The sequence below is a fragment of the Balaenoptera musculus genome, chromosome 19 (genome assembly GCF_009873245.2).
Source record: "Balaenoptera musculus isolate JJ_BM4_2016_0621 chromosome 19, mBalMus1.pri.v3, whole genome shotgun sequence".
Classification (NCBI taxonomy): domain Eukaryota; kingdom Metazoa; phylum Chordata; class Mammalia; order Artiodactyla; family Balaenopteridae; genus Balaenoptera; species Balaenoptera musculus.
The window spans coordinates 13,521,222-13,664,750 of NC_045803.1; the positions used below are offsets into that span (position 1 = coordinate 13,521,222).

At 46.9% G+C, this 143,529-nt stretch overlaps 3 protein-coding genes across 8 annotated transcripts; all 3 read left to right on the forward strand.

The window, feature by feature from the left end:
• Positions 1-10,464: 10,464 nt before the first annotated feature.
• Positions 10,465-49,414, forward strand: LOC118885712 (Fc fragment of IgG binding protein). Its single transcript, XM_036834637.1, is given in 22 exon segments — positions 10,465-10,499; positions 10,819-10,875; positions 12,140-13,387; positions 15,309-15,658; positions 19,652-20,222; positions 22,223-22,827; positions 25,002-25,569; positions 28,677-29,269; positions 30,208-30,793; positions 30,901-31,100; positions 32,328-32,469; positions 34,731-35,068; positions 36,222-36,792; positions 37,118-37,734; positions 38,147-38,690; positions 39,789-40,360; positions 40,676-40,967; positions 40,970-41,248; positions 42,306-42,505; positions 45,166-45,549; positions 48,849-49,120; positions 49,242-49,414. Coding segments are annotated over 21 exon segments (8,991 nt in total). The 5' UTR covers positions 10,465-10,499; positions 10,819-10,820; the 3' UTR covers positions 49,246-49,414.
• Positions 49,415-55,011: 5,597 nt separating this feature from the next.
• On the forward strand, positions 55,012-64,925 carry FBL (fibrillarin). Of its 3 annotated transcripts, none has more exons than XM_036834984.1 (9): positions 55,012-55,136; positions 59,730-59,915; positions 60,001-60,102; positions 60,192-60,286; positions 61,309-61,479; positions 62,429-62,561; positions 63,655-63,767; positions 64,586-64,731; positions 64,818-64,925. In XM_036834984.1, exons 1-9 carry the CDS (start codon positions 55,127-55,129, stop codon positions 64,840-64,842), a joined length of 981 nt encoding a protein of 326 aa, XP_036690879.1. In that variant the 5' UTR covers positions 55,012-55,126; the 3' UTR covers positions 64,843-64,925. The 3 variants fall into 3 exon arrangements, with proteins under 3 accessions (XP_036690879.1, XP_036690880.1, XP_036690881.1); XM_036834985.1 differs by having other exon boundaries at positions 61,309-61,416; XM_036834986.1 differs by lacking the exon at positions 61,309-61,479.
• A 287-nt stretch (positions 64,926-65,212) lies between these two features.
• On the forward strand, positions 65,213-73,797 carry DYRK1B (dual specificity tyrosine phosphorylation regulated kinase 1B). Of its 4 annotated transcripts, XM_036834037.1 has the most exons (12): positions 65,234-65,366; positions 67,402-67,566; positions 68,617-68,736; positions 68,826-69,014; positions 69,396-69,543; positions 70,410-70,696; positions 71,458-71,604; positions 71,686-71,826; positions 72,138-72,173; positions 72,258-72,453; positions 72,847-72,953; positions 73,049-73,797. In XM_036834037.1, exons 2-12 carry the CDS (start codon positions 67,504-67,506, stop codon positions 73,418-73,420), a joined length of 1,806 nt encoding a protein of 601 aa, XP_036689932.1. In that variant the 5' UTR covers positions 65,234-65,366; positions 67,402-67,503; the 3' UTR covers positions 73,421-73,797. The 4 variants fall into 4 exon arrangements, with proteins under 4 accessions (XP_036689933.1, XP_036689932.1, XP_036689930.1 ...); XM_036834038.1 differs by lacking the exon at positions 72,138-72,173 and having other exon boundaries at positions 65,213-65,366; XM_036834035.1 differs by having other exon boundaries at positions 65,235-65,366; positions 72,138-72,453.
• The last annotated feature ends 69,732 nt before the right edge of the window (positions 73,798-143,529 follow it).

Sequence of the window (143,529 nt, forward strand, 5' to 3'; positions counted from 1 at the left end):
TTCTCGCCGGCAGGCGGCGCTGCCCTCGTTGCTCTTTGACCTGAGGAGTTTCCCAGAGATCTGTCAGAATCTGACGGCAAAGTGCTGTTTATTCTTTAGTGGCGGGGCTGGAGCTGCCTTTGGCCGGGTTTCGCAGAGGGGCTCTTTTAGGGGTTTTCCAAGTAGGCTGCAGCCGAGGATTGCCCCCCGCGCGGGGGCGGGAAGACGGGGGCTGCCCCTGAGAATGACACTTCTTACCGGGCTGCATCCCGGGGCTGAGGAGCCCCAAGCCCGCCATTACCAGTTACTTCATTACCGTGAATCAAGTAGAACCCACGCATTAGGGCTGCAGCGGTGCCAGGAGTTGGGTCACGCAGGAGAACTGCAGGCCTATATAGACCAGGCCCTGTGCTTGAGTCTTACGTGCTCACCTCATCGAATCTTGACAGACATTATGTTCCCTCTTTTACAAGGAAAGAAACCAGAGCGCGGGGCCCCAGAGCTCTCTGTCCTCAAAGCCTGTTCTTCTGGCCGCTGTTCATCACACCAGCTACAGTTTTGTCAAGTAAACTTTTTATTCAAGTACAGAGAAGTATACATATCATTAGTGTACAGTTCAACGAATTTACACAAAGTGAACACACCCATATAACCAATACTCAGATCAAGAAACCAAACAGAGAAGCCCCCAGAAGCTCCGCACATGCTCTTTCTGCCACCCTCATCCCCTCTGAAAGTTATCATTTACCTGATTTCTAACAGCATGGATTACTGTGTCTGTTTCAAACTCTCTAGGGACCCATACAGTGTGTACTGTGTTTTTACCTTCTTTTACTTAACATTATGTTTGTGAGATTCATATTGTGTGTAGGGATAGTTCTTTCATTTTCATTTCTGTATGGTTTCCATTGTGTGAATATGCCTAAAACTGGATATTTTCCTGTTTGGGGCTATATTGATGCTATGAATATTCTAATACATTTCTTTGGTAAACATGGGAATATACTCCAGGGCAGGTATGTGTTTAGCTTTAGCAGACACTGTCAAACTATAGTACTAACTTACACTCCCACCAGTGGAGCATACATTTGATATAGTCTGTCATAAAAAATTTTTTTTGTGCAATGTCACTAATTATTGGAGAAATGCAAATCAAAACTACAATGAGGTACCACCTCACACCGGTCAGAATGGCCATCATTAAAAAGTCTACAAATAATAAATGCTGGAGAGGGTGTGAAGAAAAGGGAACCCTCCTACACTGTTGGTGGGAATGTAAGATGGTGCAGCCACTATGGAAAACAGTATGGAGGTTCCTCAGAAAACTAAAAATAGAATTACCATATGATCCAGTGATCCCACTCCTGGGCATATAACCAGACAAAACTATAATTCTAAAAGATACATGCACCCCTATGTCCATAGCAGCACTATTCACCATAGCCTAAAGAAAGAAATATCCAGGTCCAGATGGTTCCACTAGAGAATTCTATCAAACATTTGAAGAAGAATTAGCATCACTTTTATGCAATCTCTTCCAGAAAATAGAAGAGGGAACACTCTCCAACTCATTCGATGAGGCCAGAATTACCTTGACACCAAAATCAGGCAAAGACATTACAAAAAGAAGAAAAAGGAGGAGAAAGAGAGAGAAAGAAAATTAGTATCTCTTGTGAACTTAGATTTAAAACTCCTTAAAAATATTAGCATATCAAAGCCTGCAAAGTGTAAAAAGAATTCTATACCATAACCAAGTGGGATTTATTCCAGGTATGCAAGGCTGCTTCAATATTAAAAAATAAATCAATGTAATCCACCATGTCAACAAGGTAAAGAAGAAAAATTATATGATCATATCAATTGACATGGGAAAATAATTTGGCAATAACCAACACCATTTATGATAAAAACCCAACAAACTAGGAATAAAGGGGAACTGCTTCAACCTGATAAAACACCATTTACCAATAAACTACAACTAACAGGGACTTCCCTGGTGGTCCAGTGATTAAGACTCTGTGCTTCCACTGCAGGGGGAGTGGGTTTGATCCCTGGTTGGGGAGCTAAGATCTGCGTGGCACGGCCAAAAAAAAAAGAAAAAAGAAAAAAAAAAAACACCTACAGCTAACATATTTAATGCTGAAAGACTGAACGTTTTTCCCCTTATTAGGAACAAAGTAAGGATGATCACCTCTTATTTGACATAGTACTAGAAGTTCTAGCCAGCTAAACAAGGCAAAACAAAGATTAAAAAAATACTGATTGGAAAGGAATAAAATTGTCCTTATTTTCAGATGACATGATTGCATAGAAAATCCCAAGGATTCTAAAAAAAAAAAAACAACTAATAAACACACAAAAATCAGATGCATTTCTATACACTAACAATGAAAATGTAGAATCCAAATTTTAAAACACAATGCTATTTACAATAGATCCAAAGAAAAATAAAGTATTTAAGCATAAATCTAACAAAACATGTTCAGGATCTGTGTGTTGAGAAAACACACTTTTTGGACTTAGAATAGAAATGCATTGTCTCACAGTTCTAGAGGCCAGAAAGTCAAGACCAAGATGTCAGAAGGGTTTGGAGAAAGGTTAGTTCCTTTGTGAGGAAGAATATGTTCCATGCCTTTCTACCAGCTTCTTATGGTTTTACTGGTAATTTTTAGCATTTCTTGGCTTGTAGATGATGCATCACCTCAATCTCTCCCTTCATCTTCACGTGGTGTTTTCCCTGTGTGCATGTTTAACTCTGTGTCCAAATTGCCCCTTTTTATCAGGACACCAGTCATATCGGATTAGGGGCCCACCCTACTCCAGTATGAGCTCATCTTAACTAATTATATCTGCAGCAAGCTTATTTCCAAATAAGCTCACATTCTATGGTATTGGGGATTAGGGGTTCAACATATGAATTTTGCAGGGACACAGTTGAAGCTATAACTGATCTCATTTTTCCTTATTAGAAGAGCTATATATGTGTACATATGCATATGTGTATATAAGTATATATGACTATATAAAGGACTGAATGGTACACATCAAACTGCTAACTGGAGTTATCCTCTGGGAAATGATGGGGAATGAGGAGGGTAGGTGGGCAATACTTATACTTTTTATCTCCACACTTTGAATTGGTTGAAAAATGTTCAACAAGTATGTATAACTATTGCAAATTTAAGCAAACAACTTAAGAGCCTTTAAGGCACCTTATAGATGTCCTTCAAGGTAGATACTGGGCTTCCATGGAGAGAAGTGGGAACTACAACAATTAAGTGATCCAAAATTGTTCGACTACTTTTCCATGTGCAAAACAGTAATATTTTATATGTCCCCACCAAAAGGACTTGTGAGTCAATGGCAGAGTGGAAATAGCACTACACCTGGAGCCCAGAGAGCCAGATGGAATTCCATTTCTGGCACTAGCTGGCCAAGTGACCTTAGGTTCTTAACCACCAGGGCATTTGCATTTTTCTCTTTAAATATTTCTGTAAATTTCAGATATGTAGTCCCATGGTCTATATTTATTCAGATCTGGCTAATACATGTATGTTGTGTGTCACAGCAATATTTGACTAAGCCTAAAAATAGCCAGCATCACTTTTCCTAGAAAAAGATCTGAACACAGAGACCACTGATCTGAGCTGTGTACTTCAAGTACAGCGTATCCATGTTATATGACCAGGCAGCCTGATTCTCCCACTCTGCCTCTGCAAAGTGTCTATACCACCCTCCATTATCGCTATGGGAAGGACAACTTCCACCGAAGGGCCATACAACAGACAGAGCTGAACCCCACAAACCTGTATCACCCCTCCAGAGCTTCTCTTCATTTCTCCATTCAATCAGGAAATAATTATTAACTACCCACTATGAGCCAGGACTATACCAGGCCCTGGGGATCCACTGATCAGCGAAATAAACACATCCTTATTCAGATTAAGGAAGTCAAGAAAACAATTACAAAACAATGTGAAATGTGTTTTGGTAAAGGAATTACAGGGTTCTGGGGGTGGAGAACCCAGCTCTCTGAGTTAGGGTCCCCTAACTCAGTCTTAAGGGTTTTCCAAAAACTTCTCTTCATAGAATTGCATCAACTCAGCTCTGAAATCTTGAGTTAGATAATTTTGCCCACTACCTGCTGCTTTTCCTTTTTCCTTTCAGTTCCATCTGTGGTTGCTGGAGAAAGGCATGGCTCGGGCAGGAAGTTGTCAAACCCCTGTAGTTCACCTATTCAAAGAAGAGAAAAATGGCATCTCTGACTGGGAGGCATTCTTTCAACTTCCTGGATGGTGTCATGTTTTCACTCTAGGTAGGAGGATCCACTCTGCAGAGTCCAGGTGTAAAAGGGTTTGATCACAAGTCCTGAGAATGATGAGAAATACCTATTCATTCCTCATCAGAGTCAATATCTACCAGAGCGCACTCACTCTCACTAACCATTACATCAAGCACGAAGTGTCCCTTTGAAAGTCTTCAGAGTGCATGTTTATTAGTTTCTTCAGACACAGCACATGCCAAGGTGACAGGGCTCACATCACTTTTCTATTTTCTCTAAGTCCCCTCAGAATTCTTACTTCCTGTCCCCATAATATTTCTGAAAAAAATTTAAATACTGGTGAAATAAATCCAAGAAAATCTACATAAATGGGAAAAAATAGAATGTTTCTGGATTAGAAGAATTCAACACAGAAAAAAAAAGGCAAGCCATGAAATGTTACAGGTTGATTAAATGAACTACATTAAAATTAAGAATGTTTTCATCATTAAAAAAGTGAAAAGGGGGACTTCCCTCATGGTCCAGCAGTTAAGACTCTGCACTCCCAATGCAGGGGGCTGGGGTTCAATCCCTGGTCAGGGAACTAAGAGCCCGCATGCTGCAACTAAAGATCCCCCACACAGCAACAAAGATCCCACATGCTGCAACTAATACCTGGTGCAGCCAAATCAATCAATCAATCAATCAATATATTTTTAAGTGAAAAAAGGGAATTTCCTGATGGTCCAGTGGTTAGGACTTGGTGCACTTTCATTGCTGTGGGCCCAGGTTCGATCCCTAGTTAGGGAACTAAAATCCCACAAGCTACACAATGTGGGCCAAAAAAAAAGTGAAAAGATAAGTCACAGAGTGGGAGAAAAAAAATTGCAAAACATTTAACAAAAAAATGACTTGTATCCAGAATATATAAAGAATTTGTACAGATCAATAAGAAAAAAAACAGACAACCCAATTTAAAAAATGGGCAGGAGACTTGAACAAATAGATTACTAAAATGAACAGGTACATTCTTGATTTTTTCACTAAAAAATCAAGGAAATGCACATGAAAACCACAACCCAATACCACTACCCCTCTAGAATGGCTAAAATTACGAAGTCTAACAAGGCCAAATATTGGTGAGGCTGTGGAGCAACCAGATTAGTCATATGCTGATCGTGGGAGTTGACATTGAAACATGTTTGGTAGCATCTACTAAAACTGAGCCAAATGACCCAGCAATGACCATTTGGAACTCCACAGCACATCCCAACAGAAACTGTGCACGTGTGCATCAGAAGATAGTATTCATTAGCCCAAAGTGGAAACAGTAGAATGGGTAAATATGTAGTGATTTTTTTTTTTTTTTTTTGGCCACGGCATGAGGGATCTTAGTTCCCTGACCAGGGATCAAACCTGGGACCCCTGCAGTGGAAGTACGGCGTCTTAACCACTGGACCACCAGGGAAGTCCCTGTAGTGAGTTTTAAACAAGCAAGTACCATATGGCAATGAAAATGAACTATAGTTATGTACACAGGATAACACTGAGTGAAAGAAGCCAGTCACAAAACAACATAAACATATGATTCCATTTGTGTCAAGTTCAAAAACAAGCTAAATAATCTGTGGTGTAAGAAGCCAAAATAGTGGCTCCTTATGGGAGGTAGGGAGTGGAGAGTGATTAAGAAGGAGAATGAAGAGGGCCTCTGGAATGCTGGAAACATTCTCTTTCTTAACCTGGGTGTAGGTTATAAGGATGTATTCATTTTGAGATCATTCAATGAGCTACATACATTTATGATTTGTACACTTACTAATATGTGTATTTTATTTCAAGAAGACATTAAAAATATTCTCATGAATCACATTAGAATGGTTGCCTACAAGGGGGCCAGGAATGTAAAAATGGGTATAAAAGAGAATAGATAGGTTGGTAGGTGGGTGACAGACATATAAGCAGCTGACTAGGTAGATGAAATGGAGCCTGGGCTAGCAACAGTTCTAGAGTTTTGTCTTGTCTAATATGGACACAAGTTACAGCTGGTTACTTTAATTTTTTTTTTTTTTTTTTTTTTTTTTTTTGACTGTGTTGGGTCTTCGGTTCGTGCGAGGGCTTTCTCTAGTTGCGGCAAGTGGGGGCCACTCTTCATCGCGGTGCGGGGGCCACTCTTCATCGCGGTGCATGGGCCTCTCACTATCGCGGCCCCTCCCGTTGCGGGGCACAGGCTCCAGACGCGCAGGCTCAGTAGTTGTGGCTCACGGGCCCAGCTGCTCCGCGGCATGTGGGATCCTCCCAGACCAGGGCTCGAACCCGTGTCCCCTGCATTAGCAGGCAGATTCTCAACCACTGCGCCACCAGGGAAGCCCTGGTTACTTTAATTTTAAATGGGTTAATGAAATTAAATTAAAAATTCAGTTCCTCCATTACATTAGTCACATTTCAAGAGCTCAGTAGACACATGGAGCCATTGCCTTTCACACTGCACAGCGCAAAACACGGAAAATTTTCATCATCACAGAAAGTTCTGTTAGACAGCATAAGTGGACATGGATAAGATCTCCTGGAGAAAAGAGGTAGTTAGAGAAAGAAGCAGAGAAAGAGAATCTGAGGACCACCAGTTTTTTTAAATTGAAGTATAGTTGATTTACAATGTTAGGCCAATTTCTGCTGTACAGCAAAGTGACTCAGTTATGCATATATATATACATTCTTTTTTTATATTCTTTTCCATTATGGTTTATCACAGGATATTGAGTATAGCTCCCTGTGTTATACAGTAGGACCTTGTTGTTTATCCATTCTAAATGTAATAGTTTGCATCTACCAACCCCAAACTCCCAGTGCATCCCTCTCCCTCCCCCACTCCCTCCCCCACTCCCTCCTGGCAACCACAAGTCTGTCCTCTATGTCTATGAGTGTTCTGTTTTGTAAATAGGTTCCTCTGTGCCATATTTTAGATTCCACATATAAGTGATATCGTATGAGATTTGTCTTTCTCTTTCTGACTTACTTCACTTAGTATGATAATCTCTAGTTGTATCCATGTTGCTGCAAATGGCATTGTTTCTGAGGACCACCAATGTTAAAGAGGTTATTGTAGGAAACAGACCAAAGTAACACAAGATCCAGAAGAAAGTGATATCGTGGAAACCAAGACATTAGAAATGTTTGAGGAGGAAGCATTCATGTCAAATGTTAAAGAGGAGCTAGAATCAAGTGGCGAGTAAGAGGTGACTGGAGGATTTAGCAGGACAGTTTCAATGCACATGGAAGTCAGATTGCGGTGGGTCAAAGAGAGATGGGTAGGGGGGGGCGCTTCCCTGGTGGCACAGTGGTTGAGAATCTGCCTGCCAATGCAGGGGACACGGGTTCGAGCCCTGGTCTGGGAAGATCCCACATGCCGCGGAGCAACTAGGCCCGTAAGCCACAACTACTGAGCCTGCGCGTCTGGAGCCTGTGCTCCGCAACAAGAGAGGCCACGATAGTGAGAGGCCCGTGCACCGCGATGAAGAGTGGCCCCCGCTTGCCGCAATTAGAGAAAGCCCTCGCACAGAAACGAAGACCCAGCACAGCCAAAAATAAATAAATAAATAAATAAATAAATAAATAAATAAAAGAGAGATGGGTGGGGAGGTGAAGAACAGGAACATAGCTGTAGCAGGTCTGAAGTTTCAAGAAGGTAAAACAAATAAAGGGAATTTCCATAAAGCAAGGGAGCAGATGGCCAGTGCCGTATAGGAGGAATAAAAGAGATTAGCCTCAGCTTGGGTTCTCAGGAGATCACACATGCAGAAAATGATGTCTGGATTCCAGGCATGGAGTTAGCAGGTAGAATATGAAGAAGAGTGTTCCAAGTGGAAGGAACTGCGCAGGCAATGGCAAGGTGGAAGGGGCAGGAAATGGAGCATTAGGGCTTGAGAGAGTCCTGCCAAGAGTGTGGACTTACATTCACAGGGACAGGGAAGCATGGAATTTCCTTGAGCAGGGGAGGAACAAGATCAAGTCTGAACCTCAGGGAGGTTAGTGGCAACTTGTGCAAGATGAAGGAGTTCCCCAAGGGGGTACAGAGACCCCCTGTGGGATCCAGAGCATGAAAGAATGAAGTTCAAAATTGCCAGAAAATCTGAATTGAGCTGCAGAGTAAATTGTCTCCACCTGTACCCTGGATCTCTAAAACCCAGACAAGCCAGAGGGTCCCAGGGGTCTCAAGTCATATGACAAGTACAGATCTGTCCCCTACAGATCTTGTCAGCAGGGAGAGGATAGAGGGCTTGGACACACAAACACCCCTTGTTTTGGCTCAGAGCAGGGCTGCCAGTGGCAGGATGGATGTGATTTCGCTGACCACAAGGAAGTGTCCCCACAGGTTATCTCAGGGGTTCCCCGTGGGGTTTCTGAGAATCGATATGATATGGAGTACAGTACAGGGTGCGTCATACCATACCCACCCACCTACACACACCCACCACACTCACACCCCTTAGGCTCTGAAAGGAGGGAGAAGGTCCCAGGGGTGTCAAATGTTAAATTGTGAGGTTTCCCACCACCACCGCCCCACTTCTGGGAACTCTGGCCGCAGAATGCAACAATGGGTTTTGAGGAGGGGGAAAGCATCTCTCTGGGGTCAACCAGGGTAGACCTCAAGGCTTAGAGATTGGGGGGCAGAATCACCTCTGAGTCTTACTCTAATTTTCTGCTCCCTCATCCCTTATTTCTCTGAGTGTCTCAGGCTAAACAAGGTGTATTCGACAGAAGATTTTGACATCTTGGTTTGCAATAGCTGTTTCCTCCTTAGGAGTCCCAGCAGCCCCTCCTCCCGGTCCTTTTCCTCAGGGACCCAGGCACCACTCCCCACAGAGCTCTCACTCTCCGTTGGTCCCCCCTCACCCCTGCCTGTTTCTTGATATGTCTGGCTCTTATCCAGTCTCTTGTTTACTCACCTCATTTTCCTGGTTGACCTTGGGCCCCAGTCAGCTCTGAGCCTTTCTCTCTCCCTCTGGGAACCTGCCCTGGGTGGGGCTCTAACAGCCCCCATCCACCCCGACCACCAAGAGGCCCAAGCCTTGTGATAAGAGAGGAGAAGTCCTGGGGGCAGCAGCTGCTGGGGTGTTGTCCAAGAGGGCACCCAGGCTTTGCAGCTGCTGTTTCCAGGGGAGACTCCCCAGGCAATGAGTCCTGGGGCTGGGCGGAGGAGAGCAGGGCATGGGTCAGGCCAGCCCCTCGGGAGGAAGGGACTCCGCCTCAGAACGCCCACACCACCTCTCAGCTGTCTCTGCTACTGCTCCCTGTGTGCGACCTACACCCCCAACTCCCATCCCAGGCAGATTTTGGGGTGATGGGGGCACAGAATCACCCAAAACTTGTTCAGCGAGTCCCTTCTCAGGAAGAAAAAAACCACCTCCCAGAAAACAAATTCTCCAGAAAGTAGAGCCCAGTGTCTGCATGGAACCAGGAAACAGGGGCCTGCATCGTTCTTTACACACAGCTCCAGCCCCCAGGTGCCACCTGCTCCCCACCTGGGACCACACCAGAAGAGCCTGCCTCCCACCTATACTCCTTGAGAGTTTACAGAGTGCCCTCTGGGAGACAAGTAAGCCCAGTGAAGCTAGTTTTGATGTTCCTATTTTGCAGATTAGGTACCCAGGAGGCCCTGTTGGTCTAGGGGTGGAGGTATTGTGTCCCACAACAAAGTCCTGAGTCAGGTGCTCAGGTTCCTGCCCACCTCAGACACCTGCCCCCCACCGTGAGCGGTTGGAAAGAGGATATGTGTGGCTGGGGACCAGGGAACAGCTTGTGGCGGGTGGGGACCCGGATGTGGGTCCTTCACTGTTGTTCCTGGCAGGAGCCAAAGGAAAAAAATTTAGCCATTGAACCAGCAAACAAGACCAAATGCCACCTTCGACTCCTGCTCCCCACCCACTGGGGACCCAGGTCCAGGCCCTCAGCACCCTGCTTCCCAGCTGTTTCCCTCAGGGACACCACCCTTCCAGGACTGAAGTTTCCAGCAGGCTCCCCAGGCAGAGCCACCAGCTGTTCTCACACCCCTCTCAGGACTCAGGCATTCAGGCTTGCCCTCCACCCTTCTCAGGCCTTCGGGGGCCCCATTCCAGCTGGCCCTGGGATCAGCAGCCTCCTCTAAGAAGTTGGCACCATCTGCCTGGCAGGTGGCCCAGGGCGTGGCCTGAGTCAAGAAACTCCACTATATAGCCCAGCCCAGGGAACCTGGAGCTAGCCCTGCAGCTCCGGGAACCTGCAGGTGAGAGAGGCTGCATCCCCTTTGGAAGTGGGACATCAGGTCCCCTACCCTTGCCCCTGGCTCTAGGCCTCCCCATCCCACTCCCCCCAGACCCACTGGACATCCAACTCCCTATCCTACCTCTGTCCTGCCCTCCCTGCCCAACCCCCAGACCCACCAGATGTCCGATTCCCCTTACACACACACACTGGCCCTTGGATTCAGCCCACCTCAGCCTTCCTGGTGCCCAGGAAGCCCTTGTCCTGAGACTGGGCCCTTTTGTCCTCTGGCAGGAGGGGCAGACCAGCCTCCTATGACCCCCTCTCTTTCTCCACTGCAGACATGGGTTCTCTGCGGAGCTGGTGGATGCTCTGGGCCGGGGCAACCCTCCTGTGGGGTAAGTCAGACCAAAATCCCATCTATGTCCTGGTTCCAGTCTGAAGAACTCTACCTGCCTGGGTCAGCACCCTCCATTTGAGCCCCCTCCACAAATACATCTCCCAGTGTCACCCCAGGCTAGCTGAGATGAGAGAGAGGCCCTTTAAGTACTGCAGAGAAATGTGGTGGAATTCACCCATTCTCTCTCTGTTCCAGAGGGAAACAGGTAAAAACTTTAGTCCCCAAATTCAAGTAGGTAAGAACTACTACTTTCTTGATTTTCTGCAACTCAACTAAAGTTTTGACTTAGAGCCTCATTCTGCTGAGGTGATGGAAAATTTCACTAAAGTCTTTCTTGGCAGGGGGTGGGGGGGACTTGGTGGCCAATTATCTAGGGTTATGTCCAGAACTGTAGTTTTAGGTAAAGCCAAAGTTTGGGGGGAGGGATGGGACATCCCGGCCCTCTTTACCAGTCAACATCTATTTAGGTTACTTTAGAAACATTCATTGACCCTGATGCCCTGGCCCCATGGGACACTGGGATGTCCTTCAAGGCTCCCCTTATTCGGCAGACAGTCCTTCTATAACCACCACAACTCTCTCCAAGATCCTGTAGAGTGATCTCTCTCCCTCCCCCTCTCTCTTCTCAGCCCTGGAGAATCTTTTCCTAGATTGAGGTGTTGAAAAGTCCCCACTCCTCTCTATTTCTAGGAGACATTTTGTCCATACTCCCATAATCCCCTTTTCCCCTTCACATACACCCCTAATCCTATGAAGACAGAAGTCACAAACTGGCACCTGAATCCAGCCAGTTTAGGCCCCATAGTTCTTACTTAAAACAGTTTTGGGTTGGAGATTTCACATGGAAATTCAGATATCCAATTTCCCTTGAAAAAATGGTAAGATCTGACATTTTTAAGAAAGAGCCCATAAGCCATCATCATAACAACTGATTAAAGCTAATAGCAACACCCCACTTTCCATGGCATGTGAATGCTCTAGCTGCACAGTCTGCCCATTCTGTTTCACACATACGTCACTTGCCTGGCCCCGTCAGTGTTTGAGTTTGAGATCCCTGTCTGAAGTGTTCAGGCTTTTGGAAGGCAAAAGCCAGAAAGGCTGGTAGGTGAACACTGTATGAATAAGGGGAAAGGAGAGAGAAGAGAGAAAATAGAAACCCACGTTAGTATTTCAACGTGCGACCCAGGCACAAGGTATGAGGTTACTTCTCTGATGGGGAGGATTGGATAAAGCAGACCCACAGCTGCATTTTCTCACCCCAGGGTTGACCCAGGAGGCCTCAGTGGACCCCAAGAACAGCGAGGGGGAGGAATTCCTCACGGCCTTCCTGCAGAACTATAATCTCGGGTACAGCAAAGCCTACCTCTACCTCCTCCTCTCCAGTCTGTCGGACAGCCTCACCTCAGTCTCCATCCTCAGCCGGGTAGACGGCACCTCACAGAAGGTCACTGTGGGGCCCGGGCAGTCAGTCATGGTCAACATCACTGCCAAGGCTGAGATGGTCGGCAGCAATACCTTCAAGCGTGCGGTGGTGGTCCACTCTGACCGCACCATCTCTGTGCAGGCAATAAACGCTAAGCCCAGCACAGCAGATGTGACACAGCTGTGGCCTGTCCGCGCCCTAGGCACTGAGTACTTTGTGCTCACACCCGCCAGCGCTTCGTCCCAGAATCTCAAGGAGTTTGCTGTGGTGGCGGGTGCAGCCGGTGCCTCTGTCAGTATACAGCTGAAGGGGTCAGTGACATTCCAGGGCAAGTCCTACTCAGCGGGCAATGTCCTGAGTGTGACTCTGGACCCCTACCAGGTGGCCCAGGTGCAGAGCACAGCTAACCTCTCAGGGTCAAAGGTCACAGCCAGCAGCCCCGTGGCTGTCCTCTCCGGCCACAGCTGTGCCCAGAAAAACACAAACTGCAACCATGTGGTGGAGCAGCTGCTACCCACGTCTGCCTGGGGCACCCGCTATGTGGTGCCCCCTCTGTCCCTCCAGACCCGCCAGGACCTGGTCTATGTCGTGGCCAGCCAGGCCACGAAGCTGACCTACAACCTCGGGGGCACCGCTGGCTCCCGTGGGCTCCAGGCAGGTGACGTGACAGAGCTTGAGATCCAGCAGTCCTGGCCACTCTACCTGTCTGCAGATGTGGGCATCCAAGTCCTGCTGTTTGGCACGGGTACCACCAAAGATGGAGAGACCTATGACCCCCACCTGGTCCTGATCCCAGACGTGGCAGCCTACTGCCCTGCCTATGTAGTGAAGAGCGTGCCAAACTGTAAGTGCACGGCCCTGGTAGTGGCACCAACAAAGGCTGCTGGTGAGCTGACCATAGACGGGCAGAGGCTGGGGGCCAAGCTCACCTGGGCCGCTGTGCCAGGCAGTGAGTTCTCATATGCTGAAGTGGACCTCGGCACTACGGACAGTATCCATGTGGCTGAGGCTGCTACCAACTTTGGGCTGCTCACCTTTGGGCTGAACCAGGACGTGAGCTTTGGGACAGCAGCTGCCTGCGGCCGGAGTAAGTGATCAGAAATGACCTCTGGCCCTGTCCACCTGGGGACCCCTTTGCCAGCTCGCTTGCCTTTTCCCCTTTCCCACCCTCTCTGTGCTCATCTGTGGCTTCCTGGCTCAGCTGGGCTGTCCCCCACTCACCTGCATCCTCCCCGCCATCCTTCTTTTCCTTAAGGCTTCCCAAGCCCTCCCTGTCCCCCCACCCCCTGCAGGAACAATACTCTAAGTGTTTAGCAACTGATATGATCCAGGGTCCCAACCAGTCTGAAGAGATGCCAGTCAGAGCACTGCAGCAGGGTCCTAGAAGCCCCCAGGGTGTCTGGCATCAGCCCTTTGTCTGTTGCTTTTGTGGGGGGTGGCATTGGGGAAAGGTTCCTGGGGAGAGCCAAGGTGCCAAGAGGGAGGGATCTTTGTGGGGGGTCGGGTCAGGTCAGCAGCTTCTCACCAACCAGCTTGGGAATATTTTGTTATTTTAGCTACTGACACACAACCATACCAGTTGCTAACTGCCACTCCCCCAACACCTCATATAGGAATGCCAAACTCAGGAGGTCTAAAAGTATAATAATGATGGCTACCATGTGGGGGGAGTATTTCTCAACATACCAGGGTCCACTCTAGGTGCCTTGTATGTGTTAACATAGTTAATTTCTAGGACCTGGCCCTGTGTGTACTTTTGGGCCCAGCCTGTCGAGGAGCTGCCTCCAAGCAGTGCAGCGTTTGAGGGCACAGATGCTAAAGCCCGGCTTCCCAGGTTCAAATCCCACCTCTGCTTGTGTGACCTGTTTCCACATCTGTAAACTGGGGATCATAACTGCACCCCTCACAGGGCTGTTAGGTGACAGTGCAATGAGTTAACATTTGTAGCTCATTTAGACGGTATCGGGCAAGTGAGTAGGGCTACATAAGGGTGAGCTATCATTATGAGCAGACAGAAGGCAAGAGCTTCTGAAGACTAGGAGGCAGGGGAGGCACAGCTGTTTCTTCCTATGTGGATCCCCTTCCCGAAGCAAGGATCCTAGACAGTAGGGTTCCCAGCACTGGCAAGAGTGCCCCTCCCATCCATCCTCCAGGGCATGGAAGCCACCCAACTTCAAAGGGCCACTTCAGGCTTGAATAGTAATGTGGAAGAGGTGGGTGATTGATTATAACAGGTAATAATTAACCTAATTAACACCTGGGATCAGTTCCAAACCCTGCTTATATTTTAGCTTATTTAAAGCAGGCCACTCCCCCCTCCCCAACTATCCCTGTGAAGAAGGTATTATTATCACCCCCATGTCACAAGTGAGGAAGCTGAGACACACAGAATTATAAATTACTTTCCAGTGTCACACAGCTAATTGACTGTGCCAGGATTCTAACCTAGGCAGCCTGACGCCACCGTTTCCATTCTATTGAACAGTCTCTGTCTTCCATTTTCTATCTTTAAAAAAGATCCCTTAGGGAATTCCCTGGCGGTCCAGTGGTTAGGACTCCGCGCTTCCACTGCAGGGGGCACGGGTTCCATCCCTGGTCAGGGAACTAAGATCCTGCATGCTGTGTGGTGCAGCCAAAAATTAAAAAGAAATAAAAAATAAAAACGGTCCCTTAGCCTTTTAGCCTGATTGGGAAGGTAGGGGCAAGGGGGAAACAGGGAGAGAAAAGCCACGCATTAACCTTTCCATGACTGTTCCTGCCTGGTGGTTCTTCACCACCTTCCAGCTCTTCTGGGCTGAGCTGTGTTTTCTGGGGAACCAGAAAACCTAAGAGAAGTCAGGCCTGAGCAGCTCTCTCCCTCTGAGATTCCAGACCTCAGTCCCCCCACTTCTAGAATGGGTAGCTGTGAGCCAACTGCCCAAACTCCCCAGGGTGGGAGAGCTCCAGGATTCCTGGTGGGGTGGACACTCCTGACTCTTTCTTTGTGGCCACCCCGCTTCCCTCCCCAGCCGTGCAGACCCAGGAGGAGGCCTCCTGCAAAGGCAAGCAGTGCGGTCCCAAGCAGCTCTGCAAGGTGCTGGATGGGCAGGCCAGGTGCGTGGCGGCCTCCGTGGCCACCTGCCGCGCCCAGGGTGACCCCCATTACACCACCTTCGATGGCCGCCGCTATGACATGATGGGCACGTGCTTGTACTCGATGGCGGAGCTGTGCAGCGACGACCAGACCCTGCCTGCCTTCAGCGTCGAGACCAAGAACGAGCACCGGGGCAGCCGCAGAGTCTCTTACGTGGGCTTGGTTACCGTGCGCGCCTACAGCCACGCGGTGTCGCTGGCCCGCGGGGAAGTTGGCTTCGCTCGGGTAAGGACCCAGAGGACGCTTCCGGATTAAAAAGAAACCCATGAGTCACCCAACAAGCAGAAGGAGGAGGCAGTGCCTGAGTGTCAGGCCCCAAACCCGAGCCCTTTGCCAAGGGGTGGAGGGTGCAGAGAAGTGGGCCGAGGGCGTGGGGGCTCGGGAGGGGGGATTTGAAAATCAGTGGCAGAACCTTAAACCCCTTTTGTCCAGCAGTTCGATTTCTAAAAATTTTTAGAATGCTCAGAGATACGGTTAGGGGGAAAAAAGTTTAAGCCGATGGGTTTATAATAGCAAGAAGAGGGGGCGGGCGGAGAGAGAAAGAAAGAAGACAAAATGTCCAACAGTGGGTAATTTTTTAAGTCACTAAACACTAAAAATGTAGTGAGCGCCTCCTATGTGCTGGGTTTGTCACTTAGCACTTTCCATGTGTTAACGCATTTAATGCTCACAGCAATCTATGGGGGTAGGCGTTATTATTATTAACACTTTTTTTAAAAAAATTATTTATTTATGGCTGTGTTGGGTCTTCTGTGCGAGGGCTTTCTCCAGTTGCGGCAAGAGGGGGCCACTCTTCATCGCGGTGCGCGGGCCTCTCACTATCGCGGCCTCTCTTGCTGCAGAGCACAGACTCCAGACGCGCAGGCTCAGTAGTTGTGGCTCACGGGCCCAGTCGCTCCGCGGCATGTGGGATCTTCCCAGACCAGGGCTCGAACCTGTGTCCCCTGCATTGGCAGGCAGACTCTCAACCACTGCGCCACCAGGGAAGCCCCATTAACATTTTTTGATGAGGAAACTGAGGTCCAGAGAGATGAATGACTTCCCAAGGGCTTAGGGCTAGTAAGAGATGGAGCTGGGAACGCCCCCAGGCTGGCTCCTGAGTCTCTATCTTAACCTCTAGGCTATTCTGCCTCTGGTAAATGGATTACTACTCAGCCAATATAAATTACAGAAATATAATAACAGCAAAATAAATAGAAACAATAATTTCCCTTTTTCCTACCGTATTATTATGAACATGTTCAAACACCCAGAAAAGTTGAAATCATTGTGCAGTGAACACTCATTTGCCAATCACCTAGATTCTAAACATTTTACTCTTCTTAGTTCATCACACATCTATCATCTGTCCATCCCTCTGTCCACTCAACAAACCCTCTTACTTTTTATGCACTTTAAAGTAAGTCCTAGACATCAATACACTTCACCCATAAAGATTTTAGCAGGCATACCGTTAACTAGAATACAATATTTTCACACTTCTTTTTGCTTACTTTTGAAACAAAATTTAAACATAATAAAATCCACAAATCATAAATAAATCCACAAATCAAAATTTAAACATAATAAAATCCACGAATCACTGTTCACTGAGTTTTGACAAATGTGCAAACCAAACCTCTGTTAAGATATAGAAGGTTTTCATCCCTCTAGAAAATTCCCTCATGCCCCTTCCCAAACAATGGCCCACACACCCTAGAGGCAATCACAGTTCTGATTTTTTTCCACCATAGATTAGTTTTGCTGGTTCAAGAACTTCATAGTAACGGAATCATCCAGTGCAAGAAGCCTTTTGTGTAAGGCTTCTTTTGCTCAGCATGATACTTTCGAGGTTCTTCCGTGTTGCTGCGATTAATTTTTTTAAATAGGAAAAGAATTTACAGCTCAAAACAAAAAGGCATGTTGTGAAAGATCCTGCTTTTACGCCTATCTTTACCTGCTTTCCCTGCTCGCCACAGGTAATGACTTTTACTAGTTTCCTGAGTATTCATCTAGGGTTTCTTTATGCCGACACAAGCAATACATTCTTACGTCTCCCCTTTCTTAGCAAACAGTACTGTACTTGTGCTCTGTTCTGAACTTGACTTTTTGCACTGAACAGTGCATTCTGAAGCTGTCTCCTTGTCAGTAGGAAGGGGGCCTCCTCTTTCCCTTCTACAGCTGCACAGTTTGTCATCGGCTGGATGCATCACAGTTTATTTAGCTCAGGCCCCTGTGGTTGGACGCTTTGTTCATGCTGGCAAGCAGTACTGCCGTGAATATTCTTGTATCTCCCTCGCTTTGTGAGTGTGCAGGTGGATCTGTGAGATCAATAACCAAGTGGATTAAAGTAGTGTTCTTGAAGGCTAGAGAGTTTGAACACAAGCTCAGGGGGACCTCAAATCCCTTGAACTTATGTGCAGAATCTTGCATATGCTGTGTAGTTTTTCAGGGAGAGGGTCCATTACTTTGTCAGATCCTTACAGAGGTCAGCGACCTGACAAAGGTTTAGAGTTCCTGGTAGGATCATGGTAGGATGTCCACAAGAGCTTGTTAGGAGAAAAGAGGAGTTCATGAAATGGTGACTTCAGCATGGTCTCATTATTTTTTTTTAAGTATACATGTATTTAAAGGTAGAAAAAAACCTGGCATGATTCATAAATGTGAGTATTTTTTTTAACATCTTTATTGGAGCATAATTGCTTTACAATGTTGTGCTAGTCTGCTGCACAACAAAGCGAATCAGCTATACGTATACATATATCCCCATATCCCCTCCCTCTTGCGTCTCTCTCCCACCCTCCCTATCCCACCCCTCTAGGTGGCCACAAAGCACTGAGCTGATCTCCCTGTGCTATGCGGCTGCTTCCCACTAGCTATCTATTTTACGTTTGGTAGTGTATATATGTCAATGCCACTCTCTCACTTCGTCCCAGCTTACCCTTCCCTCTCCCCGTGTGTATGTGTACAGCACTATGGGTGATTTTCTCTTTTTTCATTTTTGCTCGTGCATACTTTGTAAGTTTTCTGTACTGAACAGGCACTACTGTGTCATTTAAAAATGAAGATCACTGGTCTTAGGGGAAAGACAGATTTGAACGGGGGTCCCTGGACTGAGAGCCTGTGAATGTGGGCTGTCTCGGTCACTGCCTGGCATAGGCTTGGACACACAGGAAGGCTCATGGAGGCGTTGCTGACTGCATGAACAATCTATCTTACCTTTGACCTTGCTCATGCTGTCCCCTCTGCCTGTTACTCCTTTTTTCATACCCCATCCTCTTGGCTAAGACAAGACTTTGTGAAGAAAGGATAAGAAAGACATGCTCAGGAAGAGGAAAATGGGCCCAGGGGACAGAGAGAGCACACTCCTTATCTCCTGGCTGGACTCTCTCTCCACTCAGGACATTTGCAAAGGAACACCACTCCCCCTCCTGGTTTTCGTGGCTATCTCTCACTGGTCCTTTATGGCTCAGCTCTGCTGTCCCTTCTTCCAGGAAGCCTTCCCTGACCTGAAAGTTTGGGTCTGGCTCTTTTTCTAGGCTCCTGCAGCCTCCTGTGCCTCCACTATCCCAGCCCTGATCGCTCTGATCTGTCATTGTCTAGTGACAGGTCTGTCTCCCCTATTGGACTGGGAGCCCCATGACAGTAGGGTCTGGGGTTATCTTTGTCATCAGTGTATCTCCAGGATCTCCCAGGCCAGGGCCAGGCACAGGGTCAGTGCCCAGTGAATGTTTATTTAATACAGCAGGGGCTTCATTCACTTACTGAGCACCTGCTATTCTACCAGGTACAGTTCTAGGCACTGGAGATGAAGCAGCTGCCCTGTCTTCGTGGAGCTGACAGCGCAGTCAAGTTAGAGAGATGATAAACATCAGATATTTGCAGATGACATTTTAGAAGGTTAGACACTATAGGGAAAAAAAATAGAGCAGGGAAGGGGAATAGGGAGTAGGGAGGAGTTGCCATATAAAATAGGGTGGTCTGGGATAGCCTCCCTGAGACGGTGACATCTGAGCAAAGTTTTTGTAAGAGGTGAGGGAGTGAGCCAAGTGTATATCTAGGGAAAGAACATTTCAGGTCACGGGGAAGGCAGGAGCAAAGATCCTGAGGCTTGGTCGGTGGCACTAACAGGAGGAAGGAATCCTCACGCAGCTAGAGCAGGGGAAGCAAGTGGGAGGAGATGAGGGGCTGAAGGCCAGACCACACGGGGATCTGACCCTCCTCTCCTGGCTCCTGCAGATCGACAGCCAGCGCTCACGCCTGCCTGCCTCCCTGGCTGAGGGCCGCCTGCGCGTGTACCAGAGTGGGACACGGGCCGTGGTAGAGCTGGACTTCGGGCTGGTAGTCACCTATGACTGGGATGCCCAGCTGGCACTGAGCCTGCCCGCGCACTTCCAAGGCCAGGTGTGCGGTCTGTGTGGCAACTATAATGGTGACCCCACTGATGACTTCCTTACACCTGAATGGGAGCAGGCTCCTGATGCCGTGGAGTTTGCCAGGAGCTGGAAGCTGGACGACGAGGACTACCTATGTGAGGACGGCTGCCAGGACAGCTGTCCCTCCTGCACCCCAGACCAGGCCCAGCACTATGAGGGCAGCCGTCTCTGCGGCACGCTGACCCAGCCCGATGGCCCCTTTGCTGTCTGCCGTGATGCCCTGGACCCCCAGCCCTTCCTGAAGGAATGTGTATATGACCTGTGTGTGGCCCATGGGGACCGGGCCAGCCTGTGCCGTGCCCTTAGCGCCTACGCCCAGGCCTGTCTGGAGTTTGGCATCTCTGTTGGGAACTGGAGGTTGCCAGCCAGCTGCCGTGAGTGATACCCTGGTGGGGGGCTGGGAGCACATGTGGGAGGCAGGGGACCCCTTGCATCTGCTCAATATCTGAGCATTTACTGTGGTCCAGCCTGGAGCTGGACCATGCCAGGGACGGAGCAATGGCCAAGATGGCCAGGCTCTGCCCACAGTGAGCCTAAGGTTGGGGCAGACGTATCACACTAGACAGTGACGGTCCAGAGTGGTCAGGGCTGGGATGGGGGAAGTTCAGAGGGGCTATGGGAGACCAGAGAAGCTTCCTGACTCAGTCTGGGGAATCAAGTAGGATCTCCTAGAGAAAGGGATGCCCAACCTGAAGCCTGTAGGAGGGATTGGAGCTAGATAGAAAAAAGGGGGGGCAGGAAGTGGGTTCCAAGCTGAGAGAAGGGCATCTGCAAAGACTTGGCATGAGATGTCCCAAAGCAGACATGCGAACATCTCTTCATTTATAACTCTTCCGTGATTCCCCGACGTCTTCTGGATAAAGTCCCAGCTCCATAGCCAGGTATCCATCCACTGAATCATTCATTCACTCATGTATTCATTCATTCAACATGCATTCCCTGAGTCCCTATCTGGCCCCACCCCTGTGCTGACGATGGGCACAGTGGGGACCAAAACACCTGTCTCTGCCCTTGTGAGGCTCCCAGAGAAATGTTCAGGAGGCAGAAAGGCTAGCACAGGAAGGAGGAGGAGGCTTCCAGGCCCAGGCCCATGGCTTGGGACAGGGACTCCAGAGAGGGGTAAGTCTGGGAGAGACACTGAGGCCATTTGGGGTTTGTCTTGGTCACTGCAGTGTCCTCACTGCCCAGTAAACACCACTCCCCATCACCGCCGAGTTCCCCAATGCCTGGTGCAAAAGAAGAACCAGTGCATTCACTTATCTACCCATTCATTTTCGAAGTATTTACTGGGCATCTCTTGTGGGCCGGGCCCCGTCCTTGGTGCTGGAGATTCAGCCATGTTTGAGACAGATCAGGTTCCCAGTCTCACAGAACTTATAATCCTAGCGGGGGAGACAGAGAGTAAGCAGTGAACTGTGGAATAGCTTCAGAGAGCGAAAGAAACAGAGTTCATGGGATAAGAGCAAATGGGAGGCTCATGAAGAGAGTGCTCAGGGAAGGCCCTTGGGAGAAGCTGCCATTGGAACAGTGTGAGCTCATAATGATGCTCTACATGGGGTGTCTCTACATAGATGAGCCTCCTGTGATATTGGGACTATTATTATCCCATTCTACTGATGGGGAAACTGAGGCACAGAGAAATTGGAGTTGTTTGCTCACAATCACACAGCTAAGAAGGGGAGAGTTGGGATTTGAACCCAGGCCATCTACATTCCAGTAACCTTCTCTTAACCACATGCCATGTGAGGAAAGGCTAATACAGGCACAGGGAAAAGCCAGTGCAAAGGCCCAGAGGCAGGAGTGTGAGCACCAGAGAGGATGCCACTGTGGCTGGGGCGGAGTGAGCCAGAGGGAAAGTGAGAGGAGGTGAGGACAGGGAGGTGCTGGGGGCAGAGCATGGATTATGGGAAGCCTCATGGACCAATAGGAGGACTCTGGCTTTTACCCTGAGCAAGACAGAGCCACAGGAGGGCTCTGAGCAGGAGAGGGATGTCATCTAACTCAAGTGTTCACAGGATCCCTCTGGCTGCATGTGAGGAATAGAATGGGATGCAGGATGGGAGCAGGGGGGAGACCAGGCAGGAGGCTGCTGGGGTGAACAGGACAAGGGTGGGGACTGCGGTGAAGGAAAAAGGGGCAGATTCTGGATAGATCTTGAATATGGAGCTCACAGGATTTACCGACATGTTGGTTGTCCAGTGAATAAAGGGGAAGGAGTCAACTATATCTCTGAGGTTTGGGGCCTGCGCACCCAGAAGGGTGGAAGTGTCATTAACTGAGATGGGGAGCTCTGAGGAAGGAGCTGGGTTGGGGAGGGAAGTCCTGGCATGTTCTGACTGTGCTGGCCTGACCCCCCCCTCCCGTGTCCCCGCAGCCCTGTCCTGCCCCGCCAACAGCCGCTACGAGCTCTGCGGCCCCGCCTGCCCGGCCTCCTGCAACCCCCCCGCGGCGCCGTCCAACTGCTCCGCGCGCCCGTGCGTCGAGGGCTGCGTGTGCCTCCCGGGCTTCGTGGCCAGCGGCGGCGCCTGCGTGGCCGCCTCGTCCTGCGGCTGCAACTTCGAGGGCCGCCCGCTAGCTCCCGGCCAGGAGGTGTGGGCCGATGAGTATTGCCGGCGGCGCTGCACCTGTGACGCCGCCACCAAGCAGATGCGCTGCAGCGACACGCAGGGCTGCCCAGCGGGCGAGCGCTGCCGCGTCCAGAACGGTCTCCTGGGTTGTTACCCCGACCGCTTCGGGAGCTGCCAGGCGTCTGGGGACCCGCACTACGTGACCTTCGACGGCCGGCGCTTCGACTTCATGGGCACCTGCACGTACCTGCTGGCCGGCTCGTGCGGCCAGGCCGCGGGGCTGCCTGCCTTCCGGGTGCTGGTGGAAAACGAGCATCGGGGCAGCCAGAGGGTGAGCTACACGCGCGCCGTGCGCGTGGAAGCTCGCGGCGTGAAGGTGGCCGTGCGCCGGGAGTACCCTGGGCGAGTGCTGGTGAGTGATGGGCGCCCAAGGCCGGGTGGAGGGGCAGGGAATTCCCCTTAAAGAGTAGGGGTTTGGCCACTAGGGGAGGGTGGGGGTCTGCTAGAAGACCTTGTGGCCAGTGATTAGGCTTGGGGCGCCCCAGCCAGGCGGTGCTGCCTCTCCCTGGCTGTGTGACTTTGCCTCTCAGTGCCTCAGTTTTGTCCTCTGACAAATGGGATAATAAGATGGTGCCTCGCCAATGCGAGCCGCTTCACAAGGTGGTTGTGGAGGTTTGACGAGTTAATATTTGTAGGATGTTTAAAAGAGACCTTGGTGCCCAACAAGTGTTCAGTAAATGTTGACTCAATGTTTTATTGTTATGATCCCTCCAAAGTTAAAGATTGGTGCATTTTCTGGAGGAAAATTGATATTCAGAGAGTAAGGTGACATGTGAAAAGTCGGGAACAAAAGGTGTTGGGGGAGTGTTACAGGGGTGTGGGGGTACTTACAGATGGGCCCACAGGGTTCTGGATAGAGGGTTCTTACAGGGCCCACCACCCAGTAAATTTTATATATATATAATTTACTTCTATGTGTTAAATGCTTGACATACAGTAACTCATATGTCAATCTCTGTAACAACCCTGTGAAATAGGTAATCTTGTTAGAGGAGAATACTGGGCACAGAGAAGTTAAGTCAACTATTCAAGGTCACACAGCTAATGAGTGGCAAGCCAAGATTTGAAGCCAAGCTGTCTGGCTCCAGAGTCCACACTCTTAACCTCTGCATTCTATTGCCTTTCCTGAAGAAAGAGATGGAACAGGCAGGGACGGAAGTGGATGGAAGACTGTTCCAGGCAGAAGGAACAGCAACTGAAAGGCTCTGAGGCAGGAACAAACATGAGGGGTAGAGGAACAGCATGGAGACCAGTGGGCCTGGAATGGAGAGAGGGAAGGGAGAGCGAGGTAGGAGATGATGTAGGGGATGGCTATGATAGAGGCTTTTGATTTAATCTGAAATCTGAAGGATCGGGAAGAGACCACCAGGTGAAGAGTAGTGGTTGCTAGGCAGAGGGAACAACAGGTGCAAAGGCTGAGGCTGGACTGAGCTTGAAGAGTTCAGGAGAACAGCATGGGGCCAAGGAGGCTGCACCTGAGAGAGTGAGCCTGGGGAGATGGGATAGAGAGGTTGGTAGGGGATGAAGTCAGAAAGGAGGGGACAGGAAGGGCCTAGTGGGTAGAGGATTTGATTTTAAGCTGAGATGTGAAGGGTGATGGGGAGGCAGCCAGACAAAGAATAAAGATGTGGAAGAGGGTAGGTATGTTGCAAGCATAGGGTACATAGGGTATAGCAAGTGCAAAGGCCCTGAGGCTGGGCTGAGCTTGGTGAGTTCAGGAGAGTATCAAAATGCCTGCATGGCTGGAGTTCCAAGGGTGGGGAATGAGGCAGTCCTGAAGAATTAAATTGGAGAGCAGTGAGGCTCGGATCATGTATGGTCTTTTAGACCATTGTAAGGGGTTTGGATCAAAGCTGATGCCTAGAATATGAAGTAGAGGTGGCCAAGTAAAGAGTGATGAGAGGTATCCCAGGAAGAGGTCACAACAAGTGCAAAGGCCCAGAGGTGGGAGTGCACTTAACATGTCCTGGGAGACAGCAAGGAGACAGGAGGGAGCCCGAGTGAGTGATGTGGGAGGTGGTGCAGGCACAAAGGTGGACAAGAGCCAAGGTTAAGCAGGATGTTCTAGGGAAGGGGCTTAGATTTAAGCCAAGTCCTAAAGAATGAAGGGGAAGCAGCCAGGAGCAAAGTGGTAGGTGGTGTTCTTGGCAAGGTGAAAAGGCCCTAAAGTTAGACTAAACTGGGAGAGTTGGGGGAATCTCAAGAAAGCCAGTGTGGCTACAGCAGAATGAGTGAGGGGGAGAGTGGGAGGAGGTTAGGTCAGGGAGGTAATAGGGAGACAGATCCTGTAGGCTTTGAATGCCGTGGGTTAGGGATTTGGATTTAAGCAAATACTTGAAGGATGAAGAGAGGTGGATGATTTGCCAGGCAGTGGGAACAGCAAGTGCAAAGGCCCTGAGGTGGATCAAGCATAATGTGCTCAAGAGGATAGCAAGGAGCCCAGAGTAGCCAGAGCTGAGTGAGTGAGGGGTGAGCCACAGAGCCTTGAATACCCTGACCTATTGGTCCTCCCGCATCTCTACCCAGGTGGACGGCATCCTTCAGTACCTGCCCTTCCAGGCGGCAGATGGGCAGGTGCAGGTGTTCCACAAGGGCCAAGATGCTGTCGTGCGCACAGACTTTGGCCTGACTGTCACCTATAACTGGGATGCCCATGTGACTGCCAAGGTGCCCAGCAGCTATGCGGGGGCCCTTTGCGGGCTCTGTGGGAACTTCAATGGGGACCCAGCTGACGACCTGGCTCTGAGGGGTGGAGGCCAAGCTGCCAACGCACTGGCCTTCGGGAAGAGCTGGCAGGCGGAAACAAGGCCAGGCTGTGGAGCAGCTGAGCCAGGCGACTGTCCCAAGCTGGACACCCTGGTGGCCCAGCAGCTGCAGAGCAAGAAGGAGTGTGGGATCCTTGCCGACCCCAGTGGGCCCTTCCGGGAGTGCCACCACACACTGGACCCACAGGGTGCTGTGCGAGACTGCGTCTACGACCGCTGCCTGCTGCCAGGCCAGTCTGGACCACTGTGTGACGCACTGGCCTCCTATGCTGCTGCATGCCAGGCCGCCGGGGCCGCTGTGCACCCCTGGAGGAGTGAGGAACTCTGCCGTGAGTACCGAGAGTGACGACTGGGGGACTCAGCCTTATGTATATTCATTAATGTATAAATATCATTAAGTCATTGAATTCTTATAACAGCCCCATGAGGTAGGGGCTGTGGTTATACCCATTTAACAGATGAGGAAACAGAGGCTCAGAAAGGTTGTTACATGCCTGGGATCATGACAGCTAGGAAGTCACAGATGCAGTAAATATTTGTAAGTTGGCTGAATACATCTGGTGGCCCCAGGTCTGATTCCCATTTGGCAGCTGTCATTCAGAGATGAGCTCCTAAGGATCCCTGCCTGCACATCTGGCAGTTGTCAGGCTGGTTGGTTTGGAGGACCTCAGTCAGGACTGCTTGTCTCTGCTCTGCTTGGTCTCATCTTCCAGCCAGCTAGCACAGGCTTCTTCACACAGTGGTCTCAAGGTTCGAAAGAGCAGCAAGGGCGGACAGCCCCCAGTGGGCAAGCACACTCCAGGCCTCTGCTTGACATCACATTTGCTAATGTCCCATTGGCCAAAGTCAGTACCATGGCCAAACCAAGAGTAAGGGGTGGCCAGCGTCAGTCTGTCACAATCCCCATCATACATCTCTGCCACAAACATATGCATGAGTGAGCAACATTTAATAAGTTTTAGAAATGCCTGAGACCATAGACTCTAAGTGTTAAAAAAAAAAAGGATAGAGTGAGTTATCGTTGCAAGTCTCGTTAGTACACAACTGATAAAAAATATTAAACACGTATTGGAAAGACATCTCTTAATGAGATGGATGGGGTTTTTCCCCAATAGTTCACGTCTGTTGTTGGAAGGAGACAGGGTGTAGCATCAATTCTATTTTTCATTTTGTAGATATGGTACTACTAAGTGGGTGGAAGTGGCAGGAGTTCTGCTAGAGCAACGTCACTCCATTCTTTGAACCCCTTTTGAGTTGCAGGGAAGTTAGTCACACTGAGAGATGCCATAAAACTTACTTTTTATGACTTCTGAGCAGCTGATTCTATGAGGCCCTCCTTCTGTTTTGTCGGGAGCAGAGCTGGAACTGATTTGTTACCAGTAATGATTTGTCATCCATTGTCTCCATGCTTATGGTAATATTTGAAATTGTCCCTTCGTGTCCCTGGAAGTTTTCACATCCCCACGGCAGCATACTGTGTTAAGATTCGGGACTGTTCTCTTCTGTAAAGTGGGAGAAGCACACTTGCAAAAGGGACGGTGGGAAAGCAGATGCAACTCCATCAGAGGCACATTCTCAGGCTGATCGTTTTAGGAAGGACTTGCATAATTAGAGCCAGGACTTGTGTGGCACACTTCCCATTGGGCAGGTTCTGTTCTAAGGGCTTAACAGCTCTCATTTCATCCTCACCACCACCCTGTGAGGTGGGATCATCAAGGAAATGGAACCGCAGAGATATTAAGTAACTTGCCTGGGGTCACACCGCAGGGCAGCGTGATTTGAGCCCAGGCCTGTTGGCTCCTGAATTTGTACAGTTAATTGTTGCATTCTATGGCCTCTGTAATAATTGAGAATCTCTTATTTCCTTAAAACTACTCTTGCCCTTGGACCCCTTGGAAGTTCTAGAAGACTGGGTTGTGAGGACTCAGACACCAGGCAGAGGGAGGCCTGGGTGGTGCCTGAACCCATGTGCCCAGCACCAGCTTCAGCTCTTGTGGATATTTTGCTATTCTCATTCCTCTATCTCCTCCACCACCACCCCTTTCTTTTTTTATTTTGTGGAAATATTTTAAAGCAAATTCTAGACATGAATTTTGCCACAGATACTTTAGTAAACATCTCCAGCAGATAGGACTTTTAAGCAACACGACCCCAGTGCTGTTATTACCAACAACAAAAATAACACTAATTCTTTAACATCCTCTAAAACCCAACCTGGGTTCGAATTTCCCCAATTGTCTAAAAAATGTGTTTTTTTCACTTTAATTGAATGAGGATCCAGACCAAATCCACACTGCACTGGGTTGATTTTTCTGTATTCATTTTTATCCTGTAATAGCCCCCTCCTTTTTTTCCCCATCATATTATTATGAAAATTTTCAAATATACAAAAAAGTTGAAAGAATTTTACAGTGAACACACATATACTTACCATCTAGATTCTACAATCTGTGTTTTACTATACTTGCTTTATCACATGTCTATCCCTCTATCCACCCCTTCCTTTGTTCATGGAAAAAACGGGTCATTTATTCTACAGAATTTCCTACTTTCTGGATTTGGCTAGTTGCTTCTTCACAGTGTATTTCATTTGTCCCTCTGTCCCCTGATTCTCTTGTAAACTGGATATTAGATCTATAATGGTGCTGTCCAGTAGAACTCTGGTGATGGTGGAAAGGTTCTATACCTAAGCTGTCCCTTCTGGTCACCACTAGTCACGTGTGGCTATTGGGCACTTGAAATCGGGCTAGTATGACCAAGGAACTAAATCTTCAATTTTACTTAATTTTAATTAACTTACATTTAAATGGCCTCGTGTGGCTATCGTATTGGATGGTACAGATAGAGGCTTGATTGGGTTCAGTTTTAAGGGTTTTTTTTTTTTTTGGTTTTTTTTTTGTGAGGAAACCACCTGTTTTATAATCTGGGATGACTGGAGTTTGGAGAGAGAAACAGGGATTCTTTTTTATTTTTTTCTTTACCACCCTGGCCAAATATTTTAATTTACTATAGAATTACTACTACTACCACTACTACTACATTACTGCTATAGAGTGAAGAAGCTAAAAATACTGCATTCACAAATACACTGCATAGATTACACACACACACACACACACACACGCATTTGCATGGTTAAAATATGTACCACAGATCCACAACTTGTTACCAACTTGAATAAGGTCATTAAAGACATTACAGATAAACCCAGACCACCGTTAAATTGGAATAGTATCTTAATTATCAGGAGTAGATTAACTGTGATATAATGTTTGCCAGATCCCACTGAACAGAGGAGGGTCTCCTTGCCGCTGGACCGCTTATACGTGTGAGTGTGTGTGAGCGTGTGTGTGTGCATGCGTGTGTGTGGGGGGTGAGGTCCACGGTGTCCCCGGGGAGCAGGGATTCTTGATGCTGATGGCCGCTCTCCCTGCAGCCCTGAGCTGCCCGCCCCACAGTCACTACGAGGCGTGTTCCTACGGCTGCCCGCTGTCCTGCGGAGACCTCCCGGTGCCTGGGGGCTGTGGCTTCGACTGCAAAGAGGGCTGCGTGTGTGATGAGGGCTTCGTGCTCAACGGTGAGTCCTGCGTGCCGCTGCCCTCCTGTGGCTGCGTGTACCAGGGCACCTACCACCCGCCCGGCCAGACCTTCCACCCGGGGTCGGGGTGCAATTCCCTTTGCCGCTGTGAGGAGGGTGGCCTGGTGTCCTGTGAGCCCTCCAGCTGTGGCCCACACGAGGCCTGCAAGCCGTCCGGTGGCGTCCTGGGCTGTGTGGCCGTGGGTTCTGCCACCTGCCAGGCATCGGGAGACCCGCATTACACCACCTTCGACGGCCGCCGCTTCGACTTCATGGGCACCTGTGTGTACACGCTGGCTCGGACCTGCGGGACCCGGCCTGGCCTGGCCCAGTTTGCCGTCCTGCAGGAGAACGTGGCCTGGGGCAATGGGAAAGTCAGCGTGACCAGGGCGATCACGGTCCAGGTGGCCAACTTCACCCTGCGGCTGGAGCAGAGGCAGCGGAAGGTCACGGTGAGAGCAGGGGTGGGACGTGAAGGGAAGGGGCCTGGGCTAGAGGGTGATCTGTGGGTGGAGCACGTGCAGCACTCAGGCCAGGGGCAGGGGGCACAGAGCTCCGAGCTGATGTGGGAGGCATGGGGTCCACAAGGAGAGGAGGTGCCCGTCAGAGCCTACAGTGCGGAACCAAGGAGGGAGGAGGCCTTGGGGACCGAGACCTTCTCCCGTGTGGCTCAGTCTCCACCTCCCTGCCCCTTGATTATCCCCTCCGGACATCTCTCCCACCCCTTCCACTCCATCTTCCCCTCCCTCCTGGTCCCTGCTTTCATAAGGGTGTTATTACATTGAGACCTGTATTCGTTTCCTGAGGCTGCTGTCACAAGTTACCACCAACTTGGTGGCTTAAAACAACAGAAATGTATTTTCTCACAGTTGTGGAGGCCAGAAGTCCAAAATCAAAGTGTTGGCAAGAGATGCACCGCCTCCAAAGGCTCTGGGGGAGAATCCTCCCTTTCCTCTTGCAGCGTCTGGTGGTTCCAGGTGTTCTCGGCTTGTGGCCGCATCACTCCAGTGCCTGTCTTCGTTTTCACATGGCCTTTTCCCCTGTGTGTCCCTGTTTCTTCTCCTCTTCTGGCTCTTTTAAGGACACTTGTCATTAGATATAGGGCCCACCCTAATCCAGGACGATCCCATCTCAAGATCTTTACCCTAATTACATCTGCAAAGACGCTTATTCCAAATAAGGTCATATTCTGAGGTTCTAGATGGACGTATCTTTGGGGAACCACCATTCAACCAACTACAAGACCCTATTATTAGGCCCATTTTACAAATATGGAAACTAAGACCCAGAGAGGTGAGTCCCACAGATCTTCAGTGTCAGGCAGGGGCTTGATCTAGGGTCTGACCTCTCGAAGTGTACCCTCTGAAGCACGGCATCTCCCACCTCCCAGGTGAATGGTGTGGACAAGAGGCTGCCCGTGGTGCTGGCCGAGGGCCGGGTCCGCGCCTCCCAGCATGGCTCAGACGTTGTGATCGAGACTGACTTTGGCCTGCGCGTGACCTACGACCTCGTGTACAATGTGCGGGTCACCATCCCAGGCAACTACTACCAGCAGCTGTGTGGCCTGTGTGGGAACTACAATGGCAACCCCAAGGACGACTTCCAGAAGCCCGACGGCTCACAGGCAGGCAGCTCCAATGAGTTCGGCAGCTCCTGGGAGGAGGCAGTGCCGGGCTCTCCCTGCGCGCCCACCTGCAAGCCTGGCGGAAGCTGTGACACAGAGCTGGAGTGTAAACCTGAGCTGCAGGAGAACTACGAGCAGCAGCAGTTCTGTGGGCTCCTCACCAGCCCCACGGGGCCGCTGGCTGCCTGCCACGAGCTGGTGGATCCCCAGGGTCCCTTGAAAGATTGTGTCTTTGATCTCTGTGTGGGTGGCGGGAACGAGAGCATTCTCTGCAGCAACGTTCATGCCTATGTGAGTGCTTGCCAGGCAGCTGGAGGCCACGTCGAACCCTGGAGGACCGAATCTTTCTGTCGTGAGTGAGGGGCAGAGAGAGGGGGAGGTAGAGGCACAGAAGGGGCAGACCCTGGGCCCTGCAGCCTCTCACTCCCAGGGGCTCTGACCCGCATGCCCTCTTTGCAGCGATGCAGTGCCCCCCTAACAGCCACTACGAGCTCTGTGCAGACACCTGCTCCCTGGGCTGCTGGGCACTCAGTGCCCCCCCGCAGTGCCCGGATAGCTGTGCCGAGGGCTGCCAGTGTGACTCCGGCTTCCTCAACGACGGCCAAGCCTGCGTGCCCATCCAGGAATGCGGCTGCTACCACGACGGTGTCTACTACGAGGTAGGGACCTGGTCATCCTGGGCAGAGCGGGGAACTGCAAGCTGGACCCCCCTCCCACTGCCCATTAGCCTCACAGCCTGTCCGCTTGGCCTCCTGAACGTCTCTCCCACCCACTCCTCTTCCCCTCGCCATGGCCCCACCGTGGTCCAAGTTTGTCCTCTCCCAGCTGGCTCCCTCCCACCCCTCACTTTTGCTCCCTCTGGTCTACCATCCCCAAGGTAGCAGGTAAGACCCTTCCAAATATGACCATAGGTCCTGCAACCTGAAACCATCCCCTGGCTCCCCAGGTCAAGTTTCGGCTTTGTATCCAGGTCTAGATTTCGTCTCTGTGATACCAGAGGCTAACTCCCTCTGCTTCCCTCTCCCACTCTCTGAGACTTACTCCTTTTCCTTTGATTTGAGTGTGTGTTTATCTAAAGTTTGTCTCCCTCAAAGGTCTGAGAGCTCTGTGAGGGCAGGAACCCTCTCTGTTTACCTCCTCATACGAATAATAATAGCACTACAGCAAACAGGTATATGGTGCTTACTATGTGCCGGTTACTGCTTTAAGTGCTGTATGTACAATATATATGAATTTATTTATTTATATGTAATATATATACTTTTTATATAATGTTATGTATAAACTTTTTATTATAAAAATTTTCACACAGGCAAAAGTCAAGAGAACAGTATAATAAATCTCCATGTACCCATCACTCAGCCTCAAAAATAATCAACATTTTCCCAATCTTATTTCATCGCTACCCCCGTTTCCTCTCCATTCTGGATATTTAAAGGAAATCCTTTTTCATTTCATCTGTACTTTATATGTATTATTAACTCAGTTATACTTTCATAAGTTGGTGCCATTATTACCTGAAACTTACAGATGAGGAAACTGAGGCATAACGAGGCTAAGTAATTTAAGCAGAGTGGTGTAACTTGGAAACAGCAGAAACAGGCTTCAGACCCAGGCAATCTGCTCTAGAGCCTTTGCCCTTAATTCCTATGTTTCTCCCATACAGCAGACATTTAGTAGCTATTTTGGAATAAACAAATGAGTGAGTAAATGAATGAAACTGAATGAATGAATAAATTGGGCCCCAAGGCCATGCTGTGCCTTAGACAAGGGGCCACCCTGCTGGAAGATGTCCCTTTTATGTCCTCCAGACCCCTTTATGCCCGGAACACCAAAGTTGCCAGAGTCAGCTCCCGCCCTGATAGCTGTGTCCTCTGTCCCCACAGCTGGGGCAGACTGTACTCATTGACAACTGCCAGCAGCAGTGCGTGTGCCATGCCGGAAAAGGCCTGCTGTGCCAGGACCACAGCTGCAATCCAGGGCAGCTGTGCCAGCCCTCGGGAGGTGTCCTGAGCTGCGTCAACAAAGGTGCTGGGTTGGGGCCAGGGCCGGTGTGGCTGGGGTAACAGAGGACAGGGACTCTGGAGCTGAGGGTGATGTGACCTGGCTCTTCATGGTGGGAGGCACAGAGGACTAACGATTGAAGTCTCAGACCTGGGGACCCCTAGGCTGGGATTCCCAGGGCCAGGAGCAGTAGCTCTCCAGCGTGGAAGGCAGGGACTCTTATGGTGGAAATCAGGCTGTGGGAACCCTCAGGGATAGGTTTCCCAGGGCAGATGGCAGAGACCCTCGGTATAAGGCAGGGACCGGCAAACTTTTTCTCTAAAGGGCCAGATGGTAAATAGTTAAACTTGCAGGCCATACGGTCTCGGTCACAACTACTCAGCTCTGCCTTTGCAGCATGAAATCAGCTGTGGACTTTGTAAGTGAAGGGGTGTGGCTCCAATGAAATTTCATTTACAGAAACCAGAAGCTGGAAGTGTATAGTTTGCTGGCGACTGGTATGCGGGTTTAGGCTTAGGGTTTCAGACACCATCCCCAACGGGTAGAGGAGACTGGGACCCACAGGGACAGAAAGCAGAGTCCTGAGGTCTAAGGCAGAGACCCCACCAAAGCCAGGGTCTTGAATACAGGACCCACCTCAAGTGGAAGATCAGGATTTATAGAGACACACTCTCAGACAGGGGACACCCCTCAGGATTAAGTCTAAGCCACAAAGCCACCCCACAGGACTGACTTCTCGGGGTGGAGGGCACAGAATAATTCCCTTATTCCTGAGGATAAAGGGATATACCTCCAGAATTGACTGAGATCTCAGGGCTGATGGGCAGGATATCAGGGACTCCCAGGGACCAGAGTATCTTGGTCAGAGTCCAACAGGAGACAGAAGCCACACAGTAGCTTAAATAGGGAAAGTTTAATAGAATTTTTTGCTTGTAATAGGGATTGACTACTAAGGGATAAAAAGAACGCCGACGAACACAGGAAGAGCAGATGTAGGGAGCAGCCCCTGCCCCCAAAGGTTACAGCAGAGCACCTAAGGAAGTGAGGAATTGGGAAGACGGGCCCCACTCCACGGCTGAGAGGCAGGTCTCATTGCAGGGTGGCAGAGAGGCTGTGCAGGCTGAGCTGGAAGGTGGGAAAACCCCCACTGGGGTGCTGGCAAAACTCATTGGGAAGCCACCTGCCGGGGCGCCTGAGTGACTCCCTGGGAAACCAGCTGGGGCCAGTGAACCTCACCGAGTGGGTGTCCCCCAGGCTGCTGGCCCTGCTTGCCACCTGGAGCCTGGAGAGCAAAGCCCACTGGAAGCAGAGCAGCCCCTTCCTCCTGCCGTGACCCTCCAGCGCCCTCTGCTGACAAAGCCTAACTTCATTGGTGGATTTGGAGCTAAGGGGCAGTCAACTGAAAACTGGCACAGGGGGGAGAGAGAAGGAAGTTTTAAGGCTGGGGTCTTGGGCACAGGGGTTCCAAAAGCTGGGTTCACAGATTCAGTGGCCCTAGGAACAGTCTTGGACAAAGAGACCCTCGGAGGTAGGGCCTGAGAAATGAGATCCCCCAAGGCCAGGGTCTTAGGCACAGCAACCCCAGGGAGATAGAACCTTGCACAGAGGGATTGCCAGGCTATGAGACTTAGATACAGGGACCCCGGGGTCAGGGTCTCAAATGGTGGGACCTCTGGGGTTAGTTTATCACCAGAAAGTTCCTGCAGTACCTTGGTCTTGAGCACAGAGACCTCCAGGACCTGGGTCTCAGGTGTGGTGGCCCCCAGGAGGCTGGGAGCTCAGGTATGGGGGAACCCGGGCCCGAGGTCTTGGACACAGAGAACCCTGGGCTGTAGATGTTCTCATGGATGCCCACAGGGCTGGCATCACAGACACAGGGACTCCTGTGTCTCTGGTCTCAGACCTCGGTCCTCTGGGGCTAAGATCTCAAGCAAGGGGACCCCAGAGCCTGGGTGTCAGATGTAGGGACCCTAGGACCTGTGTCTTGGCTGCAAGGACCTTGGGGCCTGGGCCTCAGACAACAAACAGCAGGGCCTGGGTCTCAGATGTGGGGACCTTTGACAGGGTCTTGGACACAGAGTTTCAGACGTGGAGGGGTGCCCAGGGCCTGGTTTCAGAAATGGCAGACTGTAGGGCCTGCATCTCAGATGGGAGGAACCTGGAATCTGGTCTCACCCCCAGTTGCTCTTAGAGCCAGTATCCCTCGCACAGACTGGGGCAGATGCTGGGAAGTAGCTGGTCGTATGCTTGGCAGCCCCTCAAGGTCCTCTCTCCTCTGCCCCCAGACCCGTGCCATGGTGTGACGTGTCGGCCACAGGAGACATGCCAGGAGAAGAATGGCCAGGGTGTGTGCGTGCCCAACTACGAGGCCACGTGTTGGCTGTGGGGTGACCCACACTACCACTCTTTCGATGGCTGGAACTTTGACTTCCAGGGCACTTGTAACTATGTGCTGGCATCAACCAGCTGCCCAGGGAGCAGTGCCCAGGGCCTGACATCCTTCACTGTCACCACCAAGAATGAGAACCGGGGCAACCCTTCTGTGTCCTACGTGAGGCTGGTTACCGTGACCACCCTCAACACCAACATCTCCATCCACAAAGGCGAGATTGGCAAAGTCCGGGTAAGGATGGCCCCTGAGCCCCCAGGTAGGGTGGGAAGGGTCCTGCCGGCCACAGTTAGGAGCTCAGTGCTCTCTCTCTTCACTTAGGCCTGAAACAAAATGGCAGCGAGAGCAATAATAATTACAACAAAAACATCACCCCTCTATTGGGAATTAAATGAGCCTAGCCCTTTGTTAAGGGCTTTAATGTAGGACTTAAATTTTGCCGTTTTAGAATTTGCCTTTTTAGAGATCCGGGTTTGAATCCAGGCTCTCCTTATGAGCTGTGTGATGTTGGGCAAATGACTTGACTTGGTGGGCCTCAGTTTCCTCATCTGTGAAATGGGAATCATAGCAGGCCCTGCCCCACAGTGAGGTGATGCATGTAAAGTGCTCAGCTGAGGATCTGACCCAGGTAAGCACCCTTGATTGTTTGTGAGGGAACAAATGAGAGGCCCAGAGCCTCCGACATGAAGAGAAATTGAGAGAGATGGAGAGAGAGAGAGAGATGGACTGCCCCTTTCTGCCCAGAATAATGGAGATGCAGATTAATGGCAGCTCACAGGGAGAGAATGAGGTATGGAACAGAGCAGGCCCTCAATAAACGATGGTGAGTGAGTGGAAGAAATGCCCAGACACACAGAGATGCACAGGAGATGATGAGAGAGGGAGGGACTAGGTGAATGAGACCCAGAGAAAGACCCAGAGAGATGGACCCAGAGAGAGAATGTCACACTCACACACACACACACACACACACACACACACACACGCAGAGAGAGACAGTGCACAAGTGAGAGAGACACAGAGAAGGGAGGGGGCCCAGAGAGAGAGAGACAAAGTGAGAGAAACTCAGAGAGAATCCAGAGAGAGAGAGATAGGTCTAGATGTAGAAAGAGGGAGAGAAACAGAGAGAGAGAGAGAGAGATAAGGGAGGGAGACAAAGATCAAAAGAGAAACCCAGAAAAAGCAGCAGAGTGTGCTTTCATTCTCCAGGGCCTGGACTAGAGCAGATGTCCATAATGTTTGTCAAATGACTATATGACCAGCAGTCACGGGGAAGGCCTTGGCAGCTCCCAGCCACGGCAGGACAAGCGAGGGAGGCAGGGGGCCAGAGCCGGGCCTCGGCATCTCCAGTGACCCGTGTTTGCCTCCCTTCCCCCTCTTCCCCCAGGTGAACGGCGTGCTGACGGCATTGCCTGTCTCTGTGGCCAGTGGGCGGCTTTCAGTCACCCAGGGCGCATCGAGAGCGGTGCTGGCCACCAACTTCGGGCTGCGGGTCAGCTATGACTGGGATTGGCGAGTGGAGGTGACGCTGCCTAGCAGCTATCATGGTGCGGTGTGTGGGCTCTGTGGGAACATGGACCGTAACCCCAGCAACGACCGAGCCTTCCCTAACGGCACGCTGGCTCCCTCCATACCCGTCTGGGGCGGCAGCTGGCGGGTTCCAGGCTGGGACCCACTGTGCTGGGATGAATGTCAGGGGTCCTGCCCAACATGCGCGGGACCGACTGGAGGAGTACAGGGGCCCCGCTTCTGTGGACCCCTGGCCCCTGGCTCCGGAGGCCCTTTCGCTGCCTGCCATGCCCACGTGGCCCCTGATAGCTTCTTCAAGGGCTGCGTTCTGGATGTCTGCCTGGGCGGTGGGGCCCAGGACATACTTTGCCAGGCTCTGGCTGCCTATGCCGCTGCCTGCCAGGCTGCTGGGATTGTCATTAAGGACTGGAGGACGCAGGCCGGCTGCGGTGAGTGTTGGGGGACAGAGCAGAAGCTGGGGGCAGGGGTCCTGTCTCTTTGGGACTGGTTTGGTTTCACTCCAGTCCTTCTGGGTCTGTTTGTTTTTTTCTGTCTTTCTGTTTTGTTTTTGTCTCTCAGTCCTCTTGGCGCTTGTCTCTGCTGTGTCCCCTTTGATTGTCTCTCATCCTCTCTCTCCCTGTCTCTGGGTCTTTCGTTGTCTCCTGCTCTGTCTCTCGTGGTCTCTGTCTGTCTCCTCCTACCCTATCCTCAGACCCCACCTCCTGACACCATTCTCTCCCTTTCTTTCCCTCCCGCTTCTTCATCCACCCACAGAGCTCTCCTGCCCAGAAAACAGCCACTACGAGCTCTGCGGCCCACCCTGCCCAGCCAGCTGCCCGTCTCCTGCACCCCCCACCGCCCCTGCCCCATGTGAGGGCCCCTGCACCGAGGGCTGCCAGTGCGACTCAGGCTTCGTGTTGAGCGCCGACCGCTGCGTTCCCCTGGATGGTGGCTGCGGCTGCTGGGCCAACGGCACCTACCACGAGGCAGGCAGCGAGTTTTGGGCTGATGCCACCTGCTCCCAGCGGTGCCACTGCGGGCCTGGCGGTGGCTCACTGGTCTGCAAGCCTGCCAGCTGTGGGCTAGGTGAAGAGTGTGCCCTACTGCCCTCAGGCCAGCATGGCTGCCACCCTATCAGCACAGCTGAGTGTAAGGCCTGGGGTGACCCCCATTACATCACCCTGGATGGACACCATTTCAACTTCCAAGGCGCCTGCGAGTACCTGCTGAGTATGCCCTGCCACGGACTACCCCCGGGGGTAGAGAACTTCACGGTCATTGTAGCCAATGAGCACCGGGGCAGCCAGGCCGTCAGTCACACCCGCACTGTCACCCTGCACATCTACGGCCACAGCTTCACCCTCAGTGCCCGCCGGCCTCGACAGCTGCAGGTGAGGGGTCAGTGGGCCAGGCAAGAGCATGTGCCAGCCCTGGAGTTGCCTGGGACAGTTAGGGGTCTGCCACTACTCTGATTGCCTTTCACAGGTTAACAGGGCAGATGGAGGGATCGAGAGTATAGGCCTTGGAGCTGGATGGCTTGAAGTAGTGGCTTCCCCATCTCTGAGCCTTAGTTTATTCCTCTGTAAAATGGGTCTAAGAACAGTACCTGCTTCGGAGGGTAGTGTGAGGAGCCAGTGACATCGTGCCTATAGTCGCTCATTATTAGTACTACTACTAATTACAAGGGGGGAGGTCACGTGCACAGGGACCCTACCCGCCACCCCCCGCCACTAGATAGTGGAGTAAGGATTCGAATCTGTGCCTGCGACGTTCACTACCCCCACTCCCACCCCGACCCTGTAGGTGGACGGCAAGCTGGTGGCGCTGCCCTTCCAGCTGGACTCGCGCCTGCGCGCACACCTGAGCGGCGCCGACGTGGTGGTAACCACGGCCACGATGATCTCGCTGGCTTTCGACGGAGACAACAACGTGCGCCTGCGCGTGCCGGCGGCGTACGCGGGCGCCCTTTGTGGCCTGTGCGGGAACTACAACCAGAACCCGAAAGACGACCTGAATGCGGTGGGCGGGAACCCGGGCGGCTGGCAAGTGGGCGGCGCCAAGGGCTGCGAAGAGTGCGTGCCCGGGCCGTGCCCGCAACCCTGCACGCAGGAGCAGCAGGAGCCCTTCGGCGGCCCGGACGCCTGCGGCGTGATCTCTGCCCCCGACGGCCCGCTGGTTCCTTGCCACAGCCGCGTGCCGCCCGCGCAGTACTTCCAGGCCTGTTTGCTGGACACCTGCCAGGCTCAGGGCCATCCGGGAGGCCTCTGCCCTGCCGTGGCCGCCTATGTGGCAGCCTGCCAGGCCGCTGGGGCCCAGCTCGGCGAGTGGAGGCGGCCGGACTTCTGTCGTGAGTACTGATGCATGCATGGGCCGCATAGCAGGGGTCTCCCCTCCTCCCCCGTTCCCAGGGCTCTAAGACAAGAGCCTTCTTCTCGGTGGGGCTTAGGCACCACCCTGCCTCCCCTGAGCCCAGATATCTCCTGTGAAAGAAACATCTTGGCGTTCACACACTGAAATATACCAGGTCACATACTGAAGTGGTAGAGACTCAGATTACACGTGGTTGGAAACCCTGCGTCCAGTACCCTCTCAGGACTCACGCGCTCAGATAGACTGGGGTGGCTGACCCTGTCCAAGCTACACAGCTAGATAACACCTGGTCAGGTAGATTCTCTCAGCTCCCCCTGGTCAGAGAGACCTAGAGAGTTACACCTGGTCAGATGCCCCTAGAGGGTTTTAAACAGGGAAATACACAGGGTCGGATAGAACTGGTCCCATAACCTCAGACAGAGACTCCTCTGGTTAGAGACACTTGATCACATTTACACTGAGACACACTTAGGCAGATACACCCACGTAGAATCAGGACCCTGACATAGCCCCAGGCAGATACATACAGATTCATGGCCAGATGGTCCTGGGCAGTTCCCCTCAGACAGATCTCCTGGTCAGATTTATCCTGTCAGCTTCACCCAATCCACATACATGTGGTCAGAGTCACACACTGACAGACCCTGTCGTCGAGACCGTGAGAGGCTCCAGGTCAGACACTGACAGTCAGGCATACTCGTGTGGACTCATACCCCAAGGTATATCTGGGCCCACACCCCGGCCAGATTCACACCCTGAGATACTCACAGTTGGTTCCTGCATATCTTGGTCAGATATATGAGGTTGGATTCACCCAGTCAGATCGACTCGATCTTTAGAAACACTTGATCCGGTTGACACACTACCTGGGCAGAGAGACCCCAGATCCCCACACTGAATCCCCCCGTTAGATGTAGTGGATCAGGCACCCCGCTCAGATCCCCAGACAGATTCACTCACGAAATGTGCTCAGACAAAACATACAGATTCACCTGGGCAGGTTCTCCCGCTCCGTGCCTCCCCTGTGTCCCCCTCCCTCGTGCCTGCCTCGCTCATTCCCCTCTTGTCCCCACAGCCCTCCAGTGCCCGGCCCACAGTCACTACAAGCTCTGTGGTGACTCCTGCCCTGTGAGCTGCCCGAGCCTCTCAGCGCCCGAGGGCTGTGAATCCACCTGCCGGGAGGGCTGTGTCTGCGACGCTGGCTTTGTGCTGAGTGGAGACACCTGCGTGCCTGTGGGCCAGTGCGGCTGCCTCCACGAGGGCCGTTACTACCCGCTGGGCGAGGACTTCTACCCGGGTTCTGAGTGTGGGCGGCGCTGCGAGTGTGGGCCGGGCGGCCAGGTCAGCTGCCAGGAGGGCGCGGCCTGTGGGCCCTATGAGGAGTGCCGGTTACAGGACGGGGTCCAGGCCTGTCGCCCTACAGGCTGTGGCCGCTGCCTGGCCAGCGGGGGCGTCCACTACATTACCCTCGACGGCCGTGCCTACGACCTGCATGGTTCCTGCTCCTATATCTTGGCCCAGGTCTGCCACCCGCAGCCTGGGGACGAGGACTTTACCATTGTGCTTGAGAAGAATGCGGCTGGAGATCCCCAGCGTCTGGTGGTTACTGTGGCTGGCCAGGTTGTGGGCCTGGCTCGAGGGCCGCAGGTGAGTGGACATGGCCTTGCCCTGGGGGTCTGAGGGCAACCTGGCCCCACCTTGGGGGCTCTGAGGGGGACAGGGCCCACCCTGGGGGTTTTGAGCGAGATATGACCCCACCCCAGGGGGGACTGAACGAGACACAGCCCTGCCCTGGGGTCTCTGAGGGGGACACGACCCTGCCCTGGGAAGTCTGGGGAGGACATGGCCCCACCCCAATGTGACTGAGAGAGAGACAGCTGCATCCTGGGAGTCTGAGGGAACTGCCTTACCTGCCTTACCTGTGCTTCTATGAGTCCCTGACGCATCTGACCCTCCATCCAGGTCACTGTGGACGGCGAGGCCGTAGCCCTGCCTGTGGCTGTGGGCCACGTGCGGGTGACCGCCGAGGGCCGGAACATGATTCTGCAGACCACCAAGGAGCTGCGTCTTCTCTTTGACGGCGATGCCCACGTCCTCATATCCATCCCTAGCCCCTTCCGTGACCGGCTTTGTGGCCTCTGTGGGAACTTCAACGGCAACTGGAATGATGACTTTGTCCTGCCTGATGGCGCCGTGGCCCCCAGCGTGGATGCCTTTGGAGCCGCATGCGGGCGCCCAGCTCCCTCCCAGGGCTGTAGCGAGGCTGCGGGCCCCAGGGCTGCCCACTGTGCTCAGCAGAGGAGACGGCGCCGCATGAGAGCCTTGAGGCCTGCGGGCGGCTCCGGGATGTCAAGGGCCCCTTCTCCGCCTGCCATGCGTCTCTGAGCCCCTCTGAGTACTTCCGCCAGTGCGTGTATGACCTCTGTGCCCAGAAGGGCAACAGTGCCGCCCTCTGCCGCAGCCTGTCAGCCTACACAGCGGCCTGCCAGGCAGCTGGCGTGGCCGTGAAGCCCTGGAGGACAGACAGCTTCTGCCGTGAGTGTCCATGGGCCCCTGGGAGGACGTCAGCCCAGGCTCGGGGGCCCCTCTGGCCTGCTCCCTGTCCTGTCTGCGTCTCAGGAGCAGTCCCCAGCTCCTCCCACAGCACACCCTGCTGGCTTCCCTCCTGCCTGGCTGACTGGCCCTTCTCAGACTCCTTTCAGGGACCCGCTCTCCTGAGACCTCAGATACAGTTCTTCTCAAGGCCCATCCTGAACATTTTTGTGGCGACCTTGGAGGGTGGGTCGGGCAGGTCAGAAGCTCACACAATAAAGCCTGAGTCTGTGGCTCACCCAGTTCCTCCAGGATGGGACCATAGCCCCTCAGATCCTTTAGGACAAGGCTGCAGCTCCCTCAGACGCCCAGCCCAAGACTGTACCTCTTAGATACCCCCAGTCAGGGCTTATCTGTTTCCTTCAAACCCCCAGGACAGGGCCATGTCTCCTTGGACTCTCCTGGACAAGGCGGTGGCCACTCATGCCCCCAGGGCAGGGCTGTGTCTCCTTCATTCTCCTCAGGGTAGGACCTACATCCAGGCCCATACCTACCCTTATAGCCTTAGATTTGTCCTCAGTGCTGGCAGTAGACACTGTCTGTCTCCATGTCTGACCTCTCTCCTGACTGCCAGCCTCATGGGTCCAGTGACCTCCTGGACACTTTCCACGTGGTGCCCTCAGGGTCCCTCACACACCTCCTATTCCTTGATCCTGGTCCTCATCTCGGGGCAACCACACCATCCACCAGTTGCTGAGCCAGAGCCCAGACCCTCACTCTGGTTGCTCCCCCTGCATCCTCACAGCTCCCATCCTGGCCCTGACCCCTCTGCCTCTGCTTCCCGCACCCTGGCCCGGACCTTCTGTCTGTATTTCCCCAGTGCAGCCCTGGGCCATCACTATCTGTCCCACTGACATGAGCTCCATAGGGCACGGCCTGGAGCTGTCTTCCTTGCTGTGTCCCCAGCACCGGCAGCCCAGAGCTGGGTGTGCAGTAGGCCCCATTCGTTATTCAGTGGCCGTGTGTAGGTGTGACGCCACCCTGCCTTCTCTCTCCGCAGCGCTCCAGTGCCCTGCCCACAGCCACTACTCCATCTGCACGCGCTCCTGCCAGGGCTCCTGTGCGGCTCTCTCTGGCCTCACGGGCTGCACCACCCGCTGCTTTGAGGGCTGTGAGTGTGACGACCGCTTCCTGCTGTCCCAGGGTGTCTGCATCCCTGTCCAAGACTGCGGCTGCACCCATGACGGCCGATACTTGCCGGTAAGCAGGAGCTTGAGATGGGCAGGGAGGGTGGAGGAGCTTGAGGGGGACTCAGAGTTTCTGTGCTGACCGCCTCGAGGATGGGGACAGAGAGGCTGCCACCACTTCCCTGCTGTGTTACTCAGTGTTAGTAACGTCCCTGTGTTAGTTTCCTGTGGCTGCTGTGACGAATGACCGCAACTCGGTGCCTTAAAACAAGAGAAATTTATTCTCTCACAGTTCTGGAGACCAGAAGACAGAAATCAGGATAACTGGGGCAAGAGGTCGGCAGGGCGGCACCCCCTCCAGAGGCTCTAGGGGAAAACCTGTTCCCTGCCTCTCCCAGCTTTTGGTGGCTGCAGACATTCCTTGGCTTATGGTCACATCACTCCAATTTCTGCTTCCATGTCACATTTCCCCTCCTCTTCTGTGTCATAAAATTTCCCTCTGGCTCCTTCTTATAAGGATACACTTGATTGTATTTAAGGCCCACCCAGGGTAATCTCAACATCTCAAGATTCTTAATCACAACTGCAAACACCCTTTTTCCATATAAGGTAACATTTACTGGGTCTAGGACCTGATGTCTTTGGGGTGGCCATTATCGGGCCTACTACAGTCTCCTTCCTGAGCCTCATTTTCTCCATCTGTAAAATGGGGTTAATCATCATCCTTGCACCATAGGTGTCTGAGGAATCGGGGGTGATTGTGCTTGAAAGGCACTCACTGAGCACTGGGCCTCACCCTCAATGTTCATCACACTCAGTAAAAATAATAGTAATTTACAGCAGCACAGCTACAGTCATTTAATAATGGGAATCGAAAGTTAATAATTGATTTACTTTTGTGACTGATATTTTTTGAGCTCTTACTATGCACCAAGTTTGTCATAGACGTCATTTGATAGTCACAGCAATTCTACAAGACACGTACTATTGTTATTTTCCCCATTTTATGGATGACAAAGAGAAGTCAGCCCAAGGCTACCCGTTAGCAAGTGGGGAGTCTGGGATGCACACCCCAGCAGCCTGGGCTCACCTTCTGAACTACTAGGCTGTCCTGCTTCTTCAAAAGCATATTTATCAAATAAAGGAAAGATGGATTACCACATCCCTTCCCCGTTCCTCCCAGTTTTATTAACGGCAGAAAGGTAGGCTAGAGTCTCTAGAAGTGTAGGACTTCTGCGGAAGAAGATGCCAAACTCCTCCTACTCCTTCCTTCAGGCCTCACCGCCTACAGGAAGCCCTCTCTGATCCCCTAGGCTGGGTTAGGCTCCTCCTCTGGACTCCCACAGACCCCTCTGCTTCCCCATGCCAGCCTTGACCGCTCTGCCCATGCTAGAAGGTTTCTTGGATTTGTGGGTCTGATATTCAGGGGAGAGGTCTGGGCTGGAGACATAAATGTGAGAGTCATCAGTATAGAGATGGTAATTTTTTTAAATTAAATGTATTCATTTTGTTTAAAGTTCTCAAACTTTTATTTTTAAATAATTCAAATTTAAGAAAAATTGCAAGAATAGTACAAAGAACTCCTGCCTACCCTTTACTCAGGTACTTCGAATGTTGACCTTTTTTGCCACTTTATCATCCCCCCTCTCTCTCTCTCTCTCTCCATATATATGTTTGTATGCATACACACATACTGCTTTTCCTGCACCATTTGAGAGTATGATGCAGACATAGTACCCCTTTACCGCTAAATACTTTTGCAAGGATTTCTTAAGAATAAAAAAACTCATTTGATCTGACCACAGTACAATTCAAAGTCAGAAAATTAATACTGACTCGATACTGTTATCTAACGTAAAGGTTTTATTTGAATTTCACCTGTTGTCCCAATAATGGTCTCTATAACAATTACCCCCACCTGACCCACACCCTGGGCCAGAGTGCAACTGAGGATCAGACACTGCTTTTAGTCTTCATGAGATTTGGTGAGATCACCAGGTGGTAAATGGTAGATAGAGAAAGAATAGTTCTGAGGACTAAACCCTGGGCAGGATAGTGTTCAGGATTCGGGAGATGAGGAGGAACTTGAAAATGCAGTGAAGAAAGAACAGCCACTCAGACAGGAGAAAACCAGGAGAAAGTCCATTTCCTGGAACTGGGTTTCCAGGGCCCTCTGTTCTAGGCTGGGGGTGCCAGGACTCTGGAGTATCTCCAGTGCCCACTCCTACCTGTATCAGTTAGCTTTTGCTGGGTTGCAAACCACCCCCAAAACATAGTGGCTTAAAACAACGGTTTGTTTAGTTCACAATTATGCAGCTCTGCAGTTTGGGCTGGGATCAGCAGGGCAGTTCTTCTGCCATCCCCTGGGCTCACTCACACATCTGTGGCCCCCCAGTGGGTCAGCTGAGGGCTGGCTGTCTCTCTTCCACGGGGTCTCTCATACTCAGGCAGGCTGGCCCGTGGTGTCTGGGCAGGGTTCCGAGAAAGAGAGAGGAAAGCTGTAAGGTCTCTTGAGGTCCAGGCTTGAACCTGGCACAGCGTTGCTTCTGCTGCATTGTAATAACCAAGGCATGGTCGTAAGGCCAGCCCAGATTCGTGAGGAAGGGGAAATAAACTCCATTTCTTAATGGGAGCTACTGCAAAGTCACTCTGCATGGATCCAGAGGGTTGAAGGGTTGTGTCTGATTTTGCAGTCCACCACACCACTGTAAACTGGCCCCTTTCTGTGCACAGGTGAACTCCTCCCTGCTGACCTCAGACTGCAGCGAGCGCTGTTCCTGCTCCTCAAGCTCCGGCCTGACGTGCCAGGCGGCCAGCTGTCCGTCAGGCCGCGTATGCGAGGTCCAGGCTGGGGCCCGGGACTGCTGGGTCCCCCATGGCCTCTGTTCCCTCTCTGTGGATGCCAACCTCACCACCTTCGATGGGGCCCGCAGTGCCGTCAGCTCCCCCGGCATCTACGAGCTCTCTTTCCGCTGCCCAGGACTACAGGAGACCGTCCCGTGGTACCGTGTGGTCGCTGATGTCTGGCCCTGCAACGGCAAAGCTGAAGTTCTGGGCCGGGTTCACATCTTCTTCCAGGATGGACTGGTGACCGTGACCCGAAACAAGGGCGTGTGGGTAAGCCTGGACACAGGGGGCATGTCTCCCCCGGGCTTTGTTCTTCCTGTTGCAGTGTCCCTACATTCCTGGCAGCCCATCTGTCTTGCTGTCTGTTTTCTTTACAGATCTCTGCAGTTTGTTTCTCTGGATTTGTATTTGTGTCAATACTTCAAACTTAGTCCCTCTATTCTGGCTGAGCTCTTGAAGAGCAAAAACACATTCAAGTAACTTACTAGTTTTGATTTTAGTGTTAATCAAGACTCTGTTGGTTGCAAGTGACAGAAAACCAAATTCAGAGCGCCTTGAGTAAAAATGAATTGATTGGCCCACATAACTAGAAAATCCAGGGGCAGAGCTTCAGGAGTGGCTGGATCCAGGTGCCTGGCAGTGTCATCGAGATTTGTACCTCTGTGTTTTAGACTTGCTGTCCACCAAATCAGCTTCATTCTCTGTGACTCCCCACAACATACTCATGAGACAGGGACTATTATTATCCCCATTTTACACAGAGGGGAAACTAGGGCCCCAAAAGGTGACATCATTTACTCAAGTCACTCAGAGAGTACCTGGGAGATCCAGGCTTTGAACCCACCAGCACCCAGGCTCTGAACCACTTTGATGGGAATGGAGTGTGGTGGTGACTGTGTGGCTATAAGGGACCAAGATGGACTCCAGGTGCCCTGCTCAGTGGGAACATCCTTTGGACTCTCTCAATTCCAGGCCACTTGACCCTTCCCTCAGCCATCTTTCAGCTTGCTCTTAGGGCCCCCTCAGGCCTAGTCATTGTTTGCCTCATGAGTCCATTCCAGCCCCAGTGGGTCCTCCCTCGTGCCCCTTGACTTCTGTTGACTTACCACTGCCTTGCATTGGCCAAACCCCACAGTTCTCACCGCCCCAATTCCAAATTTCTAGAGAGAGAATCTGGCCGAACTGAGGGCTGATGCTGACTCAGAGTCTAATCAGCCGTGGCCCAAGTAATAGAGCCTAAGACCCAAACACAGATGTCAGGCTGCCCTGAAGTTCCCATGTCTCTGTTTCCATGACCTGTTCATTGATGGCAGAGACACCCACTGGTGTCTTCTGGGTCTAGTGGGGCGACAAAGCCAATGCTCCACACACTTCTCCCCCAGTGAATGGTCTGTCTACAGCCCTCCACCAGTGCATCGAGGTGGTCCGAGACTCAGCCCTGCTGAGCGCAGGGAAGCTTGAGTTCTCTTGTTAGTGTAATCTGGACCAGTCACTCTTTTTCTCTGGCCCTCTGCTTGATCCATAATTCGGGTGAACAGACCCCTACTCTTGACCTTCCCTCGCTCCTCTATCAAGAAACGATTCTCTACACAGCAGATGTTCTAGGAATGTGAATCAGATCAGGGCATTCTGCTGCTTAAAACTCTACAGTGACTTCCCAGAACAACATTCCAAACTCAAGCCACCTCCCTTCCATGGCCTTGTGGGATCGGACTGCTGCCAACCTCACCAACCTCATTTCCTACAACTCCTTCCCTCATTGGCTGTGCTGATAATAAGCCAAGCTGACCTTTATTCTATTCATACAACAGAGCAAGCTTGTTCCCACCTCGGGGCCTTTGCATTCGCTGTTCCCACTGCTGCAATGCAGATGTTCTAAGAGTTGGCTCCTTCTCATCCTTCAGACCTCAGTTCTGGCATCGCTTCTACAGAGAGGCCTTTCCCAACTACCAATGGAAGCTCTGACTCCATCCCAGACTCAGTGCTGTTACTCTGGTTTATTTCCTTCAAGTGCTTATCACTATCTGAGGTTATCCATTATTTCTTTGTGTTTGTTGCCTTTCTCCATTACTAGAATATAATCCTCAGGTGGGCAGGGATCCTGTTCATCTTGATCATCACTTTGTCACCGGTACCCAGATCAGGGCCTGGCACCAAGAGGGTACCCAGGAAACGTTTGGTTCTGTGAATACATTCATCCCTGTTGCCTCTGCGCCAGGCCACATGCTGGGTAACACAGATAACTCAGACCCAGTTCTTATATCGTCGAAGCTTGCAGCCAGGTGAAACTTTCCATCCATCTCTCCAACTGTCCTTCACTGCATCCATCCCTCCTTCTTCTTTCCTCCTTCCACCTCTCTTTCCTTTTTCCCTCTCTTCCTCCTCCCTCCCCTCCCTCCATTCCTTCCTTCCATCCATCCATTTATTCACCCACCCATCCATCCATCTTTTCAGACCTATCGACTTATCTTTCCAGTCTGTCTACCCAACTCTCCAATCATCTGGCAGAGGAAGAGTCACATAAAAAAGCATTTAGAAAAAAAGTACTTTTCTTTGAAACAAGGCTTGCTAGGGAATCTAACTTTAGAAGGGTTAACTCATCGAAGAAAACAGACAACAGGACTTCCCTGGTGGCACAGTGGTTAAGAATCAGCCTGCCAATGCAGGGGACACGGGTTCAAGCCCTGGTCCGGGAAGATGCCACATACCACAGAGCAACTAAGCCCGTGTGCCACAACTACTGAGCCTGCGCTCTAGAGCCCGCAAGCCACAACTACTGAGCTCGCGCACCACAACTACTGAAGCCCATGCACCTAGAGCCTGTGCTCCGCAACAAGAGAAGCCACCGTGATGAAAAGCCCGCGCACCTCAACAAAGAGTAGCCCCCACTTGCCCCAACTAGAGAAAGCCTGTGTGCAGCAATGAAGACCCAACGCAGCCATAAGTAAATAAATAGATAGATAGATAGATAGATAAATTTATTTTTTAAAGAAACCAACAGACAACAGTTATTTAAAGGGAAAAACTCACAAGGTTACTGAGTCCACAGCCAGTAATGGAGAAATAGTCATTTTCTCACATGATTATTATACTTGCTAGGTCATTACTTGTCTTCAGACATCAGCATTGAAAAAATAAGGGATGAAGTTGCCTTGTTAGGGAACCAGTAACTTACAGGACATGCTCAAGTGTTCTTTTCTTTTGAAAACTAGAATCAGACAGGATGATGCTGGGGTTTGACTGCCTGTTTGTTTATCCGGTACAAGTGCTTCCCCCCAACCCCGGCCGCCCTTGGAATGTTGTGTGCACGCCTGCTTATGCACTGATACATCTGTTCATCCATCCACTCTCTGTCCTTCCATCCATCCATCCACATCTCCAACTACCTTAGGTTTCCATCTCTCCATTTGGTGCATTCATCCAGGTCTTCATCTCTCTCAGAATCCGCCTCTCTGCTTTTACTCCTTGAACTTGTTGTCTTCCCTGGGGTCTCCATCCTAGTAACACCCCAGCTCTCCTGTGGTTCCAGCCTCACCTCTGTGTTTCACCCACCCTCCCCCAACCACCAGGTGAATGGTCTCCAAGTGGGTCTCCCAGCTGAGGTGTTAACATCTGTGTCCGTGAGTCGGAATCCGGATGGCTCCGTGCTAGTCCAGCAGAAGGCGGGGGTTCGGGTGCAGCTTGGCACCCATGGGCAGCTGGCTGTGGTGGTCAGCGATGACCATGCCGGGATGCTGTGTGGGGCCTGCGGAAACTTTGACGCAGACCAGACCAACGATGGGCATGACTCCCAGGAGGAGACAGCATTGGAGAAGTGGAGAGCACAGGACTTCTCCCCATGGTGAGGAATGTAGCTTGGAAGCCAGGCTACTTGGAGCAGGGGCACCTGGGTCCTCATGGGAAAGGGGCAGTCGGGGTGGGTGCTCAGTCTACAAAAAGTGCTAAGTGTCTGTCTCTTGCAGTTAGGACTGAGCAGTCATCCACCGGGAATGAGGACTTCAGGACCCGAACCTCCTGGAGGTTGCAATAATTGAAGGATGCACTCTGTCACTGTATGTCCCTCATCCACTCTACCCCTTTGCTGAGCCACTGAGGCCAACTGTGAAAGCATTGAATAAATAGCTTAAGCTAAGCTGCATACCAATGTGCCTGTCTAATGTCTTCTCATCCCTGACTTTCCTTCCTGCACAGCAGGTGTCAGATGCCTGGGGAATCTGGCACATGATGAATATTTGTTGGCAGGTGAGGGGATGGATGGATGGAGATAGATGGGTAGATTGGGAATAAGATGGGTGGGGAAATGGGAAAATGGAGAAATGGAGGATTAGAAAAATGGATGGATGAGAAGATGAATAATTGGACGGAAGAAGTAGAAAATGAAAAGAAAGATCAATAGATTCTGACTTTATCATTTATAACCCTGGCACATTAATGTTTCCTTATACGTTTTAGTCCACTCAGGTTGCTGTAACAAAATACCATAAAATGGGTAGCTTATAAACAACAAAAGTTTAAATTTCTCACAGTTCTGGAGGCTGGGAAGTCCGAGATCAAGGCACCAGCAGATTCGGTGTCTGGTAAGAGCCTGCTTTCTGGTTCATAGGTGGCTATGTCACGCGCCCTTGTTGGAAGGACAAGGGTATTCTCTGGGCCTCTTTTATAAAGGCATTAATCTCATTCATGAAGGCTCCACCCTTACAACCTATCACTTCCCAAAGTCCCCACCTCCAAATATTATCACATTGGAGACAGGTTCCGACACATGAATTTTGAGGGGACACAAACATTCAGCCAAAAGCATCATATTTAAAGTAGAGCTAAGGATGGGACTTCCCTGGTGGTCCAATGGTTAAGACTCTGCACTCCCAAAGCAGTGGGCCCGGGTTCAATCCCTGGTCAGGGAACTAGATCCCGCATGCCACAACTAAGAGCCTGCATGCTGCAACTAAAGATCCTGCATGCCGTGACTAAAGATCCTGCATGCTGCAACTAAAGATCCTGCATGCCACAGCTAAAGAGCCTGCATGCAGCAACGAAGATCCTGCGTGCCACAACTAAGACCCGGTGCAGCCAAATAAATAAATATTTAAAAAATAAAGTAGAACTAAGGATAGTACCTACCTCTCAAGAGTTGGAGCAAGGATTTAATGTGTTCATCCAAACTACAAGTCAAAAATTGAAGTCTCTCTTCCCTTTGAAACCTGTCTCGTGCCCTGCCTGTAGTGGTCTTCCCCACCTCAGTGAATAGCACTACCAATCCTCAGTCTAGCAGCCAGAAAATGGGGAAATGTTCTTGCTTCTTCCCTCCCCTTTGCCATCTATTCAGTTCATCAACAAATCTTTTTGGATGGTATCAAAACACACCTGAAATCTGTCTGTCTTTCTTCTTGTGCCCACTGTCACCACCATCCTCACTCATGTCAACAACAATAGCCTACCATCTGCTCTTCCCTGCCTGTAATTCATCCTCACAGCCACTAGAGGACTCTTCTTTACATGTAAATAGGACCACTGGCTATAAATTTATCTTGTCATAAAATCAAATTCCTTCACCTTGTCCTACAAGGCCCCTGTTAACCTCTTCTGACTCATCTCCTATCACTGTACTTCCTGCTGACTACGATTTGGGAACCTGATCTTTCAGGGTATTGAACATGGCAAAATTTTTCACTTCATTCCTTTGTGAAAAGCTGTCATCACATGACTAGATGCTTCTCATCCTTCAGATGTCCACTTACATGTTGCTACCTTAGAGAGGGCTTCCACAACCACCTCACTTAAAGTGATTTCCTCTGTTCCTTTCCGTCCTTAACCTGTGGGGTCTGATGCAACTCCGGGTAGTTAGTGTCCGAACCGAATTAAATTATAGGTCAGCAGGTGGAGTCTGCAGAGAACTGGAGAGTTGCTTGGTGTGGAGATACATTTGGTGTCAGAAGTGAAGTGTATGAGCACAAAAACAGTTTTCTTTTACGGCACAGGAGGTAACGGTGCCGTTGCCTGGTAGATACGGGGATAGGAGGATACTGCAGTTCTCTTATGACTGCTTGTATGTTCTCATGCAATTGGGAAGCAAGGTCATCAGCTAAGAGTAAGAAAGAAAGAGAAAGTTTTGAGGTCTGATGAGAAGAGAGAGCGCAAAACAATCCTTCAAGAAAATGAGTCCAACTGCTTTGGGAAAGTGTGTCAGTTTCTTAAAAAGGTAAACATACTCTGATCACATGACTCAGCCATTTGACTCCTGGGACTCCTCTCAAGAAAAATGAAAGCATTTGTCCACACCGGTACTTGTAAGTGAATGGTTATAGCAGCATTAATAACCTGCACACTGGAAACATGTCGAATGCTCGACTGGTGGACAGACAAACGAAATGCGGTATAGCCATACGATGAATCCTCAGCAATGAAAAGGAACCAACTACTGATACATGCAACCATTTGGAACATGATGCTAAGTGACAAAAGCCAGACGCAGAAGGCTACATGTTGTACGGTTTTGTTTGTATGAAATGGGATGATGGACCTGTTCTGAAACTGGATTGCGGTGATGGGCGCACAATTGTACACATTTACTAAAATGTGTGGACCTATACACTTAAAATAGGTGGATTTGATGGTATGTAAATTATGCCTTAATCAGGCATTTTAAAATGAGCACATTACCCATACTATTAAGAAAAAAAAGGAAATGAGAGAATGAATTAATTAGGGACATGCGATAGGATGGCTGGGCCGCATTAGGGACCACTTGGGTTTGTGGTCATGAATGCGAAGTGAGACCAGCCAGGGTGGGTGTGGGTTTTTCTCCATCCATATTCAGCTTCCAATGAGCAGGTGCGGAGGAGGTGGAGAGTGGACTCAACTGGGTGCAAAAGATAAAGTTAGAAGTTTGAGGGTGTGAGCGAAGGAGAGAACACTGGATGAGGAATCGGGCTGGGTGGTGAGAGTACTGTGGTCACAAGGGGGTGAGGGGCAGGGAAAAGGAGGTCAGCTTATGTGGGTGAAGGCTCCTCGGAGCAATAGGTTTAGAGGGAGTGAGCTGGAAAGACAGGAGGTGATGGGCAGACAGTGAGACGCATGGAACTGAGACTCTGCAGGGGCTGTGGTTTTGGGGTTGCCACTGTATGGGGGTGGGCCTTTCTCCCCCACTGGCCTGGGATCTCGGGGCTGCCACAGTCACCATTGTGTCCCCAGCACAAAGTCTAAGTGTGGGAAGGAAGTGTTGGGTGGAGGACGAGATCGCTAGAGAAGAGGAAGTCAAGGCATCGAGAGGCCAGAATGCTCAAAGGTTCATCTATCTGAATTTGGAAATCACCAAGAATTATGAGAGGAGCAGCTTGTGTGGCAGTGAGCCTGGAGCTAAAAAGATGCGATGAGGTGCAGTGACTTGGGAGTTGATAAAGCTGGTTACAAGAATGGGAGCAGGTGCTGTGTATAAACTTCAAAGTTAGGGGCTTAGAGAAGAGGCAGAGAATGGTTTAGAAGCGGCCACGAGGAGCACGGAGGAGCTTATGCTATCTACAGGCCCAGGGGGCATGAAGGCTGAGGAAGAGAAAACAGCCCCTGCTTAGAAGGGCTGCATGGAAAGACATGTCTTCATGGGAGAGCTAGGTTGTGGTCAGAGCAGCAAGGCAAAAGGAAGGTTCAGAGGACATGGGGGACATCCGATAAAGCCCTCAGTGCTTTATCCCAGCCCTGACCATTCTGCCTGTACTTCCCCCATTCTGGCCCTGACCCCTCTGGGCTGCCAACTGTCTGAGGCAGCTCCAGGAAGCCTGGACTCTTTCAGTCACCATTGTGCCCCCAGCACAAAACCAGAAGGCACCCCGTAATTACTCACTGGTAGTGGCCATTTCAGGTTGCAAGTTGGCAGGTGAAATACCTCAGACCCAGGAGATGGTGCCAGGATTCCAGAATACAGTCTGCACTGTACACTGAGGATTTTCATCCTTTAGAAAAAAAACCGTTTTTAATTGGAAGGCAAACAGTAAAATCCATCAGTAGTAGGTAACATCACCCTGAATTGGAGCCATTTGAATTATTACATAGCTCCTGGAAATCCAGCATAGACTCAGCAGATTTTCCATCTTAATATGTAAACAAATTTTCAGGAATGTTTCTGAGACCCTTCACAGAGAACTCAAGATAGCATAGGTTCATTCATTCCTTCAACAAACATTTACTGAGCACCCACTCTGTGCCAGGCCCTGTTCTGGGTACAAAGTGATACAACAATGAACAGAACAGACCAGTGGATTCTCCTGGAGGTTGTTAGTAACTTCTCACAGTAGCACTTATTTTGCTTTGTGGAATGAATATGAGGATGAATATTCAAATTATAAAATTACCAAAAAATTCTCAGTATTTACACAGAATCTTCTCCCTCCTCCCTCCGTCCTCTGCCTGCATCCTGATCTGGTCCATCCTGTCTCCTACCTGATCCACTGCAGCAGGCCCCTCCTTGGTCTTCTTGCTCCCACCCCGCTCCCTCATTCTGTTTCCCACATGCAGCCAGAGTGACCCAAGTCAGATCATATCCATTCTCTGTTCAGGACCCTCCATCTCATTCAGAGTAAAAGTCAAAGTTCTCACCCCAAGGCCCCACATAATTTGCCTTGTTAACCTCCCTGCCCTCATCTCCTCCCACTCTCCCCTCCTCACTCTGTCTGGACCACATTCCTCAGTGTTTCTGCAACCCTCCTTACTTTTCCTGCCTCAGGGCCTTTGCACCTAAAATCCTAGCTGCCTGGAACTTTCTTCCTCCAGATAGAAGCATGCCTCACTCCTTACTGGATGCGGCTTCCCTGGTGGCGCAGTGGTTGAGAATCCGCCTGCCATTGCAGGGGACACGGGTTCGAGCCCTGGTCCGGGAAGATCCCACATGCCGTGGAGCAACTAAGCCCGTGCGCCACAACTACTGAGCCTGTGCTCTAGAGCCCACGAGCCACAACTACTGAGCCCACGTGACACAACTCCTGAAGCCCGCGCGCCTAGAGCCTGTGCTTCGAAGCCACCGCAATGAGTAGCCCCCGCTCACCGCAACTAGAGAAAGCCTGCACACAGCAACCAAGACCCAACACAGCAAAAAAATAATTAATTAATTAATTAATTTTTAAGAAGTCACTGGATGCGTTCCTTGACCACCTCGTAAGCGGTTTCACACACACACACACCCCACACACCCCCGTCCCAGCACCAGTCCCTATCCCCCTTCCCTGCTTGTCATTTTCTCCAAAGCATTTATTGCCGTCTATCATTCAGCGTGCTTTTAATAACTTGTCTGGTGTCTGTTTCCCCCACTGGAAGATGAGCTCCAGGATTTGTGTGTCTTGTTCCCTACCGTATTCCCAGTGCCTGGTACATTCAAGCGCACAACAAATGCTTTTCCAATGTATGAATGGGAGTCCAGAGTCGGCCCTTGTTCTTGGGGATGGAAATGGATCAGGGAAGGCTTTTGAGTGTAGAGGGAATCTTAGGGAGCTAACTAGGAATAGAGAAGAGAAGCAGAGGGCACAGCCCGTGCGAAAGTCTGGGGATAAGCCCTGATTACTGGGGTGATCGCACCAGTAAAAGGGAAGCGGGAAGCGTATCTAGGGTAGCGAACGCTGCACAGGTCAAGGCAGCTCCAAGGACGGTCGAGGGGGAGGTGCCCCGAGAGGCTCAGAAATCTCCGCCCACAGCGAGCGCACCAGGCTCCAGGCGGGGCTGAGGCTCCGAGGGGCGGGGCTGCGTGGTTGCATCACGCAGTGTACGTCGCCGCGCGCGTGCGCTCCTTTCCACGTGCGAAAGCCCCAGACGTTTGGACCCCGGGAAGCCGCAGATTACCGAGCCGTGCAGCTCCACGCTCGCTATGAAGCCAGGTGGAGGCCGGGGTTGGGGTCGGAGCTCAGGACTGGGGTCCGGCGGGGATCGGGGTGCCAGGCCGGAACGGAGGGGCGGGGTCCTGGCCTGGGGGCAAGGATTCTGAGCCCCGGATCCGGTCTCTTGTGGGGAAGGGGTCTTGTTCCGGTCTCTTGTGGGGATGGGAGGGCTTGGTTCCGCCCTGTGATCGAACCTGAGCCTGGGGTTCGGGTTCCTGGTCTAGAGGTTTGTGATTGACTTCTCAGAGGTTACGGTCGTTAGTAGAGAGTCTTGAGCGTAGAATTGGGGGTTTCCTGAACTGGGATTCGTTTCATAGAGGCAGTCATTAGGGGTCTTGGATATTGGGCCGCGGGCGGCAGTCGAGGGTACTGAACCAGAATCTAGATCCAGGCATCTGGGGTCTTGGATCTCTGGGCGTGGGATTTGGGGATTTGTCCTGATTGGGAGGCGGAGAGCCCCCGGTCTTGGGTGCCGGGGCTGGGTCTTCTAGGACCCCATATGCTCCCCTGTCGCCGCCGCAACTACAGTACCCTTGGCTCCAAACCTAGCTTCTCAGAGAGGGCCGGCATAGATGAGTATTCCCGGCTTGCCCTCCCTGGCCCACTTTCCCGCTCTCTACTCTCCGGAGGGGGGCGGGTCCCTGAGAATGGAGTGGAGCTCCTGGGCCTAGTGATTCTCAACTCGCCGTGAGAGGTGAGGTGAAACTTCACACGCCCAGTATAGGATTATCGTGGGGTGGGCAAGGGACGTAATCACAGGGCGTGAGTGGTTTTATTCATTCCGATTTTACTCGAGATTTTGATGAACCCTCCACAGCTCCCTCCTAGTGGAATGATGAGAGTCCTGGCTTTGACAGCAGAAGGGCCTCAGTTCAAAGTTTCAGTCCTAACTATGCTTAACTTACTGTGTGACCTTGGGCAAGTGGCTTTACCTCTCTGAGCCTCAGTTATCTCATCAATAAAATGGCACCCAGTTCTAATTTAGTGAGAGCACGCTAAGAAAAAATAGCACATGGTGGTAATCATTTTGCAATATATGTGTATCAGATCAACAGGTTGTACACTTTAAACTTACACAATGTTACATTTTGCAGTTATGTCTCATATAGCCCAGTGCTTGACGTATAATAGTATTTTCTCTAATTGTTATCTTTATTTTTCTTCTCAAGGGGAGCAAAATTAGGGTCCTTCTCCCTGGTGTCTCAGCTCTTCCTGAATCAGGCCGAGCCCCTCTCCCCTCCCCTCAACTTGCTCCCCTGGAGTTGGGGAAATCTTCTGCCATGACTGAAAGGGTCTGTTTCCTAGTACAGGTTTTCTTTTTTCCTTCCTTCCCCCCGCCCCTTCAGCCTGTGGAGAGATGGGGTCATCTGGGGGGGGGCAGAATTTGTGGGTCCATGCCCCCTCCCAAGTTCCCTTTCTCTTCAGTGTTTATGGATCTACTGGTGGAATAGGAAGTGCCAGGCAGTGTGTCTCCCACTGAGACCCTGGCAAGCCTGCAGGCATCCTGATTGCCTGGATTGGATTGTCCCAGGAATGGAGGGTACGCCTTCCCAAACCTTCCCTCACTGTGTTAGGATAAGAAGTTGTCAGGAGTCAGCTCTTTAGTGAGGATTTTAGTCTGGTTGAGAGACGAAGCCTTTGGGAGATTTTGAGCGGGGACCTGATGTCAGTCAGACTTGACTGAGACCTTTAAAAGGATCCTTCTTGCTTCTGTGTGCAAAAGACTTTAGGGGAACAAGAGTGAAAGTAGACATATCAGTGGGAAGTTTGTTGCTGTCATCTACTAGGAGATGATGTGGCTTGGACCAGGGTGGTAGCAGTGGACCTGGCTGACAAATTGTCAGGGAATATATTTTGAAGATAGAGCCAACAGCTTGTATGTGGGTGTGAGAGAGAGGGGTCAAGGACAATGAAGGGTTTTGGCGTGTGTAACTGGAGGGGTAGAGTTGCCAGTTTTGAGATGGGGAAGGCTGTGGCAGGAGAGCAGTTTTACACTGGGGTGGGGGAGGGGGTCTGTGGACCCTCCAGCCAAAACTTATAGAAAAAGGTATGTGAATGTGTGTTTTTCTGAGGAGTGGGTACTTTCAGTACATTTTCTAAGAGCCCCAGGACCTGAAATGGATTAAGATATGTTTTGAGTATCGTGCCTACTGTGCCCCATGCCGTGCCCACACTTTCTGGGTCTCTGTTCTATCAGGCCTGTGTTGAGGGTCTCTTAGGCCTAGTGGTTTCTCCCCTAAGTAGGAAGGAGGAGGGATTCATTCTCCTGAGTTTGAATAATATATTCAAACTGTGTGCGAGGTAGCATATTAAGTGCTCTGTGTGTATTGTCATTTAATCTTTACAACTCTGCGAGGTGGACACTGTGTTATTTCCATATCTCCTTCTTACAGGTGAACTTTTCAAGATACCCACAAACCTTCCCTACTCTCTAGGGTCGTGAATGGCATGGCCGTCTCCCTGTAATAAATACATGAGCTGCTTGAGGGAGGGACTGGGGCTCTGGTCACCATCTGATCTCCTGCTTCCTGAATGAACAGAGAGGGTGTTTTCTTCATGAGACAGAACCCAGGGGTTTAAGAGTTACCAGCCCATTTACTATCTGTTGAGCCCATACTTTGTGCCAGGTGTTGTGCAGGATGAAGTGATGACCAAAACAAACATCCCTGCCCATTTGGAGCTTGATTCTAGTGGGGGAGGCAGGCAGTAATAATCTTTAAAATGCCATGTATGATAACTGATAGGAAGAAAAAGAAAGCAGAGTAAAGGTCAGGTAGCCAGAGAAGGCCCTTCTGAGGAAGGAACATTTGGTCAGAGACCTGAGTGCAGTGGAGTGGGTGAGTCAAGCAATGCCCTCTGGACCCAGGCAGTGGGAACAGGAGATGCTCAAGGTTTAGAAGCTGGAAAGCAAGTTTGTTCTTGGGGAGAAAGAGCATGGGACCCAACATAGAGAGAGTAAGGTCAGAAAAGTCAGCAAAAGCCAAGCCCAATGGTGGTGATTCTGTTTGGGCTGCACTTTAGAGTCACCTGGAGAACTTTAAAAAGCCCCGTGCCTGGGCCTCCACCCCAGACAATTTACATGAGAATGTAAGCAACAGCGCTGGGCAAGGATGAGACCCACCGATTTCTAGCTTTGGAAGCCAGAGAAAGGAATTTTGATTTCATTTAGAATGTGATGGAAAACCTTTGAAGGGATTTGGGCAGGGGAATGATGAGAGCTGATTTGCTGTTTTGAAAAGGTCAGTCACCAGCTGCTGTGTGGGCAGTAGACTGCAGAGGGAGCAGGAGACCAGAGGTCAACAACTCTTGGTGTAAGAGTTTGAAAACTGTTCATTTTTAACAACTAAATTAGGGCTAGCTATTCAAAGTTCTACATTTTCATCTCTAACACCATTAAATCGAATGAAGCCTGCATAGGGTGGGAATATAATGCACCTTTGCAAAAACTTTAGCAAGTTCGTTATTGAATAGTTTACATCAAGTGAGATCATTTTAAACCATCACTAATTTTCACACGAACGATTGTTTGATAATGCAGTTTTCTGAAAGTACTGCAGAGCTTTTGAAGCCGTCACAGAAGAGTCAAATACTGAATCTGTGAGCACCAGGAGAGTTCTGTCTGCTTCAGACACTGATTTGTGCTCAGTGAAGTGAACAATGTTTGCTCTCTCCTGAAGTGATGAAAATAAAGTCTCTCTAAATGTTTTTTTTTTCCCTTAAACTTTCCATCTTGTTGACAAGCCCTAAACTGCTTATGATCAATCGCCCATCCATAAAGGACAGTTTTGGTTTTTGCTTGTTTTCCCCCCCTGAGTTGGGAGAGACTTGTGCATGCTTGGAAGCAGGGGGATCAGTTAGCAGGAAAGATGTGATGTCGAATGCCTCCCCTCTGTTTGGGGGTTGGCGCTTTTCTGCCACACACAAGGGCAGGAGTGGGAGGGCATGAAGAAGTTTCCAGGGCCTAGGGGACCCTACTGCCACAGTGCATGTACACACACGGTGCACACTCTTCTTCAGATTAATTAATATTGATAATAGAACAGATCCTGTGCATTTACTATCCAACCGAGCAAAGCAGAATATTGACAGTAAATCTACCTCTATCTATGTTTTCCTCCCCTATCCTAACCCCATAACTTCTCCCTCCCAAAGCCTAATATCGTAAGTTTCGCATTTATCATTCTCTTGCCTCTTTTTGGGGGCGGGTGGGGCGTGGATTACCACATATATCCACGCAGCATAGCACCTCTCAGTTGTTGCTGGACTTTATAAAAAGGATATTGTGTTAGATGTGGTTTTCTAGGGCTTGCTTTTTCACTCACCATGATTCTGAGATTTCTGTCTCTGTTGTGTGGAGCTGTTGATCCTTTTTGTTGTTGGTTGTGAATAGTCCCTCTTTCATTTGTCCATTCTGCTGATAGACACTCAGGTTAGTCCGTTGTTCTGCTGCTGTGGACACGCGTGGGTACCTCTCCTGGCACCCACATGCGCACGTTTCTCCACTTTCTCTCCCGAGTGGAGTTCCTCGGCATAGGAGTAAATTCTCAAGCTCCATGGCCCCGTTGATGGTTCCTGTTTCTGTTTCCACCACAGGTTTCAGCCCCCGTGGGGGCGGCTTCAGTGGCCGAGGTGGCTTTGGTGACCGTGGCGGTCGCGGCGGAGGCCGTGGAGGCTTTGGCGGAGGCCGTGGAGGCTTTGGCGGGGGCCGAGGTCGAGGCGGAGGCTTTAGGGGCCGTGGACGAGGCGGAGGAGGAGGAGGAGGAGGAGGAGGAGGAAGAGGTGATGGAGGGGGCTTTCCCTGGGCTTGGGGAGTGGGGAGGGAAGCATCGTGGGGTCTCCCTCTCACTGCATCTCTGCCTTGTAGGTGGCGGGTTCCAGTCTGGTGGCAGCCGGGGTCGTGGTCGGGGAGGAAGAAGAGGAAACCAGTCGGGGAAGAATGTGATGGTAGAGCCTCATCGGCATGAGGGTGAGTGAGGAAGGCAGGGAGCCCCCTGGGGTTAGGGGTGAGGTGTGGCCCGCTGGGGTGTTCACCCCTGCTCTGATCCCCTCACCCAGGTGTCTTCATTTGTCGAGGAAAGGAGGATGCACTGGTCACCAAGAATCTGGTCCCTGGAGAATCGGTTTACGGAGAGAAGAGAGTCTCGATTTCGGTGAGACCTGGGCGCCTGGCTAAGCCCCCAGAGCCCCAAGCTGACGGTGTAACCGGCTGCCTGGTCTCCCTGTTCCCACCGTCCGTCCTCCACGTGACAGCCAGGGGATCATCTTAATCCATAAGTCAGATCATGCACCCCCCTCCTCAGATACCTTCCGTGACGTCCTGATGGCTTCAGGTTAAAGTCCCGAGTCCTCAGTGTGGCCTGGAAGGCCCTGCACATTCTAGCTCCCCCTCCCACTGTCCCCCTAACCTAATGTCTTCCAGCCACACTGACAACCTTGCTGTTCCCTCTGCCTGGAACACTTTCCTCCCAGCCCTGTGCGTGGCTGGTTCCTTTTCATCACCAGCATCTCTGGTCAGGTGTCACCTTGTCTCTCTCACAAGGCCCCCTTGCACCACCCTGTCTATAAAAAGCTGCCCTCACTGCCTTTCTGCCGGCTTTCCTGCTGCTTGGAACGCACTTCCCCAGATAACCTGAGTGGCCCCTCAGCTTCAGGTCTGCTTCAGATGTCTCCTCCTTGGCTTTTCCCTGGCCACCCTTCCTCATTTTCACCTGCCCTCGCCCTGCTCCCCATACTTCAGATCTTCCTTCCTGGCTTGCTCTTTTCTCCTTAGCCCCATCACTAGCTATTATGCCATGTGTGTCAGTCAGCTCAGCGTACCCTCACTCCTTGAGGGCGAGGCCTTTGTCCCCTTCACTGTGTTTCCCCAGTTCCTAAGCATAGGGGCTGGCACACAGTGTGTGCCGGCTCGGTCAGTGTTTATAGAATGAATGCATAGGTCTTGCCTTGCTGTTACCTGGGATGATCTTGTTTGTTTGTGGTCCCTTGCGCCTGAGTCAGGAGCCTCCAGGAGAGGGCAGGCCCTGCCTCTGCCGGGGCCACAGATGTGCACCCACGTTCGTTTCTTGTACGGTGATTGGGCGCCCAGTCCCTTTTGAGGGCCCAGGAGTTAAGAGCAGTGGGGTCTTGCAGAAGAGCCTGGCACTGACTTCTGTCCCCATCTCTCCCGGCCCAGGAGGGAGATGACAAAATTGAGTACCGCGCCTGGAACCCCTTCCGTTCCAAGCTGGCGGCAGCAATCCTGGGCGGCGTGGACCAGATCCACATCAAGCCAGGGGCCAAGGTGCTCTACCTCGGGGCTGCCTCGGGCACCACCGTCTCCCACGTCTCTGATATCGTAGGCCCGGTGAATAGACAGATGGTGGCAGGAAGGGGTGGGAGGGAGGGAAAGGCCACCTCCTCTGCCAGCCTGGAAGTCAGAGGCCCTGGCCGCTTCTCTGCACCGTGTGGCTTGGAGCCAGGCCCTTCCTGGTCACAATGCCTGTGAGTGAAAGGAGCGGCTTGAAGCACATCGTCTCCAAAGCCTCATTCAGCCTCACTCCTGAGTTCTCGGCCTGGAGGGAAGGGGCGTGGGTATCAGGGTGACCAGTGATAGAGGGGCCCAGAGCTGAGAGTACGTTTGATTTGGTTGCCCTCTTTAAAAATTGATATCCCCCAAATCTGGTCTTCTGGTTTCTCTTGAAAGATCAGAAGATGTCAGTTTCTGGGCCTGTGTTTCTGTGTGGCTGGACAGGCTCCCTGTTGAGAGGGCACCCATGCGTCTCACTTCATGACCCCTCACTCAGCTACAAGACTGTAGGCTGTGTAATTTAGTGGTTAAAAACCCCAGGCTCTGGTGTGGGCTCTTAACAGTGAAGTGGCTTTTAGCAAGTTACTGTCCCTCTCTGAGCCTCAGTTTACCCGTCTGGAAAATAGGGTCATTGTGAAGCTAAATGAGTTAAATCCTGTAAAGTGCCAAGAGCAGTGCCTGGCCCATTGCAAATATTCTTAGCTGTTATGATGTCATCTCTGTGCCCTAGCTTCCCCATTTTAAACCTGAATTGGGGGGCCTGGGCTCTCAGATCAGGCAAAGCAGGATTGAATAATCCTTGGACCTCAGTTTATTCATGTAAAATGATAACAAGTCATTAAACGGTAGGGTTGTTTTTGTTTTTTGTTTTTTTTTGTTTTTTTTTAATGGTAGGGTTTTGATTTGGGGATTTGAAGAGATGCATGCAGTATATGGGCCAAAGTAGGCACTCCATACATGAGAACTAGTATCATTGTTGTTTTTGTTTGATTTTGATTTATTTTAGGACGGTCTGGTCTATGCCGTTGAGTTCTCCCACCGTTCTGGCCGTGACCTCATTAACTTGGCCAAGAAGAGGACCAACATTATTCCTGTCATTGAAGATGCTCGGCACCCGCACAAATACCGCATGCTCATCGGTGAGGGATCTGGGGTTGGCTCGGGTCGGGTAGGACAGGCCACTCCAGGTTTCCTGGAAGAGGCCTCCAGAGCCCTGATTTGGATGGAATTGGAGTGGATGAACAGGCCTCTTGAGTCTGCAGAAATGAAAAGGGTCGGGGGAGCCAGGTGAGGTGGTGGAGGTGGCAGTCCTGCTTCAGGGTCTGGGATGTCTGGAGGGCCAACCTCCTTTCCTCCAATCTCCTGCCCCTCCCCCTAATCTCCCCCACCCCAGTACTTCCTGCCTCCCTGCAAAACGTGGTACCTTTTATACTACCCCTGACTTACGCATAAAAGCCTCCTTCGGAGGTCCTCATCAGCACCGTCTGGGGAGATCATAACCCAGAAAGCACAAACGGAGTACGGCCTAGCCCAGAGGGGCCCATTGTGAATGTAAATAACTTTGTTTTAAAAACAAATTCAGAAGCAAAGTATAAAAATGGAGCGCATTATAAACCACCCCCAGAGGTAACCAATATGAACAATTTGATGTCTGCTTTTCCTGATTTTAAAAAAGTCAGTTTTCATTGCACCATCTTTTCATTTTTTGAAGTTTTTTATTTTATTTATTTTTTTAATCACTGCCTTAAAAATACTACTTTGCATTCCCCCTGGTTTTTCTTTCCATGAGTTTTTTCCCCTGTGCATTCATACCTTACCCTTTGTCCTGCAACTTGTTTTCATTTGACAATCCTGCAGACGCTCTTGCCTGTAAGTGCTCACCTTTACTTGTCTTTTTGATGACGTGTCTGTCTCCCCCCCCAGACCCGGGAGCGTCTCGAGGGCAGGGTCCGGGTCTGACTCGTCTCTCTGTCCCCCACGCCCGGCCCAGGGCTGGCCACAGAGTAGGTGGCAACACGGTTTACAAGAGGAATGAATGAATGAGTGGTGTGACTGTGGGTTTTGGACCCATCTTGGGGGCACTGTGGAGGGAGGGGGATCAACGGGGGGAAGTGAGACTGGAGGCAGGGAAGACTCTGCCAGGAACCTGCTGGTGTTGGGGCGCAGGCCCCATGGGAGGAGCTGGGAAGATCCGTTGGATCCAGCTTTTAACCGCTACTTGTTTCTCCCTAGCAATGGTGGATGTGATCTTTGCTGACGTGGCCCAGCCAGACCAGACGCGGATTGTAGCCCTGAATGCCCATACCTTCCTGCGTAATGGAGGACACTTTGTGATTTCCATTAAGGTGCGGGGCTTAGAGGAGTCTTAAGATGGGGTGGCAGTATCTTCTCTATCTGTAACTGCCAAGCAGCCAGTCAAAACAAGGGGGCCTCCATCCCCCTAATCCAGTCAGTCTATGCCCAGCTCCCTATAAGCCCCCCAATCAAGTAGCACATAATGAAAAATGTCTACAAAAGTAAAAAGCTTAGAATTTAAAGAGGCCATAGACTGTAGCGATTAAGTGCATGATCGCTGAGTCTGAGTATCTTGAGTTTGAATTGCATCTTGCTGTGTGTCTTTGAGCAAGTTACCGAACCTATATGCCTGTTTCTTCACTTGTAAAATAGCAATGTTAGTCCTATCTCTTTTAGTGTTGATGTAAGGACTAAATGTCTCAATATGTATGGAGTGTTGAGAACAGAACCTGGTATAAAATAAATACCAGATAAATGCTAGGTGTATTTTAAAAAATGTTTCATTTTGAAGTACAGAGGCCTCTCCATTGTCTTCAACCAGATTCACCATTGTTTTTTGCAGCCTTTGCTGCATTTGTTTTAGTATTCTCAGCTGCGTTATTGCTATTGTTAAAGAAGAGAAAAAAAAAAAAAAAAAAAAAAAAACCCGGAGTGTAAGATTTAAAACACTGGCTTTTAGATAAATAGGGCTCTGTTGAAGGCTTCCTGTTCCAATCCAAACCAAATTGAAAACTTATCTAACAAAGTCTTTCCCTACATTCCCAAAGCCTAGTCTCCAATGAAAACAAATTCTACTGGTTTAAAGAAGAACAAAAAAGGGAAAACAGCCCAAAGCCTTGCTGCAGACTTCAAATCCTCTCTTCTGCAGGCCAACTGCATTGACTCCACGGCCTCTGCAGAGGCCGTGTTTGCCTCTGAAGTGAAAAAGATGCAGCAGGAGAACATGAAGCCCCAGGAGCAGCTGACGCTAGAGCCATACGAAAGAGACCACGCTGTGGTCGTGGGTGTGTACAGGTGAGCAGGGGGTCCGGTCAGTACTTGTTAGGAGTGTTCCACAGTGGTGATGAGCTCTGAGTCCCCTCATCTCTTTCCTCTCACAGGCCACCCCCCAAGGTGAAAAACTGAAGCCCAGCGCCATCTGGATCGCGAGAGAGACTGTGTTGCTACTGTTACACATGTGTTTTTCTATTAAAAGACTAATCAGTCTCTCCCTTTGCCCCTGATTGCTTGGCGACCTCTATGAACAGGGCGCATGCGCCCTCGGTCAACTTGCGTGTTGGTGGGGCGGGCGTTCTCATCCGGTCATACAGCGCATGCTCATATCTTAGCTGCCTCCTGCGCAGCCGTAACGTGGATTTCGGCGCTTGGGCGGGGTTGGTTGCTCTCTGCGTGTAGATCCCGGTAAGCTCTTCTGAGCGCAGGCGCGGAGTGTTGCCCTAGGTCACGTGAGGGGGAAACAGATTGGGCGGGCGGGAGGCGGAGTCCGGGGCGGGGTGGGGGGGCCGGTTTGTTGTGGTCGCCATTTTGCTGGTTGCATTACTGGGTAATCGGGGCCCTGGCTCGCTGCGTCTGCCGGATATCTTCAGCCAGTGGGCAGGACTGAGCTCGGGCTTCCCGAGCAGTTTGAGTTCCCTTGCCCGCGCCCTCAGGTAACGACGCGGCTACGGGCGGGGCAGCACGCGCTCTCGGGAGGGTGGTAGTACGGGACCCGCCCTGCCCGCGTCGCCGCGAGATTTAGCATGAGGCCGAGGGAGAAGAGGAGGGGGGCGGTGGGCAGGTGCAGGCCTTGCCTGGCTATTCTTAGTCGGATTCCTGGAAGGGGCCGAGCCCCGGGGTAGCAGTCTTGGGAGGGAGGCTGGGAGGGGGTAGCCGGGCCTCGCTCCCGCTCTTTGTTTGGGCTCGGCTCCGCCGGCCGCATCCTCGTCGCCTAGCAACAGCTGTCCTGGACTGTAATTGGTTGAGCTCTTGGCAGCAGCAGCCAATGGCAAGGTTGTTGCCATCGTAGGTGTGGACTGCCAAGCTCTGTCCGGCCCCGCCCGCCGGGGCTCTGCTGGCCCCGGCGGGCCTCCAGGGTTGCGGGGCGGGACGCTGGGGTCCCCTGGGGCGGGTGGCTGCGCGGGGCGGTGCTGGCGGGGCGAGGGTTAACCCACCCCTCCCCCGTCCACCTGCTTTCCCCTTCCCCCGCGTGCCCCGGGCTGACCCTCGTCCCCTCCTCTCCCCGCCCTTGGCGGGGCGGCGGCTGCTGTTGTCACCCACCGAGCCGCCTGTCCCGCTTGTCCTCCCCGCCGCGGGGCTTGCCGGGCCGGCCGGGCCGGGACAGGCGGCCGTCTTCTCACCACAGACACCGCCGCCATGCTGGCCGCTCGCCCACCCCACTGGGGGCCCCACCGCGCCCCAGCCCCCCGTGGGCGCGCCAGCCCCGACCCGGGTAGGGGGTGGGGGCTGGGAGAGAGGGTCCTGGTGTGGGAGGGCCCCGAGGAAGAGATTGTTTTGTGGGGGAGCTCCAAGAGAGAGGAGGGGTCGTGGAGTGGCCAGGCTTGGCATAGGGGAAGAGGATTGACATGGGAGAAGGCCCGTGGGGAGAGGATTTTTGGTGTGATAGATGCTCTGGAAGGGGAGAACTCTGTGATATTTGGGGGATTTACCTATGGGGGCCTTCTAGGAATGGGCACAGTTGTGGATTGACCCTGGTGTAGAGGAGTGACTGGAGAGAGGGCCCTGACAGGAATAACGATTAGGGAGGGTGGGAGTAGGAGCCAGGGTAGGGGAGACAAGGACCATCCACTCTAAACCGTGGGAAGGAACGCCTCCCCCTTGCTTCCATCAGAAGGAGTGGGCCTTGATTGGGGGTGGGCGGGGGCTTGGAGTAATGTGGGGAAGGGCTCTGATGTGGCATGGGGGAACTGGAATATGGTTTGGGAAATTACGGAGGGGTGGTCTCCAGTGGGAGGAAATGATAGGGAAGAGGTCTTAGCACCATATGGGGAGGGTCCCCTGGGAAGGGTGTACCCTGGTGGGTGAGAATGCCATAGGGTTAGGACCCTGTTATGAAGGGGTCCTCAGATAACCTTGGTGTGATCAGGAGGTCCCTGAGGACCCTGCTGTGCTTTGGAGGGGGCCCAGAAGACTCTCATGTGGTTTGGGGGGATCTTAGAGTTCTCTGGATTGGGGGACCAACTGGGAAGGGTAGATCTTGAAGTGGAGGGACCTTGCTGTGGTAAGAGGTCGTGACGTTCAGGGAAGACTACAGGATGGTGGGATCTTGTGTGAGGGGCCCTGGGGAGGGCCGTGAGTAGAAATGCGGAGAGAAGAGTGAACCCTACTCCCTGTACTGTCTGTGGTTTCTCTCTTTTTCTCTTCCTCTCTCGCAATTATTCGTGTCTTTCTGTCCTTTCCTGTCATGGCCCACATCCCTGCTTGGCTCCCAATCATTCCCTTTTCCATGTTCCTCTCTTTGTGCTGCCTACTTCATTTATTTGGTACTCATTTGTTGGGGACTCCGCTGTGCCCCCCCCACCACTTCTCTCTGTCCCCTCTCTTCATTGCCACCTGCTGCCTTGTCGTACCCTCTTCTTCCTCACTCTGTGCCCTGCCTTCTCTGTGTTGTCCTCCTCTTTCCCGCTTGGTACTGCCCAACACATCCCCTTGTTCCATGTTGTTCCCCCGCCTCCCGCCCGCTCTCAGGTCTCAGCGGCGGTGGCAGCCGAGGTGCAGGATGCGAGAAGGCGCCCCCCCGGCCGGGCTCCCGCTCCAGGCCTCACTCCCCTGCGGTCCTCTGAGCCCACCATGGCCGTCCCACCGGGCCATGGTCCCTTCTCTGGCTTCCCGGGGCCCCAGGAGCACACGCAGGTACGCATCCAGCTGGATCCTCACCTGCCTGGGGGTCGGGGGAGGCTGGGATAGAAGGATCTTGGGGCCAAAAAGATGGTGTGGTTGCCCAGGACAGTATCCCAGGAGCATGAAGGGTGCCATGGGAGTGGAAGGTATAGAGGAGTTGCTGGCGGAGTCAGGGTTTGGAGAGCCTGGGTTCAAATCCTGGCACCACAGTTATATTACTCAGGTTCTCCGTGTTTCAGTTTCCTGTTCTGTCAAATGGGGCCTATAATGATACCTACCTCACAGGGTTGTTGTGAGGATTAAACAAGTTAATGAAATGGAATTGGAAATGCTGAGAACAGTGTCTGGCACATAGTAAGCACTCAATAAATGTTCATTAAGGGGGAAAAAAAAAGTCCAGAGTGAAAGATCTGGAGGGTTTGAAAGGGAAGAAGGTTGAGCTGCAGGGTCTTGGAGCCAGCAAGGCCTGGGGGCGCAGGGTAAAGACCTTCAAGGGTAGACTGTTAAGGCTCTAAACTGTAGAGCTGGAAGCAGGATGGAGTAGGAGGTCCAGGGTGCTGGACCCAGATCCAAGATCCTTAGGATGAGAAAACTGGTCAAAGATGCACAGAGTGGGGGGTGAGGGTTAGGAAGGCCCCAAGGGATGAGGATAAAGCAAGACAGGGAGCTCCTCAACATGGGATACCCAAAATGGATGGTCTCAGGTGAAGGATTGGGAGGGTCAGAGCCCAGGTTTTCTATCCGATCTCTCCCACTGAGGTGTTTAGAAAAGAGTAAAGGTATGTGATGAAAGATCAGGGGTAAATAGTTCACTTCATTCACTCAGCAGATTTTAACGAACACCCACTATGTGCCAGGCCCTGCTCCAGGCACAGGAGATAAAGCAAGAGCAAGATAAAGTTTCTGCCCTTGGGGAGTTTCTATTCTAGTGGGGTCGTCAGACAGTGACCAACTAAATAATGTATGTGGAAATGATGAGCCAGCTGCCCATGCAGTTCTGCCCCTTGAGGTCAGAGGTGAAGGCCTGTGCTCAGTGCTCACCCGTCACCCCGCCTCCCCCAGGTATTGCCTGATGGGCGGCTACTGCCGCGGAGGCTGCCCCTGGCCTTCCGAGACGCGACCTCAGCCCCGCTGCGCAAGCTCTCCGTGGACCTCATCAAGACCTACAAGCACATCAATGAGGTGGGCAGGGGGTGGGGGACACCGGCTGGGTGCTGAGGGGTCCTGGCATCGGTCACTCACCAGTCCTCATCTCCCGGCCGGCCGGGCAGGTATACTATGCGAAGAAGAAGCGGCGGGCCCAGCAGGTGCCACCTCAGGACTCGAGCACCAAGAAGGAGAAAAAGGTCCTGAACCACGGTTATGACGATGACAACCATGACTACATCGTGCGCAGTGGCGAGCGCTGGCTGGAGCGCTATGAGATTGACTCACTCATTGGCAAAGGCTCCTTCGGCCAGGTGCGGGATGCCCCCCACCCGACCCTGATCCAGGGGTTAGGAGGTACGGGCACCCACTGATACCCACACAGCCAGTGGTTCAGTGGCTTCAAGTTCCGTGCTCGGCCACTCACCCCAGTGCAGTCACTTGGTTACCTGTGCCTCAGTTTCCTTTTCTGTAAAATAGTGCAAATAACAGGACTCTCCACATAAGGTTGTTGTGTTATCTCATGTCCAGTGTTCACACTCGTGTCTGACTGTTGGTGAACACTCAAATTGAGTTATTAGTGTTACTGACGGTGATATTGGTGGGTCTCCTTACTGGAGGGAGAAGAGTGGCGGTACCTGGCTCTGTCCTGCACGCCCCCATTCCCTCACTTTGTGACATGCCTGTGGCCACAGGTGGTGAAAGCCTATGATCATCAGACCCAGGAGCTGGTGGCCATCAAGATCATCAAGAACAAAAAGGCCTTCCTGAACCAGGCCCAGATTGAGCTGCGGCTGCTGGAGCTGATGAACCAGCATGACACAGAGATGAAGTACTACATAGGTGAGGCCTGGGGCAGAGCTGCCTGGGGGTGGGTCACCCCTGGTGCAGGAAGGGGCTGGTGTCTTCAGGGCAGGGTTTGGTCTGTAATTCCCTGACATCAGTGATTTCTCCTGCCGCTTTCAGGATGTCTACCCTATTCACATGAGAATGCTGGTCAGAGTTTATCCCGTGCTCACTAAGGGTCAGACTCTGTTGTGAGAACTTTACATAAATTCACTTGTTTAACCCGCACCGCAGCCCCATTATCATTGCCCACAGCTTGGAGATGAAAAAACAGAGGCACTTAGGTGCTGTCACTTGCAGAAGGTCGCAGTGTTTGTACTCAGTAGAGCTATAATTTGACCAGGCAGTGGACTCCAGAGCCTTTACTCTTAACATCTATGCCAGTCTTTTTCCTCTTTCCTGTACTGATTCCTCTTAGAAAAAGCAAGTAGATTTAAGGAGTGTGTTTCTTTTAAAAGGAAAATATACATCCTTACAGTAAATGGAAAGCAAGCATCCCTTGTCACAAAAATAAACAGAACTGAGACTAAAACAATATTATAAAATTAAATGAGGAAGTGTAGGATGGTGTTAAAAAACGCATCAGCACCAAATGTAAACTTTCTCTTTGGTTTAATCAGGAAGTTTGACAGAGACTTGAAAAGAAAATTAACTTCCTGTGTGAAACAAGTTATAGACATATACAAACATCCTGATTAACAGCTGGTACCTGTGGGCACGCCACAGTTTGGCCTGTGCTCCAGAAGCAGAGACACAGATCTGGTTCCAGCCTCTCTCCTTATGAGCGTGGGCCCCAGGCCGCCGCTGGCCCTCTCTGAGCCTGTTTCTTCTCCCTCGGCCCATTTCCGTCCTCTTCCCGGCAGTGCACCTGAAGCGGCACTTCATGTTCCGGAACCACCTGTGCCTGGTGTTCGAGCTGCTTTCCTACAACCTATACGACCTCCTGCGCAACACGCACTTCCGTGGCGTCTCGCTGAACCTGACGCGGAAACTAGCGCAGCAGCTCTGCACGGCGCTGCTCTTCCTGGCCACGCCCGAGCTCAGCATCATTCACTGCGACCTCAAGCCCGAGAACATCCTGCTCTGCAACCCCAAGCGCAGCGCCATCAAAATCGTGGACTTCGGCAGCTCCTGCCAGCTTGGCCAGCGGGTGCGGCCCCGGGGCGGGGCCAGTGGTGTGGGTGTGGCCAGACTGTGGGCGGGGCTAACTGGTGGCCTGGGGCCAAGGGGCGAGGCTAGGAGGGGATGGGATCGTAATGTGCAGCTTGAAGTGGCCGATGCCTGAGGGATAGTGCTTGGGATGGGGGTGTCTGCGGGTACGGAGGGTCGGGCCAGTGGGTGAAGGAGAGGGCCACAGGGTATACTGCCGGAAGGAAAGGGAGGAGTGGAGCCTGGGAGAACAAGCCAGTTTTGAGGCTGCCAGATTGTAGGGGGGGAGAGGGGGAGTTGGGTGGCTTTGAGCCTGGCGTGGTAGATTGCAAAGTTTTGTTTACCCTGTGCTCTTAAAGCTGGGGATGGAAGGGGGTGGGGCTCTTCAGCTTTGCAGCTTCCTGTGAGCTGGCATTTAAGATGATACTGGTAGTGGTTTGAAAAGCGTCCAGTTTGGGAGAGTGGGAAGGGCCTAGGTTTACAGACTCCCAGCCTCTGGTGACCAAGAGGGGCTCAGGATCAGGCCAGCAGAAATGGAGATCAGGATCAGATTAGGCCAGCAGAGACTCTTGAAGCCGATGAATAAGATAGTGGTAGTGACTCCTGGAAAGCTGGTGTTGATAACATCAGGGTTTGGAGACCCCTGTCCCCAGTTTTGGGGGCAGGAGACCTGTCCTTAGTCAGTCCTCCTAGCTGTGGGGGTGTCACTGGTACGAGTCGGGGAGGCGGGACCTCTGACTATTGCCCTCTCTCCTCCCCCAGATCTACCAGTACATCCAGAGCCGTTTCTACCGTTCTCCCGAGGTGCTCCTGGGCACACCCTACGACTTGGCCATTGACATGTGGTCCCTGGGCTGCATCCTGGTGGAGATGCACACTGGAGAGCCCCTCTTCAGTGGCTCCAACGAGGTGTGCTCCTGAGGAGGGGGTGTGCTGGAGGGGGTGGAGGCCTGGCCGGCCTGATGATCCTGACTGCCTACCTGCTCTCAGGTGGACCAGATGAACCGGATTGTGGAGGTGCTGGGCATCCCACCAGCCCCCATGCTGGACCAGGCACCCAAGGCTCGAAAGTACTTTGAGCGGCTGCCTGGGGGTGGCTGGACCCTGCGAAGGACAAAGGAACTCAGGAAGGTGCGGCCCCTGCCCCATGCCGCTCCTCCTACCCCGGTGGCCGCTCACTCTCACACTTGGGGCTCCCTTCTCCCCCTCTCCCTGCTTCCCTGCCCTTGTGTCTTTCCCTTCCTTCCTCTTCCCTCCGCCCCGTCTGTCCTTTCCTTCCTCCCCCACCCACCCCATCTCTCCTACTACCCACCCCACAACTCTTCTTAGCTCCTCTCTTTCCACTTTCTCTCCTGTGCCTCTGTTTCCCCGTGTGTGTCTCCCTGCCCCTCCTGCCCACTGACGGCCACTCTCTTGCCCCCCCTCCCACCTCCCCCTGCCAGGATTACCAGGGCCCCGGGACACGGCGGCTGCAGGAGGTGCTGGGCGTGCAGACGGGCGGGCCCGGGGGCCGGCGGGCGGGGGAGCCGGGCCACAGCCCCGCCGACTACCTCCGCTTCCAGGACCTGGTGCTGCGCATGCTGGAGTATGAGCCCGCCGCCCGCATCAGCCCGCTGGGGGCTCTGCAGCACGGCTTCTTCCGCCGCACGGCTGATGAGGCCACCAACACGGGCCCGGCAGGCAGCAGTGCCTCCACCTCGCCCGCGCCCCTCGATACCTGCCCCTCTTCCAGCACCGCCAGCTCCATCTCCAGCTCTGGTGGGTGCTCAGTGCCAGATGGGGTAGAACAGGGGTCGGGGCAGCTCTGGTTTGGCCTGATCTGGTGGCGGCCTTGTCACTGGGCCTTCACCTAGAGCTATGAAACTGCATGATCCTCAACTCCAGAATGGGTGGGGTAGGCAAGCTCAGACTGGCCCTGATTTGGTCTCTGAAAGTGAGCTTGGGTTCAGATCTCTAAAACTCGTTCTGACTCTTTGACCCCCCAAACTGAACTCTGACCCCTGATCTCAAAATTGGGTCTGATCCTTCGACTGGGTGCTGGCCCCAAAGCCCAGACCTGGGCCTGGACCATGAACCAGACTCAGCCACCTGAAAACCCAGCCCTACCTTTCCTCGCTTAAGGCCTCTCCTCTCTTTCCCTGGCACTTCCAGGAGGCTCCAGTGGCTCCTCCAGTGACAACCGGACCTACCGCTATAGCAACCGATATTGTGGGGGCCCTGGGCCCCCCATCGCTGACTGTGAGATGAACAGCCCCCAGGTAATGGGACCTTGGGGACTTTGGAAGTGGGTGGTGGAGTGTCCAGGGCTTCAGGACCTAGGTCTCCATCACCAACTGTTCCTTTGCTCCTTTAGGTCCTGCCCTCCCAGCCACTGCGCCCCTGGGCAGGGGGTGATGTGCTGCACAAGACACATCAGGCCCCTGCCTCTGCCTCATCACTGCCAGGGGCCGGGGCCCAGTTACCCCCTCAACCCCGATGCCTTGGCCGTCCCCTGTCACCAACCTCGCCACCACCCCCGGAGCTGATGGATGTGAGCCTGGTGGGCGGCCCTCCGGACTGCTCCCAGCCTCACCCAGCGCCTGCCCCCCAGCACCCGGCTGCCTCAGCCCTCCGGACTCGGATGACAGGAGGTCGTCCACCCCTCCCACCCCCTGATGACCCTGCCACTCTGGGGCCTCACTTGGGCCTCTGTGGTATACCCCAGAGCACGGCAGCCAGCTCATGACCCTGCCCCCTCCCTGGGGCCCCTCCTGAAGCCATACCCCCCCACCCACCCAATCTGGGGGCCCTGGGCTCCCATCCTCATCTCTCCCGTTGACTGGAATTGCTGCTACCCAGCCGGGGTGGGTGAGGCCTGCACTGATTGGGGCCTGGGGCAGGGGTTCAAGGAGAGGGGTTTAGGCTCACCTCCCCACTAAGGACTGGACCCTTGGTCCCTTCTCTCCCCTTGTTTTCTATTTATTGTACCAAAGACAGTGGTGGTCCAGTGCGGGGAGGGGGAGATTCCCTCTCACCCCAGGGCCCTAGGAGGGGGTGGGGGCAGGTAGGGGGAGATGGCCTTGCTCCTCCTTGCTGTACCCCCCAGTAAAGAGCTTTCTCACATTCCCGGCTGAGCGTTTGCAGGCCCTCGGCTCCCCTCACCCAGCCCTCAGAGGCGTGGTGGGGAACGGTGTTTGGGGAAGGGGTGCTGGAAGAGCTTTGTCGTGTGGGATGAGTCCCTGGTCCCTGGGGAGGTTATGGCTATTGGTGCAGGCATGGGGCTGCAGGAGGTCTGGGGCTGTGGAATCCTAGGCAGAAATCCTGGATAGGATGCTAGCCCACACTTGCTCTTTCTAGGGTAAGCTGAGACCTTGAAAGGTAAAGGCCCAGCTCTGACCTGTCTCTGGGAAACATCAGGTTCTGCGCTAATAAGCCAGGGCTTCCACAGAGTCCGCACAGGCATGGCTCATTTTGCCAGGCATCCGGTAGGTGCTGAGTGCATGTAGCAGGCCTTATTGGTGCCACCTGGGGAATGGCAGGCAGCCAGTGGGCACAGAATTTACCCCCCCCACACGTCTTGTCTCACTCTTCGGAACCATTGTGGAGCAAAGCATTTTAAGATTCTCAGGCAAAAAGAAATTCCCGGGGTTCCAGGTAAGTGGGCCTGTTTCCATGGAAATTTGGAAAGTTCTGTCTCTAACCGGCCAATCAAGAGCCAGCAGGATCAAAGGGTATCGTCCCCCGCCACCGGGGCGCGGCGCTTCCTGGGAAATGGAGTTCTAGTTGGCAATTTCTTTTCCCCGGTTTCGTTGCTGAACTACAAAGACCAGAATTCTTTTCGCTCACGTGTTTAGGGGCGGGTTCTCAGGTAGCCAATCGGCAGTCAGAAGCAGCCGGAGCCCGGATGCTTAAGGCGGGCTGTAGAGGAGGAGAAGGCCGTGATTGGGCGGCTTTGGCCAGACTCTGCGGGAGTATTGAGTTCTCTAAGTCTTGCGGAAGGTGGGTGACTCCGCTGTGCCGGGAGAGCGCGCAGGTTAGGCGTTCATAGTTACTGAACAGGAGGTAAGCGCGGAGGCCTGAAGCGGCCCCACCACGTGGGGCGTCACTAGCCTCTGTGTTGGGCCCGGCTCGCGGGAAGCCCCAGTCAGTAGGAGAGACGGGCAAAGGCCCCATTACGGGCCTGCATGTGTTCGCTAACGGAGGCAGCGTGAAACGCGGAGAGAACCCAGGCCCGGCACCGGTAGGAAAACCTTGCCGGGGAAGGAGGTGCTGTCTGAGCTGAGACCTGAAGACGGAGGGACGTTTGGGGGTGGCGGTATTGCGGTGGAATGGCTTGCGCAAAGGCAACGATGAGAAATAGCCTGGTGTGTGAATGTCCTGCAGGTGATTGGTGTTGGTGGAAATTTTATTGAAAATGCTGTGTGAATTAGATCGTGGAAGATTTTGTTGGCTCTTTAAGGAGTTTGGACTTTGTCCTGAGGGCAGTGAGGAGCCACGGAGGGATTTCCAGAAGGGAAGGGGCCCAATTTGCTGCCAGCTGGGAATAGATCGACGGGAAAAAGACTAGGGTCTGGGAGCCCAGGATGGCAGCTGTGGTATCCTAGGCAGGAGATGTCGGGGATGGAGCAGGGCAGGGGCCTTGGATGGGAGGGGAGGATGAATGTCGGTGGGGGAGACTTCCAGAAGGCTGAGTTCACAGGCTGTGTGGGAGAGGGAGGCGAAGACGGGCGCGAAAGGGATCTCTCCAGCACTGTGGGACAGTGTCTGACATATCAAAAATGCTTATAAAACTTTTTTTTTGAATGAACGGTCGTAGGAAGCAGGTACTACTATGATCTCCCTTTTGCAAATAAGATTACTAATGATAGAGAAAATTAAGTAACTTGCCCAGGATCACATGGCTAGAAAGTGGAGGGCTCAGGATTTGTGTGTGAACTATTGACTTAGCAAGGTGCAGGATGAACCTCAAGACATCAGCAGGAGTCAAATCATGTGGGTCCTGTGAGGAATTTGTGATGAGCATGGAAATATATATATTCCCAATTTCTGTTTCTAGCCCAGAACCCCTCTCCTGGCCTGTTGACTGACTGCCAACATGATAATCTCCTCCTGGATATCTAGAGATATTGAGAGTAATCTTTGCGAAATTGAACTCCTGGTTTTTTCCCCAAAACGTGTACCTCCCACATTCTCACTAAATGCCACCTCCATTCTTTTCAGACCAAAACCTTGGGAGTTGTCCTTGGTTCCCTTCTTTGTCTTTTGTCCATGTCTGGTCCATCAGCAAATACCTTCAAAGGATATTCAGAATCGGACCATTTCTTCCCACCTCCACTCCTGTCACCCTGGCCCTGTCCACCCTTATCTCCTGCCTAGACCTCAGTGGTCTATTTGCTCCCCACTGTCTGTTTCTCACATGCAGCCAAAGGGACACTGTGAACACCTGGGTCTGGTCACATCCCTCCCCTGCTCGGTACCCTGTGGCTCCATCTCACAGAAAGTAAATGCCACGTTCCTCTCCCTGGCCCGCAAGGCCCTGCATTATCTGTCCCTGTGGCCTGTCTGACATCATCTACTCCCTTCTCCTTGTTCCCTCTGTTCCAGCCACACTGGCCTCAGGGCCTCTGCAATTGCTGTTTTCTTTACGTTGAACACTCTTCTCCCGAATAGTCAACGCTCACCACCACCATCTCCTTTAGGTCTTTACTCAGATGTTACTTTCTCCTTGAGATCTTTCTTGACCACCCTTCTAGAATGGTGCCACAAATATTTGTATCTGGGCTTCCCTGGTGGCGCAGTGGTGATGAATCCACCTGCCAATGCAGGGGACGTGGGTTCGAGCCCTGGTCCGGGAAGATCCCACATGCCGCGGAGCAACTAAGCCCGTGCGCCACAGCTACTGAGGCCCACGCACCTAGAGCCCGTGCCCTGAAACAAGAGAAGCCAATGCAGTGAGAAGCCCACGCACCACAACAAAGAGCAGCCCCTGCTCGCTGCAACTAGAGAAAAGCCCACGCGCAGCAACAAAGACCCAACGCAGCCAAAAATAAATAAATTTATTTTAAAAAAATTCATATCTGTCTTCTCTTTAGCTTTTTCCTTAGCATTAATCATATCACTGCTTAACACGTTGCATAATTTATTTATCTTGTTTACTGTCTGTCTCCCCCCCGTAGTAGATAATGAGCTTCATGAGGGCAGGAGCTTTTGTCTACTCCATGCTTTATGTCTAACACCTAGAAGAGCTCTTGACATGTAGTACAGGCTCAATAACTATTTACTGAATGAATGGATGGATGATTTCAGTAGTACAATTCCCGATCCTAGTATTCTAGGGACTCTGTTGATCCTCTATGCACAGAACCTTAAGGGGCTGCCTTAAAGTTTTCTGAGGTCTCAGACATTCAACAGACATTTCACCTTGCCTCTGCTTTGTGCTCAGGATTGAGAATACAGCAGAGAACAAAACAGTTTCCCTGTCCCCAGAGAGCTCACAGTCTCCGGGGTGGAGGTTCAGATTGTCAACTTACCACGCAAATATGAAATTACAGAGAAAGGTAGAGTGTCATAAGAGCACTTAACAGGAAGTCTAATCTGGACCCTAGGAAGTGAGGTTTGAGGTGATGGGGTAGGCATTAACTCTGTTAAGAGGTAAGTGTGTGTGTGGTGCTTGGAACCTAGAGGCTGAGGGGGAGCAAGAGGCCAGACCATGTAGATCCTGTAAGGAGTCTGCGTCCTTACCCCACGTGCAGTGGGAAGTTGTAGAAGAATTTTTTTTTTTTTTTTTTTTTTTTGGCCTCTCCACGTGGCTTCCCGGAATTCCCAGGGAAGTTGTGGAAGAATTTTTTAAACAGTGGAAGCAGGCATGGTTGGTTACGTGTGTTAAAAACTCCCCCAGGCTGTAGTGTGGGGAATTGGCTATAGGGGATTAAGGATTGAAGTAGACCAGTGAGGAGGCTGCTACTAAAGAAGGCTGCGTGTTCTTTCCTGCTTCTCCCATGAAGAGGTGGGGTCTCCTCCTCCCTTTTAATCTGGGCTGGTCTGTGAGTTGTTTTGACCCACAGAATGCAGTGGAAGTGATGCTCTGCTGGTTGGAAGGCCTGGGCCTTAAGAGGCCTGGCAGCTGTGCTTTTTACTCTCTTGGAGCCCTGGGCTACTGTAGAAAGAAGTCCAGCTCCCCCACTGGAGAGAGATGTGGAAAGAGAGAGGCCCAGTCATCCCCCAGCTCTTCCACTGTTTTAGCCGATATGCTAAATCACACATGAGTGATGCCATCTTAGATAGTCTAGCCCAGCTCCAGCTGACACCATGTGGCATTGAGATGGGCCATCCTGAGTCAGAGCCTTGTCCAAACTACAGAATCGGAAGCAAACAAATGGTTGCTATTTTAAGCCACTGTGTTTTGAGGATGACTTGTTACCCAGCAATAGCTAACTGAAACAAACGAATGTTTTTTGAGATCTTACCGTTTTATGTATTAGCTCATTTAATCCTCATAGTCATTCTATGTGGTAATATTATTATTGCCTTTATATGTAGAGGGAACTAGGGCACAGAGAAGTTAGTGGCATACTAGCAAGATACCTGACACATAGTAAGTGCTGAGCATGTGATAGCTATTATCAGCAGCATGTTCATCAGTATTAAAATTTCCATGATTGTTAAAGAAGTGACAGTAAAAGGAATTAGAGCGTTATTAACCTAGTTACTAGTGGTATGATTTTAAATAAGTGACTTCACCTTTCTGAGGTTCAATTTCTTCACTGTAAAATGGAAATTATAATACTTTTCATCTCAGAGGATTATTGTGAGGAGCACAGGGTCTGACAGGGGGCAAACATCTAATATACAGCAGGGATGATAATTACTGAAAAGCACGCATCCAAGTGTGTTGTGGCCACAGGGATGAAGCTATTTTCTTGGAAGGCCTAGTGGAGAGACAGAAAGGCATCAGGTCCTTGGTGATGTTGTCAAAGTGCTGGATCAGGCTTCACCTGAAATGAGTTACTTCAGGACTTTCTTATTAGGGAATCCAATAAATCTTTTTTTTTTTTAATCATTTAAGCCCAGTTGAATTGGGCTTTCTGTTACTTGGAACCAACATCCTGATTCCTGGGTTCTGTTATTTGTTGATTCATCAGATATGGAATACTGTTTAAAGCACTGTTTTAGGTGCTGGTATTATAATGGTGAACAAGACCCTCAAAAGCCCTGTCCTCGTGGAATTTACATTCTAGTGGGGAAGGTAGATGATTTTTTTTTTAATAAATTTATTTATTTTATTTTTGTACGCGTTGGGTCTTCGTTGCCGTGCGCGAGCTTTCTCTAGTTGCGGCGAGCGGGGGCTGCTCTTCGTTGCGGTGCACAGGCTTCTCATTGCAGTGGCTTCTCTTGTTGTGGAGCACGGGCTCTAGGCGCACGGGCTTCAGTAGTTGTGGCACACGGGCTCAGTAGTTGTGGCTCGCGGGCTCCAGAGCGCAGGCTCAGTAGTTGTGGCGCACGGGCTTAGTTGCTCCGCAGCATGTGGGGTCTTCCCAAACCAGGGCTTGAACCCGTGTCCCCTGCATTGGCAGGCAGATTCTTAACCACTGCGCCACCAGGGAAGCCCCGAAGGTAGATGATTTTTAAAGATTAATATTAGTGATATGAGCTATGAAGGCTGAGGGTAGGGATAGAGAGTGACAAGAGCTGCTGTTTTAGGGGGAGGGGTTCAATAAGATATCCTTGAGGAAATGTTATTGGAGGAGGGACCTGACAAAAAGGGAGGAAGCCAGCTGTGCGCCTCTTTTGGGAAGAAGGACATTCCAAGTGGAAAAAACAGCAAGTTCAAAGGCCCTGAGGTGTGCTCGGTGTGTGGGAGGAGCAGAAAGGAGTGAACTGGACCAGACTGAGCCCGTTGAGCGGGAAGGAGATGAGGGCAAGGGGGCCTGCAGGGCTGGATGGGCCTTGGGAAGGGCTTGAATTTGATTGGCAGTGAGATGGGAAGCAGTTGGAGCATCCTGAGCTGGAGAGTGATGTGACCTCACGTCCTAATGGGATTCCTCTGGCTGCCATGTGGGCACCAAGGTGGACGCAGGGCTCCAGTGAAGAGGCTGCTGCACTAGTGCAGCCGAGAGACGATGGTGGCTTGGCCAGCGTGGTAGCAGTGGAAGTGGGCAGATGTGGTTGATTTCGGGGTGTAATTTGAAGGAAGGAGTGGGCAGGATTTAGGTGTGGGGGGAGAAAAGGGAGTCAACGACCGTAGATTTTTAGCCTGAGCAGAGGGCCTGTAGCTGTGGGAGCCTGTGGACATGGTAAGCATCCCAGCGGGATGAGCAAGCAGCGCGATACAGGAGTCTGGCATCCAGGGGCGAGTTCTGGGCTGGAGATATAAACTTGGGAGTCACTGGCATTTTCATGGCACTAAGGCCCAGGATGAGATCACTAAGGAAGGGAGTGTGGGTGGCACTGGGGTCTGGGAGTGGGAGCAGCGAGCTCTGTGGGGAGGTTACTGCAGTCGTCTAGGCGAGAGATGACGGTGGCCTGGACCAGGGCATAGGCAGGCGTGAGCAGTCGTCTGGATGCACTTTGAAGGCAGAACCCACGATGGATTGGTTGCGGGTGATGACAAAGAAATGGACCAGGGCCTCCCGAGAACAGAACAGAGTCAGAACATGGGGCAGCGACTCTGCTTCCCTCCTGCCCCAGGCCCTGTGGTCTCTGCTGCTCTTTGCATCTGCCTCTTCCTCTGTTTGCAGGCAGCTGGGCTGGCCCTGGGTGGGCTCTTGCCCTGACTCTATGCGACCTTCCAGTGCAGTGCCCCACGGCCCTTCTGTCCCCATTCCAAACGCCCCCAGACAGAACTTGGATTGCTGGGGTCCAGCATCCAATCCTGCTCAACCCGCTGTAGCTGGAGCATTCCTAAAGTGATGTCTGTCTGCTGGGAAGGGCTGTGGGCCGGGTGGTCGCCTCAGATCTTCACACAGTGTTCCTGATAGTTGGTGTATTTTGGGCAGGCGTTGGGCGTGATTTGACCCTGTTTTGGTAGGTGGGTGGGACAGACCATTTACGTAGCCTTAGACTCGTCCTGGGTTGGGGGATGGGGCAGGGGAAACCAGGAAGGTGGGGTCCGGCAGGCTCTGGCTCAGAAGGGTTAGGGTCGGGTTGGGAGAGGTGGTGGGGCTCCAGCACAGCTTCTGCCACCTGTGGGTGCTCCCACAGTAAGGGACACACAGCGATGACTGAGACAGCTTCCATGCTGCCCTCACAGAGCACACATGGGGGGCGGACAACCCCTTACCAGATGGGGTCAGGGCGGGAAGGGGGAGCCCAGAGGAAGCACCTGACCTAGTTGAAGGTATCAGGGAGGACTTCCTGGAGTAGAGACCCCATGAGATGAGACCTGAAGAGTCAGATGAAGGGAGTTAGGGACTCTGCCGGTGACTGCTTGTAGCCCAGTTAGTTAGTAGATACTTTAAATTTTTTTTATTTTTATAACTTTAGATTTACAGAAAAGTTGCAAAGATAGTACAGAGACTTCCCATATACCTTACACTCAGCGTCCCCTAATGTTGGCATCTTACTTAATGGCAGTACATTGGTCAAAACTAAGAAATGATCATTGATTAGTATTCTACTACTGAATCTCCCGACTTCGTTCATATTCCGCCCGTTTTTCCACTAATGTTCTTTTTCTGTTCCAGGATACAATCCAGGGTACCCTGTTGCATTTATTCATCCTGTCTCCTTGGTCTCCTCCAATCTGTGACAGTTTCTCAGTCTTTGTTTTCCATGACCTTGACAGTTTTGAGGAGTACCGGTCAGGTATTTTGTAGAATGTCCCTCAGTCTGGGATTGTCTAATGTTTTTCTCATGGTTAGACGGGGATTGCACGTTTGGGGAAGAATATCACTCAGGTGATGGTAACCCGGATCACTTCGTTGCAGCGGTGTCCGCCAGGTTTCTCAACTGTAATCTGACAGGTTTTCCCTTCCCTTACGCTGTTTAGAAGCAGGTCACAGAATCCAGCCCGTAAGCTCCAGTTCCTGGAGGGAAAATATCAGAGAATTTGTGTTCATATTGTCAAAACCACTACAGTATTGATAAACACAGGAAGATCCTTTGAGGCTGTGCAAATGTCCTATTTCTCCTCAAAGTTCCACCCACTAATTTTGGCATTCATCTGTGGACCTTGCCTGCAAAAATCATTACTGTGGTGTTCTACTGATACTTTTCTCTTTTTCTCATTTCTCCTACATGAATTACTGGGAATTCTTCTGTAGGAAGGTTTGTCCCTTCTACCCCATTTATTTTATTTGTATAATCATTAATTTATATCAGTATGGACTCATGGGTATTTATTTTATTCTTTGGGTATAACCCAATACTATCATAATTAACTTTTTCACTCAAATTGTTCCAGTTTTGGCCCTAGGGGCTCTTTCAGGTTGGCTCTGTATTCTTTATTCTTTTTTTTTCCTTGAGCACTTCCTTACTTTTTGGCACCATAAGATGCTCCAGGCTTACGCTGCATTTTCCTTGCCCCAGCCCTAGAATCAGCCCCTTTCCAGGGAGCCCTGGTTCCTTTGATGGAGAATGGTATTAGAAACCAAGGTCGACACTGAGTGTGGTCATTGCTGCTGAGGTGTCCTGTTTCTAGTCCCTCTCAGCTGACAGAGGTGGGGAAAAGGTATGTGTACAAACCCATGGATACACAACACATCTATATTTCTGTGTGTGTGTGTATATAGATATAGATATCTGTTTATAAAAATAAACCTCAGTCCATACTGCTATCTCTGACTAATCCATCTCCAGAGGGTTCATTCTCACCTTCCCCCCTCGTTTTCTTTGTAACTTCTTTCTCTGGCAGTGAGAAACCTGGCTCAGTGGGCACTTTTTGGTGTTCATCTTATGGGCCGTCTTGGCAGGAATTGGCAGTGTTGGCCATTCCCACCTTCCGTAAGGATACTCTCTCCCGGGTTTCTGCGACAATCCTGTCCCCTGGTTTTTCTCCTGTGTCTTGCTTCTTTGCAAGAAGTTCCTGTTTTCGCTGACCTCTTAAATCTGGCGGGCGCTTCTCTCCTCCCACCCCGGGCCGTCTTACCCTCTTCTGTGGTCTGTTTCCTGCCTCTGTGCTGATGATGTCCACTCTCTGCCCTTAGCTCCACCTCCTCCCTGGGCCCCAGACCTCAGGGTCCTGAGGCCTCAGGAAGCCCTGTCCCCATCCTGCCCTCAGGCCCGGCTGGTCCCTGCGCCCCTAATTCTCACCGTGTGCCACACTGCAGACCTGCTTCGCCTCCGGGTCCCTATCTTAGGGGTGGTTCCTCCACACCCCAGGCTCCCAGGGAGAGCCCGGGGCTTCATCCTTGATGCCTCCCTCCCCGTCCCCACCCTGCGGCCCAACCCGTCATCCTCCAGAGCTTGACCACTAGGACTCCTGGACATTTCTTCCACCTGCCCCTTCTCGCCTTTCGTGGCCCTGCCTTGGGCTAACCCTGTCCTCTCCCACCTTGTCTCTGCCTGGCCTCCCGTCTCACTGTTTAACCCACCTCCCACTTGACAGCTGAGGGATTTTTGTGAAACAGAACTGATCATGCCCTCCTGCTTGAAGCCTTTCCATGTTTCTCCACAGTCCTCAGGACCAAGTCCTAACTAACTAACTCCTTAGACTAATGCTGAAGACTTGGTGTGATCTGGCCCCTGACTCGCTCAGCCTGTCTCCCTGGCCGCCTGAGCTGCAGACACACTGAACTTCCTCTCTTCCCTTGAGCATGGCCAGTGCTCTCACCTGGGCCCCGGCACGGACCCTCTCTTGGCCCCAGCAACCTTCAGCCCAGCCAGTGCTGCCCAGTCCACACACCTCCCACTTTCTTCCCACTCATATTACTTTGAAACACTCCCAGACATCATCTGGAAAGATGATGAACAAGATGTAACCAGTGGTCATTTCTGAGTGTTGGAAGTAGAGGAGTTGCAAAATTTTTTTGCAACAAACACGTTTTCGCTGACCACTAACATAACACACCAAGAGCTGCTGCGGGAGAGAGAGTTAACTAAATAAGAAAAAAGTCACATGCTGTTTGAGTCTAAGAGGAAGAGATCTCTCAAGAATCATTTGTATTACCTACAAAATCCTGCCAGGCAGGAAGAGAACAGAGGTGTGTTTCTCAACACACTGTAACAGTCACCCCAGACTGGACTTTGGAGGAGTGCTTGTAAGATTCCTTTCAAAATCACATCAACTTAGGGAACTTTCTATCGTTAATTTTCACAGTTATCATTATAGACAGGACTTATGTAATTTAGACGGTGTTTGACAAGCATTTGGAACAACTGACTTGTAGAAAAGGATTTTGTACGTCTAAAGGAAGGTTACTAAAGTACATTGGTGTTGGGAGAATTCTTGTCTTATCCTCTGATATCAGTGAATTCCGTGTAAAGGAACTATGGATGCATCTGCTTTGAGACCTTTTGCAGCTTTACATCTGGCTGGCACGGGCTTTAATAATCACTGCCCACGTTTACATGGCGCTGCTTCATGCCAGGCACCAGTGTGAGCCCTTTGCATGTATGAATTCAGTAATAACCTCACATGGCCCTTACGAGGCAGCTGCTGTCATTATCCCAGTTTTTCAGTGAGGCATTTAGAGTTTAACTCACTTGCTTTGGGTTCCAGAGCTAGTAAGTGGCAGCTTTGATCCCAGGATTTGATCCCAGGTATTTGATCCCAGGAATACCGTTGGTTCTGTTGTCTGTGCCTTCAACCCCCTTCCTCCTGGACCTGGACTCCATTCTTAAAGGAGAAGCTCATGTTCTTTCTTTCTTTTTTTTTTTTTTTTTTTTGCCTTGCGGCACGGCTAACAGGATCTTAGTTCCCTGACCAGGGATTGAACCCCGGGCCTCCGCAGTGAAAGCCCGCAGTGCTCAGCACTGGACCTCCAGGGAGGCCCCTGAGATGTTCACAGTTCTGAATACTGCAATTTCTTCTTTTCAGAAGAGGTTAAATGACTTTCTTTTCTAGTTGCCAAAAATCTGTTTTCAACATCCCCAATTACTTGCAAAGAGAAACACTTTTAACTTTTCTTTTTTAAGGGAAAATTTCAAACACGCACAAAAGCAGAGAGGAAAGTCTAATGAGCACCCATCACGCAGCTTCAGCAGTGAACCAGCATGCGGCCATTCTCGCTCCATCCATGTCCTGCACCTTTTCCTCCCCTGCTCAGTTCATTTGAAAGCAAATCCAGGTATGTTTTATTAAAAGACATTGCCTTTAAAGAAAAGGGGACCTACAGTTCCCTGCCCCAGGTCCTCCCCCTTCTGGCAAACTGAACACCTTCCTGATTCTCTCTTCCCTCTCCCCTCATTTTCCAAATGCAGACACACCTGTGCAGGATGTGATACTATCACTGGCTCCGTCCCTGGCTCTCCCATTTCCTGAAACCCTACCCACCCCCGGGCATTTTTCCACGTTGCCCTGAAGCCTGAAAATGGCCCTCCTAGTGACCGTGGATGGCTGGTGCTGCCTGGCAGGCCCATCCCCTGCAGAGCGACATTTAATCTACGCGTGGCTTTCTGCCGTGATAGTGGCCTCTTCCTTATTTGGGTTATTTTCTGGATGCCCCCTCCACTCAAGCCAGGTCAGGCCTCCTGTAACACCCCTTGCACCCTGTAACTTCAAGCACAGTATGTTTAACATAGTCGAAATGAAACAGGGATGTGGGTACTTATCTATTAATTGCCTGGGAGCTCCATGACTCAGGTCTGTCTTTATCCCTGCTGTGTCCCCACCATCACCCAGCACAGGGCCTGGCACACAGTAGGCTCTCGGTAACGGGAATGAATGAATGATTGCCAAGGTCAATATCTGGGCGTCTATCATGAGGGCAATAGGAAGCCACAGAAGTGTTTTAGGCAGAACTGGACCCATTTTTCTCAAACTAATGTGCATATAAATCCCGTGAGATCTTGTTAAAATGCAGATTCTGAGTCAGTGGGTCTGGGGAGGGGCCTGAGGTTCTGCATTCCTAACAGGCTCCCAAATGATGCCAGTGCTTCGCGTCACAAGGCTCTTGCTGTGCTGTTCAGTAAGGCAGCCAGCAGCCACGTGTGGCTGCTGAGGATTTGAACTGTGGCTGGTGTGACCTGATACGTGTTCCAAGTGTAAAATACCAGCCAGATTTCAAAGACTTAGCACACGTAAAATATCTCATTAATAGTTTTTATACTGATCACATGTTAACATGGTAATATTTTGGATATATCAGGTTAAATAAAATGTTATTAAAATTCATTTTACCTGTTTTTGGTTTTTGGCTTTTGGTTTTTAATGTGGCTACTAGAAAATTTTAAATTACATCTGTGGTTCTCATTATGTTTCTATTGGATCATGCTGGTCTAGAACACGCCAGACTCTTTCTCACCTCTAAGCATTTGTACATGCTTTTCCCTCTTTTTGAAGCACCCCCCCCTTTCTCCCTACCTCCTCTTCACAACTAATCGCACACATCTTTCAGGTCTCAAGATGTCTCCTCCTCCAGGAAGCCCCCTTGAGCCCCCAGGGTGGGTCAGGTATCCGTTTTGGGCTTCTGCTGTCTGGGTTTCCCCCATCCCAGCCCTGACCATCTGTGATGTCAGCGTCTAAACGTCTGTCTCCTGGAGATTGGAGACAAGATGGCAGAGTAGAAGGACTTGAGCTCACCTCCTCTCACGAAAACATCAAAATCACAACTAACTGCTGAACAACCATCAACTAAAAAAGACTGGAACCTACCAGAAAAGATATTCTATGTCCAAAGACAAAGAAGAAGCCACAGGGAGACAGTAGGAGGGACACTTTCACGATATAAATGTCTGTCTCCCTCTTTAGAAAGATAAATGCATGAAGATGGGGACAAAGTCTGTTCTGGTCACCACTTTTATCTCCAGAACCTGGCACAGAGTCAGTAATATCTGTTAACTGAATTAAGAAATGACAAGTAAGATGTGGGTCATGCGCACTTGTAACTCTTGAACTGGACCATGAAGCCAGCTCTCGAGGTCTTGTTTTGATGTGTCCTGACATCAGTGCAGCATTTTGAACTGCTTTAACTTTTATTGGGTGTACAGTAGACATGTTGTGAATCTCATCAGCACATGCACCAGGTGAGATGTCCAAGAAAGTATGTAATAGCACTGACAGCAAAAAATTGGAAACCTGATGTCCACTAAAAGGAGAATGGATAAATTGTATATTCACACAGTGGAACATTATGCAGCAATGAAAAGGAAGGAACTACAGGTGCACAAGAAAAATAATGTGTGAAAGGAGCAAAATTCAGAAGATTTCATATAGGATGATACTGTTTTATAAAGCTCAAAACCAAGCACACAGAAACATTGTTTAGGCATTTGAAAATATGTGATAAAACTGTATCTTAAAATAGCAAGGGGGAGAGGGAATCTTTTGGGATTGGTTGCACTGTGCAGTTAAAATGGGTATATTTTATTGTGCGTAAATTATACCTCAGGAAAGCTGAATTAAAAAGGAGAGTGGGCAGAACAGACTACCTGTTGTGCCTCTGGATATACTGTGTAAGGAGGTGATGCTGGGGGCAAATGCCACCATATGGTGACTCACCTGTCATGCTGAGGAGGTCAGGCAGAAGAAAGGACCTGAGCCACTTAATCACTGAGCCAGGTAAGGGACTTTGCTTTCTGTGCTATGTCTCCAGTTCCAGTTCCATGCCTGGTGATTATTTGGAGCTCAATAAATATAGGTACTTTTAAGTAAAATTCTTTTGGAAGTAAAATATAATTTTCTTAACTGTTTGAATTTAACAACCCCAAAACACCTTGCCTCTGGAGTGCTTGCTGTGTGAAGTAACGCATTTCCTTCTGATTCAAGCCCTTTTGACTTGGATCCTCTTATCTGTAGCCAAACACATCTTAACTGGTGGCCGCGTGGTGAGTGAGTTAACTGCTAACATTTTAGGGGTGTTAAAAAACAAAATTTATGGGGGGTGGGGTGGAAGGGAGGCTCAAGAGGGAGGGGATGTATGTATACATATAGCTGATTCACTTTGTTCTACAGCAGAAACCAACCCAACATTGTAAAGCAATTATGCTCCAATTAAAAAAAAATAAAGACGTAAAAGAAAAAAATTTTCCCTGGGTAAATTGAGATCTAATTGGCACTATTTAAAAATTCATGAATTGGGCAGCATTCTATATGGCAGACAGATATTCCTGGAAGTTACACAACATGGAAGGCTTTTATAGTAAGGAGGATGGGACAAGGAAACGAAGTTATCAGCAAGGAAAAAATGAAAGTTCATTGGTGGAAAACAAAAGTTCAGGTGACACTGGCTTCTCACTGGCTGAGCTGTGGTGTTTTCCATTGGCTGGGCTTGTTGCAAGACAAGAAGGAAGTCTTCCTTCCCCCTGCTAGGGTGGTAAAGTAGTTGTGCTTCCTGTTTGGGAGTGCAAGGTACCTCTCTTCCTCCTGGGGTCAGTAACTGGCATCTTCCTGTCTGTGTAATTGGTACTCCTCCTGTTTGCGGTAATTCACAACAAGTGGTAGGGCATGAGACCTCCCTCTACAGGCCTCTCTGACTCCAATTTTAGTTGGTTTCCTTTTATTAATTTTCACAGGGGACACCTACTGCGTGTCAGGCCGTATGTGAGGCCCTTACCTGCATGATTTCTTTGAATCTTCACAACACCCCTGTGAGGTGTTGTGGGCCCTCAAAGAGACTACAGATTGTCAAGCTTGCTCTTGCCTCCCACTGGATGCCTCCTGGGTCTAGACACACTGCTGTGTCTGCCCATCACCTTCAAGGAATTCCAACATGGCAATCACACATTCAAGAGCTCAGCCAACTTCCAGAAACATGAGTGATAATAGTAATCAGCACTATTTTATGTCACTAAGTTTAGGGAGGCTTGTTAAGCAGCAGTAGGTAACTGACACACCCCCCCTCTCCCCAAGGGTAACCACTGTGCTGACTTCTAATGCCATAGATTTTTTTTTCCCAATTCTTTACTTTGTATAAATGAAATAATAAAGTGTATCAACCTCCGGGTTTCCTCTTTTATCATGATCTCTGTGCTTGGACCCATCTTACGAGAGTTTAATGAGTGGGCACACACTTTGGCTTCCTGGTGCCCCTTCCTTTGAAGGTGGTGTAGTGGACATTGGTTATATTGGCCTGTCCAACATCCATTCATATTTCTGGTTGCAGCACCCCAAATTATCCCTCACTCTTCATCTGTGTGTTTGGGGGACAGCAAAGTCCACCTGCTGGTTCTCTAGGGATGAGCCCACAACCTAGGCCTGGCTAATGAGAATCTTCCATCTCCCCGACCACAATGACTGTTCAGAAATGGGCCTGTGATCTGAACCTAGCCAGGGTGGGCTTCTGCTGGACTAGTAGGGAAGGGGAACTCCTTTTATCATATGGTTTCCCAGCTGGTAGAATCTAAGGCCAGAGCTGCTAGGGGCCCATTGTGAAAGGAGAGCTTGCCTGGGAATGAAGACAACCCAAGAAAGGAAGGCAGAGCTGGGAAACGGAAAGAGAAAGAGAATCCTAGCTACCTCCTTGGCCCTGGGTCCACCTGTACCTGAAGGCAAACTTAACCTGTTTCAATTAGATCAGTCTATAAATACCTTTTCTGTTTAAGCCAGTTTGAATTTGGGTTTTCTGTTATTTGTAGCCCAAAGAGTCCCTGCAGGGGGTTATGCACATGGAGTTGTTTAAAAAGACCCAGTCAGCATTTCCATTAGCTGGACCCAGTGTGGAAAAGGCAGCGTAACGGTACAGAAGTTCTCACACTGTGGAATCTGGACCAGGCCCACCAGCATCACCTGGGACCTTATGAGAAATGCAAATTCTTGGGTTCAACGTTAGCGAATCACAAACTCGGAATGGGTTCCGGCAAGAGTGTTTTGAGAAGCCCGCCAGGGGCTGTGTGCTAGCCGGAGCATCACCGCAGGTGAGCATGGTGGGAGAGAAACGGCACAGGCCTGAGGTCCAAGTTGTGTCTTTGCCGCTCTCTGTCTGGCCCTCTGATTTCAGGTGAGTTACATAAATCACCCTGCTTCACATTTCCTATCTGGAAAATGGTGCACTTCTATTTGTTAGTACTGTTATGTGGGCCAATGAGTTAATAGAGGTAAATCGTTCCGAATAGTGCCTGGCACATAGTCCACGCCATTAAAGTTAGATCCATGGTTTTCAGACTTCGTTGGACATTAGAATCACCTTGGAGGGCTTGTTAAAACATTGATTGCTCGGCCCTCCCCTCCCCTCAGAATTTCTGATTCTCACTAAGGGGAGCCTGGAAATTTGCATTTTTAACTAGTTCCCAGGTCAAGTTGGCGCTGCTGGTCCAGGGGACCCTGCTTTGAAAACCACTGAGTCAGATGTTATTGCTAGTGGTCTCCAACTCCCTTTCTGGTGGTTCGGCAGTCACCTCAGGTGCTCTGGAATCGCTCTTTTCCACTGACTCAGGCTCCTTTCTCCTCCTCTCCCTCCCCTCTGGCATCAGTTTTGATAGCTGGATTCTCTGCTGGTAATCGGAGCTCTGAGCCCAGCTTTCCGCTGGGAATAGCCCCAGCCTCCACCTGTTCAGGGAAGCTGATTGATGGTTCCTTCAACCACAACTGCTCCTTTTTTGTCTGCCTTCAGAACTGTCTCCAACTTTCTTATATAAGCAGATCCCTTTCCTCCTAACCTCTAGTCGGCTGCATTTGCCACATCATCCCTGACACTGGCTGTCCAACCCCCATCACAGGCATTGCTTTGCTTTGCTAATACAAATGGCTTTAAATGCAGAGCCAATTAAGCTCCCCTCCAACAAGCTCCTCTATAACTTGACCTGTTAGCTAGAGCAAGAAGGTCAGTGTGGCTGGAGCTGAGAGTGAGGGAGAGGGATGGCAGGAGATTAGGTCAGACATATAGGCAGAATGTAGATTGTACAAGGCTTTACATGTCATGAGAAGAACTTGGGCTCTAACCTGATAGTGGTAAAAATTTTAAATCATTTAAAAACTTGTGACATATAGTATATCTATGTGTATATACACACACATTTATACACGTGTATACAGTTGAAAAAAATTATACACTGAACACACGTGTAGCCACCACATAGGTAAGAAATGGGACATTGCCAGTCAAAACCTTCCCTAGCATTTGTGGATCCTGGACCAACAGTGCAAATGGAGGCTCCCTACCTATAGCTCTCGCCTGCTCTTCCCATTCCTGTCTACATCCTGAACCCTTGTGGGGTCATCCATGCATGTGTGAGGACACCCTAATCTGCATGGTGGAGCTTGGTCCATCTCCTCAGACCACCTCTTGCGCACCCCTTGGATCTAGAGGTGTGCACACTGGCATGACGTGCCCTGGGTTTGGGGGCAAGATGGACTATGACAAGGTCCACACGGGTGCTGGAAGCAGGTTCAGGAACACCTGGGTAGAGGATTCTAGAGAACTGGGTCCTCCGTGCATGGCCTGGAACTGCATTATCCAAGAAGGTAGCCGCTAGTCACATATGGCTATTAAATTAATAAAATGAAATAAAATTTAAAATTGAGTGCCTCAGTTATGCTAGCCACACTTTAAGTGCTCATTAGCCACAGCTGGCTAGTGTCTATTGCACTGGACAGTGCAGATATAGAATGTCTATAATTGCAGAATGTTCTATTGGACCGTGCTGGTTGGGAAGGAGGAGTGGTTTGGGTTCCATAAGATAGGACAGTATGGCTCCCCCCACCCCCCCGCTGCAACTGGAAGAAAGGGCAGGCAGGAGAAACTGCCTGTGAGAGTAACCAGATGTTGGATTTAACAGACAAAGCCTTCAAAGTAGCCATTATATAAATATGTCCCAATAACTAAAGGGAATCATGACTTAAAAAGTAAAAGTAAGGTATGATGATAATGACTTACCAAATTTAAAATATCAATAAAGAATTAGATATTATAAAATAGAACCAAATGGAAGTTAGGAGCTGAGAAGTGCAATAACTGAAATGAAAAAATCACTAGAGGGGCTCAATAGTAGATCTGAGCTGACAGGAGAAATAATTAACAAACTTGAAGAGAGATATTATGTATTCTAAAGAACAAAGAGAAAAAAGAATGAAGAAACAAAATAAACAGAGCCCAGAGAAAAGTGGGACACCATTTAGCAAAACAGTATACACTTAGTGGAATGCCAAAAGGAGAGGAGAGAGAGAGCAGAAGAAAAATTATTCTAAGAAATAATGGTGTATACACACACACAACACATGCAAACATACATACATGTACATATAGTATTGTTGGGCCTGTAACATATAGAATGGTACTGTAACTGCCAACAACAGCACAAAGGAAGTACATTAAAGCAAAGTTGTGTTGGGCTAAGGAGAAGCCTCCAGATGGTAATGTGAAATGAACAAGAACAAATGAAGAGAACGAGAAATGGTAAGTAAGAAGGTTAATATAACAAAAGCTATAAATATATGCTTGCTCTCCTCGCTTCTCTCATCCTCTTTAAAAGACATAACACTATATAAAGTAATAATTAAAACAACGCATTCTTGGTAACATTTATACATGTAAACTGTATACCAATAATACAATACAAAGGGGGTAAAGGTAATAGAACTCTACAGGAGGGACTTCCCTGGTGGGGCACTGGTTAAGAATCCACCTGCCAATGCAGGGGACGTGGGTTCGAGCCCTGGTCCAGGAAGATCCCACATGCCACGGAGCAACTAAGCCCGTGCGCCACAACTACTGAGCCTCCGCTCTAGAGCCTGCGCACCGCAACTACTGAACCCTGCACACTCTAGGGCCCATGTGCTGCAACTACTGAAGCCCGAGTGCCTAGAGTCCATGCTCCGCAACAAGAGAAGCCACTGCAGTGAGAAGCCTGTGCACCACAACAAAGAGTAGCCCCCACTCGCCGCAACTAGAGGAAGCCTGTGTGCAGCAATGAAGACGCAACACAGCCAAAAAAAAAAAAAAATTCTATAGGAGCAATGTTGCTATAGCTCACTGGAATTAAGTTAGTATAAACCTGAAGCTCATTCTGATTAGTTAAGATGTATATGGTAAGCCCTAAGCAACCACTAAGGAAATCACTCAAAAAAATTAATGAAAAGAAATTAGTAAAGAAATTTAAATGCTACATTAGAAAAGATTCACTTAATGTAAAAGAAACAGTAAAGGAAGAATAAAGGAGCAAAACAGGCATGAAACACATAGAAAATAAAAAGTGAAATGGCAGATATAAATTAACTATACCAATAATAACATTAAAATTTAATAGATTAAAACTATCCAATCAAAAGGCAGAGATTGTCGGGGGGAAAAAAAAAGAACCCACCAAGATCCAATGACATGTGACCTATAGGAAACATACTTTAGATTCGAAGATACAAATAGACCAAAAGTGATAGAATGTAAAAGGTATATCATGTAAATAGCAACCATAAGAAAGCTGGAGTAGCTATACTAATATCAGATGAAATTGATTTTTAAAATGTTACTAAATAAAAGTAAAGAGGGAAATCTTATAATGATAATCAGGTCAATTTATCATGAAGATATAACAATTATAAACACATATGCACATAACAACAGAGCTCTGAATACAGAAATGAAAGGAGAAAATACAGAAATACAGAAATATAGGTCAATGGAACAGGATAGAAAGCCCAGAGATAAATCCACACACTTATGGTCAACTAATCTATGACAAAGGAGGCACGGATATACAATGGAGAATAGACAGCCTCTTCAATAAGTGGTGCTGGGAAAACTGGACAGCTACATGTAAAAGAATGAAATTAGAACACTCCCTAACACCATACACAAAAATAAACTCAAAATGGATTAAAGACCTAAATGTAAGACTGGACACTATAAAACTCTTAGAGGAAAACATAGGAAGAACACTCTTTGACATAAATCACAGCAAGATCTTTTTTGACCCACCTCCTAGAGTAATGGAAATGAAAGCAAAAATAAACAAATGGGACGTAATGAAACTTAAAAGCTTTTGCACAGCAAAGGAAACTATAAACAAGACGAAAAGACAACCCTCAGAATGGAAGAAAATATTTGCAAATGAATCAACAGACAAAGGATTAATCTCCAAAATATATAAACAGCTCATGCAGCTCAATATCAAAAAAACAAACAATCCAATCCAAAAATGGGCAGAAGACCTAAATAGACATTTCTCCAAAGAAGACATACAGATGGCCAAGAGGCACATGAAAAGCTGCTCAACATCACTAATTGTTAGAGAAATGCAAATCAAAACTACAGTGAGGTATCACCTCACACTGATTATAATGGGCATCATCAGAAAATTTACAAACAACAAATGCTGGAGAGGGTGTAGAGAAAAGGGAACCCTCTTGCACTGTTCATGGGAATGTAAATTGATACAGACACTATGGAGAACAGTATGGAGGTTCCTTAAAAAACTAAAAATAGAATTACCATATGACCCAGTGATCCCACTACTGGGCATATACCCAGAGAAAAACCATAATTCAAAAAGACACATGCACCCGAATGTTCATTGCAGCACTATTTACAATAGCCAGGTCATGGAAGCAACCTAAATACCCATCGACAGACGAATGGATAAAGAAGATGTGGTACATATATACAATGGAATATTACTCAGCCATAAAAAGGAACGAAATTGGGTCATTTGTAGAGATGTGGATGGACCTAGAGACTGTCATAGAGTGAAGTAGGTCAGAAAGAGAAAAACAAATATTGTATATTAACGCATATATGTGGAATCTAGAAAAATGGTACAGATGAACCGGTTTGCAAGGCAGAAATAGAGACAAAGATGTAGAGGAAAAAAAATACACAATTCAACAATAATATTTGGAGACTTCAGTACACCACTTTCAATAATAAATAGAACAATTAGGCAAAAGATCAACAAGGAAATAGAAGATTTGAACAACACTATAAACCAACTAGACCTAACAGACATCTATAGAAAACCAGAATATACATTCTTCTCAGGTGCATATGGAACATTCTCCAGGATAAACCATATGCTAGGCCATAAAACAAACCTTGATAAATTTAAAGAGACAGAGATAATTCTCTTATGACAATGGAATGAAATTAGGTATCAATAACCAAAAGAAATTTGGGAAACTCACAAGTATGTGGAAATTAAACAATATTCTCTTCAATAACCAAAAGAAATTAAAGGGAAATTAGAAAATACTTTGAAATAAATGAAAATGAAGACATCATATACTAAAATTCATGGGATGCAGCAAAAGCAGTGCTTTAAGGGAAATTTATATTTGTAAATATCTATACTAAAAAATAATTATTGCAAATAAATAACTTAAGCTGCCACCTCAAGACACTGAAAAAGAAGAACAAACTATACTTATAGCAGCAGAAGGAAGAAAACAATAAAGATTAGAGCAGAAATATGTGAAATCGATAACAAAAAAATAATACTGAAAATCAGAAAAACAAAAGTTGGTTCTTTTAAAGATCAAGATAGGAACATAACATTAGCTAGGTATACCAAGAAAAAAAAGCAAGTAGACTGAAATGATTAGAATTAGAAACAAAAGAGGGGACATTATACAAAGCTTATAGAAATAAAAAGGAATATTATGAACAACTGTATGCCAATATATTAGATAATTTAGATGAAAAACAAATTCCTAGAAAGATACAGACTACTGAAATTGAGTCAAGAAGAAATAGGGCATCTGAAGAGACCCAAAGCAAGTAAAAATATTTAATTCATAATCTAAATACTATCCACAAAGAAAAGCTAGGCTCAAATGGCTTCACCACTGAATTTTACCTAACATTAAAATAACAACTAATACCAGTTCTTCACAGATGTTTCCAATAAATAGGAGGGAATACTTCCCAACTCATTCTATGAGGCCAGTATTACCCTGCTACCTAAGTTAGACAAAGATATCACAAGAAAAGAAAACTACAGGCCAGTATCTCTTATGAATACTGATACAGATACAAAAATCTTCAAATAATAACAAACCAAATCCAGCAACATATAAAAATAACTATACATCAAGAACAAGTGAGATTTTCCTCTGCTTCTAGTTCTGGCTGGAAAAGATAGCTCCATGTGGGTTTCCCATTATTGCTCTGCACAAGGAGAAGTTGATCATGTCCAACACTTTGCTGCTTTGGGGCCAGTATCTAGGCCAAGAACAGAGGTGTAATCCATACCCAGGATTGACGGTTAGGAGTTTTCCTGGATAGACCTGGGTATTGTGTCTTAATGTCTGGCCTATAGCCAATTACAAATTTTCTGACATAAAATTGGAATCAGACAAGACTCAAACCACTTTTCATTTCAGCATCTGTAGGAAGTAGGTCATGAACTCTCTGCTGTTTGCTACTGTGTATTACATCCATCAGCTTATAGGCAAACCCTAATTATTCTGAATAAAATTTGCATTTGGACACACACACAAAGAACAAGTGAGATTTATTCCAGGAAGTCAAGATTGGTTTCACATCCCCAAATCAATTAATGTAATACACCACATCAGTAGAATAAGAAGCAAAAACCACATGATTATCTCAATAGATATACAGAAAATATTTGGCAAAATCTCATTCATGACAAAGACTCTCAGCAAGTTAGGAATATAAGGGGACTTCCTTAACATGATAAAGGCATCTGTGAAACACTTAAGCTAACATCATACTTAGTGGGGAAAGACTGGATGCTTTCCCCCTAAGATCAAGAGCAAGGCAAGGATGTCTGCTTTCACCACTTCTATTCAACATGGTACTGGAAGTTCTAGTTGGAGCAGTTAAGGAGGAAAAAAAAAGGCATCAGGATTGAAAGGAAGAAGTAAACTGCAGATGACATGATCTTGTACAGGCATACTTTGGAGATATCGTAGGTTCACAGTGTAGTGTGTGAACACACCTAGAGACAGGGCTGTGTCTATGGCTGACTGATTTTCCACAGGGTTACCAAGATCATTCAATGGGGAAAGAATTGTCCCATCAACAGATGGAGCTGGGACAACTGCATGGTCACATACAAAATAATAAAGTTGGGCCCTTACCTCATACCATATTAAAAAATTAACTCAAGATGGATCAAAGACCTAAATGTAAGAGGAAAAACTATGAAACTCAGATATGACACCAAAAACACAAGCAACAAAAGAAAAAATGAATTGGACATCATCAAAATAAAAAATTTTTGTGCTTCAATGGACACTATCAAGAAAGTGAAGACAACCCAAAAAATGGGAGAAAGTATTTGCAAATTATATACATAAAAAGGGGCTTGTATCTTGAATATATTATATAAAGAACTTAAACAACTCAATAATAAAAAAGACAAACCCAATTAAAAATGGGAAAAGGATCTGAATAGACATCTTTTCAAGGAAGACATACGGAAGACCAATAGGCACATGAGAAGATGCTCAACATCATTAGTCATCAGGGAAAAGCAAACGAAAACTACAATAAAGTACCACTTCACACCCATTAGGGTAACTATAAATAAAAAATCAGATAAGTGTTGGTGAGGACGGGAAGAAATCAGAACACTCATACACTGCTGGAGGAAATGTAAAATGGTGCAGCCACTTTAGAAAATAGTCTGGGAGTTTCTCAAGTGATTAAACACAGAGTTATTATATGACCCAATGATTCCACTCCTAGGGATATACCCAAGAGAAAAGAAAACTATGTCTACACAAACCCCAAATGTTTATAGGAGCATTATCCATAGTAGCAAAAGCTGGAAACAACCCAAATGTCTACTAACTGATGAATGGATAAACTAAATGTGGTATATCCATACAATGGAATATTATTAAGAAAAAGGAATGAAGGGCTGACACATGCTACAACATGAATGACCCTTGAAGACATTACAGTAAGGTTTAAAAAAAAAAAAGCCAGATGCAAAAGGTCACATGTTATAATATTGTACAATTCCATTTATATGAAATGTACATAATAGCCAAATTATATATACATATATATATATAGAGAGAGAGAGAGAGAGAGAGAATTGTGGTTGATTCGGACTGGGAAGCATGGGCTAGCGGGTGATAGCTAATGGTATGGGGTTTCTTCTTGAGGTGATGAAAATGTTCTAAAATTGACTATCATGAATGTTTCACATATCTATGAATATACTAAAAACTATTGAATTGCACACTTTAAATGGATGAATTTTATGGCCTGTGAACTCTATCTCAATGAAGCTGTTTTAAAAAATGAAACAAAATGTGATATCACTGCACACCTGTCAGAATGGTTATCATAAAAAAGACCACAAATAACAAATTAGGGGGAGGATGTGGAGAAAAGGGAACCCTGTACACTGTCAGTGGGAATGTAAATTGGTGCAGCCACTCTGAAAAACAGTATGGAGGTTCCTCAAAAAACTAAAAATAGAAATAACATGATCCAGCAATTCCACTCCTGGGTATACATCTAAGGAAAATGAAAACATTTACTCAAAAAGTTACATGCACCCCAATGTTCACAGCAGCACTATTTACAATAGCCAAGATATGGAAGCAGCCTAAGTGTCCATCAACAGATGAATGGATAAAGAAGATGTGGTGCGAGGGGATCAAGATGGTGGGGTAGAAGGACACGGAGCTCAATTCCCCCGACAAACACATCAAAAATACGTCTACATGTGGAACAATTCTCACTGAGAATTGAACCAACTGAAAACTAACAGAAGATCTCCTATACAGCCAAAGGTGCAAGGAAGATCTCCAAGTAACCAGGTACAATGGGGGAAAAAAGGCGTCAGGACAGGACTGGTGACCCTGGGAGTGATCTGTAAGGGAAAGAAGGTCAACATGGGCAGCCCCTCACCCTGGGGAGCCCCCTTGTGTGCTGGAAAATCTGCTGGGACAGATAGAGGGGCTGGAGAAGTCTAGATTTTATTCGTGAGGAGTGCATGTGTGCTGACTTGCACACCAATCAGGGCAGAGAGAGATCTGTGCCTTGCCGCACTTCCCAACCCAAAGGGGCAAACGCCCTGGCCCCGCTCACTCCACACTACAGTCTGGCACAATATCAGAGCAGAGATTCAGTCTAGCTGTGCAGAGACAGACGGGGCTACCTGGAGTGTGATCCGGGCTGAACCACAGAAACCACTGTCGGCACACGCATGGGCCGGTGGATCAAACCAGGCAGACATTGTCAAGGCAAGCACCGGGCAGAGCCACAAATAGGCACAGTGGCTAAAGAGCTGAATCTCAGGCATACAGGCCCTGGGAGAGGACAATATCTAGCTGCATGGAGACAGCCTGGAGGGCATGGGATGTGGTGACGGTGGGGAACTGTGGAGCCTATCGTCAGCACACACACGGTGGGAGTGGGTCTGGCCCTGGCAGTCATTATTGGCACACACGCTGGGCAGTGCCACAGAAATGCACAGCAGCTGGATGCTGAGTCTCAGGTGGACAGGCTCTGGGCAGGAGTATGCAGTGGTTTCCAGGCAGGAACTCTCTGACTCTGCCCACTCCACACCACAGCTTGGAGCCAGATCTGGGGAAGACAGGTCCGGGAAGAGGTCTGTCACAGATGCAGCCCAGATCCCAGGCAGCAGCACAGCCACCTTGATTCCTGCAGCAACAGTGCTCCAGCTCTGAGCCCCAGACTATTCCACACCAGAGCCTAGCACTAGGTCTGGGATGAACACAATGGAGAAAGGTACATGAACTTGGGCTGCTTCTGAGAAGAACCGCAGGACACCTGCACAGGTGGTACGCAGGTTCACTGTGACCACACGGGACTCACTTGCTGCAGCGGTCACCTCCTCTGGGGCATGGCATGCACTCAAGAGCAATGGAGATGTCACAAAGAAAGAAAACTACAGGCCAATATCCCTGATGAACATAGATGCAAAAATCCTCAACAAAATACTAGCAAACAGAATCCAACAGCACATTAAAAGGATCATACAACATGATCAAGTGGGGTTTATTCCAGGAATGCAAGGATTCTTCAATATACGCAAATCAATCAACGTGATACACCATATTAACAAATTGAAGGATAAAAACCATATGATCATCTCAGTAGGTGCAGAGAAAGCTTTTGACAAAATTCAACACCCATTTATGATAAAAGCCCTGCAGAAAGTAGGCATAGAGGGAACTTTCCTCAACATAATAAAGGCCATATATGACAAACCCACAGCCAACATTGTCCTCAATGGTGAAAAACTGAAACCATTTCCACTAAGATCAGGAACAAGACAAGGTTGCCCACTCTCACCACTATTATTCAACATAGTTTTGGAAGTGTTAGCCACAGCAATCAGAGAAGAAAAAGAAATAAAAGGAATCCAAATCGGAAAAGAAGAAGTAAAGCTGTCACTGTTTGCAGATGACATGATACTATACATAGAGAATCCTAAAGATGCTACCAGAAAACTACTAGAGCTAATCAATGAATTTGGTAAAGTAGCAGGATACAAAATTAATGCACAAAAATCTCTTGCATTCCTATACACTAATGATGAAAAATCTGAAAGTGAAATTAAGAAAACACTCCCGTTTACCATTGCAACAAAAAGAATAAAATATCTAGGAATAAACCTACCTAAGGAGACAAAAGACCTGTATGCAGAAAATTATAAGACACTGATGAAAGAAATTAAAGATCATACAAATAGATGGAGAGATATACCATGTTCTTGGATTGGAAGAATCAACATTGTGAAAATGACTCTACTACCCAAAGCAATCTACAGATTCAATGCAATCCCTATCAAACTACCACTGGCATTTTTCACAGAACTTGAACAAAAAATTTCACAATTTGTATGGAAACACAAAAGACCCCGAATAGCCAAAGCAATCTTGAGAAAGAAAAATGGAGCTGGAGGAATCAGGCTCCCTGACTACAGACTATATTACAAAGCTACAGTAATCAAGACAGTTTGGTACTGGCACAAAAACAGAAACATAGATCAATGGAACAGGATAGAAAGTCCAGAGATAAACCCACACACATATGGTCACCTTATCTTTGATAAAGGAGGCAAGCATATACAGTGGAGAAAAGACAGCCTCTTCAATAAGCGGTGCTGGGAAAACTGGACAGGTACATGTAAAAGTATGAAATTAGAACACTCCCTAACACCATACACAAAAATAAACTCAAAATGTATTAAAGACCTAAATGTAAGTCCAGACACAATCAAACTCTTAGAGGAAAACATAGGCAGAATACTCTATGACATAAATCACAGCAAGATCCTTTTTGACCCAACTCCTAGAGAAATGGAAATAAAAACAAAAGTAAACAAATGGGACCTAATGAAACTTAAAAGCTTTTGCACAGCAAAGGAAACCATAAACAAGACGAAAAGACAACCCTCAGAATGGGAGAAAATATTTGCAAATGAAGCAACTGACAAAGGATTAATCTCCAAGATTTACAAGCAGCTCATGCAGCTCAATAACAAAAAAACAAACAACCCAATCCAAAAACGGGCAGAAGACCTAAATAGACATTTCTCCAAAGAAGATATACAGATTGCCAACAAACACATGAAAGAATGCTCAACATCATTAATCATTAGAGAAATACAAATCAAAACTACAATGAGATATCATCTCACACTGGTCAGAATGGCCATCATCAAAAACTCTAGAAACAATAAATGCTGGAGCAGGTGTGGAGAAAAGGGAACTCTCTTGCACTGTTGGTGGGAATGTAAATTGATACAGCCACTATGGAGAACAGTATGGAGGTTCCTTAAAAAGCTAAAAATAGAGCTACCATACGACCCAGCAATCCCACTACTGGACATATACCCTGAGAAAACCATAATTCAAAAAGAGTCATGTACCAAAATGTTCATTGCAGCTCTATTTACAATAGCCAGGACATGGAAGCAACCTAAGTGTCCATCATCGGATGAATGGATAAAGAAGATGTGACACATATATACAATGGAATATTACTCAGCCATAAAAAGAAACGAAATGGAGGTATTTGTAGTGAGGTGGATGGAGTTAGAGTCTGTCATACAGAGTGAAGTAAGTCAGAAAGAGAAAAACAAATACAGTATGTTAACACATATATATGGAATCTAAGGAAAAAAAAAAAGGTCATGAAGAACCTAGTGGCAAGACGGGAATAAAGACACAGACCTACTAGAGAATGGACTTGAGGATATGGGGAGGGGGAAGGGTAAGATGTGACAGGGTAAGAGAGTGTCATGGACATATATACACTACCAAATGTAAAACAGATAGCTAGTGGGAAGCAGCCGCATAGCACAGGGAGATCAGCTCGGTGCTTTGTGACCACCTAGAGGGGTGCGATAGGGAGGGTGGGAGGGAGGGAGATGCAAGAGGGAAGAGATATGGGAACATATTGTATATGTATAACTGATTCACTTTGTTATAAAGCAGAAACTAACACACCATTGTAAAGCAATTATACTCCAATAAAGATGTTAAAAAAAAAAAAAAGAGCAATGGAGCCCGATAGAACCTAACCCTCAGGTCTTCTACTCCAACAACTGGGGAGTAGATCCTGCCCCCAGTGGCGGTGACAACCATGGAGCAAAGAGGAGGCCCCGCCCAACATACAGCACAGGCTCTGGACACCAAAACACCAATCACACCCCAATCAAAGGGATAGCAGCCAGCACAGTCTGAGGAAAGATGTGGCTGTCATTCAAACCAAAACCAGCCCTTGCACCAAAAATACTGGATTCACACAGTCTACACAGGGATGCTCCCACATAAAAACACCCCTTTGAGACCACAGCAGATAACTTTTTCTCCTAAATTCATAGAGACAGAAAAAGTTAAGTAATATGAAAAAGAAGAGGAACTACTCATAATTAAGAGAACAAGAGAAATCCCCTGAAAGAATAATGAAAGAGACCTCACCAGTCTACTAGACCCCGAGTTCAAAAAGAAGGTAATAAAAATACAAAAGGAATTAAGACAGATTATCGAGAGAAATGCAGATCACTGTAACAAGGAAGTAAAAACTATAAAGATGAACCAATCAAAATTAGACAATTCAATTGCCAAGGTAAAAACCAATCTAGAAGCAATGAATAGCAGACTAAATGATACAAAAGAACAAATAAGTGATCTGGAAGATAGAATAATGGAAATCACCAAATCACAAAGACAAATGGGAAAAAAATCTATGAGATAATGTAAAGTTTGCAAATCTACACATAATAGGGGTTTCAGAAGGAGAGAGAGAAAGGGAGATAGAAAATGTATTTGAAGAAATTATACCTGAAAACTTCCTAAACCTAAAAAAGGAAACAGATATCCAGGTACAGGAAGCACAAAGGGTCCCAAACAAGATGAACCCAAACAGATCTACATCAAGACATATCATAATTAAAATGGAAAAGTTAAAGATAAAGAGAGGATTCTAAAGGCAGCAAGAGAAAAACAAAGCCAGTTACAAGGGAACACCCATAAGGCTATCAGATGATTTCTCTGCAGAAACTCTGTAGGCCAGAAGGGATTGGTATGATATATTCAAAGTCCTGCAACCTAGGATATTCTACCCAGCAAGATTATTATTTATAATAGAAGGAGAGAATGAATTTCTCAGACAAGCAAAAACTAAAAGAATTTGGCAATACTAAACCTACCCTAAAAGAAATATTGAAAATTCTTCTCTAAATAGAAAATAAGCAAGGATCTATAGGAAAGGAAAAATCACAGTAGGAAAGGCAAATGTATAAAAGGATTGAAGATCACTTAAATAAGCCAGTACATGGATTTTTAAAAATAATAAAAAATTATAACAGTGATTATACCTACAATTAACAGCAAAAAGATAAGCAAGAAGATGTAAAATAGGACATCCAAGTCACAAAATGTGGAGGAGGGGAGTATAAAAATGTAGATCTTTTAGAACATGTTTGAACTTCTATGACGTCAGTTTAAAGCAAGTAGATATAGTTATGGCTCAACATACTTGAAATCCAGAGTAACCACAAATTAGAAACATACAAAAGAGTAACAAAAACCAAAATGAAAGGATCTCAAGCATACTACAAAAGAAAACCCTCAAACCACAAAAGGGAGAAAAGAAGAAGAAATGAACAAAGAAGAACTACAAAAATACTGGAAAATAAGGTTTAAAGTGGCAATAAGTACATACCTATCAGTAATTAAAAGTCAGTAGACTAAATGCTGTGATCAAAAGACACAGAGTGGCAGATTGGATTTTTTAATAAGACCCTTCAATATGCTGCCTACAAAAGACTCACTTCAGGGTGAAAGACACATACAGACTGAAAATGAGGGGATGGAAACAGGTATTCTATGCAAGTGAAAATGATAAAGCAAGGTAGCAATACTCATACTAGCCAAATTGGCTTTAAAACAAAAGCTCTAATGAAAGCCAAAGAAGGACATTATATAATGATATAGGGATAAATACAACAAGAGGATATTACACTCATTAACATACATACACCCAATACAGGAGCACCTAAATATATAAAGCAGATACTTACAGATGTAAAGGGAGAAATTGATGGGAATACATTTATATTAGGAGATTTTAACACCCCACTGACATCAATGGACAAATCATCCAGACAGAAAATCAATAAGGCAACAGAGGTCCTAAATGACACAACAGACCAGTTGCAATTAATTGATATCTACAGGACACTACATCCAAAAAACCAAGAATACACATTCATTTTTTTTTAAACAAACTTCATTTTTTAGAACAGTTTTACATTTATACAAAAATTGCAAAGAGTTCCCATATACCCTAAGCCCAGAAGTAGTATGAACATTATAATTAATATCTTATATTAGTATGGTTACAGTTAAGGAACCAATACATTATTCTCAACTAAAGTCCATACTTTATTCAGATTTCCTTAGTTCTTAATATCCTTTCACTGTTCTGAACACCAGACTTTTTTTAAAACATCTTTGTTGGAGTATAATTGTTTTACAATGTTGTGTTAGTTGCTGCTGTATAACATAGTGAATCAGCTACATGTACACATATATCCCCATATCTCTTCGCTCTTGTGTCTCCCTCCCACCTCCCTATCCCTAGGTGTGTCCACACCTCTAGGTGGACACAAAGCACCGAGTCTGTGTCTTTACTCCTGTCCTGCCACTAGGTTCTTCAGAGCCATTTTTTTTTTAAGATTCCATATATATGTGTTAGCATATGGCATTTGTTTTTCTCTTTCTGACTTACTTCACTCTGTATGACAGTCTCTAGGTCCATCCACCTCACTACATATAAGTCAGTTTTGTTTCTTTTTATGGCTGAGTAATATTCCATTGTATATATGTGCCACATCTTCTTTATCCATTCATCTGTCAGTGGACACTTAGGTTGCTTCCATGACCTGGCTATTGTAAATAGTGCTGCAGTGAACACTGGGGTGCATGACTCTTTTTGAATTCTGGTTTTCTCAGGATATATGCCCAGTAGTGGGATTGCTGGGTCGTATGGTAGTTCTATTTTTAGTTTTTTAAGGAACTTCCATACTGTTCTCCATAGTGGCTGTATCAATTTACATTCCCACCAACAGTGCAAGAGGGTTCCCTTTTCTACACACCTTCTCCAGCATTTATTGTTTATAGTTTTTTTGGTGATGGCCATTCTGACCGGTGTGAGGTGATACCTCATTGTAGTTTTGATTTGCATTTCTCTAATGATTAGTGACGTTGAGAATCCTTTCATGTGTTTGTTGGCAATCTGTATATCTTCTTTGGAGAAATGTCTATTTAGGTCTTCTGCCCATTTTTGGATTGGGTTGTTTGCTGTTTTGATATTGAGCTGCATGAGCTGCTTGTATATTTTGGAGATTAATCCTTTGTCAGTTGCTTTGCTTGCAAATATTTTCTCTCATTCTGAGGGTTGTCTTTTCGTCTTGTGTATGGTTTCCTTTGCTGTGCAAAAGCTTTTAAGTTTCATTAGGTCCCATTTGTTTATTTTTGTTTTTATTTCCATTTCTCTAGGAGCTGGGTCAAAAAGGATCTTGCTGTGATTTATGTCATAGAGTGTTCTTCCTATGTTTTCCTCTAAGAGTTTTATAGTGTCTGGACTTACGTTTAGCTCTTTAATCCATTTTGAGTTTGTTTTTGTGTATGGTGTTAGGAAGTGTTCTAATTTCATTCTTTTACATGTAGCTGTCCAGTTTTCCCAGCACCACTTATTGAAGAGGCAGTCTTTCCTCCATTGTATACTCTTGCCTCCTTTATCAAAGATAAGGTGACCATATGTGTGTGGGTTTATCTCTGGGCTTTCTATCCTGTTCTACTGATCTATATTTCTGTTTTTGTGCCAGTACTATACTGTCTTGATTACTGTAGCTTTGTAGTATAGTGTGAAGTCAGGGAGCCTGATTCCTCCAGCTCCGTTTTTCTTTCTCAAGATTACTTTGGCTATTCGGGGTCTTTTGTGTTTCCATACAAATTGTGAAATTTTTTGTTCTAGTTCTGTGAAAAATGCCAGTGGTAGTTTGATAGGGATTGCATTGAATCTGTAGATTGCTTTGGGTAGTAGAGTCATTTTCACAATGTTGATTCTTCCAATCCAAGAACATGGTATATCTCTCCATCTATTTGTATCATCTTTAATTTCTTTCATCAGTGTCTTATAGTTTTCTGCGTACAGGTCTTTGTCTCCTTAGGTAGGTTTATTCCTAGGTATTTTATTCTTTTTGTTGCAGTGGTAAATGGGAGTGTTTCCTTAATTTCTCTTTCAGATTTTTCATCATTAGTGTATAGGAATGCAAGAGGTTTCTGTGCATTAATTTTGTATCCTGCTACTTTACCAAATTCATTGATTAGCTCTAGTAGTTTTCTGGTAGCATCTTTAGGATTCTCTATGTATAGTATCATGTCATCTGCAAACAGTGACAGCTTTACTTCTTCTTTTCCGATTTGGATTCCTTTTATTTCTTTTTCTTCTCTGATTGCTGTGGCTAACACTTCCAAAACTATGTTGAATAATAGTGGTGAGAGTGGGCAACCTTGTCTTGTTCCTGATCTTAGAGGAAATTGTTTCAGTTTTTCACCATTGAGAACGATGTTGGCTGTGGGTTTGTCATATATGGCCTTTATTATGTTGAGGAAAGTTCCCTCTATGCCTACTTTCTGGAGGGTTTTTTATCATAGAATACACTTTCTTTTCAAGTGTGAATGAAGAAAAAAAAGGGGCAGGGGGATTCCCTGGCAGTTCAGTGGTTAGGATCCAGTACTTTCACTGCTTGGGCCTGGTTTCAATCCCTGGGTGGGGAACTAAGATCACACAAGCCATATGGAACGTTCTCTAGGATAGATCACATACTAAGTCACAAATCAAACCTCAACAAATTTAAGAGGACAGAAATAATTTCAAGCATCTTTTCTGTTCAGAAAAGTAATAAACCAGAAATTAACCACAGAAATAAAAATGGGGGAAAAAAAACCACATGGAGACTAAACAATATGCTATTTAAAAAAAACAACGGGTCAACAATGAAATCAAAGAAGAAATCAGAAAATACCTCAAGACAAACAACAATGAAAACACAACCTTACAAAAATCTATGGGATGCAGCAAAGGCAGTTCTAAGAAAGAAGTTCATAGAGCTACAGGCCTTCCTCAAGAAACAAGAAAAATCTCAAATAAACCACCTAACCTGCCACCTAAAAGAATTTTAAAAAGAACACACAAAATCCAAAGTCAGCAGAAGGAGGGAAATAACAAAGATCAGAGGGGAAATAAATAAAATAGAGATAAAAAACAATAGAAAAGATCAATAAAACCAAGAGCTGATTTTTTGAAAAGATAAGCAAAAATCAACAAATCTTTAGCCAGGCTCATTAAGAAGAAAAGAGAAACAACCCAAATAAAGAAAATAATAAGAAATAACAACCAATACCACAGAAATACAAAAAATAATAATAATGAGAGAATACTATGAACAGTTTATCTGCCAAAAAAATTGAAAATGGACAAGTTTCTAGAAACATACAGCCTGCCAAAACTGAGTCAAGAAGAAACATAATTTGAACAGACCAATCACTAGAAGTGAAATAGAATCTGTAAAAAAGCAAAACAAAACAAAACCAAAAAACAAACAAAACAAAAAACCCCCTGCAAACAAAAGTCCAAGACCAGATGTCTTCACTGGGGAAATCTACCAAACATACAAAGAAGAATATACTTATCCTCCTCAAACTATTCCAAAAAATTAAAGAGGAGGGAACACTCCCAAATTCATTCTATGAAGCCACCATCACCCTGATACCAAAACTGGACAAAGACACTACAAAAAATGGAAATTACAAGGCAATATCTTTGATGAATATAGATGCAAATATCCTTAACAAAATATTAACAAGCCAAATCCAACAGTACATAAGAAGGATTATACATCACGATCAAGTTGGATTCATTCCAGGGTTGCAAGAATGGTTCAACATATGCAAATCAATGTGATACACCACATTAACAAAAGAAAAGACAAAAACCACATGATCATCTCAATAGATGCAGAGAAAGCATTTGATAAAATTCAACATCCATTCATGATAAAAACTCTCACCAAAGTAGGTATAGAGGGAACATATCTCAACATAGTAAAAGCCATTTATGACAAACCCACAGCTAACATAATACTCAATGGTGAAAAGCTGAAAGCCTTCCCACTAAATTCAGGAACAAGACAAGGATGCCCAACTCTCACTACTTCTATTTAACATAGTATTGGAAGCCCTAGCCACTGCAATCAGACAAGAAAAAGAAACAATAGCTTTCCAAATTGAAAGCGAAGAAGTAAAACCGTCATTATCTGTAGATGACATGATACTCTTTATACAGGACCCTACAGACTCCACACAAAAACTATTAGAACTAACAAATTAATTCAGCAAGATTGCAGGATACAAGATTAATATACAGAAATCTGTTGCATTTCTTTAACTGACAATGAAATATCAGAAAGAGAAAGTTAAAAAAAAATTCCATTTAAAATCACATAAAATATAAACCTAGGAATAAACTTAACCAAGGAGGTGAAAGATCTATACACCGAAAACTATAAAACATTGGTTAAGGGAATTGAAAATGTTTCAATGAAATGGAAAGATATCCCATGCTCTTGGATTGGAAGAATTAGTATTGTTAAAATGGCCATACTACCCAAAGAAATCCACAGATTTAATGCAATCCCTATCAAAATACCCATGACATTTTTCACAGAACTAAAACAAATTATCCTAACATTTATATGGAAACACAAAAGACCCAGAGTTGCAAAAGCAATCCTGAGGAAAAAGAACAAAGCTTGAGGTATAACTCTTCCAGACTTCAGACCATACTACAGAGCTATAGTAATCTAAACACTGTGGTATTGGCACATAGATCAATGGAACAGAACAGAGAGCCTAGAAATAAACCCACACACCTACTGTCAATTAATCTTTGACAAAGGAGGCAGAATATACAATGGAGAAAATCCAGTCTCTTCAACTAGTGGTGTTGGGAAAGCTGGAGAGCTACATGTAAATCAATGAAATTAGAGCACTCTCTCATACCATATACAAAAATAAACTCAAAATGGTTTAAAGACCTAAACATAAGACATGACATCATAAAATTCCTAGAAGAGAAGATAGGCAAAACATCCTTGGACACAGATTGTACCAATATTTTCTTAGATCTAGTATGATATCACTTATATGTGGAATCTAAAAAATAAACTAGGGGTAGGAAATTAAGAGATGCAAACTACTACGTATAAAATAAATAAGCTACAAGGATATATTACACATCTTTAAGGAATGATGAATTTGTGCTCCAACTTCCTATCCTTACAGCTTGAGGAAGCTGGAGGAAGGAGGGAGGTGATTGAATTTCAGCCCTCTCCCTTTAATTTGCAACATTTCTACACCTTTTGAGATGGTCAAATATTATTCCATCTTTAACCTATAAATGTGCTGGAATGCATTGGCAAATTTTCTAATGTTGAGACATTTCTGCATTTCTGAAAGCAACCCTATCATTTATTGTGAATTACTGTCTTAAAACATTGCTGAGTTCAATTTGTTAATATTTTATTGGAAAGTTTCCTTCCATTTATGAGTGCCATTACCCTAGATTTTAATTCTATTTTATTTTTCTAGATTTTTAAAGAGAATTATGCCAATGATTAAAATGATTTGAGCAGTGCCCTTTCTTTTTCTATTCTCTGGACCACTTTCTATAACATAGGAATTCTTTCTTTGAATGTATAACGAATTGGCTAATAAATCATCTAATGTCTTTCTTTTTACTTCCTTTATAACTTCTTCTTTGGTTATTGGTCTATTCAGATTTTCTGCTTTTTCACATATCAATTATTGTCGTTAATACTTCCATGGAGAAATTCCATTTTCATTTAAATTTAATTTTTTTGGTATAAAGTATCCTTTGCCCGGCTAGGGCCTTTAGAGATCCAGCCCTCGTCCTGATTGGACATCAAAGGTAAAGGGTGAGTCTTAAGCCCTGAGCAACAATGCTGGAAACACAGCAGGAAACTTGGATAGAACATCCCTGTGGAAAGCAGGTGGTTGGGTCTCAGCCGGTGTCCACTCGTGTTTACCGACCAGTTTGTGAACCTGAGAAGCAGCGGTCCCTGTGCAGAGGGCGGAGGAGGGTGCCCACCGGCAGGAAATGGAATAGAGTACCACACGATCACTAAGCAGGATTTTTCATGTTCTACCCAAATGGCGCCACCTGGAGCTCAGTGTTGGTAGTGACCCTGGAGATAGGCGACATAGTGTTCATTCACTGTCCCAAACTCTCAGAACATTTCTTGGGTCCGAGGTCTCTACAGGTACCCTCCAGGGTCACACTACCCACTCACGGTTCCAACATCCCCACACCTGTTTAGCTGCATGCAGGATGAGAGGCAGCTCACCAATTCTTTGGAAGACAGACCCTCTGTAACATGTAGGGAACTGGTTAAATAGTGGTCTCTCCCAACCCCACTCCCGCTTTTTTTTAAAGTGCAACATAGTGATGCGATATTTATATACACTATAAAATGATAATCAGGATAAGCCTAGTTACCATCTAGACTTTTGTAGTACAAAGTTATTACAATATTATTGACTATGTTCCCTATGCTGTACATTACATCCCCGTGACTTATTTATTTTATAACTGGAAGTTTCTACCTCTTAATCTGTCTCACCAATTTCATTCATCCCCCCACCCACCTTCCCCTCTGGCAACACCTGTTTGTTCTCTGTACCTGTGAGTCTGTTTCCGTTTTGTTTGTTCACTGGTTCTGTTTTTCAGATTCCACATATAAGTGAAATTGTACGGTGTTTGTCTTTCTATGTCTGACTTATTTCACTTAGCATAATATCCTTTGGGTCAATCCATGTTGTTGCAAATGGCAAGATATCATTCTTTTTATGGCTAATATTCCATTGTATATATATAAGACATCTTTATACATTCATCCATTGATAGACACTTAGGTTGCTTCCATATCTTGGCTATTGTAAATAATACAGCAATTAACATAGGAATGTGTATATCTTTTCGAGTTAATTTTTTTGTTTTCTTTGGAAAAATACCCAGGAGTGGAATTTGTGGATCCTATGGTAGTTCTATTTTTAATTTTTTGAGGAAACTCCATACTGTTTTCCAAAGTGGCTGCAGCAATTTATATTCTGACCAACAGTATATGAGAGGGTTCCCTTTTCTCCACATCCTTGCCAAAACTTGTTATTTGTTATATTTTTGACAATAGCCATTCTGACAGATGTGAGGTGATATCTCATTGTGGTTTTGATATGTATTTCCCTAATAATTCATGATGCTGAACATCTTTTTATGTGCCTGTTGGCCATCTGTATATCTTCTTCGGACAAATGTCTATTTAGGTCTTCTGCCTATTTTTTAATTTATTTTTTTTTAATTAAACTGTGTGAGCTGTCTGTATATTTTGGATGTTAACCCCTTATTGGATACATTGTTTGTAAACATTTACTCCCAGTCCATAGGATGTCTTTTCATTTTGTTTATGGTCTTCTTTGTTGTGCAAAAGCTTTTAAGTTTAATTAGGTCCCATTTGTTAATTTTTGTTTTTATTTCCATTACTCTAGGAGACAGATCCAAAAAAACATTGCTGCAATTTATGTCAAAGAGTGTTCTGCCTATGTTTTCCTCTAGGAATTTTATAGTATCCAGTCTTACATTTAAGTCTTTAATCCATTTTCCATTTATTTTTGTCTATGGTGTGAGAAAGTAGTACAGTTTCATTCTTTTACATGTAGCTGTCCAGTTTTCTCAGCACCACTTATTGAAGAGACTGTCTTTCTCTATTATATCCTTGCCTCCTTTGTCATAGATTAATTGGCCATAAGTGCATGTCTTTATTTCTGGGCTTTCTATCCTGTTGCATTGATCTATGTGTCTGTTTTTGTGTTGGTACAATTTGATTACTGCAGCTTTGTAGTATAGTTTGAAATCAGGGATCATGATACCTCCAGCTCCATTCTTCTTTCCCTACAGCTCCATTCTTCTTTCCCAAGATTGTGTTAGCTATTTGAGGTCTTTTGTATTTCCATACAAGTTTTACAACTTTTTGTTCTAGTTCTGTGGAAAATGTCATTGGTGTTTTGATAGGGATTGCATTGAATCTGTAGATTGCCTTGGATAGTATGGTCATTTTAAAATTATTGATTCTTCCAATCCTAGAACATGGTATATCTTTCCATCTCTGTCATCTTCAATTTCTTTCATCAGCATCTTATAGTTTTCAGAGTACAGGTCTTTTGCCTCCTTAGGTAGGTTTATTTCTAGGTATTTTATTCTTTTGATGCAAAGGAATTTTTTTCTTACCTTTCTGTAAGCTCATTACTAGTGTATAGAAATGCAACAGATTTCTATATATTAATTTTGTATTCTACCACTTTACTGGATTTATTAGTTCTAATATTTTTTGGTGGCATCTTTAGAATTTTTTTATATATAATATGTCATCTGCAAACAGTGACAGTTTTACCTCTTCCTTTCCAATTTGGATTTCTTTTATTTCTTTTTCTCATCTGATTGCTGTGGCTAGGACTTCCAGTACTATGTTGAATAAAAGTGGTGAGAGTGGGCATCCTTGTCTTGTTCCTGACCTTAGAGGAGATGCTTTCAGCTTTTCACCATTGAGTATGATGTTACCTGTGAGATTGTCTCTATGACCTTTATTATGTTGTTACATTCCTTCCTTTCCCAGTTTGTTGAGACTTGTTTTCACAAATGGATGCTGACTTTGTCAAAAGTTTTCTTGCATCTATTGAGATGATCATATGATTTTTATTTTTCAATTTGTTATTGTGGTGTATAACACTGACTGATTTGTGGATATTGAACCATCCTTGTATCCCTTGGATAAATCCCACTTGACCATGGTATATGATGCTTTCAATATATTGTTGAATCTAGTTTTCTAATATTTGGTTGAGGATTTTCATATCTATGCTCATCAGTGATATTGGTCTGTAATGTTCTTTTTTTGTAGTGTCTTTGTCTGGTTTTGGTATCAAGGTGATGCTGGCCTTGTAGAATAGTTTGGAAGCATTCCTTCCTCTTCAATTTTTGGGAATAGTTTGAGAATGATAGGTGTTAACTCTTCTTTAAATGTTTAGTAGGGGGCTTCCCTGGTAGCTCAGTGGTTGAGAATCAGCCTGGCAATGCAGGGGACATGGGTTCGAGCCCTGGTCTGGGAAGATCCCACATGCCGTGGAGCAACTAGGCCCGTGAGCCACAACTACTGAGCCTGCGCGTCTGGAGCCTGTGCCCCGCAACAAGAGAGGCCGCGACAGTGAAAGGCCTGCGCACCATGATGAAGAGTGGCCCCCGCTTGCCGCAACTAGAGAAAGCCCTCGCACAGAAACAAAGACCCAACACAGCCATAAATAAATAAATAAATAAATAGATGTTTGGTAGAAGTCACCTGTGAAGATGTCTGGTCCTGAACTTTTGTTTGTTGGGAGTTTTTATTTTATTATTATTATTACTGATTCAATTTCATTACTGGTATTCAGTCTGTCATATTTTTATTTCTTCCTGATTCATTCTTGGGAGGTTGGACATTTCTAGGGATTTATCTATTTCTTTTAAGTTTTCCGTTCTATTGGTGTATAATTGTTTGTAGTAATCTCTTGTGATCCTTTGTATTTTTGTGGTGTCTGTTGTAACTTCTCTTTCATTTGTGATTTTATATGAGTCCTCTTTTTTTCTTGATGAATCTGGCTAAAGGTTTATCAATTTTGTTTACATTTTCAAAGAACCAGCTCCTAGTTTCACTGATTGTTTCTATTTTTTTGTCTCTATTTCTGCCCCAATCTTTATTATTTCTTTCCTTCTATTAACTTTGTTTTGTTTGTTCTTTTTCTAGTTCCTTTAAGTGTAAGGTTAGGTTGTTTGAGAGTTTTGTATTCTGAGGTAGGCTTGTATTGCTATAAACTTTGCTCTTAGAAAAGGGAACCCTCGGGCTTCCCTGGTGGTGCAGTGGTTGAGAATCTGCCTGCCAGTGCAGGGGACATGGGTTCGAGCCCTGGTCTGGGAAGATCCCACATGCCGCGGAGCAACTGGGCCCGTGAGCCACAATTACTGAGCCTGCACGTCTGAAGCCTGTGCTCCGCAACAAGAGAGCCCGCGATAGTGAGAGGCCCGCGCACCGCGATGAAGAGTGGCCCCTGCTTGCCACAACTGGAGAAAGCTCTCATACAGAAACGAAGACCCAACACAGCCATAAATAAATAAAAATAAATAAATTTAAAAAAAAAAGAAAAGGGAACCCTCCTACACTGTTGGTGGGAATGTAAATTGGTGCAGCCACCATGGAAGACACTATGAATGTTCCTTAAAAAACTAAAAATAGAGTTGCCATATGATCCAGCAATCCCACTCCTGGGCTTAGATCCAGAGAAAACTATAATTCGAAAAGATACATGCACCCCAATGTTCATAGCAGCACTATTTACAATAGCCAAGATAGGGAAGCAACCTAAATGTCCATCAAGAGATGAATGGATAAAGAAGATGTGGTATATAAACACAATGCAATACTACTCAGCCATAAAAAAGAATGAAATAATGCCATTTGCAGCAACATGGATGGACCTAGATATTATCATACTAAGTGCAGTAAGTCAGAAAGAGAAAGACAAATACCATATGATATCACTTATATGTGGAATATAAAATATGACACAAATGAACTTGTTTATGAAACAGAAATAGACTCAGACATAGAAAACAAACTTATGGTTACCAAAGTGGGGGAGGAATAAATTATGAGTTTGGGATTAGCAGATACAAACTACTATATATAAAATAGATAAACAATGAGGTCCTACTGTATGGCACAGGGAACTATATTCAATATCCTATAATAAACCATAATGGAAAAGAATATGAAAAAGAATATATGCACACGTATAACTGAATCACTTTGCTGTACACCAGTAACTAACACAGCATTATAAAGCAACTATACTTCAATTAAAAAAACAAAGTTTTGTTTTAGAATTGCTTTTGCTGTGTCCCACAGATTTTGGATTTTTGTGTTTCCATTTTTGTCTCTAGGTATTTTTTGATTTTCTGTTTGATTTCTTCAGTGACTCATTGGTTGTTTAGTAGTATATTGTTTAGCCCTGTGTTTATGGGGTTTTTTGTGCAGTTTTTTCCCTTGTAGTTGATTTCCAGTATTGTACTGTTGTGGTCAGAAAAGATGTTTGATATGATTTCAGTTTTCTTAAATTTATTGGGACATTAATATAGCCTAGCATATGATCTATCCTGGAGAATGTTTCATGTACTCTTTAAAAGAATGTGATTTCTGTTTCCTGGACCTGGGTGTCTGTTTCCTTTCCCAGGTTAGTTAAGATTTCAGCTATTATTTCTTCAAATACATTATATGCCCCTTTCTCTCTCTCTCTTCTCCTTCTGGGACCCCAAATGTTAGGCTTGATGTTGTCCCAGAGGTCTCTTAAACTATCTTCAATTTTTTTTCATTATTTTTTGTTCAGCTTGGGTAACATCCACTACTCTGTCAGATTAGGGGATCATCTAATCTGCTGTTGATTCCTTCTAGTGTGTTTTTTATTGCAGTGATTATATTCTTTAGCTCTGTTTTGATTCTTCTTTACATTTTCTAACACTGTTAAACTTCTCAGTGTTCATCCATTCTCCTCCTGAGTTCATTGAGTATCTCTGTGATCATTACCTTGATCTCTTTTTCAGGTAGATTGCTATCTCCACTTCACTTAGTTCTTCTTCTGGGGTTTTATCCTGCTCCTTCATTTGAAACATATTCCTCTGTCTCCTCATTTTTCCCAGTTCTTTGTGCTTACTTCTATGTATTATATTAGGTAGGTTGATTACATTTCCCAGTCTTGGAGAAAACATCCTATTGGGCCCAGCAGCACACTCTCTGCTGGTCACCAGAGCTATATGCTCTAGGGATGCCTCCTATGTGGGCTGTGTGTGCCCCCTGTCATGGTGGGGCTGACTACTGTAGGTGTCTTGGTAGGTGGGACTGGCCCCTGGCCTGTTGGCTTCCAGGCTCTGACTTGTGTGGTGACTGCCAGCCCACTGGTGGGCAGGACCAGGTCCTAGCACAGCTAGCCGCGTGGTCCAGCAGGGTCCCAAGGCTGGTACCAGCATACTGGTGGGTGTGGCCAGTCCTGGCATAGTTGACTGTGGGGCTTGGGGGGTTCTGGTTACCCCCACCTTTTAATGTTTTACTTTTCTTCATTGTCCATACAACAGAATAATAAGGATACCTGTGTATCCACCATGCAGTTTAAACAATACATTTGTGTTTTGTTTTTCCTTTTTTAAAATTTATTTTCAAGATAACGGACATGTTATATTAGTTTAGGTGTACAACATAATGATTTGATATTTGTATATATTGCAAAATGACCACCGCAATAAGTGTAGTTAATATCCATCACCATACATAGTTATAAATTTTTTTCTTGTGATGAGAACTTTAAAGATACTCTCTTAGCAACTTTCAAATATACATACAGTATAATATTATTAACTCTAGTCTCCATGCTGTACATTACATCCCCAGGGCTTATTTTATAACTGGAAGTTTGTGCCTTTTGACCACCTTCACCCATTTTGCCTCCTACTCCCACTCACCACCTTTGGCAACCACCAATCTGTTCTCTAGAAATACTTCTGTTTTGAAATTTCAGAAGTAATCTCTGCTTACTTCTGAAAAAGTGTTTTACATTGCAGCAAACCTCCAGCCTCTGGTCTCACACTCCAGCCACTGAGGACAGGGTTATGTGTTCCTGTGTTTGCAAATTTGTACTCACTTAAAGGCTGGGGTGGGGAGGCAGGTTACATAGACAAGACCAGCCTGGCCACACGTTCTGCAGCTGTTCCTATCCCGGTGGATGGCTGTGCCTTGGGGCTCCTCAGGTCAGCATCTGCAGCTTTACCACTTTCTTGTTCATAGTTACATAGCGTTAGATGTTCAGAGAAGTTTTCACCCTTTCTCTTTTTTCATCCAGCTTTAGTGCCTAAGCATTTCTTCCTATCAGTCACTTATGTACTACTATCATTTAAGGGTTATTGTACCTTCTCCCATAAACTAGACAGGAGGTCCCTGATCAAGCTGAATTTTACAAAGAACAATGAAGTGAGAAGTCATTTTTACAGCCAATTTCAGGGATTAGCCAGCAGAATCCAAGGCCACTGCACTCACTAAGCTCTCTTTGGGAAACATTTATTCCATTTTAATCAAGCTGGACACTTATTTTGTTGTTGTTGTTTTGTTTTGTTTTTTAGTAGATATTTGTAGGTTTACAGATAATTGAGCAGATAGTACCAAGTTCTCATGTATCCTTCACACAACCCCTAAAAGCGTCTCCTATTATTAATATATTACATTAGTGTGGTACACTTGTTATAACTGATGAAACAATATTGGCACATTGTTATTAACTAGAGTTGCCTTAGTTGTACAACACTCTTTGTGTGGTACAGTCTGAGTTTTGACAAATGCATAATATCATGTATCCACCATTACAGTATTATACAAGATAGTTTCAGTGCCCTAAACATTCTTTGTGGGACACCTATTCATCTCTCCTCTCCCCCACCCAAACCCCTGGCAACCACTGATCTTTTTACCACCTCTATAGTTTTGCCTTTTCCAGAATGTCATATGGTTGGCATCATTCAGTAAGTACCCTTGGGACTTCCCTGGTGGTCCAGTGGTAAAGAATCTGCCTTCCAATGCAGGGGACGCAGGTTCGATCCCTGGTCAGGGAACTAAGATCCCACATGCTGCGGGGCAACTAAGCCACAACTACAGAGCCCACGTGCCCTGGAGCCCGTGCACCACAACTAGAGAGAGAAAACCCACACTCCACAACTAGAGAGAAGCCCGCGCGCCACGACGAAGAGCCTGCCTGCCTCAACAAAGCTCCCGCCTGCCGGAACTAATACATGACGCAGCCAAAACAAAACAAAACAAAAAAAAAGGTACCCTTCACAGATTCACAGACTGGCTTCTTTCACTAAGCAATAGGTATTTAAGGTTTCCCCATGTCTTTTCATGGCCTGATAACCCATGGTTTTTTTTAAATCGCTGAATAATATTCCATGGTATGGATGTACTAAAGTTTAATCATTCATCTACTGAAGGACATCTTGGTTGCTTCCAGTTTTTGGCAACTATGAATAAAGCTTCTATAAACATTCATGTGCAGTTTTTGCATGGACATACGTTTTCCATTAGGATAAATACCTAGGAGTTTGATTGCTGGATCATATACTTTGTTCAGCTTTGTAAGAAATCGCCAAACTGTCTTCCAAAGTGGCTACACCATTTTGCATTCCCACTAGTAATGAATAAAAGTTCCTCACATTTTACATTCTTGCTAGTATTTGGCATTGTCAGTTTTTAAGTCATTCTGATAGGTATGTAATGGTTATCTCACTGGTGTTTTGATTTGCAACTCCCTAATGATATATGATGTTGAGCATTTTCATATGCTTATTTGCCATCTGTATATCTTCTTTGGTGAGGTGCCCAGATATTCTGGCCACTTTTAATTTGGTTTTTTGTTTTCTTATTGTTGAGTTTTTTTTAATAAATTTATTTATTTTTATTTATTTATTTTTGGCTGCACTCGGTCTCCTTTGCTGCGAGCTGGCTCTCTCTAGTTGCAGTGAGTGGGGGCTACTCTTCGTTGCAGCGCGCGGGCTTCAGTATTTGTGGCACGCAGACTCAGTAGTTGTGGCTCGCGGGCTTAGCCGCTCCACGGCATGTGGGATTTTCCTAGACCAGGGCTCGAACCCGTGTCCCCTGCATTGGCAGGCGGAATCTTAACCACTGCACCACCAGGGAAGTCCCTATTGTTGAGTTTTAAGAGTTCTTTGTAGAGGGGGATCAAGATGGTGGAGTAAGAGATAGTGGAGTTTAACCCCCTTCACAAACACATCAAAAATACATCTACATGTGGAACAATTCACATAGAAAACTAACTGTAAACTGACAGAAGAACTCCTATACAACCAAGGCTGCAAGAAAGATTCCCACATAATCCGGTAGGATGGGAAGAAAGGCATCGAGTTGGGACCTGTGCCCCTGGGAGGGGATTAAGAGGAAAAGGGAGATCACACAGGCAGACACTCACCCTGGGGAGTGAGTGGGTCAAGGCACAGACTGGACCTCCCAGTCCTGGGGTCCTACGTGGAGGAGACAAGCCCCTTTGGCTGCTTGGAGAATCGCTGGGATAGATACAAAGGCTGGAGAAGCCCAGAATCCACTCGTGAGGAGTGCGTGGGAGCGGGCTTGCCACTAGACAGGGTGGAGAGAGGTCTGCCCCAGCGGCTGCCACCTTGCCACATTCCCAAATCCAAACTAAGCGAACCCCCCGGCCCCACTCACGTCATGCCACAGCTTGGCACTGGATCTAGGGCAGCCAGGTCCTGGGAAAAGACTTGAACTAGGGATGCAGAGGCAGCCTGGGGGCCCGGGAAGGAGTCCAGGTGAGGCAGCAGTAGCCATTGTTGGCACTTACTACAACAGTGCCACAGATGCAGCCAGACCTCTGACAGCTGCACAGCCACTGGAACCCCAGTGACCACCACGCCATGATCCCCACTCCCAGCTGGGCGAATGCTTGGGCTCCACACCAGAACCTTGCACTAGAGCTGGGGCAACCACAACAGGGGAAAAGATGCGAACTTGAACTGCACCCGAGTGGAGCCGCAGATGCCTACACAGGCAGCACCCTGGACCTCCAAGCGCACAATCTCCACTTACTTCAGCACTCCCCTCCTTTGGGGCCCCAGAGTGGGGGGAAGGACAAGAAACACACTTAAAGGGAACAGAGCCAGCTTGAGCCTGACCCTCAGGGCTTCCACTCCAGCAACTTGGGAGCAGACCCCAACTCTGAGAGGTCGGCCACAGCCATGGAGCAGAGAGGAGGTTCGGCCTCACACTTTGCGCAGGTTCTAGCTCCCCCAACACCACCCACACCCCTATCAAGGTGACAGTGCCCAGCACACCGTGAGGAAAGGCGTGGCCAGCACCCCCATCGTATCCAGCCCTTACAAAGACATTGGGCGCACACAGTCTACGTAAGACACTCCCACATAAAAGCACCAACGTTAAGACCACAACAGATAACTATTTCACCTAAACTCATAGAGAACGTTAAGTAAAATAAAAAGGCAGAGGAACTACCCTCAATTGAAAGAACAAGATAAAACCCCTGATAAAATAATGAAACAGGAATAATCAGTCTACCAGAAAATGAATTCAGAAAGTTGGTAATAAAAATGAATTAAGAGAATTGATCTAAGCACAGATCCTTTTAACAAGGAACTAGAAACTATAAAGAAAATCAAAAATAGGTCATACAATTTCTGAGATAAAAGGCACTCTAGAAGCAGTGGATAGCAGACTAAATGACACAGACATAAGTGACCTGAAAGGTAGAATAATGGAAATTGCTCAATCAGAACAGCAGAATACAAACGAAAAACCAATAGTAACATACGAGATCTATGGGACAATATAAAATGTGCCAACCTACCCATAATAGGAGTTCCAGAAGGAGAAGAGAGAGAAGAGATTGAAAACATATTTGACAAAATTATGGCTGAAAATTTCCCAACCTAAAGAAGGAAACAGATACCCAGGTACAGGAAGAACAGAGGGTCCCAAACAAGATGAACCCAAACAGACACACACCAATGCATATCAAAATTAAAATGGCAAAAGTTAAAGATCAAGAGGATTCTAAAGTCAGCAAAAGAAACACAAAGAGTCATATATAAGGGAATCCCCATTAGGCTATCAGCTTTCTCTGCAGAAACTTTGCAGGCCAGAAGGAAGTGGCATGATATATTCAAAGTGCTGAAAGGGAAGAACCTGCAACCTAGGATACTCTACCCAGCAAGATTATTATTTAGGATAGAAAGAGAGGGACTTCCCTCGTGGTGCAGTGGTTAAGAATCGGCCTGCCAATGCAGGGAACACAGGTTTGATCCCTGGTCCGGGAAGATCCCACATGCCGCAGAGCAACTAAGCCCGTGCGCCACAACTACTGAGCCTGCACTCTAGAGGCCGTGAGCCACAACTACTGAGCCTGCACCCCTAGAGCCCATGCTCTGCAACAAGAGAAGCCCGTGCACCACAATGAAGAGCAGCCCCCGCTCGCCACAACTAGAGAAAGCCTGAATGCAGCAACAAAAACCCAACACAGCCAAAAATAAATTAATTAATTAATTTTAAAAATAGAATAGAAAGAGACAGAAAGAATTTCTCAGACAAGCAAAAACTAAAAGAATTCAGCAATACTAAACCTACCCTAAAAGAAATGTTGACGGGTCTTCTCTAAATGCAGGGAAATAAGTATCAATAGGAAAGAGAAAAAATTCCAACAGGAAAGGTGAATATATAGTAAGGATTGAAGATCACTTAAACAAGCCAGGGTAGATGGAAAAAACAAAAAAAATTGTAAAAGCAACTATAACTACAATAAACAGTAAAAGGATAAGCATGAAGATGTAAAATATGACATAAAAACACAAAATGTGAAGGAGGGGAGTAAAAAATGTAGATCTTTTAGAATGTGTTTGAAATTAAATAATTATCAGTTTAAAGCAAGTGGGTATAATTATGGGTCAATATATACGAACCCCACGGTAACCACAAATCAAAAACCTACAATAGATAGACAAAAACCAAAAACAGAGGAACTCAAGCATACTACAGAAGAAAATCATCAAACCACAACGGGAAAAACAAAAAGAAGAAGAAATGAGCAAAGAAGAATTATAAAAACAACTGGAAATCAAGGAATGAAATGGCAATAAGTACACACTGATCAATAATTCCTTTAGCTCTGCCTGTGACCCTCGGGTGGGTTGATGTGAGGGTCCCTCTCAAGCCAAAAAGCCAAGACCTTTGCACAGCTCCGTCGACTCCAGCGGGTCCCCGCCCCCTGAGGACCCCACCTCCACCCCAGCCGTGGGAGGGGCTCACTGGGCTGGTCCTTACCTACACAGATGGTGCAAACAGTCTGCACAGTGTTGTTTCTGTATCAATATGTCTGTGCAGTGATGAATGTATTTATTTCTCAGACTTGGGGCAAGTGAGCAGCTACGGGGCTCTGCCACCGCTCGCTCTCGCCAGACCAAGCCCACCACCGGGGCTCCTCCAGGATTGCAAAAAAGGTAAAGAAGAAAAGACGAACCTTTAAGCAAATACGAATCTCAGAGACTCGCAGCATAGCCATACACCTCAGCCTGTGAAACAAACAATCTGGACCCAGACGGACTTTCAGAACCTCACACAGCCGTGTTTGTTACCGGTGGTCGCCAGTTGGGGGCTCTGGGCTGTCCGCTGTCTCCACCCCAGCCCCACCTGTCAGTATTCACTGGACTGGCCGTGTGCAGGAGTGCGATCGGGGCGGGCTGGCTGCACAGGCGGACCCCAGCTGCCCTCCCTGCGGCCGTCCTGAGTCGGGGTGAGGCCTGGGCAGGCGGGAGGGCAGGGTTCAGGGCAGAGGTGGCCACATCCGTCCCGTCCCCTTGGCTTGGGGGGGGGCAAAAGCAGAGGCGCCAGACCTCAGAACAGACCAGAGATCCCAGCCCTGCCGGCCCCCTGCAGGGACCAAGGCCCTCGCTCTTCCCCAGAGCCAGGTTGGGCATCATTGAACCTGTGAACCTGATGCCAGGAGGGGGTGGTGGAGCGGGGTCTGACCAGAGCCTCAGTTTGACATTCCAAATCAGGGGGTGGGTGTGTGCTGTGGGAATTGAGGCTGCCTGGGACCCCCTGCCTAGGACCACCCCCCCTGGGTTTGTCACCCCACTTTAATCTTCTACCGGGAACCCCTACCCCTACCCCACCTTGCTATTTATTGCTGTAATTTATTGACCTCAAATATGCTGCACAACAGACCTCACTCAGGGCAGGGAGGATCCCCAGGGCTCCCCCCCTCCACTTGGCGGAGCCCCATGGGGCCAGGTGCTGAGGGGAACCTCTCTATTCCCCCACCCATCACTTGCTTTCCCCCTCCCCCATTGGGGGACCCGAGGTTGGGCACTGGCCCGTTCACAAATACCCTGAGGGGGAGGGGGAGGGATGGGGTTATAGCTGTTTTGTTTAATGGGAACTGGAAGAGGGATCATGTCCTGCTATGTGCCCTTCCCAGGAAGGGGGGGACCACCATCGCACTCCTGTACTGGCCACTGCCACTGTCAGTCATCACACTGAGTTCACTTCCCTCGAGAGTTTGGATAAATTCAGGTCAGAGCTGCAGGTATGTAGCCCTCAAGTGTCATAGTAAAGCAGTTCACCGATCTCTCCATTCAGAAGCGTGCAGTGTACAGTGATGAGAAACTGTTATTTTATGATCTTTTCATTAAAAGCTTGATTGAAAAAAAATAATTACTTTAAATGTCAATGGGGGGCTTCCCTGGTGGCGCAGTGGTTGAGAATCTGCCTGCCAATGCAGGGAACACGGGTTCGAGCCCTGGTGTGGGAAGATCCCACATGCCACGGAGCAACTAGGCCCGTGAGCCACAATTACTGAGCCTGCGCGTCTGGAGCCTGTGCTCCGCAACAAGAGAGGCCGCGATAGTGAGAGGCCCGCGCACCGCAATGAAGAGTGGCCCCCACTTGCCGCAATTAGAGAAAGCCCTCGCACAGAAACGAAGACCCAACACAGCCATAAATAAATAAATAAAATTAAATGTCAATGGGCTACCTGCTCCTATCGAAAAATGTAGGGTGGCTGATTGGATTTAAAAAAAAACCTTGCTGCCTACAAGACTTGCTGCCTACAAGAGACCACTTCAGGGCAAAAGATACACACAGACTGAAAGTGAGAGGAAGGAAAAAAGATATTCCATGCAAATGGAAATGACAAGAAAGCAGGGGTGGCAATACTTATATCAGACAAAATAGACCTTAAGACAAAGGCTGCAATGAAAGACAAAGATATAATGATACAGGGATCAATACAGTAAGAGGATATTACACACGTTAACATATACATACCCAACACAGGAGCACCTCAATATGTAAAGCAAATACGTACAGATATAAAGGGAGAAATTGACAATAACACAATAATATAATAGTAGGAGACTTTTAACACCCCACTGACATCAATGGAAAGATCATCCAGAAAGAAAATCAATAAGGCAACGGAGGTCTTAAATGACATGATACGCCAGTTGGACTTAATTGATATCTACAGGACACTACATCCAAAAAAGAACATTCTTTTCAAGTACGTATGGAACATTCTCCAAGATAGACCACATACTAGATCACAAAACAAGCCTCAACAAATTTAATAGGATAGGAATTATATCAAGCATTTTTTTCTGACCATGATAGTATGAAACTAGACATCAACTACAGAAATCAAAACAGGAAAAGAACAAACATGTGGAGACTAAGCATGTGGAGACTAAACACCATTGTACTAAAAAAACAATGGATCAACAATGAAATCAAAGAGGAAATCAGAAAATACCTCACGACAAATGAAAATGAAAACACAATTTTTCAAAATCTATGGGATGCAGCAAAAGCAATTCTAAGAGGGAAGTTCAGAGTGATATAGGCCTTCCTCAAGAAACAAGAAAAAATCTCAAACAACATAACCTACGACCTAAAATAATTAGAAAAGAACAAACAAAGCCCAAAGTCAGCAGAAGGAAATAATAAAGGTCAGAGAGGAAATAAAATAGAGATAAAAATAATAGAGAGATCATTGAAACCAAGGGATGGTTTTTCTGAAAAGATAAACAAAATTGATAGACCTTTAGCCAGGCTCACCAAGAATAAGAGAGGACCCAAATAAAATAAGAAATGAAAGAGGAGAAATAAGAACTGATACCACAGAGATACAAAAAGTCATAAGAGAATACTATGAAGTTATATGCCAACAAATTGGACAAATTAGAAGAAATGGACAAGTTTCTAGAAACATACAGCCTGCCAAGACTGAATCAAGAAGGAAAAGATAATTTTTTTTTTGGAACAGATAATTTGAACAGATCAATCGCTAGAAGTGAAATAGAATCTAATTAAAAAAAAAAAAAAAACTCCCAGCAAACAAAAGTCCAGGACCAGACAGCCTCACTGGGGAATTCTACCAAACATAAAAACATAAACATATAACTATCCTTCTCAAACTATTCCGAAAAATTGAAAAGGAGGGAACACCCCCAAATTCATTCTACAAGCCACCATTACCCTGATACCAAAACCAGACAAAGACTCTACAACAAAAAGGAAATTACAGGGTAATATCTTTGATGAATATAGATGCAAAAATTCTCAACAATGTATTAGCAAACTGAATTAGACAATACATAAAAAGTAACTACACCATGATCAAGCTGCATTCATTCCAGGGTCACAAGTATGGTTCAACAAACACAAGTCAATCACTGTGATACACCACATTTTAAAGGAAAGAAAAATCACATGATTATCTCAATAGACTCAGAAAAAACATTTAACAAAATTCAACATCCATTTATAATAAAAAACTCTCATAAAAATGGGTGTAGAGGGAACATATCTCAACATAATAAAAGCTATATAATGGGACTTCCCTGGTGGTGCAGTGGTTAAGAATCCTCCTGCCAATGCAGGGGACACGGGTTCAAGCCCTGGTCCAGGAAGATCTCACATGATGAGGAGCGACTAAGCCCGTGCACCACAACTACTGAGCCTGCGCTCTAGAGCCCGTGAGCCACAGCTACTGAAGCCCGCGCGCCTAGAGCCCTTGCTCTGCAACAAGAGAAGCCACCACAAGGAGAAGCCTGTGCACTATAATGAAGAGTAGCCCCCGCTCACCACAACTAGAGAAAGCCCGCGTGCAGCAACAAAGACCCAACGCAGCCCAAAAATTAAAAAAAAAATTTTTTAAGTACAATTAAAAGAAAAAAAAAGCTATTTATGACAAACCCACAGCCAACATAATACTCAATGGTGAAAAGCCGAAAGCCTTTCCAGTAAATTCAGGAACAAGACAAGGATGCCCACTTTCATCACTTCTATTTAACATAGTATTGGATGTCCTAGCCGCAGCAAATCAGACAAGAAAAAGAAATAAAATGTATCCAGTTTGGAAGGAAAGAGGTAAAACTGTCACTATTTGCATATGACATGATACTTTATATAGAGAACCCCTGAAGTCTTCACCCAAAAACTATTAGAAGTAATAAATGAATTCAGCAAGATTGCAGGATACATGATTAATATACAGAAATCTGTTGCATTTCTTTACACTAATAATGAAATATGAGAAAATAAAGTTTTTAAAAGTCCCATTTAAAATTGCATCAAAAAATACCTGAGGAATGTGGTAGTTGCAGTGGGGGGAGGAGAAATATTCTATAGTCCTATGATTAGGTCTCAGTCTTTTAGTGAGTCTATGATTCTAGACTGTAAACTTCACAACTATTTCTCAGATTCCACCTGCCCTGAGGTTGGACAAGATGGCTAGAGTGGGCTGGAGTAGGCATTTCCCTTCTCCCATGTGGCTCAAGCCAGCTGAAGTTGGATATTTTCTTCCTCCAGGTTAGTGAGACTCTGATAATACCCTAGCAGGTTAGGCTCTGGCTAGTTAGGTTGCCCTGAGGGCAGGCCTTGTTAAGAACAAAGTGCTGGGCTTCCCTGGTGGCGCAGTGGTTGAGAATCTGCCTGCCAATGCAGGGAACACGGGTTCGAGCCCTGGTCTGGGAAGATCCCACATGCCGCGGAGCAACTAGGCCTGTGAGCCACAACTACTGAGCCTGCGTGTCTGGAGCCTGTGCTCCGCAACAAGAGAGGCCGTGACAGTGAAAGGCCCGCGCACTGCGATGAAGAGTGGCCCCCACTCGCCGCAACTAGAGAAAGCCCTCACACAGAAACAAAGACCCAACACAGCCAAAAATAAATAAATAAATAAATTTTAAAAAAAAAAAGAACAAAGTGCTCTAGCATATTTCAAAATGATTACAGGAGTTCCCTGGTGGCCTAATGGTTACTGCCATAGCCCAGGTTCAATCCCTGGCAATCCCTGGTCAGGGAACTGAGATCCCACAAGCTGTGCAGCGCAGCTGAAAAAAAAAAAAACAAAGGGAATTCCCTGGCAGTCCAGTGGTTAGGATTCGGCCCTTTCACTGCCAGGGCCAGGTTCCATCCCTGATCCCTGGTTGGGGAACTAAGATGTTACATGGCACGGCCGAAAAAAAAAAAAAGTTCTTTTCTCTTCCCCATGCTAGAAGCACAAGGGGATTTTCCTCCACATTTAATGTGGGAACCTGGTCAAACTCCTCGAGGCAAATTCCACAATACTATAGCAGCCCCGTTATGACTGGGTCCCCCCTGGAGTTAACTCCCAGATTGTGCAACTTGTCCTCTAACAGTTTGTCGGCTACAATTTAGGTTTTCCTACCCCATCACTGGTTCCCATGATAGTTTCCCCTAGTCTCTGTTCCAGCAAGCAAAGACTTCATGTATTTGCCTGTCTCTCCAATCTTGGGAGCAGCAGTATGCCCTGTGTCCTCCCCTCTCTTATTTTTTATTTTTACTTTTTAAATTATTTTTTAAAGGTATTTTAATTTTTTTAATTAATTTATTTCATTTTATTTATTTATTTTTGGCTGCATTGGGTCTTTGTTGCTGCACGTGGGCTTTCTCTAGTTGCGGCGAGCGGGGGCTACTCTTCGTTGAGGTGCGCGGGCTTCTCATTGAGGTGGCTTCTCTTGTGATGTGCAGGCTCTAGGCCCACAGGCTTCAGTAGTTGTGGCTCATGGGCTCTAGAGCACAGGCTCAGTAGTTGCGGTGCATGGACTTAAGTTGCTCTGTGGCATGCGGGATCTTCCCAGACCAGGGCTCGAACCTGTGTCCCCTGCATTGGCAGGCAGATTCTTAACCACTGCACCACCTGGGAAGTCCCTCCCCTCTCTTATATATTCAGGAAGAGTTGTTTGGTTTTTCAATATGTTCATCTTTTCACTTTTTGTTAGGATTGATTGGCAATTTCCAAGCACCTCACATGCCAATTAGAAACTGAAATTCTGAGGTCTGCCTTTTTATAATTAACATATCACATTCCTTCCCCCTAGACCATACTCTGTGTCCTCCCCAGAACTATTTCCTTCCCCAGACAACCTGAGAGTTCCTAGATCAATTTAGCAATTTTCTTTGTCCGTTTCCTGATTTAAGTCATCAAATTCATCAATTATGACCAACTTTAGCAGAAAGCATTCAAATAACAGGTAATAAGATTTAATGAAAGAGGTAGCAGATCCACTTCAGGTGATCCTACCTGGACAAGGCTAGTCACCACCCACTGCCTCCCCCATAGGTGGGAGATACCCAGAACTGAAGAGGGGGTGCTGTGTGTCTGAGTTCATGAGGTGGGACCAGGAACAAGACATTAATTATGAAACTGAGCAGGAACCTGCAGGACACCCTCAGGCACAGAACCCCCCCATTTTCCCTGCCTCCTGTTTGCAGAAAAGCTTTAGTCTCCTAGGTCTTCCCCCAGTCCAAAGCGCAAATTTCATCAAAGTGAGAAAATGCAGAAACAAAAACAGGCAAGCAAGACAAAATAATAATAGTTAATACCCATAAAACAAAGTCAAGGACATTGAGTTCCTCCTAAAGGGCTATAGATGATACCCTGTGCCATATGCACGAGTTGTTTTGCAGATACTAAAACCCTACCAGGTGGAAGACATTAACTGCATGCTGACCACAAGCACATAGACCTCAGACCGGCTAGAACTGAGAAGGTTGATGATGTTAACTCCTGAAATACCACCCTGTTACCAATGAATCAGAAGAATGTCCATGACCTGATCAGGGAGCCTTCAACCCTCTCCCTCATGCCATCTTTAAAAACTCTTCCCTAAAAGCCATCAGAGAATCCAGGTCTTTTAAGCATTCTCCTTGCGTGGCCCCATGTTGGGTGCCTTGCAACAAACACTGTACTTTGCTTCACCGCAACCCAGTGTCAAGAGATTGGCTTTGCTGCACATTGGGCGAGTGGACCCAAGTTTGGTCCGGTAACAGTTACAATGCATAAAGTTCTGTACACACAAGACTACGTATGCACAATGACAAGTCATACATACAAAATTAAATAATCATATTTTAAATGTAATCATTTGCAAGATTATGGAGTACCTGCCTCATATTGTTGCTTGGCCTCTGGGTTCAGCTTAAAGAAACACTGGCCTCAGGAAACTCAGAGCCTGAAAAAAAAAAAGAACCATTTGTAACTCACAGAAATACATGGAAAATTTGATAACCACTATAAAAATGTACCATAGAGCCTAGCTGCTCAAAGTGTGGTCTGTGGGCCAGCAGCATCTACATTACCTCGGAACTTGTTATAAATGCAGAATCTCAGGCCAACGGAATCACCATACCCAAGAAATCAATATCTGCAGTTTAAACATGATTCCCCAAGGAACTTAAAGGTACATTTGAGTTTAAAAAGCACCATCAGAGAGAGCTACACAAGTATAAAATCTGTCTTTACCCTGAAACAGCCTTGCCTCTCTCCCTTGAAACTTTCTCAAGTAGAATCTCTCCCTTTCTCACTCCTCTTACCTCTGAAATGGGAGCTGGGTTAAAAGTTCTCCCTCCACCTGTTGTGCATTCTAGGTTTCCTCCCCATCTTTATGCAAAATACCACGTTCCCTACACCTTTACATGGTGCACTATTCCCCCCTGCGTCACAGGCTTTCCCCATACCACTAAGTGAGTTGAATTCAGGTGGGTGATGAGTTTCTCTCTCTAGCCACTCAACTCAAATAAATGACCTCCTTTCCCAGCCTGCCTTGCATACACACTCAGGACATTGTTGTCACCTGGAGCTGGTCCAGGTGTATTGTCTTCACTTCAAACACCCAAGTCTGAGTCAGTGTTGACCCTTCCCACTGATATACTATCACTTCTCGATAAATCAAGCTGCTTCTATTCTGTCTTTTATACCCTCCAGCTTGCCACCCCTCATTACTGTCTTTCCCCCTTTCATTCATGTATTTCAGTCCCTCCTTCTACCCACCCCCCATTCTGATGGGGATCATATCTCCATTCTAATTCTCCCGTCTTTTCTTCTCTCCCTCTCTTCATCCACTCCTCTTACGCACAGACTTTTCAATGCACTTTTCCTCACTCTTGTCCTGGTCAAATTCAGTATGACTCTCAAACTTTAGGTTGGGGAAGCCTAACGCAATTTATAGCTGATTTTGGAAGTGGAAGATGGGACACATCGTACAGGGAAGAACCAAGATTGTAACTCTCTCTCCTCCTCTGCAGTCTCCTTCAAAATTTCTCCTTATAACCCATAATTCCTGTTCTGCAATTCTCTGATTTGTCAGAACTCCTGTACTCTTTTCCAGGCACTTGGGCACTCAAGTTGTGATACTGTTATTTATAATAAGAAATATATATTTTGTCTTAGTCTCTGCTCCTGACACAGAGCTCCTAAAACCCTTGGCATTTCCTGTGATGAGAGCCATAAAGGTGCTTTTCACTGTGTTCATGAGGTGACTTCTGGAGGGTATCACTTTGGGAAGTATAAACATTTTAACAATATTAATTCTTCCAATCCATGAATGCTGGTTATCTTTCCATTTAACTATGACTTCTCTAATTTTTATCAATTTTTTATAAATTTCAGTGTTCATGTGTCTTACCTGTTCGGTTAAGTTTATTCTAATTTTTATCAATTTTTTATCAATTTTATAAATTTTAATCAATTTTTTAAATCAATTTTTATCAATATTTATCAATTTTATCTAATTTTTATCAATTTTTTATAAATTTCAGTGTTCATGTGTCTTACCTGTTTGGTTAAGTTTATTCTTTTTTAAAAAATAAATAAATTTATTTATTTATTTATTTTTGGCTGCATTGGGTCTTCGTTGCTGCATGCAGGCTTTCTTTTTAGTTGCAGCAAGCAGGGGCTACTCTTCGTTGCCGTGCGCAGGCCTCTCATTAAAATGGCTTCTCTTGTTGCGGAGCACGGGCTCTAGGCACGCAGGCTTCAGTAGTTGTGGCACATGGGCTCAGTAGTTGTGGCTTGCGGGCTCTAGAGTGCAGGCTCAGTAGTTGTGGCACACGGGCTTAGTTGCTCCGCGGCATGTGGGATCCTCCCGGACCAGGGCTCGAACCCGTGTCCCCTGCATTGGCAGGCGGATTCGTAACCACTGCGCCACCAGGGAAGTCCCGATTTCCATTTTATTCATCCCATTTCTTGATAACCACCTGATGATTCATAAACTGGTCCCCATACTCACAGAGGGCAAGGAGAGACTGGAGAAAGATGTAGATCACGCTAGATTGGTGGGTGACAAGTTTAATGAGCAAAGAAACTTAGTTAAAAGGCTTGTCCTGGGTGGACACAAGACAAGTAGATCCCCACACCCACCCAACAAATCTTAAAATGTTTATACAGAGGACTTAACTGGGTTCAGTCACATACTGACTTCGGATGGTCTCAGCAATACCTTACTCTCTCAAGGCTGTGTTCTTGCAAAAGCTCCCGCTATGGGAAATGTGGGCAGACCGTACATTCCAAGGACAGAAGACGGGGTGAGGAGGCTCTCGGTGGCTGGGTCCGTCTCACAGGCAACATCCTCCGGATTACTTCCTCCAACATCGCCTAAGCATCAGTGACGTGGGTGTCCACGCGGTAGGTGAGGGCTGGTGTCTGATGAAGTTCCAGCATCAGTTCCAGCTCTTGAGGGCTCAGGCATGGCCCCTGCACAGCTCCATCAGCTGGCATTAGCATCTGGGAAGACTCAGGGAGTCCTCCGTGGCAAAACTGCGGGTATCACTGACAGCCACGAGGGCTGCTTGGTACTCCTTGGTGACAGTGGATAAGGTCTTCCTGCTCTTCTTTTCTCCTCCAGTGCGAGGTCACAGCCAAAGGGATCACTCTTGGCAGCAAGGTATGTGGGACGGGAGGATGTGGTGACGCAGGTAAAATGCTTCCATTTCCTATGGGGACCTTCTTGGTTTTTCTGTGCTGCACACAGTGACTGCTGCTGCTGCTGCTTTTTTTAATATTGAAGTACAGTTGATGGATAATATGATACAAATTACAGTTGTACAATACAGTGACTCACAAATGTTAAAGGTCACACTTCATTTATAGTTATTATAAAATATTTGCTATATAACCCATGTTTAATGAGGCCCCATACTCTTTTCCACTGTGGCTGTACATTCCCACCAACAGTGTATGAAGGTTCCCTTTTCTCCATGTCCTCGCCAACATTTGTTATTTGCGTTCTTTTAGATGACGGCCATTCTGACAGGTGTGAGGTGGTATCTCATTGTGCTTTTGATTTGCATTTCCCTGACGATTAGCCATGTTGAGCATCTTTTCATGTGCCTGTTACCCTGCCACTTCTTAATTGAACTCCAGGGCTCTCCCAGAGCCATTTTCATCAGTGGATAATTATTAAATCATTGTTTTTTTGTCAGGTACAAGTGCTGGGACCACCGAGTCCACTGTGTTGCTAATGTCACACTCCTAAATGCTTTTTCTTTTTAGGAGATTAAGATGGTCCATGGGAAATAGGTATTTTTACATGGTATTAACGGACCTAGCTCAACTGGGACAAGCTAGGAAAGCTAGTTGGTTTCTGCTATTTCTTCAAAGACACCTGATGACTGTCCTTTATACTGAAATTTGGTTAAGGAGGCACTTAGAGGACAGAAATTGCTGGTAATGATGAAAGACAGGAAAAAAAATAAATTCCTGGACTGTGTGACCTGTTTAGACTGAAGTGGACCCATTAAAGGTGTTTAGAAATGTATCTCAGTTGATCAAGATTTGGATCACAGAACTTTCTCAGGATCCATGGATGTGTTTGCCATCACTGTGGAGATCAGTGCCTGCCATACTCCCTCAACTGGAGCACTTTGGGAAGAGGTACTGATCTAGACTGCTGGGATCATCGTCCTCAGGTAAGACATATAACTGTATAAGTTGATCCATGTCGTAAGGAGTGGAGGCCCAGGGAGGATCAGAGTCTCTGAAACTTATCTGTTGGAGGTCATCAGGCAGAAAATCACAGGATGAATTGCGTGGAGTGGTGGCAGCCCCTTCACGTTGCTCAACACAAGCAGGCTTATGTAGTTCATGATAGGAAGCCTCTGAAATGCTGGGACTCATGGGATGAGTGTCTTCTGAAGTGCCAGGTAAGGGCATCTCTTCCCCTTTCGCTGAAATGACCTGTTGTGGGTCTTCTAGTGACAGATTTCGCTGAGCTTGATCCTTCCTCCTTTTGACACGCTGGTTTTTAAACCAAGTCTGGGAAGGGAAGAGATGAACAGGTTAATAAGGGGGGATGTGTCCAAAGGGGAATCCTCATGTGCCTCAGAAATTAGGTGGCTTTGGTGTGTGAAAGTTACTCTCACATGTCTTCATGTTTATTTGAATGAGGAAAGTTCTTTCTATCCTCTCTGTCCTGGGATCCAGGGGGCCAAGGGAGTGTAGGATTGTGCTAGCAATAGGTAGAACAGGACAGAACACTTTAAGCCTTGAACAGGAGGTATATGTAAGAAAGTGGGTTTTGTCTTGGTGGAAACTCTGGGTTCTCAGAGAGAGGATTCTGAAGGCTGAGAATATGGAGAGGGATTCTAGCTTGGGGTGCCTTCAGGATTCGTTCAGGGGTTCTTATGCCCTGAATACTCTGTGGGTACTTAGCTGCAAGGCATGTAGATAATTGTGAATGTCATGATTAAGGAGAACCTAGAAACAAACAGGAACAGACCCAAATGGGAGTATCTGAGATCCATCACCAAAGGATCTCATCTAGCATTGTGGGCCTGGAGTCACAAAGGGCTGGCTTCAAATTCTAGCTCTTGTGTTTATAATTCTTGGAAGACAATTCCTCTCTGGACCCTTAGTGTTCTTCAGTAAAAGGGGTGGTCATTAGAATAAATATATAAAATGCTTAACATCTGTTCTGGCGCACAGCAATTTTTCAAGCAATCAGAATTATATTGATGACTAAATGTGTGTGAAACTCTGCGTTAGGTGTGCTATCTGGCTATCTAGAGACAGACTCAGGGACATACCTTTATTATTGACTCATCAAGATGAATATTTGAAGAAAGTTCTTTTATGATGAACCAATTTGGGTACATGGTCTTTTCAAATGTATCTTTTAGTGCTCCAAGCTGTTCCTGGCTGAATTGTGTGCGGAATCGGCGAGCTGAATTTGGCTTTCCTGTAAAAAGAATAGACAAAAATCTTTCATAAAAGATATATCCAATAATAAAGGTAGTGGATAAATTACAAGTGGTAAAATTGATTCAAAATTAATTTTGAGTCCAGAGATACATAAAATAAAAAGATGTAAAATGTGTCATCAAAAATATAAAACGTGGGAGGGGGAATTAAAAATATAAAGTTTGGGATGTGTTCAAAATTAAGTTACCGTCAACTTAAAAGAGACTGTCAAATACATAGTATATTATATATGTGAACCTCATGGTAACTACACAGAAAACACTTAAATACCTAAAGAAAATGACAAAAGATATAAACATAACAATAAAGAAAACAATCAAACCACAAGGGAAGAGAGAAAGAGAAGAAGAAAGGAACAGAGAGGACTACAAAAATAGCCAGAAAATAATTTTTTAAATGGCAATAATTACATACCTATCAATAATTACTTTAAAGGTAAATGGACTAAACTCTCCAATCAAAAAACATAGGTAGCTGAATGGATAAATAAAAATTAAAAAAAGAAAAGCAGCAAGACCCTTCCGTATGCTGCCTAAAGAGACACTTCAAAACTGAAAACACTCACAGAATGAAAGTGAAGGGATCAAAAATATATATACCATGCTGATGGGAAAAAAAGAAAGGTGGGGTAGCAATACTTATATCAGAAAAAATAGACTTTAAAACAAAAGATTGTAACAAAAGACAAAAAAGGAATTATAGAATGATAAAGGGGTCAATCCAACAAGAAGATATAACATTTGTAAACATTTCTGCCCCCAACATAGGAGGACATAAATATAGAAAGTAAATATTAAAGAAATAAAGAGAGAAATACACAGCAACAATAATAGTTAGGGACTTTAATATTACATTCTTAAGGAAACTACTTTCAAGCTAAAATTCTCTATGCAGCCAAATTTATCCTTCTATGTGACAACAGGATAAAGACACTTTCAGATGCTCATAGGTTCAACCAACTTATCTTCCATGTACTACACGAGGATATAGTTCAACCCAGCAAAATAAAGAACAGCGGGTCAGGGAGGAGGAATGTCCCTGGCGGTCCAGTGGTTAAGAATCCATGCTTCCAATGCAGGGGGCATGGGTTCGATCCCTGGTTGGGGAGCTAAGATCCTGCCTGTCACGCAGTATGGCAAAGAAAACAAAAACAAAAGGGGGGGTGGATTTGTGTGGAAGAAAAGAGGATCCACACAAAAGGGTGACAAGGTGAATTCCCAGGTTGAGTCCTATACACCAGGCGTGGAAAGCAAGCAGAGCTGATTCCAGGAGGACAGAAGCACCTGTGTAAAAGACACAATAGGCCCCAAATGGAGTCATCTGTGCTGAGCCCCACGTCAGCAAACCAAAACTTAATGCTTAACCTAACTGTAGTTTCAGCCCCTCTCAGAAATGTGACCTTTAATCAGTCAATCTAGAATTTCCTGGCCAGCACTAGTGAGCTAATCTTCCCTCAAAGGTGACCCCTGTCTTCCCCCAAAGGTGACTCTGCCTGAAATAATCCTTTCTTTTGTTTATGACTTCCTTGTCTCACCCCTTTCTGCCTTTACAAACCTTTATTTTGGGACTTCCCTGGTGACACGGTGGTTAAGAATCCGCCTGCCAATGCAGGGGACACATGTTCAATCCCTGGTTCGGGAAGATCCCACATGCCTCGGAGCAACAAAGCCCGTGCACTGAGCCTGCTCTCTAGGGCCGGTATGCCACAACTACTGAGCCCGCGTGCTGCAACTACTGAAGCCTGCGTGCCTAGAGCCCATGCTCCGCAACAAGAGAAGCCACCACAATGAAAATCCCACATACCGCAATGAAGAGTTGCCTCCGCTCTCAGCAACTAGAGAAAGCCCGCGCGCAGCCGAAAAGCAAACAAAAAAACCCTTCATTTTGTACAGCTCCTCAGAAGCTCCTTTCTTTTTCCTAGACGGGATGTTACCCAGTTCATGAATTGTTATAATAAATAACAATAATAAAAACAATAAATAAATAATAAAGCAAATTAGATCTTCAAATTTACTCAGTTGAATTTTGTTATTTAACACACCATATAAGAGACAATCAGGAAAATGGGTTCAATTGATTACCTGATGGGTTTGGGTAATCGGGAAAAAAATAACTGAATATGCCATAGGCCAAATTGATAAATCACACAGTTGAAAATTAAGAAAGATGCATCTTAAGCATATGAGGAAAAAAGGAGAATATTAACACCTCAAATTGTGAAGTTTATGTTACGTGAGTCATTCTGGTATAAATTAATTCTGCAGGGAACAATATTTACGTAAGTCTGATTAAAATAAATTGATATTGACATAATCAAAATATTTTTTAATTTATTTCTTGGCCACACCATGCGGCATGTGGGATCTTAATTCCCCGACCAGGGATCAAACCTGTGTGCTCTGCTTTGGAAGCATGGAGTCTTAACCACTGGACTGCCAGGAAAGCCCCCAAAATATTAATATTAAAATATTATTAAATTACTTTAACTAACCAATGTTAATCAAGTGTTAAATTATTATTAAACTCTATTAGTAAGGTGTATAGAGTGAAAATGAGGAGGGATGTGGCTATGGATCTAAAATCTTCATCTACCAAACTGAGAGGACAATATATAAAATTGAAGAATGAACTACTATTTTCATTAGTTCAGGATCAAACAATAGGGATGGAACATGTATCAGAAGAACCAGTTACAAGTTTTGATGAGTGGGCCTGTTGAGGCACAATACTGCTTTCTTCTAGTATTAAAAGAAAATTGTTTTAAAAAAACAATTTAAGGGGACTTCCATGGGGGTCCAGTGGTTGAGACTTTGTCTTCCACTGCAGGGGGTGTGTGTTTGATCCCTGGTCGGGGAGCTAAGATCCCACATGCCTCCGGGCCAAAAAAACAAACATAAACAGAAGCGATATGGTAACAAATTCGATAAAAGACTTTAAAAATGGTCTACATTTAAAAACACTTTTAAAAAATCTTAAAAATAAACAGTTTAAAAAGAAAATATGTATAAAATTATATTCACATCCCTGGACAAGAAGTACACTTCTAAACTAGGCTTTCCAAATACAATAATAAAAGGAAATGTTGATAAATATCCAACATCAACATTTAAAATATCTGGGCAATAGAACTCATGAGTAAATTTAAAAACACAAGCCACAGATTGGGAGAATATATTTGCAACAGATATAAGAAATACATTATTGGTGTCTAGAATAAAACAAAGATGTTCTACTAAGTCTCAAGGGGGAAAAAAAAACCCACAACACTAGAAAAATGGCAAAGGAGAGAAGTGGAAAATTAGCATAAGAGAAAAGCAAAACTTAAAAATAGACTTTAAAATAGAGTGAAGAGTCTCAATTTCACTGGTTAATAAAGAAATGGAATTGGATCAAATTTCAAGTACCCACTATTAAAAACAAAACCCCCCAAAATGGAGTCACTTATGCTAAGCTCCACATCATCAAACAGAGACTTAATTTAGTTTCAGCTCTCCCAGAAATGGAATCTTAAACCAATCAATCAGGAATTGCTCCATCAGCACTAGTTAGGTAACTGCCTGATAGACTCCTGCCACCCCATAAAGGGAAGTAACCCTGCAATAATCAATCTGATTTTTTGCCTTGTATAACTTGCTAGTTCCTGCTCCCTTCTGCACATAAAAATCATTCATTTTACACAGCTCCTCGGAGCTCCTTTTGATATGCTAGATTGGATGCTGCCTGATTCATGAATCATTGAATAAAGCCAATAGGATCTTTAAAAATTTACTCAGTTGAATTCTGTTTTTTGAACACCACCCCCAAATGGTTGACATTAAAAAGTATGCCAGTACCAGGTGTTAAAAAAGGTGGAGAAACAAAACTCACATGACTGGTGGTGTAAAATGGGGAAAACATTTGTATTTACTACAAGTTAATCGTTAAGGGATGTTAAATTATACATAATAGCCCATCTCTGGGAACCCTGCCTCCCAGGTAATGATCATTAAGCTAAAAATTATCTTTGTGTAGCTCATAGGGAAACATCCTGACCAGGCCAACCTGTGAATGACCGCAGGAAGGGAGAAATTAACACATCCGCTCCGGAGGCCGGAGGCCGGAGGCCGATGGAAACCAGGAAATGTTTGACTTTACTCCCTCGCCTTTTCGCCTTTTCGTATAAAAGAAGCCTGGACTCAGGTAAGGTGATTTTTTAGGACATGAGTTCACTGTGGCGAGTTCACCGTCTTCTCGGTCTGCCGGCTTTCTGAATAAAGTCGCTATCCCTTGCCGCAACAAGTCATCTCTCGATTTATTGGCCTGTTTTACAGCGAGCAGAATGTGCTTGGACGCCGTAACAGTGGTAGTCCAGTGACAAATTGTTTTTCAAATGCTCCCTGTTGGTATAACCCAGTGGTTCCCAAAACTGACAACCCGGTGTTGGCAAAGCCCAGGGGCTACCACAAAGTCTCACCCCTCTCACCTTACTTTATCACAACCCAAACACTCAACCTCTAGCATCTTAAGCATACATTGCCTCTGCCCCAGCTTACCTGCCATGATATCTTTTAGAAGTGCAGTGATTCAACCAGGTGTTTTCTGACTCTGAATTGTCGTCTATGTGTCTGCTGGGTTTAGAAGCCTAATATTTAAGCAAAATTTTAACAAAATCAGGTCTCTGCCCTACCCCTCCCTAATGCCACACCCTCCAATCATCCACTCAGCACATGCTTATTGAGAACCTATTCTGTGCCTGGTGCTGTGCAGGGTCCTGGGAATAAAAGTGTGAGTCCGGATTTAATCTCTGACCTCAAATAGTGGAGGAAAATAAATGAAAGTCAAGGAGGAAATGAATAAAATGTTCAAAATTGTCACTCAGGACAAAAGAGTAAGTAAACAGGGTGCTGGGAGAAAGAATAAGTTTTGTAAGACACCTGAAATCAGAAGGTGAAGAAGGGGTTCTGTGGGTGGGCAACTCTTGGCGTGACCTGGGGTGCAAGAATGAGGTGTCTAGGGGACAGCTTGTGGAGGAGATGGACTGTCAAAGCCCCCGATATCCAGTTCTGCCCAGCTTTCCCACACAAGACAGCAGCAAACTCGGGTGAAGAACTTGGCAGGGCTTAAATCATAGAGGTCCTTATAACTTACGTTAAGGAGTTTGGATTTTGGACAGTCGAAAGCCCATGAAGAATTCTAAGCAAGGGAACTTAACATACGAATTGAATCTTTAAAAAATCATGCCTCTCGGGACTTCCCTGGTGGCACAGTGGTTAAGACTCTGCCCTCCCAATGCAGGGGGCCCGGGTTCGATCCCTGGTCAGGGAACTAGATCCCGCATGCATGCTGCAACTAAGAGTTCGCACACCACAGCTAAGGAGCCGGTGAGCTGCAACTAAGGAGCCCACCTGCTGCAACTAAGACCCAGACACACTAACTAACTAAATAAAATATTTTTATAATAAATTTTATAAATAAATAAATAAATAAAATACCCATGCCTCTCTCTTGCCTCTTAGCTTCCCTTTCACTGCCCTTTGTTCTTCATTTTTCTCTTCCACCTTCATTTATTTATTCTTCCTCAAGGACGTTTTTCTCTGTGATAGGTCTTACTCATGTATTTTTGGTGAACATATGTAAGCATTTCTGTATTTTCTGAAGACGATTTTCCCAGGATCCAGACTTGGAGATTACTCTTTCCAAAGACCATATGTACCTTGTTGAACTATATTTTAATATGTACTCTGTTGAACTGGTCATTGGAGCCTCCTATAGTCTATAGTCTAGATATCCAGGTAGGGCTTATAGTGGTTTTTTGTTTGTGTGAATAAGCTTTTTATTACGGAATAATTTTAGATTCATAGAAAAGTTGCAAAGATAATACAGAGGGTTTCCATATACACTTCATCCAGCTGCCTCTAATGTTAAGATCTTATACACCCAAGTACACTTGCCAAAAGAAATTCACATTGGTATGTTATTACTAACTAAATTTCAGACTTTATTTTGATTTCACCAGTTTTTCCATTAATGTCTCTTTTCCAGATGTTATTTTTTGGAGCAGTTCTAAGTTCCACACAAAACTGAAAGTAAGATACAGAGACTTCCCCAAAACCCTCGGCTGCACAGCCTCCCCATTATCCATGCCCCATCAGAGTGGTACATTTTTTATAATAGATGAACCTACACTGACACATCATAATCATCCAAAACCCATAGTTTACCTTAGGGTTCACTCTTGGTGTTATACTTCCTATGGGTTTGGACACATGTGTAATAACATATCTTATAAGATATTATGACATATTTTATATAACATAATAATAAAATATTATGCAGGGGATTTTCACTGCCCTAAAAATCCTCTGTGCCCCACCTACTCATCTCCCTCACCCTGGGAACTGCTGATAATTTTAGTGTCCCCATAGTTTTACCTTTTACTGAATGTCCTATAGGCAGAATCATACACTATGTAGGCTTTTCAGATTGGATTCTTTCACTTACTAATATGCCTTTAAGGTTCTTCCATGTCTTCTCATGGCTTCATTAACTCATATTTTTAAGCACTGAACAATATCCCAGTTGTCTGGATGTACCACAGTTTATTTATCCATTCACCTACTGAGAGACACCTTGATTTCTTCCAGCTTTTGGCAATTATGAATAAAGCTGCTATAAACATTTATGTGCTGGTTTTCTGTGGACAGAAGTTTTCAACTCCTTTGGGTAGACATTTAGGAGCACATGGTGAATCACATGGTGAGAATACGTTTAGCTTTGTAAGAAACATCAAACTGTCCATTCCAAAGTGGCTGTAGCCATTTTGCACTCCCACCAGCAATGATGAAATTTCCTGTCACTCCACATCCTCACCAGTATTTGGTGTTGTCTGTGTGCTAAATTTTAGGCATACTAAAAGGTTTGTGGTGGTATCTTGTTGTTTTAATTTACAATTCCCTAATGATATTTGATGTTAAGCATCTTATTATAGATTTATCTGCCATCTGTGTATCTTCTTTGTTAAGGCATCTGTTCAGATCTTTGGCCCATTTTTAAATTGACTTCTTCTTATTGTGACTTTTTTTTTCAATGATATGTGTTTATTTAATTAGCTCAATCACATCGCTTTCTTTTTTTTTCTTTTTAAACATCTTTATTGGAGTATAATTGCTTTACAATAGTATGTTAGTTTCTGCTTTATGACAAAGTGAATCAGTTATACATATACTTATATACCCATATCTCTTCCCTCTTGCGTCTCCCTCCCTCCCACCCTCCCTATCCCACCCCTCTAGGTGGTCACAAAGCACTGAGCTGATCTCCCTGTGCTATGCAGCTGCTTCCCACTAGCTATCAGTTTTACATTTGGTAGTGTATATATGTCCATGCCACTCTCTCACTTTGTCCTACCTTACTCTTCCCCCTCCCCGTGTCCTCAAGTCCATTCTCTAGTAGGTCTGTGTCTTTATTCCCATCCTAGGTTCTTCATGACTTTTTTTTTTTTTTTTTAGATTCCATATATATGTGTTAGCATACGGTATTTGTTTTTCTCTTTCTGATTTACTTCACTCTGTATGACAGACCCTAGGTCCATCCACCTCACTACAAATAACTCAATTTAGTTTTTTTATGGCTGAGTAATATTCCATTGTATATATGTGCCACATCTTCTTTATCCATTCATCTGTCGATGGACACTTAGGTTGCTTCCATGTCCTGGCTATTGTAAATAGAGCTGCAATGAACATTGTGGTACATGACTCTTTTGAATTATGGTTTTCTCAGGGTATATGCCCAGTAGTGGGATTGCTGGGTCGTATGGTAGTTCTATTTTTAGTTTTTTAAGGAACGTCCATATTGTTCTCCATAGTGGCTGTATCAATTTACATTCCCACCAACAGTGCAAGAGGGTTCCCTTTTCTCCACACCGTCTCCAGCATTTATTGTTTGTAGATTTTTTGATGATGGCCATTCTGACCGGTGTGAGATGATATCTCATTGTAGTTTTGATTTGTATTTCTCTAATGATTAATGATGTTGAGCATTCTTTCATGTGTTTGTTGGCAATCTGTATATCTTCTTTGGAGAAATGTCTATTTAGGTCTATTTAGGTTTATTGTTGACTTTTAAGAATTCTTTTATTTTGGACAAGAGTCTTATCAGATATGTGTTCTGCAATTACTTTCTCCCAACCTGTGGCTTGTCTTCTCATTCTCTTGAGAGTTTGCAGGGGTTTTTTTGGTTTTATTTTGTTTTTTGTTTTACCAGAAGAGAGATTTTTTTTGGCCAGTAGTTCTCAAACTTTAGGGTACATGAGAACCACCTAGAGGGCTTATAAAAACACATAAGGCTGGGTCCCACCCTCAGAGTTCAGTATATATTGGGTTGGTCAAAAATTTCGTTAGATGTTGTGGAAAACCCAAACGAACTTTTTGGCCAACCCAATATATGTAGATATGGACTAAGACCCACAAATATACATTTTAAGAAGTTTCCAGATGGGCTGATTTATTGATCTGGGAAACACACTTTGATGACCATTGTTCCTAGCAATCCCAGGGTAGTCTTTACATATATATGGAGACCTATTGGTGACTTCCTATATGTACTATAAAGCCTTAGGACAACTCTATATCTGTTATAAATACCTGCAACATCGAAATTTGATGGCAGTTTTTTCTTTTAAAGAACCATTTTAATTTAGGTTATTGTAGAGTCTAGAAATTTTAGGAATACTCAATTACCTTCTACTATAATATAATTTAATTTTAATGTTTTCTGAAATTGTGTGCTTTCCATAATTTGAAGAGAATTTGGTTTAGAAGGGGTCATTTGCAACCCTGTAAAATTCACAGGTGAGTCACACTGTGGGAGAGAATAGCTAGATATTCAGCAATCATATCTCCTCTTTCCGAGACATGTAGAAAATACACATGAATATTGATCTGTAATTTTCCCTTCTTGTGATATCTTTGTCTGCCTTTGTTATCAGAGTAATGTTGGCCTCATAGAATGTTTTGTATAATTCAGCAGTGAAGCCATCTCATCTAGGAGGGCTTTAGTTGGGAGGTTACTGATTCAATCTCTTT

What these genes read in the sequence shown, in the direction of transcription:
- FBL (XM_036834984.1), top strand. An exon ending in TCTCTGATATCGTAGGCCCG is followed by an intron (nt 61,480 to 62,428) that starts GTGAATAGACAG and finishes GATTTATTTTAG; the next exon opens with GACGGTCTGGTCTATGCCGT. An exon ending in CAAATACCGCATGCTCATCG is followed by an intron (nt 62,562 to 63,654) that starts GTGAGGGATCTG and finishes GTTTCTCCCTAG; the next exon opens with CAATGGTGGATGTGATCTTT.
- DYRK1B (XM_036834035.1), top strand. Translation starts at nt 67,504, where the DNA reads ATGGCCGTCCCACCGGGCCATGGTCCCTTCTCTGGCTTCCCGGGGCCC. An exon ending in AGAGATGAAGTACTACATAG is followed by an intron (nt 69,544 to 70,409) that starts GTGAGGCCTGGG and finishes TCTTCCCGGCAG; the next exon opens with TGCACCTGAAGCGGCACTTC. An exon ending in GGACAAAGGAACTCAGGAAG is followed by an intron (nt 71,827 to 72,137) that starts GTGCGGCCCCTG and finishes TCCCCCTGCCAG; the next exon opens with GATTACCAGGGCCCCGGGAC.